At 39.1% G+C, this 144,179-nt stretch overlaps 2 protein-coding genes across 2 annotated transcripts in view; both read left to right on the forward strand.

The window, feature by feature from the left end:
- Positions 1–266: 266 nt before the first annotated feature.
- LOC132988290 (seizure protein 6 homolog) lies at positions 267–101,131 on the forward strand. The gene is made up of 16 exons (XM_061055600.1): positions 267–674; positions 53,562–54,191; positions 54,614–54,735; positions 70,026–70,218; positions 80,763–80,948; positions 82,402–82,570; positions 83,556–83,722; positions 83,812–84,006; positions 86,063–86,201; positions 93,814–94,010; positions 94,728–94,922; positions 98,182–98,373; positions 98,606–98,800; positions 99,001–99,039; positions 100,058–100,166; positions 100,259–101,131. Exons 1-16 carry the CDS (start codon positions 590–592, stop codon positions 100,416–100,418), a joined length of 2,973 nt encoding a protein of 990 aa, XP_060911583.1. The 5' UTR covers positions 267–589; the 3' UTR covers positions 100,419–101,131.
- Positions 101,132–142,968: 41,837 nt separating this feature from the next.
- LOC132988291 (LIM/homeobox protein Lhx1-like) overlaps positions 142,969–144,179 on the forward strand; it is a 4,727-nt gene continuing 3,516 nt past the window's right edge. Inside the window, exon 1 of the mRNA XM_061055601.1 lies at positions 142,969–143,617. Within this exon, the coding sequence (XP_060911584.1) occupies positions 143,448–143,617 (170 nt within the window). The 5' untranslated portion in view covers positions 142,969–143,447. The remainder of the gene's footprint in view (positions 143,618–144,179) is intronic.

The raw sequence follows: 144,179 nt of genomic DNA on the forward strand, positions 1-144,179 counted from the left end.
AAGCTGCTTCCCCCCTCATTTTCATACTGTTAATGCTTTCTCTTGACTAGATACTGGTCTCAAAGAGATCAAATAATGGAAGATTTAGAAAATATGACGAGACAACAAACACTAAACTGAACGCTCTTCATTTGTCACGAGAGCAGCACGTTATCATAACCTACCTGTGATAGTAGAAAATAGATGCCTATATAAGAGGGAAAGAGGGCAGAATTATTGTGGGAAAACGAAGTTGTAAGAGGCTGTTCCCTGAGCTGTCGCTAGGAGCTGTCCGCGGTGCTGAAGCTCGCTGCCTGCTCTCTCCATGTGCCGCCTGCTCACACAGACACGAATCCGCTTACTGAGCGTCCAAATTAAACAGGGACCTCCGCGTTTCACTTGATTATTCTCGGCTGTCCTCAGCCCGCTGACACATACCGAAAGTGCAACGGCAAACCCCCACGGCTCTGTTCGCGTTTTTGTAGACGTTAAAATCCTCGCTTTGCTTGTTTTCTTTCTTCTTTTTATTTCTCAGCCCTGGAAGTATTCTTTTTCAACACAAGGACGTGTTTCTGTAGCCTCGCGGAGAAGATCCCCGTCGACTTTAGACATGTGTGTGAGACAGGACTGTCAATTTAAGAGACTGTTGGCGGTTTTGGTTCTCGCTGCTGCCGTGGCCACAATCCACGCACAAGGTAAGGAACTTGGGTCTTACATGGACTTTGTGGGGATTGTTTCGTGTACTCTCAAACTATAGGAGGCGAGGGCAGAACCGAGTGCTGCGCTGTGACACCAGGTTCACTAATGTCAAATCTACAAGTGTGTATGTGGAGGGAAAGCACAGTGGATTACTTATCAATAGGTGTATTTGATATTAATGTTTTGTTTTTATGTTCGTTGATATCTTTTCATTAGGGTTCAAGAAAGAACAATATTGCTTGCTCAAAAAGTTGACAACACAGATTTTCCAATGAATATGTGCACAAAAATACTACTTTTTCCTTCTACTACTGAGATTATTTAAATATTAAAGAAGAAGCAAAAAGAAATGAAAAATGTCCAAGTGGCTCAACCTGTACAGGCTATTTTAAGGGTGAGATTTTGACATTTTTTTTTTAAATTTTCGACCATAGAATATTACGTAACAGTTGATTGTAAATCACAGCTTATAAAACCACTTTATATAGCTCTCAGTGCAAAAACACACACCACCACACACACATCAACATATGGCCATAGATACAACATGTAACCGACACATGGGAGGAAAATAAAACTTCGTAAGACATTCGCAAACTAGACCCCACTCTGAACCATATTCACCTCTAATGTGATGAACCCTCCAGTGAGATGATTTGTTTGTGGGAATCCGCAATAAACAGTCAGGAAGTGACTGTGCTCAGGCACAGAGGTCTGTGTGACAGACGGTGCTCGGTAATAAGACTCTAATCCTCAGGAATTGCTGAAGATTATTGACCAAGCTGTTTGACACAGTTGAGTGCTTGTGGAAGGATTCATGCACTGGTGGCCTTGTTCTAATTATTTCTCTATTGTGCGTCCGCCCTCTCTTTATCATTCTGTGGGGCTATCTGTGGTTCAAGTTGTCTGCACAGTTTCCTCTTTATGCGAGGATCTCTTCTTTGTCAAGCCAGTGGAATTAGACATTAACCATCTCCAGCATGAGCATAGAGTTAATGTATGGTTTATATATAGGGTATGAGTAATGAATTGGAAATATTGTAATAAAACATTATGGAATATATGAGTCTCTGCAAAACTCTAGAAATGAAGAGATATTTATACCAGAGCTTATTTTCTAAGCCAAACTTGATCTGAAATAAACATTAACAGTTTGAAATTGCACATTTTGACAGCAGGATAGAGAACCAACTGTGTTTAGAAAGTGAATTCAAGTATCACATAATATTATAACAACGTCTTTTATTATCAGGTAGAATAGTTTGAAGTGCGTTGAATGCTTTTCTCATTGTTTTTCAATGAAGAAATAAATGAAAAGCTATCTGTTCCATGCTGAAATTGAACTCATTTATGAGGGACAGGCAAGTGCTTAAACAACGCAATAATTGTCATAATGAATTCACATTGCCTGGGCTGTATTCGTGTCATCACATGTCAGCTCGTCCAAACCCGTGGTGCAAAACAAAATATTTGAATCATGGAAACATCTGATCTAGAGGAAAGGTGCTTCAGACTAGACTGCAACACAAATTGCAAAACATTATATTTGTGGTACAGCTTAACAGCATCACAGCACATATTGTATTGTTAAAATGTTTCATGAACTTTGTTTGTGAAAACACACACTCAGCAGTAGAACATGAGTGCATAGTGAGTACAGGGTGCATGAATTTACGAGGGGTTTTTCAGAGTCACCGAGTTTCATATATCCCAAGAACACACCTGCTCTTTCCTCTCTCTCCAGAGGACGAATGCACAGGGAATTATTTTTAGAGCAAAATAAAATTAAACAGCTTCCATTAGTGAGTTGCTCGCTGTTGCTCAGTCAGCATGTTGACGTCTTAGTGAATTCTCCGAGGTGGAAGGCCTGTTTCAGTTTTTTAATACACATGGTTGTAAGGTTTAGCCGTTGTCAGAAGTTTTAAAGCCGCAGAGATATGTAAAGAGACGATTGAGGTTCAGCCTGTTGTTGAACACTTCCTGATGTCTGTTTCCAGGAAAATACAAACATTTAACATTGTTAAAGGCTGCTTGACGGACAAGACATTGCACCTTGCGGGAGTAGTATTGTCCCCTTCGTAGGCAGGATTGTTGCATAGCATACATTTTAAATTATTAGTCGACTAAGATACGGATATCCACAGCATGAGAAAAAAAGTGACATTGTCCAAACTTCCCTAATTTGCTTTTTCATTGCATGGGTTAATTCTACATTTTCCCATCCTCTAAATTTGATACCTTTCCTGAATCAAGAAAACAATGTTTAAACGGATGAATTAAATCTATTTTACATTACAGCAAGCTCTTCTTGCAAAGTGTTTCTTAGTGTGACTACAACTTTTTAATTTCCTTCATATGGTGAACATCAAACAATAAAACATGCAAATGACAAAAGCAAATGTAGCATGCAAGAAATAATTACCCACTGATTATGTTGAAAAACATAATCACAGGACTGTGGGCACAGATCCGAGGGTTGTGACAAATAATGTTGCTTTAGAAATTAATTGGTCAGGCTTTCTATCCCTTTAATCTTAAAAAAAACAAAAACATTTTATAAGAGGGGGTCATATTGAGAGGGAGAGAGAGAAAGAGAGCGAGAGAGAGAGAGAGAGAGAGAGAGAGATTGAAGGATGGTTGTTAAAATTCCGATCAGGATGTCTGAGTTCTTTATGCACATCACCCTTAACTGCAAAAACAACAAGAAAAACAAAATGGACAGGCCCTAAATCTTTGCCATGCTTTTCATCAGGCACTCTCGTTTAGTTTTTGTCCTCCAGCATTCACTGAGTGTTGTGTGAATGCAAAAGTGACTCAGTAGATTGTGTGCAGTGTTTGTATTATTTTCTAATATTTACATTTCACTTGTGTTTTTTATTGCTCTCACAGTTTGTAGTAGTTTGTGAAACTTCTCATGTGTATGTCTTTCGATCTGCGTTTGCCCAATAATAAGTTATATTTAAACTTGTTTACTGTGGTTACTGATCCATCTGCCAGTAAAACCAAATAAATTTGATCAATAATATAAAATCTAAGTTGAATTTCATTTCTCACTTTGTGCAGATTTAAAGGGAATCAGGTTATTTTTTAGTATTGATTTTTAAATGGTATGACCATACTGAGTATAGGGGTACTGCATGACAACCCTAAAGTCATTTAAAACGATTTAATTTCACATAACAAAGGGGGAAAACTTCATTTGAACCTACCACTGGTAGAGACTACCTCTCAACTTCACTCTAACATGAAGCGTGTTATAACTTTTACAAACTGGGTCATGTTGGGTTCTCGATCAGACGCACACATCTTATCTATCTCCCCAGGCCCCTCCATGAAAATAAAATATTCCCAAATACTGTAAAATGTCAATATAACTATATCTACATTTACTTAAAATTGATATTTATGCCCAATTTGAATACATTATTTACAAACAGCTCCCATTAATATTACAAATATTTAAAATAAAAGTAGACAATCCTGACCCAGATAGTTAGAAGATACTCTCACATCAATATAGCATGAAGAATTTATGTTAGCCCCGGTTTACTTCAACACATTTTTGAGACACTCAGCTGAGTGTTTTGTATTAGAACTAATACACATTCTCTCAGACTGTTAAAACTGATCTGGGAGCAGCATAACGGGATGTTTTATGTATCCCAATCTTCAATAAATGAGTTATGAACACCTTCCGCTTAACAGAGCTCTCCTTGAAATGTAAAGAGTGTGTACGTGTGAAACAAAAAGTCTTTGTTGTTCCAGAAAATATAATGATTTATCCCAAGGTAACTGTAAATTGAACACATCTGTCAAATGTTGCTCGTTCCAGGACATGCTGCAATTTTAATCCAATCTGGTCGTTCACAGTGTTATCGTGTCTTTTACTCTGAAATGACAAAAGCGATTAAACATTCTACTATCATGCTGAAGCTTGCTTAATTAAGTTTTCATATTCAAACTACGGACAGTGATTGAGCTATTCCACTCACAGACAGCGTGAACATATCTGTAGGGCTTGCTTTTGTATTGACATCTGTTGTCGGGGTGGAAAAGGGTCACTTCTGTTTCTAAATACGGTTTGTGAGTATTCATTCCGCTCAGGACTAAATTTCTCCCCTTTTGTCTGACTAACATAACCGTTAGAAACACAAGTTTTATGTTCCCCAGTTTTGGAAGTATTGTTCATATTCAGAAATGTTCAAGTGAATTGCCAGAATCATGGGATTAAAAACAACATATTTAGGGCAGATTGTTGCTTTGAGCCGTGTGCTTTTACATTACATCCTATAATTTCAGGGGAGGTAACAGAAATCATGCAACACCTGTTTGTTGGATTGCCAGTGATTAACTTCATCAAGGGCTATTCAGCATCTGTGTGCTGTCATAATTAGTTTAACTTTCCCAAGGCCTGTCAATGGTAAATGAGAGTCATTATACCAGAATGCCCCTCTTCAAGGCTTGGCGCCTGCCTGCCTCAGCCCCTCTCTGTGCCTGTCTCGCTCTCTTTCACTGCCTCCTAGGTGGAGCTCACAGCTTGGCTGAATGCGACTCATTTTCAGCTCTTCATGTGCAAATGCCTCTCTCGCTCCCTGAGAATGTTCTATGCATCCTAATTTGAATCATTGCCTCATATATTCTCCTCCTCAAAAGTGTGGGGCTTTATTTGTTAAAGGAAACAAGTAATTTTTGCAAAGATCATTCTGAATTTCATCAGTTTTCTTGGCATGGTTCTCCCAACAGCTGGTTTCACCCTATAGAAAAAAAGCCTAGTGTTCTTACTCGAGCTAGCTGTACTTCAGCTAAGCTGCTGTTGAGTATTAGAACTCAGATTTTGAGAACTCAGATTTTGAGAACATGAAGTACATGCAGACCTGGTTTATTTTCACTTCTGTGCAGTCAAATTGCAGAGTAAGCTCTCAGAAATAGGGCAACCAGCCATATTGTATAAATAGTTGGATAAGTATGTTTTCATCTCATATTACATGTAAGGTGTTTTTCCTCCTCCCTGAATTATTTAACATTTTCAGTTAAAATTCATTAAAATACATATACTTGTTTTCCCTAAGATAATAAAGTAAGCTTACTATGTCTTGAATAAATAGTATAAACTTTTTAAAAGACAAATATTTTGTTATAATTTAAATAAAACAATGTCAATAGTAACGTCATGCTCCAGATTTAATATAAAGTAAGAAGTCAGAGTACCACTTCTTAAATCAGGAAGAAATACAAGAAAATCATGTTGACACTGTGACACAATGTCTGCTAAAATAGGATTTTATCTGCACTCATTCAATTCTCTTCATGGATTTATACATAGAGTCAACTGTGGGCTCAAACGTACAGTTCAACCACAGAAAGAGATGGACAGGCTAAAAGCTGGAGGCTTTAGTGTTCCCCAAGGCCAGGGGAAATAAAGGTTAGATTCAGCATTGCATTGTTTAGTTGCTTCAGTTTAGCACTATTGAACATGCGGTCAGGGCTGACTGATAGTTAACATCATGCTGTAACAACTGATCTAAAATGTTAAGGTCTAATGTGCTGCTGCTTGAAGCCCGCCTTGAAGCAGCTTTTTGCTTTTGCTAATTCCACTGTCATACTTTTAACTGCATATTTTCTAAGCAGCAACCTGTTCTGATGATGCCTTCTGCATAAAAATAGATAGGTGAGAGTTCTTGCTCTGGGTTTATTGGAGGGTAAAGAAGAGAAATTGCTGGAATGCATGTTGGCTCAAGCCTTATTTCAGGCCGAGGCAGTTTTCTGCTGCTGGTTAGCATGAAGCCTAGCATCAGAAAAATGGTAACAAACTGCAGGGAGTTTGTTGGCCTAGTCAGTTCAGTTTTTGTTTAGTTTGGTTACTGTATGTCAGCTCATTTGGGTGTAGGCCTAGCCCACTTAGTGCCAACAATCTAAAACACCTGAAGAGTGTGTATCCTGCCTGAGGCTTGTGTGAAGCACTCCAGGTAGAACAGAAGAGTGCACATTGCTTATTGGTTACAGAAAACAACTGAAAAAAAGACAACATTTCCTGGAAAAACTGCACTGCCTGATTGGTGCCTTGGCAGAGCCTAATGGACATAACGTACAGAATAGCACTCATAGTGGTAGAATTTTTGCAATTATCATAAATAAATTGCCACATATTCTTAAAAACCGCTGATGTTTCAAACAATGAAGTAGATAAAGTCGATTTAAAGTGTCAGAAATGTCTTTGAATAGTCTTAACCTGACCTCAGGTGAGCTCAGATAGTAGCAATGCATGCCGCAATATTATGCTGAGCATCAAATCCCTCACTTACTAACCTTGACTTTAACTTACAGTTTAAGCATGGCAAAATACATTTCGTATTCAACCTTTGAATGGGGTCTTTGCATTAATATTATGAAAACAACGGTTGCTGGTTGGACTGTTGTGGACGTTGGGGGACACCATTTTCCTGATGTGAGTCTTAGACTTATCCACATACCCACTGTCCTTGCTCTAGTATTAAAGAGCTGCAGCTTTAAAAATGTAGATTGTGAATTCAAGGAAGCGGGCCTGACTGGAGAACACACAACTCCCAACTCGGTTTGACAGTATTGAAAGACGTGAAATGGGTTATAGCGCTTAGATAATTATGTGATAGGTTTCTCAAACAGCCTGTGTTTTGTCTCAACACAATAATCTCCTCAGAGATTAGAAGTAACACGTTTACAATGACATTGTCAACACGTATCCTCAGAGAGAACGAGAGAAATTCACTACTGAGAAAAATCTCCCTCTTTAAGCCGACGATGGGGGCAGGACTTCCAGCAGGGAGGGCAATGGACTCAGAAACGGTGCGTCACCAAATTGGGGTGCAAACACATTTAATTCATTCCAAGCGTAGTCTATCCGCTCAAGCAAAAAAAAACCTAAATGAAGAGATGTCTACCACTTCGTCAAGGCAGTATGTTGCTGGTTCACTTCTACCTGCTTTGCCTTGGCCTTGTGCCTTATTGATCTACTGAAAAAGAAAAGAGTTGGCATGGTTAACCTCCCCAGACCAAGCCTCCTTTCAGCACCTTTCACGCTCCGCCTGGCCATGTACACACCTCCCTAATCAGGAGTGGCGTGTTTTGCGGCTGCAGTGGGGATGGCTCTCTGAAAAGATTAGGGCAGGGGACAGCCTCGGCTCTCTTCCCCTCTTCTCCACGCCACATCCCATCTAGAGAGCATTTCATCTGTGGTCGTGAAAAGGCTTATGTGGGGTTGGAGAGTGCTGTGTGAAAAGCAGCAGGTAATAGGCTGTGTAATGTGTTTGGGGGTGTAGTTTTTTTTAGTATTCACAGTTAGTGCTGACCTTTGGCAGGTTGAGCCACCCCCACAGTAATTTCCTCTGAAAAGATGTAATTGAATTCATCAGGATGAGTAAACATATTATAAGTAGCAGAGAAGATAACAATGTTGTGGATAGATCAAGGAAGAGGATAGTCGCTCCACGAGTAATTGGAAATAGTCAAAGACAAACACAAGCAGAGAACGTGTGTAGGGCGCAGGGAGAGCCATTGCATGTACTGTATACTTTGCGGCTTGTCCGCCTTTTTCTCCACTATGCTTTCATATCCACTTAATTTCAAGAGGAGATAAATATTAAATGCAGATACTTTTGATGACAAATGGATCATAATACAATTGACAACATCATCTTTTTCCAGTAAAACTAACCTTCTACTGGGCTGGATTACAAAAATGTATACATTTGAAGGACGTAGAGTGAACTCCAGTTAAACTTGACCAGAAGGGGCGACTACAGAAGTAAGTCTGATGATATAAAAGCAGACAATCTCTCTTGATTAATACCTCAGTCAACATTTTCTGAAATCGTTTGTGGTCTTAATCACTGTAATCATCAATGCAGAATTTTGTTGATTTTTGCAAACTATGGTTGAATTAAGAGTCAATTATGTCGGTAGTGTCGGACAAAGTCCGGAAATTGGTCTGGTAGCTGGAGAGGAGCCAGTCCACTTCCTGAGCACTATCGGTGCCCTTGAGCAAGGCACCAAACCCCAAAACTGCTCTGGAGCGCTCGCTGTGGGCAGCCCCCTCACTCTGAGACCTCTCCATTAATGCACGTCCATAGGATTCTGTTTGTGCATGTTTGTGTAGCATGTTCATTAGACAGAGTGTAAAACTGAATTTCCCCTCACAGGATTAATACAGGATAAATTATTAATACAGCAGGCAACACTTTAGGGTGTGGCTAACTGTGAATAACAAGGCATATTGTGGCAGCCAGCCATTCAGGATAGAGACTTTTCAATGCATACTGTATCCACCCAGTTGTCCAAATATGGTCGCTTCTGGTGCAACAAGACCACCAAGATGGTAATGGCTATGTAGGATGGCATTTAAAAAGAAGGGTAAAACAACAACAGCTGGCTTGGTGGTTAGATCCACATCTAGTAGTCTATGATCAAGGCTAAAATGAAGCATCTCAGGCATTAATTCATTTCAAAGGCCTCTGCTGGGGTCCTCAGTCAAGATGATCCAAACAAACAGCTGAGGGCTGTAATGTGGCCATGAGCTTTGTTCTCTGTAGTGGGGTGTATATTGAAGTGATGGTTCTATGGGACCTTGTGGATAATTTAGAGGTTCTTGCCACTGCCATCCAACATTGAACATTATCAGTCCAAACAACTGGATGGGGGGGGGGGGGGGGGGGGGGGGGGGGAGAGTCAGGCAGTTGTCTGTCAGTCATGAGGCTGTCCAAAGGCTCCCAGGTTCTCTGGTGGTGATGGAAAGCCAGCTCATTGTGGCCGTCCTCTTCTGTCAGTGCAGTGAGCCTTTAAAGAGAATTCTCTCCCTTACGAATGGATTACTTAGCAATGAACAGCTGGGGCTCTGTGAGACCGTGCTATTGATTGCCGGACTAGAGCTTTTAGTGGGAAAGATGGTCAGTGCACAGTCCATTTCTGCAAGATGGTGTGTGAAGTGGACGATGAAGTTGTATTTTAGTGGCTTTATATTGATGTAAGAATTGCTTTGAAAGACAAATAATTCTTTGACAGAGATATAATGTAATTGTATGTAATATCTGTTTCTATCTTAACATTTTAGTTTGGGAAAAAATAACAGACTGACTTAAGGGATTCTTGGTTGGCATTTTTTTATAGTGTAATGTCTTGACAATTATTGAAGGAATTACTATTTAAATAGACACACATTTCCATGTTTCCTCATGGTTGACTTGAAATGACAACAGTGAATCATGTTTTTTTTTTTTTTTAAATGGCACCATGATTTTCAAATTTCTTTTTAACCATTGTCATGTCAAAATTTTAATTCATCCATTCAAAAGAAATGGCCGAAAAAAAAGATTTATGTAACTGGGGTGTAATTCTTTGGATAGGGTTTAGATGTGTATGTCTGTATTTGTGCATAGTTATTTTATTTTATGGTAAGCTGCACCTCATGGTTACCTTTCCCGATTCACTGAACTCCATAGACAACACATTAGTGGGGTATATTATGTGTTAAAATGATCTACATGGATTGTTAATCAGGCATTACACTTCTGTGACATCTGTGATAACAAAATGATCACTACAGCTTGATATTCAACCCCCTTCTTTCTACTTATAATTGATTAATATATTTTATTACACACTCTGAATCCAAAACATACAGACACATTGAAGAAAAATCATTTGAATTTAACTTGCATTTAACCCAGAAATCACTTCTTGAATGTTGCCCTGTAGCCCAGATCAAGGAGTACGTATTCAGCCATGTGCTTCAGAGGATTAGATGCGATTTATGAAGGCAAATGAAGGAAAGAAAATCCTGACAGTAGGGCATGACCCTTGGCAAAGACCAGAAAGGTCTTTTAACATAAAGTAACAGGTTTTAGGAGTGGAGAGTGGCTGGGAAGAGTCCAATTGATTCGTGATTTTTTCCTATAATGCCTGTAACCATGAGTTAAGATCATTATTTGAAAGAATTATGAGAACATTCAACCATCATTAGTAAATTTAGAGCAAATTTACTGTAATCTAACTGGCATCAAACCAATGTTAGCTCAATGAAATGTGCATTTTCTGGTAAGGCTACCATCTTTGCAGTTACAATAAGATACACTTTATGTCCCCTTGGGGAAATTTGTCTTAAAACTTAAAATATGTTAAGTGTATTCTACTCTTGTAAATGCATTTATTGATTTATGGATTGCAGACAGTCATAGCAAATCACCTGCTTGTCAACACATGTCAAATAGAGTGAGTGTAGTCAGATTATCGTATATACAGTCCTGCTTACTAGGGATGGGCATGTACAGTAATCTAAATGCTCGAATACTCTCATTACTTTATGAACCAGTACTAAGGTACCTTCTGGTTTTATATTTTTTTACTATAAAATAACATTTGCAAGAGACCTCCTGATAATTAGTACTGTGTGTCTGTAGAACAGCGGCTTTCAAGTTCCAGTTCTAAAATGAAATGAGGAGTGATGGTAACATACAGTATGACTCCGTGGCAAAAGCTGTCAATGAGTCTGAAGTAACAGACACTTTGATGGTTCTGCAAAATTCTGCTGCATCTTTTCCACTCTCGTATCTGTTGTTGGCCATGATGGTAACTTTGTTCTCTGGCTCGACAAACTCCATGACCTCTCAGAAGGCTTCTCCTTCGACAAAACGGAATCGTAGCGCATCTCCAGACACCGGTATTTTGTTATTAGCTTATCTGGATATAAGGCTCATATTCTCAGCTCTGGTATCATCACAATGACATGTGCTAGCAGGTTTAACAAATGATGTGAGGTGAGACTGCCTGTTGTCTGCCTCCGCTGGTTTAAGCTCATGTGGTTAAACATCGAACCAGTATTTCTATGATATTCAAGTTTAATGCCTTATGTCTTACATTGCACATTATAGTCATCTCTTTGATGTGCTTTGACTTTAGGAGTAATCTGTCCCTAGAGATGTACCATAGCTGCTGTAAAGCAGTTGTTGCCATAATCTGGTTACACCTCTATGTACTGTTTATTATTTTCTAACTAAGTATATTCAGTTAGATGAACCTAGAAAGCTAAGTTATGTAGCACTTGATAAGTTGAACTATTTTAACTTCTAACAATGTGTGCACCTGCATTAATAAAATGTTAATCTGGTAATAACATCAAGATCGAGAACCTGAGTACCCATCCCTACTTGTTATAGATTTCCCAGCTCCAGGGATGAAATCATAGAGAATCATAGAGATCATCATTGTGCAAAAAACAATTTCCTTGCTGCTGTTGAAGAGTTGAGTGATTTATTTGAGTGATAAAACCAGGAAGTTGAGTTTACCTCTTGGAAGATGTGGTTTACTTCAAGTCAGATGTTCACTGTGCAGAAGATCCTAACCAATTTTGTATAACGTGAGCACAATCTTCTTCATGTATAGTTCAGTCAAAATGATGTAAGCACATGTAGGATCAAGCCTGGAGGGTAAAAATTGCTCTGCTGCTTTGTGGAATCACCACTGAATCTTGCGTCATTCACATTTATCACCAAGACAAAAAAAAAAATACAAGTAGCTAAAGAGAAAAAGCAGTTGTCACACTGTTGAACCAGATTTTGACACCAAGACAACAAGCAGCAGGCTGTGTTCAAGAACTCGATCTGACAGAAGCTGAACTATAAGCTTGCAAGAAGAAAAACAGATATTCAGAGTGAACAATGTAACAACAGGTAGGCAGACAAGATGGCAAAAAGAGAAGTGAAGTAATGTATTCAATCTGACAACGAGAGGTTGTAATGAAGTTGTTGAGGTTAAGAGACCTCAGCAACTATGTAGCATTTGAATATGTTATAGCACAAGTGAAAACATGAATGAGTCATGACTAAATTACATTTAAAAACTTTCATTATCCTGGTATTGTGCATTAAAGTAATAGTTTGATATTTAGTATTATAGAGTTTATTTAGAGTTATAGCAGATGGCTGCTATCTCCTTTAGCCAGTATGCTAATGTTAAAGCTACAGCCTGATTGTAGTTAGCTTCTGAGAGCATTAAGACTAGAATCAAGGTTACATAAAAATTAATGATTATTCAAGAAATTGCCTCCAAAGCTGTTCGACACATCATCTTGTTTGTTACCACAGGCAGAAATATGAAAATAAGAATTTTTGTTTATTGGAGTTTTACAAGTCCTGTTTTGGGAAGGCTAAGCTAACCCGGCTGGATCTGGCTTCATGTTTATTAAGTAGGCACAAAAGCATTTTAGATCTCTTACGCATTTTTGGCAAATCAGCAAATAAGCTTTCCATCCAACAATTCCTCCAAAAATGTTATTGTTTGCTTTGTTGAGAGAAACTTTCGTCTCCAAATGTAACTGTGTGAATCACTTTTCCCCACTAATGCACAGAATGGCACAGATGTAAACATAAGACACAAGATGAACATCTGTTGGAATTGTGTACTACCTGACGATAAACAACAACTACTGCTTATATATTTAAATGTCCATCCATTAAGCTAACGGTGATGATTGTGTCAAATCAAACCGCTAATGATCACTGATCAAATGAGAAACAATCTTTAATCATTTGACCCAATTAGCTATTTATAATTTTTTCTCAATACAACAATTCACAGGATTAAAAGTTCAATAAGACTGACTGTCATGTTCAGGGCACATTTGTATCAGTCCTTGCAGCTGATGTGCACCCGATGTGCAGCAGGAAAAAACATAATAAGCTAAAACAGGCCAATTGTATAACAAAGAGCTTATCTCAATGTATCCCAGTATACCTATTCAAGGTAACAATCTGCCAAGGAAAACAGCCAGAGACTACTCGCTGTGAAGCAACAATGCTTACCATCGTGCCATGAATTGCACTTATTTCAATGAGCTTTTGGTTTTCTCTCAATCCATGTATACAAAATAATAATACTTACATATACAATCAACTAGCTTTGAAATACTCTATATGCTCTCTATACTTTAGACATTTAAATTATCACTGTATGCAAGCTAGGAAAAACACCAAGATGTATCCTTTTAAGCTGAAAAGTTCTAAGCTCACCTCCTGTGTTGTATACAATTGCTCATCTTGCAAGCAGCCTTGGAAGAAGGAGAGAAAATTAGTCTGTGAAAAATGATCAAGGGCATTCTTTTGAGTGTCCATGCTGCTATAAGTACTCTTACACTTTCTCTTCATTGTGTGTATAAAAGCATGGCTACATTAGTGCTTTCATTATGACAAAATAAAGATGATAAACTGAATTTGCAATGCGTGAGCGCAACTGTTGAGATAACAAAGAGTTTGGAGAATTTAGTACCCAGTATCCCTGTCTTATTATATCCTGAGGCACATGAGGTGAGACAGATTTTTGTTGCTTTTGCTGTTTTCAAAAGTGTCTCTCTTTGCCCCCAAACTGAAGAGTGAGGGAAATTATAGCTTCAAAGTTACACATTTTATTGAAAGGGACCTATGTTCTTTGACAGCCAATAGCTGTGAGGGTTTATCCTGTGTTTCCACAGCAAGAGTTGTGCCTTTGTTGTGCCGAGGTAGCAGGTGATAAACAATTTGACAAGGTAAGTGCAAAAGTGAGGGCAAAATTACAGAGAGATGGAGAGAAATGAAAGCTAAGTAGTGGGGAATCTTCTTCCCTTTGGTTTTATATAAGGGCAAATCATAGTGCTGAAATAAAAGAAGGATCCAACATCCTGAAACCACATCCATGAAAATCTTAATATTCATTTATGTTTTCATTTGGGGTGTCTCAAGTGATCCAGACCAGACAAAAATCATGTTATTTCATGCCTATACACAAGACGAAGGACATCTGGTAAATAGCCTGTCAGTGTCAGTGACCCTCCCCGCTTGAATGTGACAGGTTTGTGTTTAGCTGAACTTATTGTACCTCCCTGTCAAAGCACTTCCATCCTGTGAGTAAACAAATCGAGACAAGGTTTAAGCCAAGCTGGGGGGAAAAAAAAAAACCTCATCACAAAAGTGCACCACTCGGCTCCAGTGCAATTACCTTCTGTAAATGAAGCTCAGTCTGTCCTGTGAATCGCTCATCCTCTGTGCAGGCGCTTTGCACATACACCATGTCAACAAAGCAGCACGGGCCTGTGTTTGGAAGGTGCGAGGAGGCTGTTTACCTTTGTTGCGGTGCGGATTGATGAGGTGGCTGAAGCAGAAGGGGGGGGGGGGGGGAGGGGGCATGATGTGAATAGTTGGCGTATTACTGTGGAAAGAGGTGTCTCCCACCTCAAAGGCGGCTAACTGAGTTTGACAAAGCTGTTTCTGCTGAGAGGCTGCAGGGACGCTCCCTGGACGCGCTCCAGGAGATCGGGCTCAGCATGTGGATGCACATTTGAGATAGTGATGAAAGGTAATGCAGAGATAGGAGGAGGAGGAGGAGGAGGCTAATGTAGTTTAAGAAGTGTAAGTCAGCCTATAGTGTATTTGATGTTTTAGCAGCAGGCAGGGAGTACAAAACAAGATGAAGCGTGGTTTGACTTCCAGGGAGCTTTATTTAATTTTTGACTTTGAGGTCTGTGTCTGTGATATTTTCTAAATCTCATTGTCTTAGCCAGAGTTGATTTTTAGACAATAAACTAAGGGATTTCACTTCAATATCTTACAAACATCATAAACAAATCTCAGCCTGGAGACAAATACACAAGTTTAATTAAAAGTGAAAAAAATAGCTTCCCAGTAAGGCCTGTTTTAACTCAGGGAAAATTGATTTCTGCTTCTGTCCTCTGGCTGCAATATACTCTATGAATCCCTCTCTCCCATTAGATTGTTGATCAATTCTGCTTTTGGTATTATGGGATTCCCTATTTGGATGGCATGGAGCCATCCCTATGGCTTTTATAGGGGACAAACCACTACAGCTCCAACTGCCAGGGAAAATTGGATTAAACGTCTGCTGTGATTTTGGAGTCATTTCATTCTGCAGCTTTTGCTTTCATTGTCTGTGTAAGCGCTGTCTCTCTCAGTGTACTGTGCCATTAGTGAGTGAGCTCCATGCTCCACCCCCGTTCTATTTTCACCTTTTAAACCCTGACAAAGTCAACTGTGGGCTTCTTCCATTTTTCACTGCACTAAATGAAAGTAGTGATATGGGAACGGGTTCAGGCCAACTGGATTTGTCACCCTGTAATCCAATGGGATTTGTGAGCTCACATTTCATTTCACAGCACAAGAAAAAAAAAACAAGTTCAACAGAAACTTAATGCTTGCAAATGTGTTTTTCCCACTGATTTGTCTTTACATGGCACTGCTTTCTAAGTGGGTGTATCTACAGTAATTACAAGTTTACAGACTTTATATGATTGATTTTATTTGTCACTCATTTCAGCCCTAATATCTTCAAATAATTACATTTTAGACATTATTGAAGAGTTTGAAAAAATGGTAAAAGATAAAAATGAATTAAGAGGGCTTCAAGTTTCACTCAGTGGTCAAAGCATTGGCTCCATATACAGAGGTTGGAGTCCTGGAGTCAGTGACCCCAGCAGGAAATGTGTTGTATATGACTGCCCCTTCTCATACTGTTGAAATGCTGAACAGTGTGAATCATTGATCTCAGACATTTACCCAAACTGTTGTTTTCCTACTCACCATTGTGTTTTACATTCTAGTAGGACATCAGTACTTTTACATCATTTACAAAGCCATTCTAGGAAAATCTTAAGAAGATATTTCCTCCTTTTAAAACTTACATGATTCTTCATTTGTTGAAAGTTCTGCAATTTGTTGTTCTCAAAGTCAGAAAACAACAGAAAAGAGAGTTTTTTAAGATTAGTGCAGCTGCTCTGAACAACCTATAGACTTATTAAGCTGCAGAACTTAGATAGTCTAAATGTTTTTAACCCTTCAGTTCAGTCGTTCGGGTCCATGCTATCTGTGTGTGAACTTTTGAGCTGATCCTTTTAATGTTGTTTTTCTACTGTACGAGTTTTTTTTTTACTGTTGAAACTGTGTGTTGCTGCTTTACCCTTGGCCTGGTTTCCCTTGTAAAAGAGATCTTGGATCTCAATGACGAGAACCTGGTTAAGAGAGGTTGAATAAAATCAAATAAAAAAACAATACAAAAACTTAAGAAAAAAAGAAAACCCTTTATGGACACTTGATTAAAAAAAACATTTTTCCCCTACAAATAAAAGAACATATTGTGACAAAAAATAGTCCCTCTCTCTTTGGTTGCTGCCTGTTTAACAGTCTTCAAAACCAAAATAATGGACCAAGACACAAATGGATAGAATAAGCACAGAGGTGTCATATTCATCCTTTCATGAACAGACCCTCAGAAAAGATGTGTTTAATAGATCCTCTGGGAGAAAAAAAATAAAATAATTTTGTTTCCATGTTAATATGAGTGAAGAGTGTTTTGTTTCACTTACAGTGAGACATCCCATGAAACTTTACTTGAAATAAGGTGAACACAGACAATGCTAAAAGCCGTATGGGAAGCCCTGGTCCTTGAAATGAGACGTCCCATGAGGCCTGAACAATAGAGCAGAATCATAGTAAAAATAATAATCCAGCTAAAAAAAGAAGCCTGGAATGATTATTGAAATGAGGTGTGCAAAAGAAAAGGGTCAATGCAGAAATACACACCAACCACACTAATAGACAGCTCTGCCATTAGGCAAATGGACTCGGAAAGGCACTTGGGTATGGTTGCTCTTTGTCTCGGGCTGTCTGAGGATTTGGTGAGCTAGGAGACAAACCGCCCCTTCATGTGAAAGCTCAGAATCAGGGAGAAGACAGATCAAAGCCTGTGCCTCTCTCTGAGATGCTTCCATTTGTGTCGGGAACATCGAGCGTAGGAAGCGAAGATAAAGGAGGAGAAGAGGGGGCAAAGTTTGAGCGAGTCTGCCTGTATACCCGGAGTGTATAATTAGGAGGGTTTTCTGGTAAATGTGCAGGGATGGAAATGGAATGGCTAAAGAAAATATCCTTTTGTCTGGGTCTCCAATCGCCTCGGTCACACAAGACTCATGGCCTTGTCAGATACTGTGAAACAAAAACCGGCCCTGCTAATTGATGTGTGGGAGTGAGGACGGGAAAATGTAGAGTTGAAAGTGCAGTTTTAACAAGTTCTCACTCCCAACTCATGAAACACAGGAAGTTTATCTGTGACCAAATAAGCTTCAAAATATGACAATCCACGTACCAATCGTGCGTCAGCTTTCCAGGTGCTTATTTAGCTTTAAGAAAAATGTAACAATATAGGGTAAGAATATAATCCACGTAGTTAAGAACCAATAGCATCAAAGTAACATACTGATGTTGCAAATCTAATGCATGTTATGTGACATTTCTAAGGTTCTAGTATATATTAAAAAATATACCCTACACAACTTCTAAAAAGAAGTTAAACTTCACTATTTGTTACTACACTAGAGGTCCTTGGTCCAATACAGCCAAAACGTATCGAGTAGTGACAACTACTCCATCAATGCATCAATCTGACACTGTGGTATTTAAGACCTCCAAAAAACAGGAGGCTTCAGGTTAATTGTTTTGTAAGGGAAACCAGCACCAAAGTGCAATTCTGGATTATATTCACTAAAGCATCCAGACCCTTGCAGGTTGGTGGCTGTGTTCTGCCTTCAGTTAATGATTAAGTAGAGAGCTGTCCTTCTGGCCTTTATTTGAAACACTTCCTGTGAGAGAAGCTTCTTAAATTAATTATGTTTGCTTAATGAATAATTAAGCCATGGGAAAGATAATTTGGTGTTACGCAGTGAGCCCGACCATTGTGCATGTAGTGGAACCAGTGCTGCCTGGATGATTTCACATAGGGTGTGTGAAAGGAGAATTAGCAAACAATTTGCCTCCTGTTCTAGCCTTTACCATGACTAAAACATCACTGCTGATTATGTCTTGACATGTGTCAATACTGCAAGCCTGCTTGTTAGCTCTGCTGGAGACAGGTTGCTCTGGAGATTCCATTATGGTGGTTTTGAAAAAATGAGAGGTATTGACTCACAGTTTGAATGAAAGCCGATAACAAATGCTATTGTGTCAGGTTTGTATTGTCACAGTCAGTTAAAAAGATGACGACGTATGGCAATAATGACGGCAGACATAAACAGACGTTAATAGCTTCTGTTCTGTGGAGGCGAGACATCGAGGATAGAGATTAAGCCATGAGAGAAGACTTTTAATTATCCAAGTCATGCCAGTGGTTAGAGAAATGATACACGAGAGCCAGTGTTGCAGGTTTGATATGGATACTACGCTATCCTAACCTAGAGATTAACATGAAGCTGCCGGTCAAACTTTGGAATTGCACACATAAAAAAGTAGATTGAGTCATATTTAAATGAATAGCCAATATTGATATCTGCACCAAGTAAGGTGAGTATCAAGGTGAGTTAAGATAAGCAATAATAGGCAAATTAGCAGCTTTAGTCTTTCTCTAGTTTAAATATTCAACCATTTATGTATACTTTTTTAAAGGTACTAATACCTAATCATGGAATTATCCTGCTGAAATCTAATCATATCCAGACCATCCCTTAATTTTAAGCATGTGTTTATAATTGCTAACATAAAAATCAAGGTAACCTGACAAAGGCTAGCTGACTTCGTTTTCACCACACATGCAAAACACATGATTGTAACAGCATTACTGTTAAACACATGTTAAAATCATGACCTTTAAGATGATGCTTGGTATCCATGGACACATCTGCTGTGAACAGAGGTTCATGTCGAGGCATTTTAGTGTCTGCAATATTACGGGTTATTTCAAACCTGGTTGAGGAGTTTTTGCCTTATTTATGGTGCCAGTGCAAATTTACATTAAAGCGTGCTGGAGACTAAGTTGCAATCATTCAAAGCAAAACAGAGGCCTTGATTCTATTTATCAGTAACAACACTGAAGGGGGAGACTTTATTGCTTTTTTTTTTTTAATTAATTGCATTTTTTATTTTCTTGACCTTTTTAAGGTTATGTTGCATATTAAATACCAGTTGTTTCTGAGGAGGGTGGGCAGTGTGCTCACTAATAAATACATCTTACTAAGATACCTGTGACGGGACAAACAGCTATGACAGGTTCAATTTTGCAGGCCCCAGTGATTTATTGGTTCTATGAGTCACTCACAAAGAGAGAGAAAGATAGACACACACACAGAAGGAGATACACACACACACACACACACACACACACACACACACACACACACTCACAAATTTATACACCCTCTTTCTATCTCCTTGTCGCCTCCTCTCCCTCCCCTCTCCTCTTTGTCCCTCCCTGCTTGTAAGGACTTGCCAAGAAATCATTGGCTCAACAGAGAAAGGGCAAATCCTCTTCAGCCAATTTAAATTCTCCTGAGCACATGCTGCCGACTATTCCAAACTAATTAATAGACATGTCATGAATAAAAACACTTTGATTATGAAAAGAGGTTGCCCTCTGCCTCCTTTTAGGCTTGTCATTAGTATGAGGACACATGTGGTGAATAGCAGGAGTGTTGCTACCAGCAGCCTGAGACAGCCACAGATGCCCTCTTTTGATTAAATTTTTCACTGCATGTTTTATTCAGAGAGGCCTGCATGGACCTGGTGCCACACTCTCTGATTAGCTCTACCTGTACCAACAGGAGAGCCGGGCCAGCAGGACCAGCAGGGCAAGGCCTATTCAAAGGGCAAGACACAAAGACATGTGACCCTGGAGCACTCTCTTACTCAAGTGTAGTCCATCACACGACGCCCTCCCGATCTCTTTGACCAAAGTGACACACACACACACAACAGATTGTCCTGTTCTATAGCACGTCTTGAAGCTGCACTTGTTCTCATTTATTTGTGTGGCTGCCTTGAACTGTGAGGATGTAGCAACACATGCAAATGTGGTCATAGGACGGTCAAAGTATCATTCATTGAGAAAGAGACTTTGTCTTTTGTTGTGCTTTGATTTTCTTAAGATACCTTCATGCACAAAAACAGATTTTGCCTGAAGGCTGTAACAATAACTTGACAGGCTGCATTCAAAATCCTCTGTTAGGGGAGCGCGGGTGGGCGACCCTGTTTTGGGTCCGACCTGTGGCTCCTTGACCGAATGTCATTGCCCACTCTATCTCTCCTCTGTTTCTGACTCTAAAATACATAAAATAAACCTAAAAAAAGAAATCATCTGTTAGCACAGACATGGAGACGCCAAGTTTGTATGCTTATAAAAATGTTTTACTTCTTCTGCTTCATAAATGACTTTACACTATAGTCCTACAGTAGGCTATATGTTATAATATATAATGAATGTCAACTATTACAGTAACTTAAAAATAACTTGTATGTAAAATCATTTGTAAAGTAGTCATCTAGAATTCATAAATGCATCTGATGATGTTATTTGAAGTTCATATACATCCATGATTTTCCTCCTTTTTACTGTTTAAATTATAGTTTAATTATTTGCTAACAGCAGACAGTCACTTTTAATGATCCTAATTAATGATTTGCTGCTTTGTGGGATTTGCGGGTTGTGTTGTGATGATTGTTTTCCAACGGGTGTGTCTCACATCACACATGACTTTGTGTAGTCAAAAACAGATAACATGCATGTCGGAGGTGTTAGTGTTACACCCGGCTGCTTTATTGATCGTGTTGTAGTGCAACATCTTAGAGATGAACATGGTCTTGAAGCAGTTTCCCTGCAAAGGGTTTCTGGCTGTCAACATACGATCCTCAGCCCAGCTGACTCGTCCCAAAGGGGAGCCGGACCCCCCGCAGGAGCCATCTGTATCCTCGACAAGGCTATCCATCATCCTTTCCGCAGCACTCAATTTAGGGTTCTTTTCCAGACAGCTTCAGGCAGCAGAACATAGCTTTACATGTGTGCGGCAGTATAATGAGAGCCCTTGAAACCTGCCTAGTGACTCTCAGAGCCAGCCTCAAGGGCTGATGGGAATCGATGAGTCAATCCCTGGGGCTGATCCCACACCCATTCTCAAGCTGTTGTTACAATTGGTTTTGTCTTGTGATGTCTCTTTGCGCAGACAGATACTCTTAATTAGAAGTCGAAAAAGTGACCATTGTTTCCAGAACCACACAGCTAAGTCTTGTGCACCATTGACTTCTCAGATAACATAGGGTTTAAATTAACATTTTATATACAGTATGTTAAAGCTCAAATAGGATTCATGTTAATGATGTGGTAGCCATTTTTCCTCCTGGAATAGAATACAAAATGTAACAAACAAATGCTACCGTATTGGAGACTGGGCGATGTGAGATATGCTCTAAACCAGGGGTTCCCAAATTTTATAGTCCAGGACCCCTAAAATAACTATTCTAGAGACTCAGGACCCCCACTGTCCTTATTTTAGTAGTTTATAGTCAGAAAGGCTAGAAGCAGAACACGTAATGTCCATGAAGATACTGCAGGGCTGAGTGGACATACACAGTGTAATAAGCAGACACACAGGTGATGTCTGTGTTTTCATTGGAAGAGAGAAACAGACACCTACATTGTTGCAGTTATTTGCAAATTTACATTTAAAGGATTTTTCTTACATATCACTTTCATTTCAGCATACATTTTTCTAAACGAACATAGTTGTATTTATATAGCTATTTTTTTGTATGTATTTTCAAAAATAATGGGAAAAATATGCAATTTTAAATAATGTCACATTTCTACTTGCTTTTGGAAGGCATCCCCCCTCTCGGTGTCTCACCCTAGAGGGTCTCGACCCCCACTTTGGGAACCCCTGCTCTAACCATTATACAACCCTAAAAGTAAATGTGTGTTTTTTTCTCTGTGGCCTTGAGAGCTTCAAATGAGACAACAGCACAGGTCTTATCATCAATTAGCGCGCTAGACTATTTTGATCCAAGTGCAACAATCTCCCAGGCATCCCTAGAACACACAATAACACACTAATGGTTGATGTTCTTGTTGTTGCACTTTTTACAGGAACTATAAATTTTATTTCACCAGATATGTTGACGCACCACTCATATCTGCTCACATCCTTGGGATAATAGTTGTAGGGAAAGGAGGATTACATGCTACTGGGTTCAGTCATGCTTTAGGGGTTGCCTGCTGCAACAACAGGAAAGTGCTTCTAATTAATTTCCAGCAGCCAAACTTTCCAAGCAGGGTTCAAGTCGCAAGCTTTCTTATTTTATCTCAGGCAATCATTTCTCGTATTACTAGGAAAAATACAATCAAGTCAGAAAGAGCTGAACTCCATTGAGCTTTCAAGAACTTGTGCCAGGCTCAAGTTTTTTTTGTTTTAACAATATGTTTAAGGTTCTCAAATTTGCTAGTAAAAAACAATAACAAGTGCATGTAAACTTCCCTTAAACTCCCCCAAGCCCCCCCCCCCCCCCCCACACACACACACCTCTTCACTTAAAACACGAGTGACATAGATAAAAAGGAAATAGTAACAGTGAGTATGAAAACAAATATGGATCTGAGCACAGTATATGTATCTGTATTCACACCAAGTAAATATAGAAAGAGAAAAAGAAAGCTACAAAAATATAACAAATGATGAATGAGACACAGGTCATTAATTCAAGGCTATTTCAAAGGCCCTCAAAGCATAGTGAAGGAAATAAAATCTGAAATCTGAAATATAGGCTAAAGTAAAAAGCAGCGGATCAGTGTTGGTCATACATCAGCCGTTTTCAAGAGACTGTTGTGATACATACAAGACGCACGTGCAGTACTTTAATTCTCAGTTCACTTCCTCCAAGCGTGCAGCCAAAGCTCTTCTGCCCGAAAAAAAATGCTAGTTGGACACAGGGCCGGAGGCTGTCACGTTTAGAAGGCTTCTTCAAATGCGGCCAAAAACTGCGTTCCTTTTTCCCTGGCAAACGAAGGATCCATCTCACGGTATCAGGCGCATAATTACAGACTAAGCAAGAGTTATTAAATCAAACAACACAACGGATATAAAACTGAAATAAAATACATTGAAAGCAAAGAAAAACCATTCAGAAGTCTAATCAGTAATCAAGAAATGTATAGCTGTGTAAATCCCAAAGGCTTGTTTGATTTGAACACATTTCAGTGTTTGCTAGGAGTTTTTTGGCTTATTCATAAAAATAAAGAACAGTGGTCTGTGCTTCATAAATAAACATTTGTGGATGAATGGTTTATCAATAATAATCAATGTATTTTAAATCAGTTAGTTTCAGTGCACCTGTTGAGGTTGCGACGCTTAGAAAAAAAAGTGTAAGGGCGGGGACAGCTGGTGATGGGAACATGGACCAGACCATCTCATTTCAGTTATGCCTGAGACACAAGCCTTGAAAGCTGGGTCCTTCGTAGGCTGGGTCCATCGAAGGATTCTCCCCATGAAAATTACACACAGCTTAAATGTGTTTATCCTAATGGTATTCAAAGCTACTGCATCAGCGTATCCTAGTGGAAGCCTGTATTAGATACACTGAAGTCTGTCAGCAATGCATCTGTACAGCAGGTTAAGTAAATAGAATCCATTTGGTGTCAGTTAATTCAATCAGCCTCAGCTGACTGCCGCACGCCGACGGTGCTCTCAGAGGCCACGGGGGCTTTGGAGAGAGAAGATAGAAGAAGGATCCCCTTGGCAGGGGGTTGAAATGTCATAGCCCACTGCCCCGGCCAGATGAGGCTGTGTAGCACTGCGACTTGGCGGCTCAAGACATGATAGTTGCAGCTTATCATATGTAAGCTTGGGGAGGGTGTCCAGTGGGATATTCCCACATTTCTGTGTTGTCGAATTGAGTCTACATCTCTACATTACAAATCTAATTTTTCAAGCTGGCGTGCTGAGCTCTCACGCAGTTTCTCAATAATCGCAAGGGCTGGATGGCGACAAATCTAAATCCCTCTCCTACAGGTTTCCAATTCCACACGGGACTTGTTGTGGTGTTTTCTGAACCGCATACAAAAATGTGAGCGGTGAAAAACCCTATGAGCTCCATATGCTGAAGGAATTATCAGATATGTGCAATACCTAATCTTTTATTCTTTGCCCAAGATCAGCCTGTCTGTGTTGTATTAATGTAACTACAGTACAGGTGTATTTCTGCTCAGTAAACTTACTTCTTCATGTGTAAGATTGTGGGAAGTCAGTCCTGGTACTTTGAAAAAGCATGTAGATAAAATAGTGTAAGGTAACTCTGCACAAATTCTTCTAGTCATCCTTCTTGATACTTCTGAAGGAGTGCAAAAGAAAGAAGAAAAAAAAACACAGCAGCAAACCACATGCATCTAAACATGATTTTATCTGTATTACCTACTATTATGTGGTCTGAAATTGGAACAGTGATCTGGATTTAAAGCATAAATATAAATCATATAAGGTTGGAACTTACTTCTTATCCAATAGCTTTGAATCAAGCACCACATCAGGGCCCTAGTATGCCTATAAGTCTCGGGTGGACAACTTTGGAATACATGTAGAAGTAAGCTAGATAGTATCCTATGAAAAAAAAAAAAAAGTCCCTGGCCATATCTTCAGGCATCTTTCTACAGCTGCTCACACATAAAACACATGGGAAACTCATTGTATGACCACTGGTGGAGGATGAGTCCACAAGAGAGTGTTGAGCAACCATCAAGTTAGCTTGAGCCATATGTGTTTCTAGTCTCACATAAATCCTCTCATTCACTATGGATGGTAGACCATCCACTCTTTTTTTGCCAGCAGAATTAAATGTGAAAACAAGCTTACAAGAGACCATTTGCTGTAGGGATGTTAAAATAATTTAAACAAATTCAATGAAATCATTGTTAAGGTAGATATTTTAGTTTGGCCGTATTCACATGTACACAAAAGCCCAAAATAATTTACCCAACATTTCAGGTTAGGCCTCAAGTTTGAACACATACGCTCACATTTTTAACTGACTTCTCCCACACTTTTAGCTACAGGCCCCCCAAGTAAATTCTCCACTTGAAGTTGGGGCTAAAATGTTTGTGAACAAGGCAGCTTATATTCAGGAAAATTCATATTGGGTGAGCAGGAGGGGGTGATGATTTTTACATCACGCAACCAGTGAGTACCCGGTGCGATCGCTGTGCACATAATGAAGTAGCTTCTCACTCTTTTCTGCTCACTTCAATTCTCCCCTTCACTCTTTAGTTGAAACCATGGATACATCAGATAACATGTCATTACAGTGACGGATGCTGTTTCGCCCCCCGTGCATTTTAGAGAAAATTTGTCACGGCTTTGACTGTGCAAAACAGTTCTTTGTCTTTATGTGTTACTGGAAACTTTCAGGCTTGCTGCTCCAGGTAAAGCAGTGGTATATACAGTAGGATGTTGGAGTTCTTTGAAAACCAGTTCTATTGGATTTCTGTCACTGCGATTAGTTCACCAGATTTGCAAGCTGATGTTTTTGTTGCTATTCTTAGTGAGACAAGCCTCCAGAGGGGCCCGTGCTTTTATTTTGATCACACAAGAATATATCGTGATTTTTCCAGTAATGATCCCTGTCGTCTCCATCTGCCACACTGCCAGCACAGCTCCCTGTAGACAAACAGCTCGTCGTCACGGCTGAAATTCAAGGGAACATCTCAACTATATGGAAGGCTTTACTCTAACGCATTAATCATACTTTGAGAGCCCACGTAAATGCTCAACATAAAGTCACAATTGTGTTTTACCGCTCATAGGGCCTTTAACAAAAACACTGAATGACAATCCATAGTTGTCACTGTCCTTTTAAAAACACATCTTATCCTCATTCAGAGTTTTCATTTTATTATTACCAAGACACTTCCTGCACCAGCCAAATGAATATTTCAAGAGTAATATAGCTTTTTCCTTACATATATCCACGATGTTTGCTCTCACACTTAAACCGTGTGGGTGTATGTGTGTCCAGTTCATTACAAGTGTGTGTGAGCACTTGAGCATGTGGTCCAAAGACTGTCACTAATAACAGGAATTACATTTGTGTAGATAAACATATGGAGATTGCAGGCTGTGAAATTGACTGCAGGCTGTGAAATTAAAGGCAGAACCCACTGAGGTGAGCGCTCTGGTTGTTCAGGGGCGGGACTTACGAACTGCACTGCACAAGCATATATTGCAATTCAATTAGTGCCCTTGATCATCCCCCTTAAGCAGGTTCGATGTGCTGCGACTTCGGGATCCAGGCGGTTAAGACGGCGGCTCAATCTGAGGAGAGATGTTTGATTTATTTGTTCATTAGGAACTCTCTCTGCAGACTCGGACCTCTCATCAATCCCTGTTCACACTCAACAAGCACAATCAGCTGAAGTTCTGTTTCATAGTCAACCTCCTATCTCCCCCTCTTAGAACCAAGCACTGAACCTGGGGGGGACAGAGCCTTCTCCATAGCTGCCCCCTCCCTCTGGAACTCACTCCCTACACACATTCAACACTGCACCGACCCTCCTACTTTCAAATCACTTATCAAAACTCACCTCTTTAAACAAGCTTTTAATGTATGACTGCGATGTATTTTCTGTTTTCTGTAGTTTACCTTTATTGTTGTTATCTGTATGATTTGTGTGTAATGTTGCAATGTCTGTTAGTCTGTCCTTACTGTGCTATTCTTTCTGTTTTTAACTATTGTAAAGTGTCTTTGAGTTTTTTAAAAGCGCTTATAAATAAAATGTATTATTATTATTATCATTATTATTATTATAGCCAAAGGGGAAACAAGAACAAAAATTGCCATGCATCATCACCGTTGATAAGGCCACCCCCTGCCAACATTTTTCAACTAACCTGTGGCATAGTAATCCCACCCCAAAGTGGATTAAAAATTAAATAGTTTGGTGCTTGTGAGAGAGGAGAGCAGGCTAGTGAAATGCCAGGAGGATTAAGTGGAAGCGGATATAGCACCGCTGTTGTAGCATGCTATCCTGGAGTTGCTTTTTCTTAATAATAGAAATGTCAGGAAGGGGAAAGAGGAAGCGAAAGGAGGGGTGAGGGGGGATGTCCTTAACAGCAAAATCACAACTAGCATAGACTTCCTACTTATCTCATTTTAAAATAGTTGTTAAAAAATTCCACTTTTATTCCACTTTGATAAAGAGAAAAAGCTTGAACATATAGATAAGTCTTATGCTGTTTTTACTTAATTTGTCATGAAGTCTGTATAACATCAGTAAAATGAAATACTCCATTGCAGCTTGTTATAAGCAAATTATACTGAGTGGAAAAAAAAACACACTAAAACACTGTTGCCTTAAGGAGGAAGTGTTGTTCATATCCGTTTCCACGCTTTATTCTGAAATGTTTTATCTCTCCCTGAGCAATCACTTTGTCAGCATCAGTAATGCCCATAAATCCTACTGTGGAGGAGATTAGTGTGCGAGAAGTGCTGCTGCCTGCAGTAATTAAAATTCTGCTGGATGGCCAGCACTCCTCCTGCCATCATCTCCCCCAAACATCCTCTTTCTGTCCGTCTCACTCCTCTTTGTCCTTTTGTCCCTCTCAATAGTTGGAATCAATTACAGTACACTTTATGCCTGATAGCAGTATCCCTTTGCATTGCAGTGGATACTATGCAGGGTGAACAAAGGGCCTATTTGAGAAACTAAAACCAAAGATTGTCAGTGATATCCATCTCCTCTCGTGGCTTTATATCTTATCTTAGAGATCATGGTGGTGCCATTCTTATCTAGAAATTATTTTTTGGGGGAAATTCTGTCTTTTTAAAGCAAAAAAAAAAAAAGTGACAGAATGACTGATGTTTCATAAAGGTCATGTAAGATGTATTTACATTCTCAACCTGTCAGTGGCAGATACACAGAGTTTGCTGACTCGTGCTGTTTGGCCATTAGAGATGCTAGAAACTAGTCTTAAAAAAGTTAAAAATGCACTTCATAATGAGAATGATATCAAAGTTGCATAAAGCATAAAAATACATCTGTGTAAGACTAAAGGTTTACAAAGGATAAAAACCTCAAATAGCACATCATTTTGCAGTTCAGACTGTTTTTCATGACTGTGGCTGTGTGACATATCACATTTTAAATGACCTGAGAATCAGTTTAGTGCAACATGATAAGTTTCAGTTTCAAAGTCAGAATCAGAGGTGGAACAAAAGATGGTGAGTAACTCAATCATCTTACCCTGAAATTCCTCCCAGGTGAACGATTCCGACTTTGAATTGTGATCCACATCACAGTTTGCAGGAGTTAGATTTCAAACCATGACAGTACAAATGTGTTTTTCCTGATTACACTGTTATAAAACCCTAAACAACAGTTGAGGCATTTGCAGACTTGTTTTTTTTTTCAGTCCTTCAGACTAATTCAAGATGTCATTCTGAAGTTGCAAGGTTAAGAAGTTATGATGTAAATGATTGTTGTGAAAGACATTATGAACTATGTTGGTATATCTCTTTTTCTTGTCAATAATTACAAAATCTGATTCAAATAACTGATGGGAATTTCTCTTTTAAATGACTCACTAGACCTTCTTTATAGATTTGTTCTGCCTTTCTGAATCGTACTGTCCTACTCAATAAACATGTATTTTATGACACTACAGCTCACAGCCTGACAATTGCACTGAATAAATGTAATGATACACCATTGTGTGCCTCTCTGCAGCATCAGCACTATGCAAAGTCGAGGTACAAATTTAGTTGCCTAGGTATGACAAACTACTTAATAATTCATCGTTTAACAACCAGAGATATGGCTTTTCCCATCCAGAATTCCCCACACTGGAATATTAGAGACACCCCCATGATATAGTGTATGGATGGTCTCCATCAATCTATCATCATTATGGTCACCTCCGGGTAGAGTGTGTCTTCACCTGAAAAGGACATATCGAGCAAATTTACACTCATGCTGGAGATTAAACAAGAAGCAAGACCTTGATTTTTGTTTTTTAGAAATACACTATATTTTTTCTCACAATGTTTCTCACTTCTTACTAAATAACTCAATCTACCTTCCTACACCTCTGTGCAGGAAACATGATCCCTCTTGTATAGTTTTATTCCTGTCAGCCATGTCTAAAGTGAAGATGTTTGTGGTCCCGACCGCCTTGTCAAAGAAAAATGGACACAGAAAAATACTGTAACGTAAACAGTTTCTTATCTAAATCTGTCACAAGGCAATGCTGCCAACTCAGTGCGGCTCAGCAATCTGCACTTTGAAACATCTTTGATGACAGTAATCTACCCTGCTTTGTGAGCTGTGCAGCCGACCACATTTTCATTCAGATGGTATAAAAAATGGTGCCTTCGTTCCTGTCCTTTTTTCCCTCCCTTGCTCAATTTTTTTTTTCAAAATGTCAGCTGTTTCTCTGCTGTATCACCTTATTGAGCTGCCCTTTGTCTCTGAGCTATTCTGAAGCTACGTGTCGACAACAAGATGTGTCTCATTTAAAGTTCTTGCCCAGCCATGAGCAAAATATTGGGAGTTTTAATCAACAACTAGCCCACTAGCCAACCTTGAGTTTGTTTATGGCTTCACTGACCTTTTCTGGGCCATAAAATTCTGTCTGTGCCGATGTCTGTGACGTCGCAGGGTCATCACTTCATCAGTTATCTCTCTACTTTAACAGCAACATGACCTCAGCCATCAGACGAGAGAGAGAGATCGATGGTTTTATCTGTAAATGTAGCCATTCCTCTGCACATGCTGAAATTAATTCCCAGCTGATAAGAGGAGCACTTCACAGTGAAGTTGGCAGGTCAGGACTGCTGCTGGATCCCATCATGCAGCATGGGAAAGAGCAGAAATGACAAACTGGCTGGCTATTTTCTTTTTTTTTATAAATAAAAAAAGTTGCAACATATTTTGTTGGAAATTATCTGCTGTGATCACACTGAACAGCTACATTTTTGAAAGAACATTTGTCTGGACAAAAGAAACATCTGACCTTGAAAGTAATGCACTCAACTTGCATTTTAAAATAACTGAAAGCAACAAGGCATCGTTCAGAGCTTTCACTCCCTGGATGGACCTTCAAACCAGTACCTGATTACCACTCTGAAGCTGTGTGACACGTCCCCTCATCCACAGAACTCGATCCAGGGAGTCTGCCATCAGCACTATTGATGCTAAGCTTGATGGATACGGCCTGGCAGAGAGAATCGACCGGAGAAACTACAGTGAAGTGCAGTGAGCGGCTGGTTGTCTGGCCAATAAAAGTGCCGTGGAAAATCTTTAAAAAATGCTGCAAATACTCCAAGAGCAGCTCTACAGGAGGTTTAATTAATCCAGAGAGTAAACCCCCCCGCACATTTACACAAGGAAGATTATCAAAACAGAAACTATTTATTTTATCCTTCATACATTAAGAAAGGTTATTGATAAGTTGGTTATTAATAAGTAAGGGGATTTAATAGACTTTAGGCTCTTTAAACCATCACTTTTTGTTTGTGAACAGTCAAGGACTTCCATTTTCATATTTAATTTAAATTCATCGTCCTTCCAGTTATGCTAACTTATTAAATGTTCTTTATTTTGATTAAAAAACATCCACCTCAAACATTGCCTCGGGGGCAGAGGGATGTGTGTATGTGTTTGAGTTTTGGGTCCAGAATATTAAAATGAAGGTGATAAGGTCTGATTCACTCGGGCCCTAAGTTAGCCTGAATCTTTGATTTAATTTTGCTTTGATTGTTTCCCCAGGAGAAGCGATGAAACTATGATGATATGCAACCAACCTAATAAAGAACAACTCTTTCAGACTCAGCCGAGAACAGAATTAGCATTAACTCTTTTTGAAGAGCCTTTCATAAAAAGGCTGTTGTCCTTTTAACCTTGTGGTTGGCGCCGCTCTCAGCTCTGACACTCTGATGTGCTGGACCGCTTGCTTATTCACCTCCCCATGGGATGAAGCAGACAGATAGCTGGAGCTGTGTGAGGGCGCTGGCTGATGACATCTAATGCTGCAAGAATAACCAAACAGTGTCTTCCTCTTCGTTGAATCACAGTCAGAAGGTGCCACTAATGCCTTGGGCTGTTCAATGCTTAACTGCAAAGTCACCTGTCAAATAATATAAAACACTGAGCTGTGCATTCTGTAATCACACTGAAATAAATTGAAAATTCAACTCTGATTTGTTTCCTTATTTGCAGGAAAGTTAAATAACTACAGGCAATGCGATGATGGAAATTGTGGTTGCAATTATCCGTCCGTTTAATTTATTCCTGCCAAACAGTATCAGGTGACCACAGTGAGAAAGCTCTGTTCACAGGAGGCTGAGCTAATCAAACATTTAACAATGATACAATGTGTATCACATTGTATCTGTTTTCCAGTAATGCTGCATGGAATGTTTTTTTCCCCTGTGCTGGTAGATCTGCCAAGATTTAAGGGATTAGCCCGGGGTTGTATTTTCCATGGTGCTATAGACCGCTTAACCTTGCACCATTGTGACCACCGTTTGCCACTCAGATTAACCGGGAAATTCACACACTTACCAGATATTCTGTGAGCATTTATTGACCAATATCCTGGTGACTCTGAATGCACAGCAAGTATATACATTTTTAGAATTGTTAGAAGTGAATGCACATAAATTACCTTATCGAGTGCTTACTCATTTTTACAGTCCCTGCAATGTTTCTTGTAGGCTATTTCACTGAAATAAAGTAACACGTAGGGAACATTCTAAAACATAGGATCCAGTCACAAGTAACAGACAAAATCACATATAGAAATGCTGCCACTAGATCTTCAATCAGACATCGACAGACTCCAACTAGCAGTTCTGTAACACCCAGGCTTTTTCTAATTTGACACCTTATGTAATGAATTGCTTTGTGTCATGCCATTGCCATAGAGATCATTTCATCACGAGTACATTCTTTTAAATCAAAAGTGTTAGGCTAACCCTGGCACTTCCTGTTCATAACATGTTAAATATGGCTGCTCTCTTTGCACTGGCGGACAGCAATCATGGAGTGGCAGTGCTTCAATCCCACTTACAACTCAATCTACAAACAAGGCACGGGGTTTAGACATGGAATATCTGATTACACCCAGATCCAACTTAATCTGTTTATAGATTTATAAAACTTCTGAGGTCAATATGGAAAATGAATGATTTGTTTTGCCCTTTTAAATCCTTAGGTCAGGGGAGATACAGTACATATGGCCAGGGACATACAGTACAGCCAGAGAATATTCATGCACTGAGCAGGATTACTACGATTGAAGATAAAATGAGAAGAAGCAAAATATCAGCATAGGCTACACATAATCCAATGCAGCACAGTGCTGTACCTGTAAAATCTTTCTTAACATTCTGTTATGTCACACCCATTCTCCTACTGATGGCAGAGGTTGCTATGTAGTGAGGCCATCAGAAGTAACTTCTCCCATTAATACACATTCATACCAGAGTTAGCGACAAAGCTAATGTATGTCCATATTTGCTAGGCAGGTTACATACCAAAAAATAAAAAGTCAAGAGAACTAGTCGGATAAAAGTTAGATAAAAAGGTTTTAATTAAAAGTTAAAATTGTGAGTGGAAAACGTTGCAGCTTCACAGCTAGTTATAATTCTTCTCTTGAATGTGCCTCACAACAAACTGGTATTTCTCTTTTATTTCTTTGTTTTCACTCCGGGAGGCAGTCAAACAATCACAATAAAACAAGTGAACGTACTGAATGTGTAATTGGATTTTGAATATGAGATTGCACTGTTTACAAGTATCCTTGAAACACAAGGCAATATAACTCATATTAATAATGGTGCTCTAGTTAATATTATATAATTCATTTCTTAAAGTAATTACATTGCTTTTGGACTGATTCTTATTCCAGCAAACTATCATCAAGTGCTACATTTCCAGCATTTTCTGTTACTCCAGTCCTGTACTATATATTATATGTGGACTTTGTGGTACTGCTCAGCAGTGATGAAGAATGACATTTGTGATAAATGCACTGACCATAAACTGTCAAATCAAAGCAGAACCTGCCTCCTGGCCGCTCCTTTGGTTACGCTCTCACCCTTTCCCTCCTTTCTTGTTCTCGTAACTCGCCTTGGGCGCCGCACATGGCTGCCGTGTTGGACACACTTGGTCAGAGTTCACTTTGACAGGAGCTAAAGTGAATCACATAGTGGCCAAAGGCATCAGCGGCAGTATTAGTCACCATTGAACACGTCTTCACCTCCCTCCCTTTTTGAACTTAAAAAATCCTTGCCTCTTTGTGCTCTGACATACAGCAACTGAAAAATGTACAGGAGGAAATCTTTTGCAGACACAACAAAAGGATGGAGGACAGAACAGGAAGGGTTAAGAGATAACACATGAAAGCAGGCAACAAGAAAGTCAATGGCACTGGTTTACCTACATCTGCTGGCACACTTTCATACTCCTCATCTGTTATTCATGGCCAGGTTTAACTCCCGCTGACAAGTTGTCACTCTCCCCTCTTCTTTTGTCCTTTTTATAAAATACAGTGAATTATTTACCACATTTTGTGCATGATACTGCTACTATCAGTCCACATCACTTCGAAAGCAGATAAGAGAGAAGTTTTTAGGTCATGTTTTGGAAATCTGCCAGAGGATACTGATCAGCACCCGATAAGGTCTTTCATTATAATAATGGACATGAAGCTGTATCCAAAATTCAAAAGTTCATGTGTTAAAACTTCAAATACGAACAGATCCGTGTGGAAGTAAGATTTGAAATGCAACCCGTAGTGTTGTCTTTTCACTGTGAACATCAGGGGACGTTGTTGCTGAGTTAAATCTAGAGTTTTATCACCGTGTCAGAGAACAACAGCTGATGAACTCTTCGTACAATTCACCATGATGACACAGCATGGTAGCATGAAACAGCAGAAGCAAGCAAACAGTATAAAAAAAAGGTTCAATATAGGAACATCTTGAGCAGCTAGCATCACAAACAGTGAAGTTGTCACAGGCAGATCCATCTGACTCACTTGCTCCGGGTGGACAGATTCACTACGGAACCAAAACAAACATGAACTTTGTATTCTCGAGTTCATGCATTTTATCAGAGGTTACACAGCTAACTAAGCAGTTTACATGGCAACTGAGTTGGCAAGAACTCAAATTCTTCTTAGGTAGAAACACACATACTTCTTTGCAGTTAAGTTTTGGACCTCTGTCTGTTTTGTTTAGTCACATATTTCACATTGTTTTCATCATCAAATATGTATGCTATAGGAAAGTACAGGTCAAATTGAAGCACTTTGCTTTTTCTCTACATGCCAAAAAACCCTATGTTTTTCAGTCAAATCAGCCTCCTTGTTATTCGCCTTGACAAGCTTCCCTTTTTTATTTTGCAGAAAAAGACTACACAACATGCATGATCACGGTGCAGTAGTTGAGAGTAGAACCCATGTGTTTGTTTATTCTGCAGACTTTCCAGCACGCTAAAGATCACAAGCTGCTCATCTCCCATCTAACCAGCATAGCTACACAGTAAACAAACAGCTGCAGATGAGTGTGCAGACTTTGATGTATGTGTCTTACATACACGATGGCACAAGCGTTAGTGCTGGCGTGGGCGCTTTGACCACCTGCTGTCTTTATAGACCTTGAAGAGGAGCACTAGATTGTAAACAGGGTTCAAAGTGGAGCACAGAAGAGAAACGACAACGAGAAAATGAGATTCCACTTGCTGTTAGAGGAGGCTTGCAAACATGTGTCATTGCTCACCTACCAATTAATGCTAATTATCAAGAGTTCTTTCAGTTCAGGCCACATCAGACAGTATGAATCATTGGGCTTCACATGGAAAATATACAGCAGATTTACATAAAAACACACAACACTCAATTTAAGTATAGCGATAGGCCTATCTGTTTTATAGCAAACAGCAGTGAGACTACGGTACTCACAAAATTTGGATTAACCAGTTCAGAATTCTTAGGCAGTCCAGTTAGTGTGCAAAAGGTTTACTTTAAAAAAATACTCCTAAAAGCTTATCAGTAAAATGTAATTTAATAATTTATTATTTCACTCATCTGGCACAAAGGGAAAGTGGATTGTCCACTGTCCACCACAGCTCCTGTAGTCCAGATGTCAAGTGTGTCCTTGCCAGTATTATGTGAATGTGTGAATGAATAGGTTTGGATCCTGATGAGCAGGTTGGCACCTCAAATGACAATCTCCACCATCAGTGTAAAAACGTGTCTCAAAGGGTGAAATTGGCAGGAGTACAAAGCCCCTTGATTGGTCAGAAGACAAGAATGGAAAAAGCCAAATTTTGCATTTAATCTACAATCAAAGTAAAAGAGCATTTTGTCATATTTTGGTGATGGTAGATGTCTGTCATGGCTCACCAGAAATGATGCTGAGTTTTGTCAAGCTTCAGTTTTACAAGCAACACAGGTGGTACGAGCTGTATGCTATATTTGGTCACTTAAAGTTTAAAAACATGATGTCAAGTGTTTCCTTGTCCTGACTCACTGGTGATTTGTTCATCAGTAATTCTGTTGAAATGATGCAGTATCTTTCAGAGAGTAGCTTTTTTATGTGTTTCAGATTGAGTCTGCTGGCCCTGCAGGGCAATGTCCAACTTGCACCACATACAAGTAATTCACTGAAAAGTATTTATGCATATGATGCACAATGGCATTCTCCTTTAAACAATGTAATACAAAGAATCTTCTACAATGTAAATCCAAACCGGTTAGATAGCTGCAGATTATGGAACAGGAAGCCTGACATCATTGGAGAGACATGATAAGTTGTCAAGTCTGCATGCTTGTAATTAACATTTTACGTAAAAATTGAGATTCTTATCTTCTGAGATTTTAAATCGATTCATAACTTCTAAAAATCAAAAGAAAAAAAATTGGCTTATCAATCACTCCCTGCTAAGTGCTAAGGCTAGCTCTTTGACTCAGTAGAATGCTAAATGGAGCAGCAAGAAATTCAGTCTGTCTCTCAGATGACTGCAGTAGATCCTGAAGTATGTACTAATTCAAAAATAGACTTTGAATCCATAGATCCAGAATCGTTTTGAATTGAAAATAGTTTCTGAATCGAATCATGACCCCAAGAATCAAAATCAAATCGAATCATGAGACACCCAAAGATTCCCAGCCCTACTTGTAATGCCTGTTGTACAGTGTAAACTTCTAATTGTGATGTTGAAAGGGAGGTTTGAGACACTGTTGAAAAAATTACGAGAGGCAAAACTGAATTTTCACTGCAGATATTCCTCTTGGTACACTGTTGTTTTTTTTTTTTATTGTTGAGTCATTCATCAGCTACACTACTGTTGCTCGCAGGGATCTATAATTAATACAACTAGATTAATGATGCAACAATTGAATGCCACCCACACAACAGCCTGGTGAGAGTGAAACACCTCCTGAAGGATGACTGCTGTGCTGCAGCAGACAAACCATTAAAAATGTATATTAACAGCCATATGAGATGAATGACAGGGCACTAAAATTTATTTTGCAGCCCCTTAAATCCATTCAGGCTAAACCACTTTAATTTTCACTTTTTTTTTTTTTTTTTTTTCCCACCCAGTGCTCTTCTACACAGGTTTGCTCTTTGCACCACATGTGTTTGTAGATCCTCTTAGGGTAGCCAGGCTTGAAATCCAATTTTGGTAAAGCTATAAAGCACTAGAAAAAAAATAAATAAAATAAACTTTACAAACTGTGATGGTTCTTTTCATTACACAGAAGCCAATGGAAAACAACTTTGCAACTTTAGTGCAGTGATGCGCGTGTTTTTTTTTGGATTGCAAGCCTGGAAACAGCAGTGTTAAGTTTATGTCCAAAGAATAACAGCTGCTGGCCAAGAGACTACATCATTTAGATTTTGTTCTTATCAGCCTTAGCTTGATCAGTTCTGCTGATGTTCTCCAGATACTTGGTGTTATAATTTACATGACTTTATAATAACCTGCTCCTGCACCATGAAGCAAGGCCCTCTTTCCTGTGAGAAGTTTTAATAATGCAGAAAAACAGAATGCTTGCGCTCACTCAATCATACCCTTGTAGACTGCTCTATCACTTGCCGTTTATTAAAGCAATAAGCTAATAGAGACTGTTACTTGCAGATATTTAACACAGCTGTGGGAAGAGCTACTCTGAGGTAAAACGCCTTCCTACTGTGAAGTGGATGGCTGATTTAATTCAACAAGTTGTTAGCAAATTCTGTAGTGTAGTTATCAAGGGGATTTATACAATAGCACATTTTTATCCAAGGCATATGGGTTTAAATGAAAACTGCCCAAATTATAGTAACTCTGTGAATGCACTTCACAATATTTGAAAGATGTAGCCATGGTGATGTCATCCATAGGTTGGTTGACTGCCCTTTGAAAGCATAGGGTTTGGAAATTGTTGTCTTGCCGTGTTGTTTTCTGTTTAGTCAGACGTGACTGTCTTTGGACAAGAAGGCAGAACTGGAGAACTGGTGAGAAACAAGGGTTTGGTGAATGTGAAGTTATCAGACTAAACTATTGGTGGCCAATTTATAAGCTTGGAAATGAGCTACTTTCCAGCCTGGGAAAGATAAAGTTTGGCGTTCTTGTACAAACTGTTAGCATAGCAAACCAAGGTATATGATTAGTCCGACCATAACATGACAAGAGAAACAGGCTAACTGAGGTGTCATCAAGCTAAGAGCAAGCAGCTCAGAGTGGCAACGCCCAACAATTGCAAACAACTTTAAGCCTTGATATCATTTTAAACTGCGAGTTGAACATAAAGTCCCCCTGATACAGTTGTCATGAACACAGAATTTAGCGCTAGAGACTGAAACTGATTTTTGCACCAGGTAGTTAACATGTTTAATTATTCTTCAAAGTTAAGCGGTTTAATATGCAGCCCTTTTGGGGACGTGTCATTCTCGGAGCTAGCCTCAAGTGGCCACTCGATCAACTGCACTTTTTTCAGCCCAGGAAGGAGGTTGCTGTTTTGCGTGTTAGGGATGACATACCAAGCAGCTCTGCTACATAGTATACAGAATAACTAAGCCACAGCACAGTGGCAGTATGGGTTTCAAACCTGAAAAAAAAAAAAAGATTATCTTGTTACCTTAGAAATGTGTGTAAAACTAGATCATTTAAAACTCAAATGTTGTATGAGTCTTACATTATGACCTCACTGTCTGAGTCTGCCTTTGCCCCACAGCTTAGCAGACTCTTCTTATCTGTTTTTATTATCAATGACAAATTTCATGTTTTACTTTATCCTCCAGGACACTATCTCTTTCTCATGCTTTGAAAACACAGTCAAGTTATATTTGTAGATAATTTGAAGGGGATGGCTCCAAACTTAAAAATAACACAAGTGGTTGCCTGATGTATTGAATTGTTGTTGTGCTGGAGAGAAACATCAATCCTAGCTCCAGAGAGAAGCAGCAGAAGACAATTTGATCTGTTATTTTTGGAGTGCAGGGCTGTTGATCCCCCTACATCTGAGAGGCCGGTCGACTGATGTGGACTTCATTTGTTTGGACTTCAGATGCTTGCAGTGACATTATTGATTGCCGAGCAGCGGTCAACCTTTAGCCACACGTACAGACGACAGCTGCAGACAACAGTCTTGATATAGTTTCTAAAGCAAAGAATCAATGTTGTTATAGCAAGTACGATTGCAGATTTTAAGCTTCAACTTTATTTTTAACAAGACATTTGCTATTTATAGCACCTGGCGTGCAGTGCACACTGATTTCTTATTTGCAATGAGGCTGATGATGTCACAAGGATAAACAGCGGTGGCTCATAAATGTGTGAGATAAGTCATTGATAGAAATGATTCTTTATGGCAAGTGCAAGTGCTAGTGTTTCATGTATATGTCCTTAGTGACTACACTCAATGAAAAATGTAAAATGATCCCCAAACCCATTTACATGCTTTATAAAAAAACAATTTAAATACAGACAAATAATTCAAGAAAAACATTTAGGTCCAGATATAATATTACAGCTCCACCCAACCTCTTTAACCAAGTCCCATTCAAATTCTGTATGAGGAACAAAAATGTGTGGAGCAACACCAACGTATTTATTACTGATTATTTGGTAACCTAAAAAAAAAAGAAAAGAGAACTGACAAAAAAAACCCGCAATTAACTACATGGGTTAAGTAAACATTTTGGCTCCTACATTTCCTTTACAGTCTACCATGAAAGCTTTTTTTCAAAAGGACGCAAAAACATGTAAAACACCTGTTGTTAGGCAAAAACAATTTAAATTTGAAAAGGACACTTTTTCCTTTAAAAATGTCATTTTTACCTGTTTTTTTTTTTCATACACGTGGGATGCATCTTTACTAGAGAGGACCTCAGCACTAAAGGCCCCTCAATCTATCAGCCCTCTACAGGAAACAGCACCATCCATCACTGTCAGAGTTAATATTGTTTCCCCTCACCTCCCAACAGGCAGCTTGTGTTTTGCTTTACAGCATTTATGTTTCCAGACTTGTGTACTCACAGGCCCTCACCTGGCTCTGCTCTCTGGCATTCCCCTGCCAGAAAGCATAAAACTAATTTCAACATTACATGCAGCCAGCATATTAAAATGCTGCTGCTCCAAGACATCTTTCACCCTGTCTCTCTCTCTCTCTCGCTCATCACTCCCTCCAGGTTTTAGTTTATTATTGTTTGTCTTTTATATTCTATTATTTGTTTCAGGATTGCTTTGAAAATGTTGAAGTGAAATTGCAGAGATTTGAAGCAGTTTGAAGACGACAGGAGCTGTGCTTTATTGATTTGATTTTAAAAAGGTTTTTCATTGTTAAAAAGCTATCGATGACAAATACTTCTACAACCAGCTTTACTACACTCTGAATTCTATAATTCATTCCTACAGTAGTTAGCAAAAAGGTGAAAAATAGATATAGAGTGTAAAAGTTCAAAGATGTCTGTACTTCTTTAAGTCTCTTTTATTCAAGTCTTTAAAGGAAGAATGTTTAACATTTTACACAAATATAGCAGAAATCAAGTTTTTATTTTGTAAATATCTGAGTCATGACTGTCTACAATGAGTAAGCGTGAGTCTCGCTGGCTGTGTTGTTTTCGGAGCCGTGTTTACGTCAGGTTTACATGAATGGGACGGTTGGCTCCTCCGCTTGCGTAAAGGTCAAGAACGAGAGAAAAGAAGAATAACATACTCTCTGCTTATTTTAAATGTCACGTCAGCATTTTTAGATCACGATCATTCCATGTAAATGTACATGCAATGCAAATCTACGAGCTAAGCAAACGCTAACATTAGCCTGCTAATTAGTTTGTCTGCCGCTTGCGCTTCACTCCTTCCTGCAAACGCGAGGGGCTGAGTGTTGGAGGTTTGTCGCCTGAGGAGAGTGGAGGCTTAAGTATAGCGGAGGTGCGGCCAAACAGCAGTTTGTTTTGGTTTCATGCTGGTGCTCAAGGACGACATACACCGGATCATACACACACATTCTTCCTTTAATGGAACAGATAACAGATCTGTGTTTTCTATTGGGATCCAACTGGTACTTGGTGTAATATATGACTTTAAACCATCGAAAACAAGCCAAAGCCCTCTAAAAGTATTGACTAAAAAATAAGCGAATATGCTGGCTGAAAGCAAGACCCATAAGCTCTACCCTCTCTCTTGGCTTAGGTGAATAACATTACTCTCCTTGATGCAATTTTCCAGTATGTGTCTGTCATGTTTCAAGGAAAGAAAATAACATCACCCTTGAAGAATAGAAACCTAATGGTGGGGCTTTCTATTTAGCTGCTCTGCTGTCTTTCTTAAAAGAAGATTCAACCAAGTGTCAAAAACGTACAAACAATTTCAAACACATTGTCTATGCTCCATCTCTTCTTTTTCCCACTCCCTTTGAGCAATTAGACTTCATTTTGCTTCTGTGCTTCCGCAGAGTGCACAACATTTTCTTACTTTTCACTTTGCCTTGATTCTGGCAGATGATGAATGTGCCAAAGTCATTTTCTTTCCTGAAAAGTATTTTCATCCGCCTCCCTTCTAACCAAATGTGTGAAGGTAAAGAAGAAAGTCTGAATAGGATCTGTTCATCTCTCCTTTTAAGAGCTATTATAGTAAACGCACCTTTCCCCCTTTATCCATGGACAATTCAAGTCAATGTTTTAGAGGAGAAAAAGTGAAGGAAAAACTCACACAGAAAAACTACTTCTGTCTGAAGAAGATATTGTTGAATTTGTTGATGCAATATATTAATCATGCAATGGTTACCTACCAAGCTAACAAGAAAAGCAGCAATCGACTAGAGTAATAGTTCAATTTAAGATATCACATCAACATGAATTTGAAGAGAAAAGTAACAAATCTGTACTGAACATCATTAAATACCATTCAACTTCAGAACTTTCAAAGCTTGCTCTCTTATTATGGGTTGTATCTTAAACTATAAGGAGTATGTGTAGGTGTGAAAGACAACACAGGTGAAAGATGTGGTACCTTACTTCTCTCTATAAAGTGGTAAACAAGGGGAACAGTTGGTCAGGTGTGAGTCAAATCACAAATATCCGACTCGTTAAGTTGTCTTCAAAGCATTTTGGGGGAATTATCAACTATTTTATTTTACCTAAGTAGTGCGCCAGACTGATTTCAATTTTAAGTAGTGGGGCATTAACCCTTGAAAATGTGCTTTCTCTGCATATTTAACAGTGCATATCATGCACAACAAGCCTAACACAATGAAAAGCATGCATAAGATGCATCAACGGGACAGGAGAGGGAAACTTGAATGTGGAGAAGCAACAACAGGGAGAACGTCGAGCGAGCCCGGCTGCTCCGAAATCAGAGCAGCAGGACAATCGCTCTCTTTCTGACGTTCATATTGGAGCACAGCTGAAAATGCTAACGTCTTTTTACATTAGCATGATTTAAGTTGAATAGTCTCCTAAACATGGCAAAAGCTGGTTTTGCATAGAAAGATAAGGGTAAAAAAAACCCTTCTATCTTTATACATTCATACTGTGAGTACATTTCAGAGAAAGTAGTTTTCCACTTTTACTTCAATACAGACAGTGACCCCAAGCTTCACAGATGCGTTGTCAGCTCCGCTTCGGTAAGACTCTGTACGCCCTCGTCCATCAACACCCGCAGGCTGCGTTTTCAGCACATCAGCTGGAGTCGCACATGACCAAGGAGCTCCCGCAGTAATTACAGAATCACACAACAGCGCGAGAACATACACTTCTATGTGGTATAAAACCGGTAAAAAAACAACAACAAACATACAAAAGGTCATTGTTCCAAACCGTCCTGTTAATGTTGGTTAAGTGTCTTACTTCCTGTCCTGCTCCACCTGCTCTGTGGCAAATACGCACATGACATAATCAGCAAAGAGAAAAACGTTACCTCTTTGTCCACAGGGGACACCAAAATAAATGCAAACTGAAAGTTTCCCACAGGAGCTTTAGAAAAACCTCAACATGTCGTCTAATTGCTTTTCTTTATCTTATCTCTATTTTTATTTTGTTATACTGCAATACAAACTATAGCACTATAAGAACGATGTTAATCACCTTTACTTATAATGCAACACGTTCTCAAACCATTAAGAGTCCAGAGTTCCTGTCAAATAAGCTTTATTAACATGAACACAAGGGCACTCTGTTGCTAAATGCAAACCACGGAAAGAAAATAACGAGGGAACAGTCCTCGATATATCTTGTTGGCAATTCAATTTTCATAGTTTCAGATGGACTTTGCTGTCTGGGAAAAGAAAAGGGGGGGAATTACTGAGGCTGAAATAAGACATTCTTGTTTCTGCTCATGGCCTGTGACTGATTTAGCGTTAGCCTCCCTTTGAGATACACAGTATTGACAAGTGTAATGGTGCACACAGGCATGTCAATCTATGACAAGTACACAGATAAGGTATAAAATTGTCACTGTGGTCGTTTAGTTGCATTTCCCTCGAGCTGATGGAATTGTTATGGGACTGAGAAATCATTTGAAGAAAGGTGGAGTGTGTGACATCCATCAAGTAGCTTTTAAATGCACCACTAATGTCTGTGCTGTCAGGACGAGAGCCTGATGTACAGCCTGCAACCGCATAATTGTGTTTAGAAGTAAATTACAAATCTCTTTCTTTATATACTGATGTGATATATAACAGTATACACCTGGGTCCTGGTAATAATGAAGGGAATTGAAAAAAGTGGGCTAAATTGTGTGTGTTTTTTTTTTTTTATTCAGTACCACTACTACTGTACAAATGCTTATAAAACACATCCCACTAATCTCACAATAAAGCCATCCACAGCAGATTTGAAAGTAGAACATCTTGTGTCACCCACGGCTTTACTCTTAATTTACTCCACCATGGAGTAAATGAGAAGAAAATGAAAAGATAAATGACTCTAATGGGGGGAAATGGAGAGTGAAAAGGGACATTCCTTCCCGTATTTTCTAGGATGCAGCACGTTGGTAAATTGACACACAATGAGGATTTGGCTTCTATACTGTATGTAAGACCGAGTCTGCCATGATAACAGGAAGTTATTTAATTTGAATACCAGGGATTTGTAGAACAAGGCATGCACTCATTCATGCATTATTCTCTGGTAGAAGAGAAGATAAAACAAAGTTTATAGCAGAAGAAGAAGAAAACTATTCAAATCATTTTGAATAGTTCAGAGGAAAAAAAACCTAACCTTTCACCATGGAGTTTATATTTTTCTTAAGATTCACCCCCTGCAGCTTTAGCGCTTTGCAAAAGATTTCATGCAAATGGCGATGCCAGCTCGCTGTTTTCTTATTCTTCTCCGACTTAAAAGGTCAGGTCTTATGAGCTTCCTAACACCATTAAGACACAGTTTGTTTAAAGCCAGTCTGAAGGACAATGCGCGATGAACTGGAACACAGACAGGCCGTAATAAATGAAAGGGAAAAGTTATGGTTCCGCTCAATGAAGTCAAAGGGCAGATGGCGGAGAGGAGTGTGTCTGCCTTTTAATATGCTGCTCTGGTCACGACTCAGAAAATAAAAAAGAGACTTTGATGTTCTGCATTTGGAATGCCTGCACAGTCATGGATTATATATTCTTGTGTTGAATTGTAAATAGCTATATAAAAGAAAAAAACATGACCTTTTATTTTTTGTTTGTTTTTCCGAAAAAGGCTCATTCTTCCAGCCGGTGCTCACTTAATTGAATTCTCTTCCTGCTACCTTTGTTGTTTTTGAATCATTTCCACTTTCTTGCACTTGTCACGCCCACAAACCAAATTGAATTATCAATTCATTAAGTAAACTAATGGAATCATTTATCAGTTTCACCTCATTATTTCCAATAGTCTTTCCTTATCCCTTCATGCAAACAAGTGAAGAATCTGCACGTATACTGCGGGCTTTTGCAGCAAATGTCACAGGGAGGAAATGTTCACCTCAGGTGATAAGATGTACTCATGTGTTCAAACCTCCACCAAGGATCCTTGGAGGAGTCGTGGAGAGTGATCTGAGGGGCCTTGTATCCGAGCCCGGCGGAAGCTGCTTATTGATTTGCTTGTCTAGTGGCTCTCTGTTATAATAAGGAAATAAAGCCCCTGGATATAAGGAGATTGATGCCAATCAGCAGTCCGCCTCAAGTGTAGCTTGTCCCATCTTATTAGCGCTCTCTCCATGCACTGAGTGCTCACTGATGACTCCATTGATATGCAAGTGAAGAGAGGGGGCCGTCTGTTGCCGTCTTGAGGAGGATTCCCCTGTGATTGCTCATTCTTTCATCTGAGGCAGTGCAGACTGAAACACTGTCATGGATGGATTATCAGGGGAGAAGCATGAGAACGTGGACATCTAAACTCACTCTAAATGTGACATACAGTAAGGCAGGCTGAACACCCTTCATCACAATCTGATGAGTAGCCATAGGACTGCAAACATGCTTTCTATTTTTAGAAGTCTATTACAAAAAACACATCTTCCTTCTGGAATTATTTGATCTTGAAGAGAGGCACAAACGAACAGCCCAGTAATGTTCTGTTCAGATCTTTTTTTTGTCCCACAGGAGGAAAATATACTTTTGCAGCAAGGCAGCATAAAAACAAAAGAACATGAAACCCAATAACAAGCACAATAAGGCAATAAAAAGACAATAAAAGTGCTGGTAGTGTGCATACAATTCTGAATAAGTTAACGACTGTATTGTAAAAGACAGCAACATGAAAAATAAGGGAAGTATAATTAAAGAATAATGAACAAAGTTCAAAGCTCTTGTTGTATTAGAATTAAAAGTCCTTATTGCACATGTGTTTATTAAAATCTTGAACCTGCGTTATAACATCATCTTAATGTCTAAATATCACTGAGAAGAATACATGACTACAGCTTTTTAAATATTTCTTATTCTGACTTTTGGCCCTGTCCCATATTTAAAATGCCTTGCCAGAAGAAAACTGAGAATGTTCTATTTATTTTTACCCTAACTCGATGTGCCTGACCTTAGGTCATGCAAAATAGTTTTAGAGAAGCAACCAGGTTTGTACTGACAAGTCAGATTTTTCTGCAGAACATGTAGCTTAATGGTGGCTTAATATTTTACTTCTTTATTTAAAACATCATTGAAGTATTGTTGCTGTATTGTCATGACATTACAAGGCTTAATGTGTTTGGGCATATAAGGGCAATATTCATGTTCTGTGGCCTTCTGAGACACGCTCATATTCTAAATGTGCTCTCCAAAATGTGCACACAGAGGAAGCATTTAACTTAACTTAATTCCTCCACGGACAACAAATGGTATTTCAATGTATTTGTGCTCAGAATAAGATAGCAGTGATCTCATTCTGTCATGGTAATTAGTACCTCTAATTTATGAATTAGCTCTAATTAAGCGTCAGTGGTGTGTTGTAGTGCACGTACATGCATAACCTTTGGAGTGTGCAGCATGGGATCTACTTTCAGCTGTTAAGAGTGGTTTATGTTTAACTGATTGTGTGAAATTTCACTGTAGCTCCTTTAAGTCTGCTATGTCAGCTGCCGCAAACGTTTTCATCACTTGAAGCACAGTACAGGGGCGTCATGCAAGTTAGGGAGGGCTAATTTAGAGTATAGAGCGGGGTCAAGGGGGGTCCTTCTCAGAAAAAAAAATGAGAAGAATGATACCATTTCCTGAATTTTGAACATTTATAATCAAAAGGTATAAGGGGTATTATTTCTCTACTGTTCTGAAATTCTCAGGAAAACCTTTGTTAAATCATGCAAAATTCATCACATACTACTTGATATTTTTGTAGCGTTCATTTATCAAATCAATTCCATACTGTCAGTTAGAAGATCCAAACTGAATCTAAATCTGACTAAAATCATCATCATTTGAATGTTTGTAGACCAACTAGGGACACATATGTTCTAAAACATGGTAAAGTGTGTTTTGCACAATATGTGACCTTTAAAGGACGAATATGCGACTGTTTGATCCAGTAGATGTCGCCCTTGAGCACCAGCATGAAACCAAAACAACTGGCACTGCATTGTTGTGTTAGCGTGCTAATGCTAGCGATCTTTAGTTTGCTCGTATCTTCACACTGCATGTAAATTTACACGAAATTACCATGATCTAAAAACGCTTACGTGACATTCAAATAAGCAGTGAGTACAGTATGTTATTCTTCTTTTCTCTAGTCCTTCAATTAAACAACTTTTATACGCAAAGTGATGAGCCGGCCAGCCGTCCCGACGATGTAAACAAAGTGTAGCTACGGCTCGGAAAGCATCACAGACACTGGGATTTGGGTGTCACACTCATTGTAGACAGTCATGACTCACAGAGTTATTTCCAGAGGATATACTTGATTTCTGCTACATTTAAGTGTGAAAAATCGCATATTCTTCCTTTAAATAGATTTGATAAATTATCTGCTGGGCCTGCATTTTGCAAAGGACAATGAAAAATCTTACCAGCCATCAACTTCTTCTGATGCATTTTATATGATTTTCATGCATCTCGCTGGGGTGTGAAGGGTTAAATACGACCGCATGACACCCTTTTCTGTGAGCCTGACAGAGCACATCATGTCCACTTAGTTCTGACTGAAGACTGGTTATGCCAGCGTATTACAGAACATCTATACCTGATTGGAGTCCTTCAAGCACAATAAATTTAAATTGGATGGCAGTGACGTGTGATTTTTGAAATATAGATGGAAACAGGTGAGAACAGAAGCCTGTCTGTGGCTCGATGTGAGAGACACTCTGGCAGAAACAAGGTTGGATAGCGGACTGAATAATTATCATTACAGCTTGTGTTGAACAAATAACTGGTTCCATCTTTGATAAACACATAGAAATATATGTTTTGTAGAGGAGTTGAGGAGATATGTGTTTTGAATGACAGCCTACAGTATGAGTGTTTGGCAACTGAGTTTGTATATGTTCCAAGGGTACATGTTCAAGATAAAAATGTACCATGAAAAACATCGCACAAACCTGACAGGCTGGAGGTATTTGAGCTAGTACTTCTCTGAAAATATACGTTTTATTCATCAATAAATAACATGACAGACAACAACATGTGCTTGTATATTCAGTCAAGAAGAAAATGCATGGGGGTGGAAAATGTGTGTTCAGTGTGGGGATCCAACTTAGAAGTTATTGAAGTGGTCTGAGGGATAGTTCATAAAAAGCCTTTATTTGCTCATGCCAGCATGTTTCGCCATACAGGCCTTCATCAGGGCAGACCTCTTCAATCATTTGCTTGTATATGTGGTTGTCTTGTATCTGTTGTTTTCCAATCGTTTATTTAATGTCATTTAAATTGTCTGTTTGCATTCGTCTCAAATTGTTTTAAAGTTAAAATGTATAATATATTTTTTTGTTAATAAGTATTACCTAATTTTTTAAGCACAAATTGCAAAAACTTGTGCAAGACGTTCCAACACAAATGCAGTTTCAGAGGTCGCTTACCATCCGATTACTCGTGTCACGTTTTTATTTTTACTTTTGAACCATTTGGCCTTCCGCACTTAATTCATTATGTTTTTCTTTTGCACTATTGCCTTGGGAAAATTTCATCTCAGGGACAATAAATAATATCTATGTTGACATATTTAAATCTGGTATAGGGGCGATGCGATTGGCTAATCAGATAAGGGATGCCTTACCTGATTTGGCTGTGAGCCTTCAAGTGATCTTGAAATAACATTTAAAATAAAGTAGTTACAAATGATTTCATGTTTACCATACATTTTACCAGCTCAGTTACATTTATCAGATGCTACCAAAGTAGAAGTGGAAAATAAATACTTGAGATATGAGCCATTTCACATCATATACAGAAATGATTGTATGTTATTAATAAAGGGAATTTGCCATCTATGCACACATGTGAAACTATTGAATGCGCCTTGCATCAAAAATAAACAGTGTAATTGCTTCTGTCCTGGTTGTATCCACTGATCTATATTACACCAACACTCCAAAAATGACATTTAATCCAGATTTCAGCTCTGCTCCTTGAAACACCCAATTAGGGTTTGAGGAATGAGAGCGGTGCAGTAGCAGAGTTTGCTACTCTGTAATCACCACAGAGAGGTCTCCAACCTGTACTCATTGATCCTGTATTGATCCGTGTATGAGAAACTCTGCTTTAACCCAGTTCTCCACTCTTATTCTCCACAGTCACTCGATATTCTGACTGAAGTATGGTTAGGGACTAGAAAACTGACCAACATCGATAGAGGCGGAAAAGGGGACTAACACAACACTGGCAGTTTTAAGCTGAAAATCCAAGATTTGGGGAAAAAATATAAATTACCCAGTGTTCCCATACAGCATGTGCTGTGTTTAGGCTGTCCCCACCTTATAATTGCAAATATAGAGAGAAATCTCAATCATTTATGAAGACCTCACTTTATACTCTTTACTCTCTGTGGTTGAGAGACATGTCAAATATGCTTAGTTTGCCTTTAAAGCTCAGATTTAGCTCCTCTCGCTGTGACAGAATAAGGCTACAAGGAAATGTTCCTCCTCCATCTCACTACATCAAAAGGTCTTTGAATTGCCTCCGTCGCCGAGAAAGATAAATGCTGTGTTGTCGTGTCTGCCAGTAAAAATGTAAAACCATGTGTCAATTCTGCCAGCCGGGGAGATGCTTTGTAACAAATTTGTTTACTCTTCCTCTTGAATAGCCCTGATCAAACTTTTATTAGTGTGCTGGATGGTGGGAGAACTAACTCTGCATCAGCAAAAAGTTACATTGGCGTACTACTCTCTCAGTTTTACGAGCAAAACAGAGCTCTCCCACGGCACAGTCGATTTTCATCTTTATTCAGACAGCTTGTTTTAATACCCAATGTATGTCTCCTGTTATGGGAAACCTTGCAGAATCAATGAAGACAGAGTGAACATGAACAACATTCCTGCGGGTAGATTTAAGCATTTTCTTAGGGAGAAACTGGCCCTTTAATCAACACACACAAAATAAATCAAAATGTAGAGTATGCAAACTTTATATCTTATAAAGTGGAGATGTTAATAACTGATCATCTCTGTGATCACATAGAGAGTAAACAGATATAAGCATTAGAATAACAGCCATGCTCTTCTTTGTTTTCTTAGAATTAGTTCCTAAATATATCAGCAGTCTAACCCCAACTATTTGCACATCCTGAGACAAGAAAAGAAACAGAGTATCTTGGAGCATGTTTTCGGCAACTGTAAAATACAGAAAAAAGAGAAAGGTCCGCACACTGTTCAGCTCCCAATTAGCCACTTTATAAAGGACTTCTTCAGGCCAGGTGAAAAACAACACTGATCTAAATGTAGACATTCAGCAATTCTATTACAAGCTGCATAAACCTGACAAATGACCAACTGAAAAAAAAGGTATACAAAAATGTTTTGAAAAGGTGAAGTGCTGACCAGAAGCAAACGAAAGCTGCTCTTATTTAAAGCTTGTTTTACTATAAACTACGAAAAGGTGTGTAAGGTGTATTCAAGGTTTTTTCATATTACAGTACGGGAATCTTATTGTGTTTCCATATTTGTCGTGTAGAAGTTGTAAGATGCTTAAAGCTGTGTATTTTAAATCACTGTAGCTATAAAGAGCTGTACCTGGGGATAAATGTAAAAAATATTGGCATAAGCTATAACTCTCTGTGCAACTCGGTAGTTTTGTGCTCTAAAACTTTGGGGAATTGCTGTGCATATAAAAAAAAAAACAAGTTCTGACAATGCAAGTGTCTTTCTGGAAGTCTGATTCTGAAATTGAAGTCACAAATAGTCATAGAATCAAAGAATCCTGACTTGAAAGCCATTTCAAAGTATATGTCATTAAACAGCTCAACCAATGAGATGCTACTTTACACATTAAACATGGAACAAACATTATTTCTTTTCCCTGACGTTAACAGACCCGTTTAGACTGAATCCCAAATCTGTTTCAACTTGCTCCATCCCCATGGAACGCAATACGGAAAAAATAATCCAAACCATGAGGATATCTCACTCACTTTTCTGCCTAGTTTCAACATCATCCTCACATCTATAAGCATGAACAGTGTGCTGGCAGTTTTTCTGCCTCATTAAGACAAACTGTCACCCAGAATGCACGCTAATTAAGGTGTCAAAGCAGAAGGTATTGTTTGATGTAGACGGGTGTTAAGAAGACACATAAGAGGATCATACAAGCTGCCTGTGTTTCCAGCATTTATTTTGGCTTTGGATAAAGATTGCTTTATCTTCTTAATAGCTAGAGCTTCAGGTAAACATTTAGTGTTTTAGAGTTGTTTTTTTTCTATTCCTGCAAATTAATATCTACACAACTGTTTGAAGTAAAGATGCATGAAATGTTGGAAAGAATGTGAAACAATAACAGATGGAAATAGAAAAAGATTGAAAAAGTATTGATGACTTCCCAAGTTCCCAGTCTGTTTTGGTATTTCTAGTCGGCTAATTGCACTCAGAGTTTAGAGGATGGTGTTGCCATTGATGACTTACATTTTTATTTTACGCCCAAGAGAACCCAAACATGTACACTTTATTTCTACATATTTTTAAGCATCTAAGAATCTTGCCACCACAAACTTTAAAAAGAGAAAGTCAGTACTGGAAATTCAGAAGTCCTTCATCATAACGGTTCATAAATGAGGTAAAAGTCTTTGTTGTCAGCTGAGTTATGTCTAACTATCAGCCAGCTGGAGAACACTTGATCATCGCAGGAAAACTGTCCCATCAAAGCCACTGAGGACACACAAAGATGTTCATCTTTGCTAATGTTTACACTGAGTGCAGAGGTGGGAACCATTTATTCATTACAGTTCCCCAAACAACTGATGTGAAGAGAATGAAGGTGCTAATGGGGCTATGTATGGCACTTTTGTACTCACAGTGCTATCATTTGGTTACAAAATACACTTGAGCTTCATGAATGGATTTTCTGGTCTGTCCTTCTTGAGCTGATTAAAGATGCACCAATGTTTTAATGGCTGACATGGAAATGAGTTTCATTTAGGGTTATGTTGTTCCTTAAAACCTATTCATCATGTTCTTTACAGTGGATGAAGAGTTGTCTGCAGCTAAAACTATTAGCCTGAAACAGTCATAACTTAAGGGTAGATGGCTCCTTCTTTTATTGTGTGTACTTAACAAAATGAATAAGGCACATAAAACAGGTGCCAGGTGCAGCTTGAATCCTCTCAGCCTCTATTTTAATAATCAGGTTTGTTTTGTGCACCTTCCAACTGTGGGATGGCTTTATTATTTTCTAAAGGTTTTTGGTTAAACCAATATCAAATGGATGCATTTGTCTGTGTTTCCAAAACCCAGACTGTATTAAAGGGCTGTTTTATTAAAACTCAAGCTCAGTCTGTCTTTTAAACGGATCGGCAGTGTCATTGCCAAAATTAAAGTGTCACTGTAGACAATTTGTTCTGTTTAAGATTTAACTCTATAAAGAATCATGTAAAGGTTTCATGTCTAAACTCAGGAAGGAAAGTCTCTGTGACTTGCAATAATGTACCAAATTAATTTGTATGGAGTCAGCCTGTAGTGATTAATATGAGTTTAGACAAAAAGGATAGATTATTTGTCATAAAATATGTATAGGGTTATTTTTCTTGAACAATTAAGAACCTTCCTAACAGTGCAAACACTCTATTTCGACTTAATTTGAGTTATTATACAAGTGTATTTTAAACTTTCAAGCTGAACTTTCGTTTTGCATTTTAGACACTGGTTTGTTTATTCATTTCTGACTATTTGCTGGTTGATTGCTTTTTCTGCAGATTTTTTTAACAATGCATGTGCTCTGTGATTGATTGGTGCGTCGTACGTGATGTTGGAAAAAAAGAAAAGAAAGGGACAATACAAGCCTACATAACAATGCCTTAAATAAATATGTTTTTACACCTTTCAATCCCACAAGTAACTCGACTATTTCTGCTCAGTGTTGCTCCGCTCGGAGTTTTCACTGCCTGCAGGGTGTGATTGTGGAATTTGTCTTTTGTAAAAAAACGGCTTTCGGCAAGCTGCTTCTCACTGCTGTCAGTATTAATCGGCCACAGGGACTGAAAGAGAACGTCCTTGATGTTGGGTCAGTGAAATGTACAGCATGTCAAGTACGGAAGAAAAGCTCTGATTTAAACACAGAAGATGAAGTATAAAATAAACGGTTCCAAAGGACACTATTCTATGATTCCATGCATACTGTGGCTCGCTTGTAGTGACTTACATACTGTATGTCAACCCATTAGACCGCATTACTGTTATGAAGCTTTTATTATGGATAGTATAACGGATTAAGCCACCATCCTGTCCCCCAAACCCAAAGCCTCACACACAAACACAATCACACTCATGCACACATACATATGCATAATGATTTAAATAGCAACATAAAATGTGTGGAAGAATTATACAAGGGGACAGCCTCTCACCTCATTAGGCATAATTTCCGTAGATTAAAGGCTGGCAGTCTTGATGATTCTATAATGAAACTGTCAAAAAGATGAACTGCTCTACAGTGCTGTAAGTAGCTTACTGGTCTGTAATATTCTGTTTAACACAACCTTATTTTCTTTTCCTCTTAGGTCCAAAGGAAAGTAATGGCATCAGTAGGAGGACACTTGACCCTGACAGGGACTCGCCAACAATGGACACAGAGAGCGAGATCCACGTTGTCACCACTGCCTCGCCGATGAACGTCCCCAACCACCAGCCTGTCCTAAAGGGCCTGCTGCTGCATGAGCACCTACTCATAAGGGACTTTCAGAGCGACCAGCAATTTTTTAGAAAAGATGGCTCTGTGGCAGCATATTCAACCATGCCCGGCTCAGAGTCTGCTGGAGACCCTGTGACTCAACTGGTGCCCCATGAGGAAGCCCCGGCCTTCTCAGACATTGCCACTACTGCCACTGTGGCTGCCACCTCCCCATTGACCACATATTCTCCCACGACGCCAGGGCCACCAATGTCTCTTTCTCAAAAGGAGTCCTCAAGGGAAAAGACAAAGGAACAAGAACAGATTCAGCCAACGATGGACTCTCTTACCACCCAAGTGACTCTACTTAATAGAGGTTCAGGCGATGGAAAAAATCCAGACAAAACCAGCTCTGATCATCCACACCTGGAACAGATTTCAGTATCGGAAGATAAAGTTTCCACCAGGGTGTCAACAACCGTTATTACAACTACCACCATCACCACCATGCAAACAACAGGTAGGATGTATGCTTTCTTCACATTCAAAGATGTAGTAAATAAAATGGTATCTAAAAATGTTTTCCCCAGATAAATTAAAAGTTCAGAATACTACATCTACCCCAAAGGACAGGAAGATAAAGCATCGAGTCATCAACATAACTGCTGTTCATTTCGCATGCTGCACACCACCATTCATCTCTCCACCAGGGTTAACAGAGTTGCTCATGTGTCAAAAACAATCAGATTTTCCCTGATGTGTCCTGCTGTCCTTTCTGCTGGCCACAGTGGAGTAAAGGCCCCAGATGAGCTGCGTATCTGAGAGGAAATCTGCAGAGATAGTTAGAGGGTTAGGGGGGGCCATGGAGACACAGGTGGGCTGTCAGAGAGATCAGTGGCCCGGGAAAAAGGGAATCACTTGTCTTTTTGCTGTCTCCCACAGAGCCATGCAGTCTGAATTTTACTGACCCTGAGGGTAACATCGAAATCCTGCAGCAGCTTGACTCTGGAGTGGAGTGTAACTACTTGGTTACTGTCTACCTGGGATATGGCATTGAAGTTCAGGTCAGTGCTAAAGGTTCACTATGATATTGTCCCTTCACACTTTGTAAACACTGCATTCCAGTTTCAACAAAAAAAACTGTACAAAAACCAGATCTTCAGACCAACATGAATTAATTGGTGCACTTAAGGACAGCTGAAAATGACTTTGCATTCAACCCCAAAATATATTACCTTAAATTATATAATGTAAGAAACATTAGAATGCATAAAGCAATTTATGCTGCCATTCATACAAACGTAAGTCCAGTATGTTCTTGACCACTACAGCAAGTGTAGAATAGAACAGGTTTATTAGTGAAGCATGCATCTGGTAATCATGAAAGGTAAGTAACGGCTGGTAAAACCAGAACAATCAGCTCAAAGATACCGTAAAGCGATAGAGTTCCAATTCAGTGAATTTGGTCACTGAATAATAATAATAAAAATAAAATAATAATACTAATAGAATTGACAACTTTTATTTTTTATTTTTTTAAGCTTTTACTGCTTTAAGCAGACAAATTCACAAAAGGAAGTTAGTCTGGAATCTCAGAGGAAAGTACTAGCATTAACCAAAGTGCATCTAGATGCAGTAAGAGACAGACAACCACTTAGATTGATGAAACGTGATGTAGAATTGAGCTTTGCTAAACTCTAATAGTAAAGTCATTTTCCTTATCAATTATAGCTTTTATGTTGTTTCTTGTTCCTTGAGAGAAAAACGGTGTTAAAAGCAATATTTGTTATTCTGTGTCAAATTTGTCAAAAAATGTGGTTGATGTTGCCGCATAACGTACAGTACATGGTAGCCTACACCACGCTGCTTCTAGGTTAAGTCAAACTTAGATATTTGAGATGGACGAAGAAGCAGTAAAATGCTGTTAAAGGAACCCCGCTGCCAGCTAAAATTTCTGCATGTAATGCTGAGCTGGAAACACCAGCGCAAAAGTAAAAATGTATACAAACAGGGAAGCCACCTTATGAAGGTAATCGTTGATTCACAGCAGGTATTTGAATAGATGTAGTTGGGGGGGGGGGGACAGGTTTTTCTCCTTGAACAAATAAAACATGAGCTTGCAGATTTGTCTGGTTCTCAAACTAAGCTGTTACGGTATTTGCTGGTGTTGTGTGGGCCCGTGAAGATAGACAGGCCACGAATTGCTGAGGGTGTGGGTGGGTGGGGGCTCAAGTGAGAGGTCTGTCTCAGGTTGAATGTTTGCTTGGTAAGTCTTTTCACAAAAGGTTATAAAAATTAACTGTCAGGGTTTGTGTGTCCCTGGCATTTGCAATTCCTCAAACGCCTCATTTACCAACCGAGTCTTAAAAATGTGTGAGCTTTGTCTTGCTGCCTCTGGAGGGCTAAGATAAGTCTTGACAGAGTATACGTTTGAGAGTGTGTTCTTTTTTTCCCTCCAAGAGCTTCCTCTGGGCAACTTAAGTAAATCTTAAACTACTTATAAGCAACATGCACTCTTACCTGCACACACCAACACACATGCATTTCACCACAATCAGCGTTTAGCTTCCAGAACATTCTTTGGAAAGAAGTGAAAACTGCAAGGCTATAAAGGGAAAACAGAGAGACATATAAACCTCACATATATGGTAAATGGCTTTTCGAGTCTTCTGACTACCCAACACACTTTTGACCCCAAAGGTCACATTTACCCATTCACTCCACATTCACATACTGATGGCAGAGGCTGCTATGGACAGTGTCCATCACGTCGACATATGGCTGCAGGAGCTGGGGATCAAATCCTCCGACCCTCGGGTTGAGAGACGGCCGACTCTACCACTGAGCAACAGCTGTCCTCAACATATACCATGCCTGATCAAGAATCAGGAGGCAGCCATGTGCTTCAGCAACACCATATGAACAGATTAGACCACAGTTCCCCTCCGTTTGTATCACAAATGATAATAAAACTCATGGCAAACTGTACAGACACCTGCATGGCTGAAGAGCATAGGAAGCGCATGGTCTGTTACTTGCAAAGACAAGAAAGAACAAAGTCAACTGCACGTCTTAGGTTCCATGGTTTTCAGAGGAATTAATGCAATAAGACAGTAGACTTGTAGAGAAGCAGTGGGTACTTTTTTTTTTTTGAAATTGGGACATTTTTAGTTCACGTCGTGACTGTTTTCCTTTACCTGTTTATAATCCTTGGAGCAAGCAGTAAGTGAAGGACACACATTTCGCTCCTGTCATTTTGGAAAAACCTGCTTGAAAGGACCTATCCAACACATGTAGGTAAACATGAATTCAAATCTGAAAGTTGTATCAAAGCAGCTTAAATAACAAGAGACTCAGAGCCAATGGTGGTCAATGATGCTGCACTTCTCTTTGCTGCAAGCATCATGAACTGTATAACCTCATTTTTACATCATCACACACTTAAATGTTTTGGTCCGTCTCCTTTGATTACTTTTTTAGGCAACAAGGCAACAACGGTCCAGTGCAGGATTTTTGTGATATACAGTGCAGTACTTGCCAGCCCACTCCATGCACGGACTTTAGTAGTAACATGGAACTGCTGGTAGTAAACTTATCCAAAAGGTCTATTGTGACAGAAGGGAACATTTTCTGATTTTTAGAATTGGGAATACCCAAGTCGATATAAACTCAATGATCTCTGGATGGAGAAGAGACATTCCACTGCCATTTCCCTGATGGGATTGTGGACATTTTGTGTATTCCTGACCATAGACTTTTGTCTGGTGTTTTATGTGTATGTTAGAAACACGAAAATATATATCTCAGTATTTTCTTTGACCCGCTTGGTTTTGAGACCATTTCCTGTGCCGAGCATTAACATGGGGAAAATGCTTTTAATCCACACATTAGAGCAAAGGGAGCCGTAGGAGGGACATTATGGTTGAAGTGCATGTTCTTGTTTTGGCAGGCAGCCTCCGTTATGGACGGGTGTAATCATTATAGCAGACAGACCAGCAGTTTGCAAGGGCAAAGGAAGGAAATTACAAGAAAGAAAAACGCTGAAGGACAGATTTGGTGACAGCATAATAAATATTTATGTTGTTGTAATGCTCCTATGGTTCAGTATAACATCAACTTTAAAGGCACAGTGTATGTCATTTCCAGCACTCAGAGACCCCTTTTGGTTTTTCCACCAGCATTCAAAAATATCTCAGAGATTGGTGAGGAATAAATAAGCAGGATCAGACCTTTTCTGTATTTAGTCAATACTCCTTTCAGCCTGTCTGGCAGCTTGCAGGGAGGGGAGGATGAAAAATGTATCAGGAGGATTTACTGCCCTCAGCCTGACTGTTCAACCCCTCTGCCACAGCTAACAGCATATAATGCATCGCCCCATCTGGTGATTCTGGACACATTACAATTTATCCGCACAATAATTGCACTAATACGTGGAGGCTGATGGAACATAACTTTCAGTCTAGAAGGTAAAGTATTGGTGTAATATTTGTGGAAATGCTATTTTAAAAATGTTCTGCCCTTGCCGTGTACACTGTATGAATACTAAAATGTGTAATATATGTGCAGGAGGTTTAAACTGATAGATTAGAAATAATCAGTTATAAATCGTTGTGCAAAATAAATATTTTTCTGTCTGATATTCCAGCCTATTACATTCATTTTAATAATGACTAATGCCAAAGCCAAAGACTTTTGCTGTTTTATGGAAGCCTCTTTTTTAGGGTTCATTGAACTCGTTTTTCATGTCCTTGAAATTTTGTGTAAAACAAAAATGTTATCTTAAAATCCACTTTGGCAGGTTTGGGGTGCAGTGTGTGATTATTAGTAAAAAATAATAAAGATGATCAGTTTTACAGATTCAAATCCTACATTAAATTGATGAAATTTGTGGAAATCAATATCAGTTGTTTCTGTCCATGGTTCTGGGTTGTCTATGTGCCTGTCCATTTTTTTTTTGTTAATGCAAAATCTTAGGCAAACAAAAAGAATATATCTTTTTTGTAGCAGATGTTTACTTGGACCCAAGGATGAACAAAATAGAATTTGAAGGTTAAAGCTCAAGCTCACTTTGATCTTTCACACAGAGCTATTTGGTCTTATTTTAAGGATTGATAGACTGAATTTTATAGAAATGTCTGATGCGGTAACAATTTGAAGTCATATCCCAGACTAACTTCAAAACACTTTCCTTGCTGTGGCTTTTCTTGACACTGATTTTTCAGCCATTTATTCTGATCTTATTCTAATGCGCTCTATGTCTCAGTAACACCTACACCGGTAGACTTCAGTTTGGCAGAATTAGCCAATAGGATTCAAGTATTGTCCTCTTTAAATGTTCTAGTGAAGAGTGAAAGGCCACGATCACTGCAACCTCATGTCTTTCCCATTCTCTTAAAAGCAATATCTCAGTTATGCCTCGAGGTAGTTTTCCTTTAACCTCTGGTTTACTCTTTTTATCTGTCCAAAAGAATTGTGCCATCTCCATTTCAATAGTTTACAATTTCCCTTTGCTCTACCCCTTCTGCACCTCTTCGTTTTCCTTTTGCAAGAAGGGTTTCCAATCATCTGAGACAGAGAGAGAGAATGAGAGAGACCATTTCTGGTATAAGGTCTCTCCTATAAAAAGATTGTTTTGCAACCTCTTCTGTTTAATGTTGACATACTCGTACCGACAACATATTCTATCAAGTATTTTCCGAATAAATTCAGACCAAAATTAAATCATCATTCATGAGGGAACTCTGCTGGATGTTAACTGCAATATATCTGGCTGATTTGTCAATAGAAAAGCAACAAATTATTTGTAGTTTGAATTGGTAACATCTTAAGCACATCTTGTTTCTTCCCGTTGTATAAGTCTCATCTGCAGTCACTTTGGCATCAAGATTTTAGGGGACAGATGGAGGTTTTCCAGAACTGGGCTGTGGCATTATAGTGCTTAAAATCCATTTCGGAGCTGCTTTTATTTGATCAAATAAATCCAGTGGGTTAGCTAACTATCAGCTCTTTCCAGACCATCTGTCCTGCTCTGATTTCTCCGTCTCTTCTGCTGGCTCATCTACCTGCCTGCTTCTCTAGTAGTTACCATCTGAGGCTCAGCACAGGTCATACCGGCTCTGTTTCACAATGGCCACATCCCTGCACTCTTGCTAAAAGAGAGTGTATTGTGTGGGGAAGGACTGAGAAAGGTTGATACATTTCAGAGGGGTTACAGTGGCCCCAGACTTGGCCAATTTCTCCCAATGCCACACAGGCTGATTGGAGGAGTGTTTCCATTTTCTGACAGGTTTAAAGTAGAATCATTCAAGGAGATGGGGAGGCAGGAACCTCAGGTCAATACTATATGTGTAATTTTTTCTCTTCACCCAATTCTTTTATCCTTTTTTTCTCTCCTTTCCAGCTTGCTCTCATATATCAATTTTTCTATTTCTCAGACTCCTCTCCTCTGTCTCAATCAGTTTCCCCTTTTTCAGTGAACCGACAATGGAGCAATGAATAAATACAACTTAAGTCCAACCTGCTTCTAACATGTTTTTTAATAAATATAATTTTATTTATTTATTTATTATTTTTCTCCCTTTGTTTTTTCCCCCACTTAATTATCTTTGGTTAAAACAAATGACAGTCAAATTTATAAAAAAGGATTTTGCATTAAAAAGGAACAAAGATTTTAATTAGAAGTAGTCCTTCAAAGTTAAAGCAAAGCCATTATGGGAACTTTTAAATGAATTGTCCATAAAGTGGAGAAGAACACAAAAACTCCTCTGTTTTTTTTGGTTAATTAAAGCTCATAAATATCGAACAAAGGCCTCGATTCTCAAAGGACAAAATTAGAGCTTCCAACAACTTCATCCTAGATGAGCAAATATTGAATCAAACAATGTCAGACGAAGCTGAATTAAACTTATGAACCAAACATCTAATGAGCTCAAGGCAAAATGTGTTAATGAGTTCCACCTTAGGTGAGGATAAAGTACTGAAATGCCCCTTTAAGGATTAAGATGTTTCAAAGCATTTGTTTATAGCTAACCCTGACTCAGGGGGTTAACAATTGGTATTTGATGCTGCCCCTGTGACCACGCTCCTCTGACTCCAATCAATAGTCATGTTAATAAGCAGCACCAAAACTTGACACACAGCCTCCTCTCAGTGCTGGCTCAATTGCTGTATTGATCCTTTGCACTATTTTAATTCCAGTGTTTCTTAAGAAAGAAGCACAATGCACATGGCATTGGCCCTGGCCAACTGTTTTTTTGTGACGAGGGAGGGAATTTAATTTGTTTCATTGCTGTTCGGTAACCTTGAGTGCTCTCATCGCACAAAAGGCCACAAAAAAGTAATGGGAGATTTCCACTTTTTCTTGACACGTTTGTAGCAAAACAATTTCTCTTTAAACCCAAGACAGCTGTAATACCCTCCCCTCACTTCTGACATGCTAAAAGTCTTGTTGCAACAAGGTAATAAACAAGTTTGGGCCATTTCCTGGCATCAGAAATGACAGACTGTAGAGCAAAGATGTCCCTGAAAAAATGGAGCCCGTCAGAGTAATGGAGGCCAAGACAGGCTTTCTGCTTTTAATCAACTTTAGATGAGGTAGAGGGAAACCTTCATCATGTTGTGCCTTGAGGGAATGAGGCAGGACATAAAGAAGGCCAGTGTGATCTTGATGAGCTTTTTAGGGCGTCAGGGCTTTGCTGAGATGAGTTTTCATGTGGCCCAGCCTTCCCCAGAGAAATGCTTTCAGGTGACACTAATTGCTCTTCCACCCAGCTAGCTGTCATAAAGGGATAAGACTCTGTCTGACACAATGCTATGTTTTCTCCAACTCTTTCAGTGTCAATGATGAGGATAGTAGAGAAAGGGAGACGCGTTCTTGAAAATGTGAAGCCTAATCAACAATGCACAGATTTAAATTTATGCAAAATGCACACTGCAGCTAAGAAACATAGATGCCAACCCCCTAAAAAGCACCACCAGGAAGTGAGAGTGATTTATTGTAAAGAAGGGATCCCAAGATGCCTTTTCTTCAAACTCTTAGGGTTTAATAGTCTGTTAGACTAATACTTCTACAGTTGAAGATTAAATCCCTCTGTGTGTCTCCAACAGAATGACCACGACCATGAAACAATAGTCAAACAAAAAAAGAAAGGCATAACTAGGCCTTCATTGAACAGTATATTTAACAGCCCACCATTTAAATACCAGAGTTCCTTCCTCTGCCCCCTCTGTTTCTTTGCAAAGTATGAGATTTTTGATAAACCCCCTTTCACGTCAGCAGAATGAACACATGCTCAAGTGACAATGTATAGGAATATTGTCCTCTTATTAACTTAATTGTACTATTTTTCTTTACAGAAGAGAAAATCTAATTTTTATATCATATATCATATCGTTATATCATTTCCAATGGAATGGACGTGGGGTCACAGACATTTTTGATCAACAATATCTAGCAAGTTCATCTTTGAGTCCCAGTGGATGTTTGTGCCAAATGTGAACACATTCCTTCCATTGGTTTCTCAGCTATTTTGGAGGTAATGGGAAGGGAATCGTGTTTTTCCACTTATTCTGTTACACATTTCTTGCCACAGTTTTTTGATTCTATAGTTATGGTCAAATATGTGTTGAAAGAGTTCACAGGGACCTTTTCATTTTAATGCCTACATTTCCATCAGTTTGTCCTATAGGTCAGCGGTTCCCAAACTTTTCAGCCCGCGACCCCCCAAAATAATGGTGCTAGCAACTGGGGACCCCTATTGTCCCTGGAGGTGGTTAAAACGTTTAATGTTGCGCACAGTCAGGCACACTATCAGGCTACTATCACTATCCAAATACTGGCATTAGAAGAGCATAGAATAACACAACAGCCCAAACAGAAACACTAGATATATTTTACTTTTTTAAAATGTTTTTGGAAGGAATCTCGCGACCCCCCTCTCAGTGTCATGCGACCCCGCAGGGGGTCCCGACCCCCACTTTGGGAACCACTGCTCTAGGTAGTGCCAGTTGGAAGTTGTTTTCTCCTAGGATTCCTGAATTTTGTTATTGTTTTTTTTAATCAAAATTGGACCAATGGAAGTTCACATAAACTGACAAAACACCCAAAAAACATAATGCCTTCAGCCACTATTGGTTTTGGCATAGAGTCATATAAAAACATTATTTTAGAGAAGACAGTTGCAAAGGAGGTATTGGTATTCAAAGGAGCATAAAATAGACCATCTTTAATCTGACATAAGTGACAATGTTCAAGTTAGAACTGTAGTCAGCCCCTGGCAGAGGCAAATCCTCATTAACAGTCAGTATTTGCTGATTGGTTAGGATCCATTGTTTTAGACAGCAGGGCAAAGAGGAAATGGCCTTGGCTGTTTTATATAGAGGTGAATGTTTAATTAAGATAACATTTTCCTTACAATAATGAACATTGGAAGAATTCATTTTTGAATTTATTTATCAGGAGATACACAAAAACACCAACTGGATGTGGTGTACCAAGATTATTGGAATGTGAGCCTCGGATACGGGGCTGTGAGGTGGGTCCACTAACTCTACTGCATGTACAAGCCAGCAGGTTTTATCATAGTAATGATGACACTGCAGCTGGTGAGTCCAATGGCTGGTGATTTATTGCCCCCAGCAGCAGGGTTATTTAATTTCCATGTATAGTGGGATCATTTTGATTACATACTGCTCATTTCTGCATCAGCTATGGCTCCTGTGAGTCAGTGTAAATGTTCATTGCAAGGCACCACCAGATGTTTCTAAAAGTAAATTATCAGTGAGAGCCAGCCTCTGTGGGCAGCTAAGTCATTCTGCGTGCTTATGGATAAATTAATAAAAGAGTGAATAGAGATCACATGCCTTGTGTTAAAAGTCTAATTTGTTTGACAGATAGTTTTTTTCAGAGATATAAATTATTTCCCACCAGAATTGCACATTTATAAAAGACAGTGTTGGAGATACAGTACAGTAGTAACTCCATGGCTGTGTCCAAAATCACTCCCTATCCACTTTATAGTGCACTATATAGTGGACACGCCATTTTGTAGTGCTGTCCGAATTCTGAGTGAGCATAGTCATACCCTATATAGTCCACTCAATGTATCCCACAATGCATTTTGAAAAGTAGTGCATGAGCGATGGTCACTATGCGAGCAATATATACCATCATGCATTGCGGTTCAAAAGATTTTTACGAGCAGAGAGTGGCGTTTGACTCGGCTGCTCTCAAACGGACGAGAGGAGCGACCGGCATGAACACAGAAACTCATTAAAGTTCATATTCAGAGCGTTTTACTGAAATCTATGATCGGTTTTAATAAAGATTAAAAGATCGTCAATTTTAGTGATGTTAGTTTATCCTAATGATGATGACAGACGAGAAACCAGAGTCTGTGAGCATAAATCATTTAGTTTTGGTCCGAAAATATGTCTCATTATGTAAAATTCTATATTTTACAAGTATTTATTATTTGTAAATGTTTCGTGAAAATACGCTCAGTATAATATGAGTTATCACGGAAATTCATGCTGTAATCTACAGTTGTTATTGATCCTCGGCCGTTGTTAAGCTGCGCGTTTCAGTTGACTATGACGTCACTGTCAGCGGCCGGTGAGTGAGCGAGTAGTGTCCGAAATGTTTTTTTAATTTTGCTGAGTGAGTGCACCATATAGTCCACTGCATTAAACTCACTATATAGTGAATAGGGAGTAGGGGATGTTTAATGACGATATTGAGTTCCTCTAATGTTGGACTTTAACTGGAAGATACCTGCAATGACTCAATATTTGCCATGCAAAGATGCTTTCTGTTCGGTAGTGATAATATGGATCTTAACCTTTGCTTACTGTTCGCCCTCATTGTTTAACACTGCATCACACTTCAAGCTCTCTGTTCTGCAAAGGTCAGAGTAAACACAACAAGATCAAGGCATTCAATCCTGAAAATATTGTTACCCTTGGAAACCTTCATTTAAAAGGTTTTTCCCCAATCTTTTGTATTCTGTGAGCAGTTCTAGGTCTGTTGATTGCACTACGGCCTTGGAGGATGGTCTGTTCATTATAGGGGTTGATTAAAAAGGCTGGCTAGAGGAGAGAGATGACCCTCACTCCTGGAGTTCTCTCATTTCAACTGGGCTTGGTTTTTTTTTTTTTTGTTGGGTGGGGTGGGCACTTAATGTCAAAGAGCATATAACCAAAAGGGAAAACTTGCATTTTTTACATTTCATCAAATAAAGTAACCCTAACGATTAAACTGATCATGGAAAATACTGAGCAAACATTTTTTCTTTGCAAAAAACATTTCTGTGAATGGAGAAGCAGAATGTTTAGATGGCATCTTCTGATAATGTTGTGGTTGGTGCAGAAATGTGCTCATTCAGCCACATCCCGAGTACCACGAATATGTGTGCTGAGGCAAAGATTCCAACTCCCAGTTACAATGTGTCTGCTTTGAGGACAGCCCAGAGGTACATGCATGTGGGTATACATGTACACACACACACACTGGTACATTAATGTGTGTGAGTGAGAGAGAGAGAGAGAGAGAGAGAGAGAGAGAGAGAGAGGCAGACAGTGAGTATTCCCTGTGGGCATATGGCTGCAGCACTGGAGAAGATAAGGTAGTGTGATGTCTCCTGACATGGCCAATGATTCATAATTGAGGCAGGACAGCTGTTGCTGGCTGCTCTGACAGGTCCCTGGGTGGATGACAGATGATAGGGCCCTCTGGGGCCAAGCTATCTATCAGTCCAAGTGTTCACTGTCCGCTATCTGCTCACCTGTCCTTCATGAGCCTCCCCGGTGTATGTAAACCGAGTGGTCATGGACCCGCCATCTGTTTGACCTCACTATAATAACATTTTAAGTTGCTGCAATGTCAGTGTGCCCACCATACAATATATGGTCATAATACCATACATTAAAACATATTAATCCTTTACAGAATTATTGGTGTTAAAAAAAACAAACAATAAAATGGCATTGTGATGTTTACCAAATAAATAAATTACTTTTATAAAACCTTGATGTTAGTGGAAGAGTTTTACTGGAACGTAATAATCTTTCTGATTTCTTTCGAAATGAGTAAGGTCTTTTACCTGCTCTTTTGTAATATTAAATAACAAAGAGGAAGGTCTTTTACCTGCTCTTTTGTAATATTAAATAACAAAGAGGAAGGTCTTTTACCTGCTCTTTTGTAATATTAAATAACAAAGAGGAAGGTCTTTTACCTGCTTTTTGTAAAGTGTCTTGAGATAACGTGTTATGAATTGATGCTATACAAGATTGATTGATTTTGTCTTTTTTTTCCTGTTAAGTTCTTTCAGATGAATAGTAGTAGGAATACATAATGATAATAATCAAGATAAGAATAAAATATTTAAAAAAAAAGGAATTTGCAAGTTTAGATAGGAATATAAAATAACACTACAGGAAAGCCATAATGCAAGCATCAATTCATCAATTGATAATATCTTTACAAAACAATTAAATGATATTCCACCTTTTATTCTTAAAGTTATAAAGTGCACTCAAGGGATAAAAGGAGTAGGTCAAGTGCATTTATGTACAAGTGAATGCACATGCGGGCAAAAAGATTGTCACTGGAATACATGGTTCACAGATAAAACAAAACGGTGTGTCACCCGCATAGAGGTAGAATATGACATCTTATATCATCAGTAATGGACATCATTGCTAGTGGTACGAGATACTCTCAATAGAAACTGCTGAGAAATGGCTAGAATGTGCACAATAACATATGGTTGTTCAATCTTTATGTAGAGCGTATGTATATAAGTGATTAATAGCTTGCAACTAATGAAAACCGAAAAAGTTTCATCAACTTTTGACTTGCAATGGTTTAGCCTTTGGTTCATATTAGAGAGTAAATATTTTGATGTTGACGAAAGAATCCCTCTTAAAAAGCCTTGTCAAATGGATGTGATGGTATAACTTTCAATGCAGTGCACATTTTTTATTTCTTGCCAGGTCTTTTATTCTGTTTAACAAAACAGTCATCTTTGGAGCCACTGCCAAGGATTGAAAGGGTGAAATGTGCAAAGATAAGAGGCTTTTTATAAGTTCCATTGAGGCTTTTACTAGGAAACACAATTGATTTGTAGCCTGATGTTTTGAGAGGCATTTGTCTGAAATATGCATGAACGACGGTGGAATATCAGTCATCTCTCAGTGAATCAGCAGCTCTACATAATAGTATAGGAGGCAACTGAAACACATCACAGGACGATAATTTGAAAATGAAAGTGAAAGATGAAGCAATTTGTAGCCTCTGGTTTTTTTTTTCCATTTCATCTAAATCCTGAGTAAGTACAACCTGAGTCACCAAGGTTGCCTGAACCTTGAGTCACCAAGGCCATCTGAATGTATCAGAAATGGAGTCCATGCCTAACTAAAATTGCAATTGCATAATTTCTGCGTTTCAGTATTATTCGTTACGTTAATATGTTAGCGTGAATGTATACTCTGCTGCCCTTCTGTGTGAATTGGGAAGCTATAAGATGAACAAGTAGCTGAAGAAACCGGATTTGAAAAATATCCAATCCCTCCATATTAACTCAGAGACAAAAAAAAGGCAGATGAGTAAAAAAAAAAAAACTGTGCCTAAGGCTATGTCATTGCTGTTGCCCTTGAGAAACAGAGAAACAGGGATTCTAAAATAATGTGAAAATCCTTTATTACTCACTGTGGCACTGCTGTTTAAGCTCCCGCAACAAGAGTGCCACCTAAGCTAAAATGATAAAAATGCAAAGATTATATGTTGAAAACCTAAAGCGAGGGTATTATAAAATACTCACAAATCAAAAGGAGTGTCTTTTGTTTGACAATTTGGATCTGCTGTTTGCTCTCTGTGCTCACAGTTTGTCTGAAAACCTTCTAGAGTAGTGTTGTGTTTAATTCTGTCCGCGATAAAAATCAAATCAATCAAAGTGGCTGGCCTCAAGGATCATTCAGGAGGAAGTCACCTCTATGCTTCGTCTCAGAGTGTCCATTAGCCTCTCTGTGCTCATTGTCAGCTCCCCTTCGACTGAGTGACAGTTAGTCAGCCTGACCAAATTCATTTTCCTGTCACTGTTGTGCAATGTGCTCATCCTACCCACTGTCTCAGCTTTTCCAGTCTGCTGCACTAACACTCCAGCACACATATTACCTCAGGGACAACAGCCTTTGGAGGGCAACTATTTTTCTGCATCATGGCATACCTGAGGCCCTAGCCCACTACCTATGACAGCATTAGCTTTCAGAACATGTTACGAATCTCACCGAGAGCTCAACAAAGACGTGGCTGAATTGGTCTGATGTTGCACTTACCTTTCAAGGCAGACAAAGGTATTTTTAGTTTCAGATAAGCAAAGGCAAATTCACTAAAGATATTTTCAGATACAAATGATGTCTATTATATATCTCGATTATAATGGCGTTTTACAGTAATTCCAACGCCAATTTATTTAAAAACTCAGAATTATTCACTGTGTCTGGTTGTTTTGAGTTGTAATCATTACCATGCTTCCGAATGCTTCAGATGGTGCCAACAGCAGCTACCACATGGATACAAGAAACATCATCATCTAATTTTGTCAGCACGTCCAAAGCAATGGGTGGAAATTCATCGCAGTTTGTCAACTGAAGAAAACAATGAGGATGTGTCACTGTTCAGTTAAGTTAAGGTTAAGACACAAAAACGACTTGGGTATAGATTCAGAGAAAGATATCAGTCTGGTTGATCACACACAACATTACGAATGAAAGATTGGAATAACTGAACTTTGAATATTGGTCACAAACTGTACACAAACTATAGTTTTCTGGGTGAAAGTCCATGTTTGTTTGATCCACCGGTCCAGCCTTACAACGTAGTGATTTTGTCTTTCTCTCTCATCGTTCATCATAGTCTGAGTTCCTCCTTTGGTTTTCTCCCAACATAATTATCATAGTACCTTTCGCAAACCTTTATCTATATACATACTGATCCATCAAAATATGACAGCCTTCTCAGTCAACATTAAGGCAGAGTGTGGCCCGACTACCGCACTCATATGCTGCTGATGACAACCAATGAAAGCCATTTCATGATAGGCCAATTACTGCCAAATGCACAATTTAAAGTCTGCATTGTTGCACTGAGTTCAATAAAACAATAACAATATAACACCTTCCAAACTAACTTCCTAAGTAAACACTTTCAAATGATCTGGACTTTTTAAGTAAACTTAAAGTTGTATAAGCTTAAGTTAAGTCTGCCATGCAAACACATGTGAAGTAGAAATCTCTTATTTTTATTGTAGAGAATACTAATAATGACCTGCTGTTGGATTGACATACCTCTTTTATAGCTCTTCAGGGAATTAATCAGATGTTGCTCCAAACTGTGTCAGTGCTCCATTATCCTGACAGTTTAACTACATGCAATCCTCCAGAGGTTCCCTCTCCAGATTTAGCTGCAGATGCTGTTCAAACCTGTTGAAGACATAAAGCGCTGCTGTCAGAAGGGCTCACAGGCACAAGGAGAAGTCTGACAGAGGATAAGTCAATCAGGCATAAAACCAAGAGTGGAATGACCCCGACAAATTCTACAATTACTCAAAAAACATGTCTACAATACGGGAGCAGGTTAACGAAGAAGCGACTAAACTAAACATATCCCTCTGCAACTGCTTTGGTACACAGCTGAGAAAATATCACAGCAGGTGACCCATTTTTTCCCCCACAGAAACATCATTAGACTAAACTTGGCTTTAAATCGAAACATAACAGCGTCAGTGCTGAATTAAGATCCCATCTGGTGTGAACCGAGGCCTCATAAGTCAACAGTTAGTCACCAGGTGTCTGTGCAGTAAGATCTTTATTTGTTCAGTATTGGGAGTTAAAAGGCAGTTTGTCTTTCAAAGAGTGGATATAAATGTGCTCATTCTAACAGTACTAAAAATACAATGCACCAACTGCTAGCTTGATAATGCTTTGTACATATGTCACTCTAGAAAAGCCTTGGAAAATGGTGAAACACTCACTGAATATCATCATGCATGACACATGGAGGTGCAGCTGTGACAGCCAGTTTAATCATAAGGGCTGCAACTACATAATAATATATCCTGGAACTCAAATCGATTTCTTCAAATAGCTTCCGTTTACAAACTGCATGTCAAAAAACAAAGACCGTTCTCTGACTTTGATTTTTCAAAATGACAAAAAGTGAAACAAACAAGAAGCTGGAACCAACAAAACTTTTAAAAGGTTCCTTAAAAGGAACTTAATTTTTGATTATTAACTAAGTTTGTTGATTAACTTTCTTTAAATGGCATTTCTATTGTTGCGTGATCTCTTTTTTTTACAGGTGCTTAACGTGAGTGTGATGGAATGGGAGAAGGTGACAGTGGAGGACACGGGTGGCCGAGAACCCTTCATCCTCGCTAATGAGTCGGTGTTGTTGAGGGGCCTCGTATTACGCAGCTGGAGCAACCAGATCTCCATCCGATTTCGTAGTGAGCAGCAACAAAACCCTGGATTCCTCCACCTGCACTACCAAGGTGAACCAATACTTACAAACTATTGTGGCACATTAGTCCATCAGTCGAACAAACTAGCTTTGATACCAATATGTTTTATTTGAAAGTACATTAAATATGTTAGAGCCATAGTGGGGAAATACATTGTATAGATAATTTCAAGCAACAAGTTATCAGAGATTTGCATTCTATAAGCAATGTAAGTAATTTATCAGGCAAAAGGGCACTAACCAGATAAGATTATATAACTATTTAAAGCTAACAGTAGTTGTTTGATAAGCAGATTGCTCCTATCATTAAACAAGGCACCAACCCGCAAATACAGCCAAGTTCAGTGTCTGATTTAGCTGAGGTGACAACACAAACATGTCATAAATGGGTAATTGAACTGAAGATACCAAATCCAGGCTGTAAACCTGTGGTATTCTGCTGTAAAGTTTTTTGTTTTTTTTAACATGGTAGTCAATGGAGATGAAGTCACTTAAGGGGCCTGCCTCATGTCACAACTTAAAAAACTGCTGTTTTTTGGCAGATCAGCAGTCTTGGGGTTCACCGCTTGCAGAAAAAAGCCAAATGAACACATTCTATTGAAGTTCTAATTCCCCTTGCCATTGCAGATATTTAACGATACTTAATTAGCTTTTAAATGTGGTCAAACTGTTTCTACAAAAGTGCCCGATGACTGCAGAATCTCTCTTCGGAGATAGTTCCACTATGTTGTCCATAAATATGATGGATCATAAATTCCTCCCCTCTCTGCACTAGTTTTGTGCTTGACATTGATCCCCCATGTCCTCAACACTGTCTGTTTATCTTAGCAATCACACAAAGTGGCCACCAATTACATGCCCCATCGATTTGAGTTGATGGTGGAAGCTGTTGGACAAAACATTCATTCCACCACATTGCTGCAGCGCTTTCATCAGCTTGAAAATGAAAGCAACCATCAGAACTCTGACGCTGTTGCGAGATAAATCAGCCCTTCACTGTTTAATATCAGTGTGTGGGCAGGCTGAAGGATGACAGTGAAGTACAGATCCTACAGGGTGATGTATGTAGCAGGACAGATGGTGGCAAAGAGATGAATTATTAACCTGTCCACAGGTTATCGTTTGTCCTTCACTTCTCCCTTTTGCATTTTAGTAAATCTTATTCAGCAGAATGCATTCTCTGTATTATTAAAAACATCTATGTTGGGATCCACGCCATGTTACTGTTGGACAGGTAAGACGGATGGCCTTGTTGCAATATGCACCTAATACAGACTTTATGTGGAATCTACACTCGGTGTTGCTGGCCACATTATAGACGAAACAGCTGGCTGCTGTTTCCTTTGTGATTCACTTAACATTTGCTTAAACCCAAGTAATAAAAAAAAAAAAACATAACCAGGTGGTTCCTTATGTTACATGCAAACATCTTATCCTAAAAGAGATTCATTCTGGAATAAGACTCATAACCCAGATATCTATGTGTGCAGGCATGCTTATGAACCAGCCACACACCTTATGATGTAATGCGTTTGGCCTTTGCCTTTATTAGATTGGACATCTTAAGAGAGATAGGAAAGGAAGGCAAGAGAGAGAGAGTGGGGATGGCATGCACCAACTGGTCGAAGGTGTTGATTCAAACCAGCGACCAGTGCATTTCTTGCCTCTATTTATAATGTGTCTGCACTACTGACTGAGCTAAACCAAACCACCCCGCAAATACTTTTATAATCAGTTAAAAAAAAGTATGAAATTATGAAAGTGGTAATAATCTATACTTTAGAGTGTAATCCAGGTGATCATTATTAATATAGAAGAGCTGTTAGGATATGAGGTTATATAGGTTATAAAGCCATGTTTTCTGCTTCTGTCAGTCCTTATAAACTCAAGCACATGATACATTTACAGTACTGAACTAAATTTAAGGCTGTTCTATTTTTGTGATGTTGAAATGGAACAAAGACACTTGAGTAGATAAGAATCAGGACAAGACTCACACTGCAGGTATCAGCATGCATATAAAAATACAGATTGACAACTGACTGTGTGCTAGTGACAGAACATCTCTTATATTTCAAACCATTTTGGTTATGAAACGATCAATTAGCAAAAACTGGACTGCGGATTTGGCCAAGGGCTCTAAATTGACCCAAAATGCCTGTGAGTTGCTGAGCGTCTAACTTTTTCCTTAATAACTTTATCTCAAGATTGTTTTGCAACACTAGATGTCCTTGATATAATAATATGTGTTGTAACGAGTAAAAAAATAAATTCTCTTAAAGAATGCATTGACAGAGTCTCCTGTCTGTGTTGTAAATGTCACCAGGAGCTAGATTAGACATGTACTGTCCACCTAACAACATACTGGACTTGAAGTTGATGGAACACATTTTGTGTCACTAACAACAACAACAATTCAAAGAGCAGATTTCTAGCAGACAAGACATATTGGAGACACATAAGATATTTCAATTTGTGTTCCTCTCCTTGGTAAGCAGAGTATCACCTTGTCCTTTATAATGGGCTGTGAAAAATGTGATTGGGCAAGCGTGGAGAAGCAGACAGAACTGTGGAGAGATGGATCTCAGCTCAGGGTAATTAATATCTGTGACAGTGTTGCCTCTGTCTGCGATGGCAGACTGATGGATGCCTCTATAAAACCAGCAGTGGGCCTGACACTGGCAACATGATTATAAGTGTGGTTTATTGTAAATATGTATAGAGTTGGAAGTCGGGGTGTGGGGCAGGAGAGGCTTCAATTTCTCAATACACACATGCGCACATATCCTCATCTACATAAAACCCATTGTCCAATGAACAGTAATTTTCAGAGACCAAAAAAAACAGCAGCTATAAAATATATGAAACTGCACACATGCAACTTGTGATGCACTCACATTAAACATAAATGCACCCTGAGGGAATAAACCCTATACTGTGTGTACACACTCTGCTGGTAAACACATTCATACATAAATGCTGCATGTGATGCAAGTCACTACTAGCGTCTTGTTTCCTTTGTCCAATGTAAAATATGACAAAAACAACATTTTCCTTTCTGACACAAGTATTTTGTTGTAGATTACAGTAAGGAAGAAAATGATCCAACATATCAGCCTGCAAATGAGAACAATATGCAATATTTATGTTCAAAACTTGAATGACATACGAAGCATTGAATATAAAAAACATATTGAATGTGTATTATGATATGTAATTGACAGTTTGTCTTTCTGCTGTTCTACACGTTTTAAACTTCACCTGTGCTTAAAAGTTTTCTTTCTTAATACAAAATTATTTCAAACAACATAAATATAAATTTCCATGAATATTAACTAATAAATCAAAGCATAGCTGACTACTTGCCTGGGCTCCATCTGATTGGTCAATGCTTGGATGCTGAGTGTAAATGTATAAATAAATTAAAAAGGAAAAAAAAAAAAAGCACTCTAGTTTTTGCGTGTCAAGCAGGCTTGTGGCTTTTTTGTTTTTAGGTATGCTTCAACCTAAAAGACTATAAAGTAATAATGAATTGTGCAGCTGTTAGTAACAGTATGAAATACAATCAGAATACATATATTTATACAGCAAAGTAATGTATTAATTTCAGACACAAAACACAGTTTTGTGCAGTTATAAACTTGAAGTGCATATCAATGTAACCATAATATCTCATTAAAGATAATATGATGCTATCACTACAAAACAGCATGTCTTTCAATAATAGCAAAACAGTAGTATTATAAGTGTACAAGTGTATTCACCAGATAAGCATACTGATTACCAAACAGGGTATGCTAGACAAGCTTTAATGTATCTCTACATTAAAGCTTGTCTAGCAGTACAAGCTTCTTTTAGTATTTTGAACTGAAGGCTCAGAGAATGGCAGTATGTATTGTAAAAAAGAAAGTATTTGCATTCATGACCATTGTTGGTTCTAATTTCTAAATATGGCACTGACAAATTTGGACTACCCTAACCTCATTTTCTCCTAATCAGGAAGTAACTTCATATAAACTGAACTTATTTATACATTGATTCTACCACAACTTCTTTGTTATCTCGTTGATGGAATGATTGTCATCCTTTCATACCCCTTAAAGTCTCTTAAGAGGCTTAACTTGTCATTTTCAGCTTTGCTTAAGTAGAGCATAATCAATGGCACTGCCTATGGCAGCGATGTTTTACAGGAATTATCGATTGGCTGTTACTAATAAGCCTGGTTGACAAATCAGGTGGCAGGAGGACCTGTGTCACTGGCAGCAATCCACCATTTGCCACAACTTCTTCGTATCATTGATGAGGTGCAACCTCCAGTCCAAAGTTATTTCTCTTTAATAGCCTTTATTGAGTAAATGACCATTAAAATCGAGTTTTTAACCAGACCACATAAATATCAATAGGCCATATCATGGCAGAACTATGGGCTGGCTTTCTACAAGTGAATCACTTTCCCAGAGACAACACTATTGATCTTTCTGTAAAAGGTAATGCTTTGGTGCACAGCCAGGACACGAGGCTTGGATACAGTGGCAGTAAATTCTTCCTGCAAGTTATGTGCTCTCCGCTGATATCTGAGAACAGTAAAACAACAACTAACCAAGAGATGACTTAATCTGGGGGGTTCTCTCTGTATCTTTTTGTATCTTGATGTGACAAGAAGTGGTAGTATTCTCCAAAATACTGTCATTAAATATTAAAACAATCAAAACTACATTCATGTTGTTTTGTCAACCTGTTCCATTATCTCCTGCCCTCACCTTGCTGAGTTTCATCTCATCCCAGCTCCCCACCTGAAGAGACTCATCTAACACTTAAAATGACAAATGTTCAACAGTTGATATGGTCTAAATTGAAATGCACTTTTTTTGTTTTTCCAAATCTGGTGTCTTGTGTCTTCCTCACCTCATCCATTGTGCCCTAGTCCACAGTGTTTGAAGAGCAGCGTTCTCAATTTGAAGTACTCCGGCAAATGAGAAAAGCAACAGCGGTAAAAGCAGGAGTGTGTGAGGCGCACTAACTTCTCCTGAATATGTCAGTGTTTTTGAGTGATTGATTGCAGGAAGTTAATCTCGAGCAACTTTTGACAGAGGGCAAAAAAAAACCCCAACTCATCATTGGATCCAAAACTGAAAAAAGTTGGTTCCATGTTTGTCGACAAAAACAAAACTGTAATTTTAGATAGGTGAGAAAGGGGCAGGAAGCAATATAAACAGAAACGATTTATATTCAAAAAAGGCAGAAATAGTGTATTGCTGTTGCACAGATAAGAAACAGAAGGAAGCACAACAGAATGTGTTCCTCTTGAACAATACTGTGAAATGAAAAAAACAAAAAACATTTAGCCCATGCTCAGATGCCTTATGATTATGAATTGGTTATGACAAGCTGCACAAAAGAAACAACTTTTTGAATTTGAAACTATGCCATTTAACTCCTGATGGCTCTTATCTATTTTTCATAGGCATCTATTTTGAAACCACATCAAACACACGTCATCTAGAAATGATGTCAGAGAGACGATATTATTTTTGTCAGTTTCTCATTGTTCTGACCTGTGATGCCCTCGTAAAGCTCATTTTGAAAATGTATTCGAGGAGGGTTTTTTTTTTCCACCGAAGGATATACTATTTATTAAACTGTCTATTTATTAGACACCTTCCACAGTGTTTCATCAGAATGGCCATAACTACAGTACAGTTTTTTTTTTTATGAACAATGAAACGACTGGAAATTCTAGAGTGGCAAAGTGGTCATTCTGACCATCCACATATTATTTTAATATCATTTCAATAAGCAATAAAAAAAGAATGCACAGCTATACATGCAGAGATATGCGTAAATACAACAATTACTTCCAACCGAGTATTATGATTGGAAATAACTTAATTCTGTAAGAGCTACGGTGGGTGGAGTTATTGCACTTGGAGCCAGTGAGTTGCAGACAGCTCTAACGTGTCAGTCATCAATAAGAAGTTAGCAGTAAACAGCTTTAAATCTGCTTTTCTGTAATGAGCCCTTGACAGTGTTCTCTGTGGTCTAAATAGATCCTCAGCTGATGTTAAGTTTTATATAGAAACCTTTGGATTCATAATGATACGGTAATAAAGCCACAGGAAGAAGCTGTGCAGTTGCAGAAGCACGCACTGTAAACAGTCAACATCACAGAGTCTAGACACTCAATCAGTGATGAACATAATCTGAACCCCCCCCCCCCTTCATTCTCCCTCCTCTCATTTTTACCTGTTTGTTTCAGGGAAAATTAAGAGCTTAAATTGATTAATTAGCAGATGAGTCAAACAGTAAACGAACAATGATGACTCAGGATGGGAGGACATTAATCCTGCAAAGGCAGATTAACACGGCTGGTTTTACATTGAAAGTTTGTTTTCACAGATTTAATGAAACGATTAATTGATCTACTCTTCTTTTTGGCCAGGGTAATTTTCATTAGGTGAAAGTTTCTGACCTTATAACGGTTCTATATATATAATCATGTTAAAGTTTAGAGCTGTAATGTGTGTGGTTGTCACATTAGAAATTAATTAAATTAAATTAGAAATTAACAGGAGGCAGACAGTTTGTCAGGTGTTCAAATCGAGCGAAGCCGTGGTACATATAAACTGAATTCCTCTGTTGTGCGGTTGACACAGAGTGATCTTTTTACCGACTACAGAAAGTGAAAGTATAAACAAGCAAATAGATCCCTGAAACAAGGAGAAACAGCTGGATCTCTCTACACTCTGACTATGAGGTTTATTCAGTTTCACATCCATCGTGTGTCTTCATGTTCTGCTTTGTGAAGGCTAAGGCCGTGGCTTTGAAATCATGTACATATAAAAGTCTAGAAACCAGATATCCCGCCCAAATGTAAAAGTCCACAGTCCAATGTGTCTTTAGTAAATAGTTAAGATCTCTGTCGAGTCCAAATGTCCTAAATGTAAGCAGATCTGCACCTTTTTTACTCCTGTGTTGCCGCTCCATCCCAGTAAGGAGGTGTGGTCAGGATGAAAAAGTGACGTCAATGCATGAACTCTATAGAGAACATCACTAGGAATTTTTCACAATGTGTATCGCTCCGCCTCAGTCAGGTGTTTAGATTACTAGTTAACATTACAGCAAACAAGTTGTCGTGGTTAGTCTAACTGGTACCTCTGATTCACAAAACAGGCTCTTATTTTATTGACATATACGATGCTATTCATAAAACTGAGTAGCTGGTATGTGGTCACCATGGAGACAAACATAGAAGCAAGAGTGTTTTAAAAGTAGTAGTGTTTTAAAACTTAGAGTTCACCTGAGTACTATCATTGTGACAATTCCCTCCTCTCTACAAGGAAACAATAACTGCAGGAATTTGCTTCCCATTTGCTTCCTGTGGCCCTACAGTACCATCAGCTAATCTTCCTGGCTGTCTGCACTGTGGATCTATTATTTGTAATGGCAAAACAATCAGACTTTATGGCCCAGCACCACATCTACTGGAATGGAGGCAGCACGTAATTTAATACTCCAGGAATTGGCTCTACATTTTTGCCTCTGGCTCTCCCACTGCATGCTCAATAGGGATGTAAATGCTGCTATGATAATGGCAATAACTAGGTTCATTGGAGCTAGTGATAAACTACGCATTGAATGGATGACCCAGGGGCAGTGTACCTCGTCCCCGTGGCTCACTGATTTACTGCCAAAGAAAAAGGCCTGTTTCATTACGGTGGAAAGCAGTGGCTTGTGTAAAAGACAAAGTCAGAAGATTAAAACATCGTAGATGGGAGGTAGTTTTACAGGCTTCTTAAGGCCATTATGCATTTAGGGTTGTTTTCCCTTGAGTTTGAGTTCAAAGATTTATAGGAAAACCAGTTTGAATATCCAATTTAGCTGCAAGGTAACGGTGGAAACATTGCTAAAGTGTTTTCTTTCATTGACAAATGCATGGCCAACTGCAGGCACTTCAAATACGACCTTCAGCAGAGGGTCTTATCTTCCACTTTCTCTGCATCTGTGCATGAGAAGACATCAGAACATGAAAATATTAAGAGTATTCATGCATGGATCGACAGACCTGTCTATCAAGTGTCAGCTTTCGCTTTCTTACAATGTGGCAGCAGCTGTGACTCCGAATGAATGATGTAAAGAGGACAGCGCTGTAGTGGTTTTATCATGGGCCCTGTATTTAAGTCTTTTTACCATTTGATGTGTACTTTATCGGTCTGTTTAGAATCTGCTAGGGTTGTTTTTTTTTGTTTTTAAAAAAATCTAACATTTGGTGAGTGCCTTTAGGATCACAAGGCTAACATGGTGGAAGGAAATTCAACATGGTATGTAAGCATGCTAGCTAGCTAGTAAGCCATGTGCTACTACTGACAGTGTTTCATAGTCTTGAGAGAGGAATATAAAAACTACAGTAAAAAAAAAAAAAAAATAGTCCCAGTTTTCACTAATTAAAGAAATAACTTTTGAAATAGAATTTTTTTTTTAAACTATTTTTTTTTCCATTGTTGGGCCATACAGTGAAACAAATCTAGTTTGAAAACTTTGAATAATAATAGCATATTGCCATGTCTGCCCTTTTAATTCATCCAAATTAATTGAATAACGTTTTGATTGAAGATGCAGTCAATGTCCAGATATTATGTTATAAAGCAGGAAGAAATAAACAAGCAGGTAACACAAGAACATTTCAGCCAACAGCTGTGCATCTGAAAGTGTGACAGTTAAGTCCACATCATAATCCTGCAAACACCAAACCTTAATCTCATTAACATAAATACATTAAGGTGCATTACATAGCCCTTGCCCCTTTATCATCACAATGGCTTTTAAGACTGCAAATCCAATTTCAATGCAGACAGGCCGTCTAGTGTTCCGCTTTCCTCGTCGTTTTCTCCTTCTATTAGCTCCTATTCACACACACACACACACACACACACACACACACACACACACACACACACACACACACACACACACACACACACACACACACACACACACACACACACACACACACACACACACACACACACACACACACACACACACACACACACACACACACACACACACACACACACACACACACACACACACACACACACACACACACACACACACACACACACACACACACACCATTAAGCTTGAACATAACTTGCAATTTGCAGAGGCTGAGTTAAGTTGCAGCTTTTAAAAGGTTTTGATAATTTTGTCATTGCACACTCGTACTGTTGCTGCAACACACACCATAGTGGGTCCAATTAAGTTGCTTGTTTTGTTGTTAACACATTTCAAGAAGTTTAAAAGTTTTAGTCTGGTCATTAAAGTGCCCGCACTAATGAGGTAGAACAGTGCTGGTTATTAGACAGGAAGAGACGGTTGTTTAATAGCGTTCATTACCGTCTTGGTTAGCTCACTCCATTATCCATGTGGACTATACCATCCTATAGTGCTCATTTAAAAAAAAAAAAAGGGACAGGACAACAATGCAAAGCAAGTTGGGAACATTGATCTTCACCTGCTGGAATCACGACTATTTGACAACCAAAACGGAGGCTTTTCTTCTTCCAGCTATCATAATACAGCAGTGCTATGATGCTAAATTAGTCAGCAAGATTTTCATTTGTCAAGGTGTTTTCCCTGGCTTCACACAGTGACATTAATTACCGCAGTACTGCAAACATGTCTGAGCGTACATTTACATACTGGATGGACTGGTAAACTGTCATTAATTAGGTGCTGGAGTGTTTATAAACTGAGTTGAAGGTTGGTAATAAAGCATCTCTAAATGTGTGTGTGTGTGTGATAGCAAATGAGAGAAAACGAGAAGGCAGACACAATTGAAACATTGTGCTTCACTCTGTTGCATAAATCACAGAAATACAAATGTTTTTTTCCCCCCTTCTGTGCCTAAATATGTTTTGCTGGTCAGTGGTGGTTTGGAGGAGCGACAACATGGTCAACAATCAAACAACACAGCAGGGGTTATACACAATGCGGGACACAGAGGAGTATGTTGTGCAGCCAGTTTACATTGTTGGCTGTTTGTTTTGGCCATAGCTGGGACTTTTGTTCAGCATTAAACATTGAATCCTGGATAATTAAGTATTCAAAATCATATAGTTATATTTTTTTACTGAACAGTGAGCATCTAAGGCCTCAGGAGGGGGCAAGATTATTGAAAAAAATGTGATGAATATACATTTACAACAGGAGTTTTTTTTTTTTAATGGAGTCTTTCATCATCTGTGATTTCGGTTTTTTTTGCACTCTAATTACAGAGCTGATAATTAGCACATTAATTAACAGTGCTATTCTGTCTCATATAGGCCATAACAGAATACACATTAAAAGCAGATCAACAACGACACATTTAACACATTTTAATGACAGTACATTAGTAGTCCCGAATCAGCACATTTGTCCTGCAACTTTTTTTAAACAGAATTGCTTATAGAACACTGCATTTCAGTTTGAGCTGATTTTGAAAGACAGAGATGCCACATATCTAACATGAACATTTATTTAAATTATTCTGTGATTTATGTTAAATGAAACATCCTTTTCTTTCCTCTGCAGCCTTTGTGCTAAGCTGTTCATTCCCCAAAGAACCAGCCGGTGGAGAAGTTTCAGTGACTCACCTCCACGCCGGCGGAGAAGCGTACTTCAGCTGCTTCACTGGCTACAAGTTACAAGGCCCCAAGATGCTCACCTGTCGCAATGCAACCACACCTTACTGGAGCGGAAAGGAGCCTCGATGTGTGGGTAAGACAAACTAGCTCTTTGCCTGACACGTGATCCTCCTTAACTCTGGAAGCAGTAAAGTATCCATTTAGTGAACTTCAACAGCAAAACAGCTCAAAATGTAATTCTGCAGAAACAATCCGTATTACTGAAGGTCTGCTTGTAGCTTCAGGAGATATGGGATGTCTGCTGCCTTTGTTTGAGCTTGAATTTATTTACTATCTTGTAGTTTACAGTGACAGAGGGCAGACTTTTGATGCAAAATTGTATTTGTTATTAATTAGGTAAAAATGTTTTAGAAGCCGTTTATGAAACTGACTGACGCCTCGATATGATCGACAAAAGCCAGTGAACTATCGGGAAGAAGATAGATTTCTTTCTATGTTTTTAATGACGGTTACCCCTGCCACCGGGTTGTTGCCAGACGATGTGATTTACAGCAGGCAGACTGGTAGGCATTCAGCTCGTAAGTTTTCCAGTTATCAGCTTCTTCCCCTGTGATGCCAGTCTCATCAATGATATCCCACCCCCTCCATAAAAACAGACTCTCATCCAGCCTGATAGTCATCAAACATTATACATTATGTTATTTAGTCATCAGTGCACAATGGACCCCAGTGTTGTACGTCTACTTTGCACACTGCTGTAAGATAGTTGCACTCACCATCATCTTGCACACTCCTAGACAAATGTTCAGCTCATGCACATGTACAAGTACAGGAAAAGACCAGCAAAGAAGGAAGAAGAACCACTTTGGTCATTGGATCCAAGCTAAGCTTGACACAGAAAGACAATTCATCACAGTAGCTTTAAGTTCTGGAAATAGCTAAATTTTGGGGGATTTTCAGTCTGTTTCCGTATCTAGAAGACGTAGAAGATTTTTGTGCATTTTTTTTTTTTTTTAAACTTGAAAATTCTTGTCTGCAGCTTTCCCTTTACAATACAGGTGATTTTGATTAACGCATCCCTTCACTAAGTTGTCTCCTGGTGAGTTGATTAGTTACACTCTGAGGCCAAATGAGTGTGTTTGCTGGTGATTAGCAGCACAGGGAGCTTTTCTTTGGAGACAGGGGCAAAACAAGGCTATTGGACCTGGCTGCCTTAATTAGAACTCGGCCGCATGACTCTCCTCTTCCTGCTGGTATAAAGGCTCATCTGCCAGCTCCAGCCGTCCTCCGTGTCTGCCTGCAGCTGCTCTGAACTGATAGTGTTACTGCCGCTGTTTTGCTGTTCCCTTTACAAGTCCATCACACACAGTCACACACTCTTAGACCCAGGTGAGCCACCGAGTGTATTCCAGCTACAGTCCACTGGATATCGATGCAATCTCAGCTCAGACGGGGACTTCTATCCAAAGCCCCTCTATAAGAAAGTTTCTGTCATTACTTTTCCTCATCTAGTCTCACCCTCCAACTCTTTTTTTGTTGTTGTCATCCTCTCTTCTCTCCCACTGCCTGTCTTTCTTCTCCTATAGCATCCTGTGGGGGGATGATAAAAAATGCCACCTATGGGCGCATCGTCTCCCCTGGTTTCCCTGGCAACTACAGCAACAATTTGACATGCCACTGGGTCCTGGAGGCCCCTGAAGGCCACCGGCTTCACGTTCACTTTGAGAAGGTGGCTCTGGCGGAAGACGATGACAGGTGGTGTATGCTCGCTGCTAAACTTAAACACACACATTGAGAGTTAAGAGGAAGGTGAATTTCTAATCTTAAGTGAATAGTTGACACAGCTTTAAAGTCATTCTCTGAATTAAACTATGCCCATGGATAGACTCTTGAAGCCGTCAAAGGCTATAAATAACCAGAATCTTTAGGGAGTGGCAGATGAATTTGAAAGGACCTTTTATCATTATAATCCTTTAACAGTGCTCCATCAGGCGAGTGAATTAAAGGGACTACAGAGGGTAGTGAGAGGTAGGAGAAAGCTATTGCATTACATTTCTTATTCTTCAGGAACTGCTGATCCACACGGTTATTTTCACACTTGGATATTCAACTCATTACAGAGTGGTGGAGAATGTTATCATAAAGTTATGACAGCCACAACTGGAACAATGATCAGCTCCAAATTGCTTCTCAACTTCTTTTTTTTATACTTCTCTTACCTTTAAAGGCTCACTTGAATTACATACCAACTCAAGGCCCTGTGTCCACATAGAATTGTTTTCTGAGCGCCAGCGTATTCTTTCAACTGTTTCCAATGAGGAGAGAGAGCATCTGCAGCAATAATATAAGATACTCCCAGTATTTCCCACGGATCATGTCTTGTTGTACCCACATTCTCTTTGCCTTAGGAAACTATCTCAAATGTAAAACATGCAGTAATAAGGAGTCTTTTCGGTCATGGACAACAGAATGTTGTCATAGAGACAGGACGGACTTGCAGTGCTTCTATTCTCAGCGCACAAACCCTTCATGCAAGCGCAATCGAGTGCACAGCCAACGTTTTTCTAAACAATAAAATGGTACAAATCAAAAATAGGTCCCTCACAAATTAAGTAAAAATTATATAAATTGTGGGCAGTAGCATTGGATACAATAAGCTGTTATCAGGTTATTGTTTTTTACTTAAATGCTTGATTAGCTTGTCACTAATATTGGGCTGCCTTGTGTCTCTATTTACCAGGCTGCTGATAAAGGATGGCAACAACATAGACTCTCCCCCTGTGTACGACTCTTATGAGGTGGAATATTTGCCCAACGAAGGCGTGCTCAGTACTGGGCGATATCTCTTCGTGGAGTTCACCACGGACGGGACAATGACCTCCACCGGTGCAGCCATCAGATATGAAGGCAGGTTGATCATTTAGTTTGCTAAAAGCATACTGCACCTTGAGAAAACATTTTTTTTTGTTGATACCACGTTCTGTTTCGGTCCACAGCTTTTGCAAAAGGAATGTGCTACGAGCCGTTCGTGAAGTACGGCAACTTCAGCAGCAGTGACTCCACTTACGGCATGGGGGCGGTGGTTGAATTCTCCTGCGACCCCGGCTACACGCTGGAGCAAGGCTCTGTGGTGATTGAGTGTGTGGACGCTCAAAATGCCCAGTGGAATGAGACCGAGCCGGCCTGTAGGGGTGAGTAAACAGATTTCATCTGCCCAAGCGATTGTGTGACATTAAATCTTTTTTTTTTTTTTTTTTTTTTTTTTTTTAAATGTGCTTGCACCGCAGCAGACTTTAGAATTAGTTTTGAGTGACCTCAGGACCTGAAGCTTTCATTGTCTTCTTGATCACTGCAGGAGTCAGGGAAGTCTTTTTACTCAAATATTAAAAACCACTGGCAGTTAACTATATCTCCCTAAGCTGCTTTTCCTCTGATCCATGATAAATTTCCTCTTGAAATTGCAACAATGATTTACTCTGACATGTGTGCTTGCAGGGCAGATTTTAAGAAGTGCTGGAGATTAAAAGGCATACAAAAGTTGAGCACTGCCACACTGCAGAGTACCCACCATACTAAATAGCTCCTCCTCAGCCCTTTCACTTCTCTTACAATCTCACACTCTCCCCACACACACGACACGCTGACCTCGCTCCGGCTCTTTGTTGCTTACATCATGGGCTATCTGGAACACAATGAAATTGAAAAGCTCTCTAGTAAAGCTACATATGAGGAAATTTAATTTCTGCTCCTTGGGGTCATGGTCACGGAGTGGTTCAATAGTAGTAAGCAGTTTTACAAGGTTCATGTGAAGGGGTTCTGCACACTTGATTTCAGCTGTGTGTTATTAAAGACCAAGGTTCCAAGGTATTGATTGATTTACTTATTTATTTTGTATGGGTGAGGGTTGAAGGCAGAGTCAGAAGCTTTTTCCTAATAAATAAAATATAGACTTATATAAAAGTAATACCGCTCAATCATCACTTACATGTATAACCTACGTGTTAGTGACTGTCTGTACAGACCCTGTCCTCCGCCTGGATTTTCGTGTTTTGTTTTGTTATTGTTGACTCGGCACCTTTCTGCGGGTTTATTTCCACCAGCCACTAACAGAAGGCAGGTACGTTTCTGAGTCAGCGATTGTATCTGATCATAGACTGTAAATATTAATGGATGAAGCCTGAGTGACGTCAGCCATCTGTTGCGGCAGGAGGCTCATCGGCAGCAGCCGCCATGCTGGAAATGCTGTCTCAACCTAACGACAGGCTTAGAGCCGGAGCTGAGGCGGGTTTTAAGCCTCTTGACAAACCGTTACATCACGCCGCGCCTAACTATGCATGTCACGTATCGTTCTCAAAATCAAGTTGTTTTTCAAAATTCCACCCCCCGTACAGTGTGTGCCAGTGATGACAATAACTAATCTAGACCTATTTTGTTTTTTGTACCAGGCTGTAAACATGTTTATTTATGCTGTAAAAACAGATTTTCAGCTGTGGTGTGTATTTGACTTCCGGTGTTCCTGGAGCCAGCCTCAAGCCGATACACTCGACGAACTGCAGGATTTTGCACTTCCGCATTGGCTTAATTTTTAAAGACCGCAGGTTGCCGCTTGTATGTGATTCAATATATAATATGACAGACGCGGACGTAGCTTCAAAGAATAGAAAATATAACCATAGTGACGTAAAGACAAAGCTCGTTCAAACACTAGGTGAACGTTGGGTATATCTTCACCTTCTGACGCAGAGATGGTCTGCTTTCTGTTGGATAGGCAGGTGCTTTGCTAAATAATCAGCTTTTCAATCACAACAAATGTTATATTCTCAGGCTGCTTGCAGTGTAGATACTAGCAGTTAACCTATACGGGAAGTCCTGCAGTGAGTGTGCGCTTCAGGTGGCGATATGCCCAGGAGGAGGGGCCCAGTTTGAACGTTGTGCTTACAAGCTGTAATGAACAATTACTACTGACTTCACCTTTAAGAAAAGTACATGAAAAATGAGTTAAGATAATTTGAAACAGGAAATGTGTTATGCACGAACAATATTGAATGACACAATAAAGTATATATGTTACGTCACATGAAGTCATTTTCATCATTCAGGGCTACCCTCATGGAATAGCAGTTATTAGTTTAGGAAAAAAGTTGGCTAACTGTTGATGATACTTATTTTATTATATTTCCCTAATACATCCCTTACTATACATATATTTGTTTCTTTGTGTCACCCTGAGGCGTTTCTGTGTTGCAGCTGTGTGCAGCGGGGAGATCACAGACTCTGCCGGTGTGGTGTTGTCTCCTAATTGGCCCGAGGCCTACGACAAGGGACAGGACTGCATCTGGGGCATCCATGTGGAAGAGGACAAGAGGATCATGCTTGACATCCAAGTGTAAGAGAGAGAGAGAGACTGCACTCAGGTGTCAGAGTGAGAAATCACACTGGCAGGGTTGGGAGAGAAGAAGCGGGATTGACCTGGAGATTTAAAACACTGCATCTCTAGATAGAAACACATGCAACATACAGACACTCCAGTTCTTCTCATCTTTTCTCTCACTCACACTTCCACATGCACATGGGGAAGTGTTTCTGTGGCCGCAGTCACTAATTAGATTTTTTTTTTTTCTCATCCGCTACATTAAGAATTCTGTGTTGCTTCCAGCTCGCTCTCTGACCAGATTAGCCAGTAAGCCTCCCTGCTCCCACTTCCCTGGTGTGTGTCTCAGAGTTGGCTTTGAAATGAATATGCTCTGGCAGTGAACTACTCTGAGCCACTTATCCAGCCGTCCCAACTGTAATACAACACACATGCACACAGATGTCAGAATAGACAGATGCAAACACAAATATAGCCATGCTCCATTTCTCCTTCACCCCATCACTCCGACTGTATGAATGTCACGTGCAAGCCTGTTATCTCATCCAAGTCATTGCTCTTAAATGAAGTGCGTCGTTTTCTTTACATTACACCGGATCTCTGTTAAAACAACTGCAGAATGTTTGTGTGTCTGTGCATACAAATCTGTATCACTGTTTGTGGATCATGGATGTATCCGTTAGCCATGCATGTTCGAATGATTCCCACAATTTTTCCAGGGACAAGCTGCCTTTCCAAAGCACAAAAAAAAACTACACCATGAATGTTTTGTGTTATTGCCTGAAGCACTCGCACTCAAGAGGGCAAAGAGAGGCTCAAATTAAACCAGCGGGAATGGTGCCGGAGGATGGAGAAAAATATAGTCAGTGACAATCTCAAACAGAGGCCGTTGTAAGCGATTAGTCACTGTGGTCATTGTCCTTAGCGTGGAGGCACCCTTTTTTACTGTAGGTTTTCCTTATTTAGCATTGATTTATTTGGGCTGTAAATATGGATAAACAATCTAAATAGTTGATGAAATTACATGGTTTGATTATGACTTGTGGTCTGGATGCTGTGGAGACTGATTGCAATCTACAGTAGAAGACCATGGGCGTCATAGTGGAGGTGGGGGGGGGGGGGGAGCTTTATACATGGGTATTTTAATATCCACTTCAAACTAGGGCTGCTCTGCGTCTATGTACTGATATCACAAGAGAGTCTTTAACTCGTCGAGAAATATCGTCACATATTATTATCGAGAGATCTCCTGGCTTGAGATCTCATGGTGCCAGGGAGTCCTGCACAATGGTGGCACAGAGTCAACCATGGGTTTGGTGGAAGTGTGGATGGTTTCTGCAGAGGCTTAGTTTTTTTTATCCTGCCGCATGGACACAGTGCACATAATGTCCTGAACTTTATCTCTCAGGCTTACAGCAGCCGAGATAAGAGCCATCACTCACATATGATCCACTGATCAAACAAGAGAGTAATAGCATCAGACAGCACCAGTAATGCACAGTGTATGGATGCCACACAGGGGTTTGTGTGATCCTGCTTGCCTCTCTGTTCTTTAGCTGGAGATTAAGTCTCAGTGATTAATGTCTGATGCTGTAAGTCAACCAGTGCACCTAGGGTAAAAAAGATCAGAGAGGATTTCTTTCCCTCTGCAGAAGTAAACAAGTTTGATTTGAGGTAAACTGATTTCCATTCAGAGATTCATTTTTTTTAAATTGTACCAGCCTTAAGTTTGTTTTAATCCCAGCCACATGAGGATTCTCACTGCAAATTAATGGTGCTGCAGCCAGCGTTGGTTTATATCAAGGTTGGCCATGCGTGGACTTCATGGCAGTATGAGACCAACAGCTTGGTCTGATCCCTGCAGACCCCTTGCTATTACCCTCATGTCTTGTCTCATCACCCTGAGAAAACTGCTCCCAAAGGCTCGGTCAACATGTAATTTGTGTGAATGTTTGTTTGTTTCTGCACATGTTGAAGTGACAAAAGGCTCTTCTGGATGAGAGCCGCCTCATTAGAAGGGTTGGGAACACACTTTTCCACATTAATGAGAATGTTTTCTGTATTATCATTCATCGCCGTGCCTGTGCTGGCAATTACAGAGGAGCAGTGTGCATAATGAGGACTGATTAATTAATTTAGTCCAAACAGGAGGGCTGGCCCTTTGCTAATTAGCATGGAGCACGGCTCGAGCAAGAGCAGGAAACAAGAGGTTGCAGCTGATATCCCCACCTGTGGAACACAACATGGTTCTGATGTGAATGTTAGCATTCAGAGTCTTCTGTATCTGTTTTACAGCAGTAGTCATGTTTGTGTCATTTTACTTAGCAGGGTCAGAGGCTTTAATGATAGGGCACACTGAGTCCTCTAGTGGCGATTTAAAACATTACATGCCATCTACAAGTCCACTTTTGGTGGTGCTGTGTAGCTAAAAACGGTTGTTTTGATTCCAAAAGAAAAGAGAGCAGGACAGTTTAAATGTCAAATCTGTCTCTGAAAAGATATAGTAGGTTGCCTTTTGAAAGCTTGACACTGAGCGTAATTTCCATTCCATTAGAGTTACTGCGTTTTTTTACAGGGTTTCTTGGACTTGACAGGTCAGTGAAGGTGACAAAATGCCCAGAGACTTGCACAGAACACAGCTGTCATCCCCTCATCTGCAGAACAGAGCTGGTCCCATCAGTATGCAGAGGAGTTTGCAGAAACTCTCTGAAAGTCCTTTTACAAACAGTCCCCCAACACCCAGGACATGTTGATGGAAGAAACATTTAATCAAGTAAGACAACTCCAAAGCGCTAATGCCTTAAGTGTCTTACATTTTGCACATCTGCTTATTTTCCTGTGAGCATCCATCACGGTAAATCCGGTCTCACATAATCACAATTCTCAAACCACTTTGAGTATTATTTCTAATTGACTTTAAGTCAGTCATCCAGTGTCTGTCCAATCTCAAACCAGGACAACACTTAAGAAGTTTGGATAGCCTGACATTTCTTTATCTGGTGGTTTTTGGACAGTGAATACACAGATTAAATAAAGAACAATAAATACATGAATTAATTCACAAAAAAATGCTGTCATAAAGGGATTGCCATTGCCATGATGACATAGTCTAAAATGTATTACTGAGGTATTACTTAGGATTTTGAATAAGTTAAGGGATTTAAGTGATTATTATTTGGGGGAACCTGCTTCAGCAAATGTATTCATATGGTGAAGTATCAAGCAACCACAATACCGCTCTTATAGCAACATATAGCACTATATATTCTGTCAGCAGAATCAGTTTCAACATAATTTGCTTTGACAACCATAATTATTAAGAGAACTAAGAAAAGAAGTCTAAACTCAAATATCCTTTAGTATCAGATCGATGTAACTGATGCTGTTAAATAGAAAGGACAAACTAAGGAACTCACAGGAGACAGGGTGCACATATTTCATTTGAGACTTAGTTTGTGACACAGGGCTGGAGGGGAAGCCATTAAAAAAGAAGCCAGGTGGGGTGACATTTGGGTGGAGTGTTTGCCAAGTTGCTACAGAGATGACAGCTGAGCGACCTGCAGTGCCTCACCACAGAGTCCTGCGTAAGCCTGCACTGATTCAGCTCTGTGCGTTTGGCATTTGTCTTTGTTGTCACCAGGACACTTGAATCAGACAAGAGAATTAATGGATGAGGTCAGTAGGAACATTTAAAACCAAGGTTGACTGCAGCACTCTTGATGAGTAACAGAGACAGCTGGAATATTTAGGACAGGAACCCAGATGGGAGGAAAGGTAAATTAAGTCAAGTGGAAAAGCATGTGATTAGAGATTACCGTCATATAAATCTGATGTTTTAATAAATGCACTGTTGGCCTTGTGCCTTGTCTAACATCAGACCAACACTTGTGGAAAAGATAAAGCCAAGATGATGGTCACTCAATTGGATGAAGTTGATGTAACTGTGCATGTACATGCATCATCACTTGACACTCTGGAGAGTGATAAAGCTTGTTGTAATCTATACAGCGCACTCTGCTGGTGACAGAGAACTGCTAGTGTATTACAATAAAACTCTAATGAATTGTTATTTGACTGGTGAATAAATCTAGTAATATTGGCTCATATCTGTGCTAAAATTAGCCGATACCGATAGTCACTGGATTTGCTATTATTGGCCGATATTATCGGCTGGCCAATTAATCGGTTTAAGACGTTATTAACCAGATGCTTTTGTGTTAAGCTAACAGAGCCTCTGATGATATTTGGGAATCTATATAACTTAAATCTTACTTTAAATTAAATTAAATAAAAACATTTACTAAAAACAAACAACATAAACTTTGGACTTTATCTTTATAAAATGTTTTTGTCCATTTCATTTAGGTAAAAAGCTGTCTTGATTTGGGAATGCATTCCATAATGATATTAAGTAAAAATAACCTATTATTCCTGTCAGACGCATGAAATGTGTATGAGCCTTGACTATAGAGTTTCTAGTACAGATATTTGAGATTTAGTACAGTATTCTACCTGATTTTTCCCACCTCTCTTTGTTATGAATAAAGACAGAAGGACATAAAGCAGATTGTAACACCAAGCCCAAAACTTTGATGGTACACTGTAATAAAGAAAGCACTTGTTATTTTGTTACGGTTTGAAGCGACTGGAGGTAATCACGCTGTACGACTGCCAACTGACAGTAACACATCCTTCTTTCAAGATGGGTCTGAATGCAACGAGAGCTTTGGGAGGAGATAAGGAGGTGAAATACAGTGCCATGATAAGGTGGATAGTGTTGTTGACATGAGCAGCAAGTGGAGGATAGAGCATTGAATGGGAGTGAAGTGTGAGATGTGGAGATAGAAAAAGATGCAGACAATTTGATTCCTGTGTGGACTTCACTGATGGACACAAACGTTTTATTGTGACAGCTTCTGTGCCTTTACTTCTCCTTCTGCTAGTAAAAAAACACCATTGTATTTGTTTTATTGGTAGCAGTCACCTATAGTGTTTGTAGAGTGAATCATATCCATTGAGTATGCATTGAATTGACTAATGGGGTTTAAAACTTTATTAGTTTATTTTGTTTTCCTCTTTTTGCACACTAACAAGTTCTATTTTAAGGAGGCCCCATTTCCATAATATGCATTTATGCATAAGTGTTCTCATAGCAGCTTGAAAATGGAAACTGCAATTGTCATTCCTGTCACTTCCATGCATAGCAGCTGATTGTTAGAGAACATGGAGGTGCAAATTGTCACCATGGCTGTCCAACTAACCAGAGGGAGCACCTTGTCACTCAGCACCTCATTCTGCTCTCATTCATGCAGCTGGCAGCTATTATTTGGCTCCATCAGGAGGGGCTGAAATTTTGCTCTGTCCAGATTTCAGCTCCAGTACACAATGGAATCCACTTTTGTTATTGTTGCTGTAAAATGTTACCTTTAAGGACCTGCGAGCTTCAACTAGTCATCAGTGAATAAAAACCCCGTTGGGGAAAGTATATTACATATTTGTGAATGCTAATAGTCCACTGATTTGTTTCCAGCCTTGGTGAACAGAGATGAGTTGAGTGCACTTCATTTATAGAAAACTGCAGTGTGTTTCTTTTCTGGAGTTATGTGAAAATAATGTGTGGGGGGTTGTGAATAAGACATTGAGGAGAGGTAAAAAGATTCGGGTCATTTGCTTCCTTCTATCATCATAAAAGGATGTGTCAATCAGAGATAAAGGAGCCACATCACAGACTTCCACTGCTGTGTAAGATCCAACAAAGACACAAAAATGTTGTTAGTTTGTGCATATTAAACTTTTATGGTCAGAGACCCTACCCTCATGGCTCTGATGGTGAAGCAGAGACTTAATGAAATAAGAGAGGGAGCCTCAAATGCAAGCGTTTAGAGAGGTACTTCAAAGGACAAGACAGACAAATCTACATGTCTATATTTTTAGGAACTGACAAACACAAACGAGCAACCGTAGGGTTAATAATGTGTTTAAAGTAGTGGGATGGCAGAAGATACTTTTTTTCAGCTCCTTGAAAATTTTTTTTTTTTTTTTATTCAAACTTTTATGTGAATGATACAAATAAGGATTTTGACATCTTTGAAAAACTGATATTTAGAAACAATATTTCCTCTTAGTTTTTTTAATCTTAAATATGGTACCCAATGTGTGACTGTGATCCACGTTTGTCTTCTCCTGTCGACATGTTCAGAAGTTTGCTTTGCACACATGCATGCTTTTCTACTTAGTGATGAATACCTATTTGGAGTATATAGATAGATGGATATTTTTAAGTATTTTTAAGGGGGTCAAAGTTGGATCTCTCTATGAAGTTAGTTTCTATTTTGAAGGTGTGTGTCCTCATTGAGATAAATCACCTTGTGGTATCTTTAAATTCCCAACCATTGTTAGAACACACATGTGTTCAGATCATGACATTGCCTCAGAGCTTAGAGTGCAACTTTGGCTTCCATATATGCAACCTACCAATGTGTCATTTTTGAGATTATATTTCAAGTAAACTTATAACAAAGCAATCCACAAGCGAGTACAAACTTTTTTTAAAGGATCATAGCTGAATTACAGAGGACTACTGTATGACATCATGTGTCAAAAACAAAAAAAGCTAGTTACAGTTGGGGCAACATATCTCTTGCAACTAAATAATGAGATGATGAAATGATCTTTTTAGGGATTGCAACACACAATTTGCATTGACTGAGAGGAATGCTTCAGGTTTGATAACGTTACACATTCGGTGGTGTACTTTGTGCACCTGCTTCATTGCTTGATATTGCACACTCCATACTGTAATGATTAATAACAACTCAAGCATTTCCTCCTATACCTCCAGTTTGACGTGCATTTATAATGTCATTGTGCTTTTTCTACTTTCAAGTTCTGTTCATGTGAAAATGAACATGAACAAACATGCAATACTCATCATCTTCCCTGCAGGGGACTACTACTTCTTAGGCCGACCCTTTTCTTTTTTTAGCCTGCTCCATCCCCCCATGTGTGGGAATAAATGTCAAGCTTTAGTAATGCTCTAAAAAGGGGCAAGAATATATGAATATACAAAACAGAAAAGGTTAATACATTCTAACAGTTAATGACAGAAGAGATTCTGTTAAAAAAAAAAAAATGTCTTGGCTGCCTTGTGTTAAATTTTTACGGGTGCATCACGGTGTACTTATTATATCTAAGTGTAGATGATTGATATTGGTTTTCATTTGCTTATCTCAGCCCTAATTCTCACTCTCGAGTTGCCATGTAATGCAGCTTTGAAAAGGTGAAGAGACGTGAAGGATAGATGTATATTATGCTCATATATTTGCAGTTATACACTCTAGTACATATTCATGAGAGCAATGTGGGGGGGCGAAGACACACACATCATGAATTATTTAGTGTTTACTTCACATTGCATGTATCCAATATAAACAGAATTAATATTTACCCAGTAGTGCTGACATTACCTTTTGCCATCAGCTTTTTCTTCCAGATACAAGTCATTTAACTGTTCAAATGCTGAGCAAACACTTACCTTATAATAATCTATGATATCTGTGTAACTGTTTTTAATTAAATCATTCATTTAAGCAGAGATTTTAACACTTTTGTTTTTCGTCTGTTCTAGTCTCCATATCGGCAAGAACGACCTGCTGACCTTCTACGACGGCGATGACCTGACAGCGAACATTTTGGGCCAGTACAGCGGCACACGGCCACACTTCAAGCTGTACACCTCCATGGCTGATGTCACCATTCAGTTTCAGTCAGATCCTGCCACTAACATCTACGGCTACAACAACGGCTTTGTGGTCCACTTCTTTGGTATGGGTTTAATTTAATTTACAGCTTCAATCTACTGATCTGTATTAAAAATTGAACTCTGGGAATTAAACATGTATCTTTTTAGTGTTGAATTCCAAATGTACAGCATGAGCAACTAAAACAAATGATTAACAAGCATGAAATAAAAAATGTTCCTCGCAGCAGAACCCAGCAGGTGACCAGTCAGAAAAAAGGAGGTCTATCTATTCTCGTTGCCTTCTTTTTCTTCTCATTTGTCTTGATTCTGGCTTATCCCAGGTGCACAGGATTGGATAACAAACACTGAAACACAATAATAGGCTGTACTTCATCGTCAGCTGGTTTTGCCTGGTGCTTTGTGTTCTTGGCCATGAATGCTGCAGTTAGAGAGACACAGATTGACTGGTGCCAAACCACATGCTGTGTTCCTCCCTGCAAACATCACAAGCCGCTATTTACATTTTCCTCCCAAACTGCTGCCGTTTAGTGCTCACTGAGCAGACATTTTTGCAGCCTTTGCTTTGCCTGCAGACTTTATTACATATTCATTTTAAGATTCCCTCTTACAGTTCTATTAAAGGCTTGGTCCCAAAGTAAAAATAAAAGTTAAATGATGTTTGAGAAGGAAACGCAAAATTGTTTGTGTATCTTAAACACTTTCCTTGTTCAAAGAGGTGGGATATCTGTGTGCCTTAATTTTCCATTTCTCATTGTGTCTCCTCACTTCAACACCAAAAGAGGTTCCCAGGAACGACACCTGCTCAGAGCTGCCAGAGATCACAAATGGCTGGAAGAGCACATCCCACCCTGACCTCATCCATGGCACCGTCATCACCTACCAGTGCTACCCGGGGTACGAGCTGGTGGGCTCTGAGATCCTCATGTGTCAGTGGGATCTCTCATGGAGCGGTGATGTGCCAAGATGCCAGGAAGGTAAGAGGAGGCAGTTAAACTTGTATTTTCTGCATTTGATCCCACAGGGAGATCGATCGAAGCCTTTTCACTCATGCACGTAAGTCCAGAAATGTTTTGGGGTGAGCTGCTTGTGTAAGAGAAGACAGCAGAATTTTTTACGATGCTTCTTCCAGAATTTAAGCCAGCAAATTCACAGTGAGTAAGCAGATGGGGATGACGCTTATCTCCACTGTGTGACCAATTATCTTTCCGCTCTCTGTTGAAACTGTGAAACTGTCAAATGCCATGTAGCATAGATGACACGGCAAAAAATGTCATAACAGTGTCAGATTCTGGTGCTTTGTCATCCATCTCCTACAACCTGCTGCGTTGTGAATGTAAATGTTCACATACTTGCCTATGTACAACACATGTTACTGGAGGATTCCTCTAGAGGGAGCACCACATAAATCAGATAGCGTAAAACAACGAAGTAGAGTACTGGGGGTATATGCGGACTCGATCTGTTAACTTTTCTTCTAAACTTTCCGCCATTGTTGTAGCAGGCAGCTCTCTGGTATCTCCGATTTGGCCATTTCCAGTCTGATCACCCTAAAACTCTACACTGCTCCTAGCAGCTATATGCATACTGCATCTCGTGGACACGTAGCGTTCATTTCTGAGGAAGTGCACAACCAATGCTCCAAACCTCAGCAGGATACGAAAGGCTGATGTCCTGTGTTTGCTTAGTTCAAAACAACTATACTCAGGGCTTAAGAATTCCAGGGAAAACCCTCTACGAGAGACAAGTGTGAAAGAGCAACTCAGGGAGATTTCACTGGCAGGCTTTCCTGAAATTGTTTTTTAAACTTTTAGTGAGGCATGTGTGAAAAGGGCATCTGACTTGTTGTTCAGCCAACTTAGTCATCATTAGACCACTTAGTGCATGTGTCAGCAGGTAAACATTTTATATAAATTACGTGGTAATAAGGGCCACAACAAATAACCCAAGCTGTGATTTTTTTTTTTTTTAACAATATGGAGTATGAAATGCATGCTAAGTTAATAAAATTTAAAAAACTTTATATAGCAAAAACACAATGTTAATAAGATATGTGAAGCAAATAAAAGGTGGATAGACTGATGATCATTTAAAAAAATGTCCTTTTCAATATGGAAAAAATCTGATGTGGTTTTTTATTAACTTCTACAGTTTCAGTTAATCCTTATTTTAACCAATAAGTCCCTTATGATTTGATTTCTTTTAAAAAAGACATAAAAAAAACTGGACATAGCAAAAAGTGACAGAAAGACATCCAGCACAAAGAAAGAATAAATCCAGCTTAAAATGGCCATTGCATGTCTCTGTTACAAGGACTTTAAGAAGGGCTTTGAATATCTCCAAAGGGACTTTATAATTAAAATGTAATATGCTCTGAAGATTTTTTTCAGTTAGCTAAGTAGACTTAGTTAAATCAAGCCTAACACTTTAAAAAGCATTTAATGATGGCGAGTATGGAAGCTGGAGTTGGTCGTTAATCGCAGAGCGCTGTGTTGCACAGATTTGAGACGGTTGAGTCACAATTGATTGGATGCTAATAAGCAGCTATTTTCCAGCTGTATTGTCTGTCAACTCTTTTGGCTGACGCATACCTATTTTTAAATTGTCTAATACTACAAACTAGTGTTTTTCCTAGACCTCCTCTTCTTAAGCATTCATATGGTTGCAATTGTGTTGCATGAACTTGTATTGGAGCCATAGGCTGCAGGTTGGAGGTGGACACAGACAAAGTGTTCAGTCTTTTCGATTTTACAATCTGACTTAGGCCTGTGTCTACCTAGTGATTTTATTCCAGGCAGAGAAGCGCTGGATGTGCGCTCAGGAGCTCTTGTATGAAGCGAGGAGAAAAGCACAGCACGTCCGTCCTGTCTCGGTATGTTTTATAGTTGAGATTGTTTTTACGGCTGCAGACATGGAGCAAAGAGGATGTGGGTACAAGATATGATCTGTAAGCAGCAAAACTACAGGGAATATCATACATTTAGTCAACAGCGCCTTTCTAATAAGTTAAAAGATTTTCAACTTGAGCGCTTGGAGCAGTCGCACAAAAAAGCTTTTGGACGTTGTGCTTTTTTGCCAGGCAGCCGCCTGCTGCTGGAACCGCCTGCTGCTGCAACCGCTCTCTACTCACTGAAAACAATTGAAAAAATTGCGCTCAGAAAAAAAATGCTCTTTCAGAATCAGAAATACTTTATTAATCCCAGAGGGAAATTCGATCAATACAGTTTCTCCAAAATATACAGTATAGCAGTAGAAATATAGTAATAAAAACAGACATAATTACTTCAACACATAAGGCCATTTCCTCAACTGATTCCGAAATTTCTTCCAGAATTGATCTTGGAAATTCCTGGCAGAAAACAGACTCCATGTCTGTGTCCATAGGCAAACACTGAGAGCACCAACACTACGAGTCCGCCCCCGCTTCTCGTCCTCACCGCCGCCGACAGGCAGGCATCATGTCTCTGCTGCTGAGCTGGCAGCAGCCGGCGGAGGCAATATAGCAATATAGCGGCGAGACGGTTGCTGTGTCGTGGCGGGCGAGCTCCTGGCGGCCGGGCATGCGGCAGCCGGGCTCCTGGCGAGCAGCCGTCTCGCCGCTATATTTATATTTTTTCGTCATTATCAGCTTTCTCCATAGAGCCTGTTAGCATAGCTTCCAAGCAATATGGCGGACGTTAAGTTTCGATTCTGGGAGTGAGTTCCCACCAACTGATCTGTGATTTGTCTGTAGCTTCAGTGGTCGAAAACATGAGGAACTAGCGTTGTAGTTTCACCCCGCTAACCGCAACAAAATCGTCATTTTGCGTCACTGGAAGCTCCTTTTCAGACTTAAAAATACAAAGATTTCCCATCTCAGGGGAAAATGAGGGCGGGATGCACGACCATTCAAAAATACTACCAGGTTTCTAATGATACAAAGCTTAATGCAAATGTGTGAAGTATCCCTTTAAGTTATTCAAATACTTGCGGCTGCAGAGACAAGAATTATAATTATTGCCTCAAGGGATGTCACCCGAGTCTGACAACAAGTTTAATAACTGGCCCTGCTACAAAGAAAATTGGCCCCTCATTAAAAAAAAAATAAAAATCAACCCTTGAGTTTGGCAAAGTTATAATAGTAATTTAAAAAACATTTTCCTTTTATTTTAACTTGTGTGAAATTCAGGTACCAATTATTAATGACCTTCCACAACCATGACCAATGGAAATTCTTTTTTTTTTGTGATGCACTAGTGATGACATGTCAGGACCCTGGAAATGTGGAGCACAGTCATAAGGTGATAACAGGAAGTCGCTTTGCCGTTGGGTCGTCTGTGCAGTTTATCTGTAATAAAGGATACATCATGTCCGGCAGCAGCCTTCTCACCTGCTACAACAGAGATTCAGCAACACCCAAGTGGAACGAGAGGCTGCCCAAGTGTGTCCGTAAGTCAGATAGGCAACAACACTAACCCACTTATACACTGTTATTTACTGCTTGACTATTTTGCCATGTTATAGTTCTGTTACGCCTGTGCTACTTCTTCTTCTTTGGAGGCCTTGATCCATGTGCCTGTTGTCTTTTTACAATGTTTTTATATTGAGTGTCGGTGTTTCTACTGTTGAAAGAGTTACAAAATGATATTTCTGTAACATTATATATTGTCCTATCTCTCAGCTGAAAAGTATGAGCCTTGCAGGAACCCTGGGGCTGCATCCACCAGCGTGCAGAGCTCAGAAAAGGCCTTTTACCAAGCAGGAGAAACACTGACCTTCTCCTGCCACTCGGGCTACGAGCTGCAGGGTGAGGCCACCATCTACTGCATCCCCGGACACCCATCCCAGTGGAACAGCACTCCCCCCGCCTGCACAGGTAAACCAGGCCTACACGCTGCAGCCACCTTTCCAGTGCATACTACTTAGAGCACATTATAAAGTTAACCTAGACTACATGTTAACCATTGATTATGTTACAGTATGTGAATACTAAAACATTGTACAATACGTACGACATGCTTCTTTTTGCATATCTCTCGTCCATAGACTTACTAAACTGCATTCATGTCTTTGTAGCATCCATGAAGCCAACTGTGAATGAACGAAGGCTAGATGGTGAGTCGTGTTTTGAAATATTGCAGTATTCATTTATTGATATTTCTTTTTGGAAGGGCTGTTCCCGACTTTATTTGTTTTTGTCAAATCAGTTCAGGCTGTTTAATATTGGATTGAATTTGGAAAATCTTTATTGACCACGAGGGGCAATTTGGTTTGCAACAGAGGTCCAAACAGGCGATACACATCCTACAAACAGCACAAAGACATAAATACATAAAACATAACTACCATGGATATCATCATGATGGACGTGAGTGAGATAAGGGACACAAAGAACAACAGTACATAATGAAAGTGTACTGTCAACAATGCCTACAGCTTATTCTATTGTTAAAATTACGGGTTTTTAAGAAGACCCACCACTGCCAGCCAGACATAAACAAATTATTCAGCTGAACACTTTCTTAATGTTTCAGGTCATGTTGTCAGCATCTTTCTCCATATAATTTAACTGGAGGAAGGAGTTGCCCTCAATTAAGAAACACTGATTTTTAAAGTGAATATGAATTGGAGAGGGGGTAATAACCTTGTTCACTTGACCTTGAGATGCAACAGCTCTGCAGACAACTTAGCCCCCAGTAAATGCACCACAACCTACAAACACTGAAAGACCCTAACCTAAATCCAAGTTAACTACATCTTCAGAGAGCCCACTGCATCTCTGTGCGTCATTGATGTCATTAACATCGACTAGAGAGGACGCGGTCAGCTCTGGAGTGCATGGCATGGACAGAACAGCCAACATAATCTCTGATGTCCAACGTAAAGCTGCTTTAACCAGTATTAAGTATTAGATCTGTTTATTTGAAGTATCACAGAACAACTTATTTTTGGAATCTTTGAGGCCTGCCATGCAGCTACTTCTGTAATACTCTGTGCGGACAAAAGTGCAGATAGTCAATGGTCAGTACTACCAGACCACTCTCAGATGATTCTAAGCGTCTTTAATGGGGCAGCCCTTCTTTTTATGCATTTGACACTGTATGTATTACCTTCTTATTTTATTTCATTGTAGTTGTTAACATGGATTACGGTATGGAGGGAACCAACATCGCCCTTGCAGTTTTCATCCCAACAGCAATCGTCTTGGTGGTTGTCCTCAGTATTTATGTCTACTTTGCAAAGTACGTAATAAACTAAAATCTTTGTTCATCTGAAATGGTTGAAATCAAACGAGCATTTGCATGATTTTCCTGCTTCTCCCTTCTTTACTCAGACTCCAAGGAAAGTCTATCAGAATGCCAACATCTTCACCACCGTACGACAACATGACAGAAGAGTCGGCTTTCGATAACCCTATTTACGAGAGCGGAGTAAGTACAGATGTCATGAGCATGCAAGACGTGGATTCACAGAACACCAGTGTGCTGTCCTGATCCTTTCCCATCTGGCTGTCATCATGTCGTCATCTCATCTTTCACCAGCAGAGGGCGCCCTCTGCCTCATCTTTCATCACCAGTCATCAGTAAGAGCTCTTAAAGGCCTAACTGATGATGTTGCTCATAAAAAAACTATGACGAAAGGACACTTTCCCTCATATGATTCTGATGTAAGATATAATTTTGCACCCTGAATATCCATAATTCATCCACCATGAGGACTAAGAGGGATCTGTTTGACGGGCAGAACTTTCCCATTGTGGTCATCTCTCACCTATGTCTGTCAAGCTGTAAGCTGCAATCACACAACCTGTGCAAAATCATTTATCTTATTTTAAAAGTGCGAATTCCTTTGAACTTAAAACAATATATCTGCAACTATAGCCAAAGTGAATAGTCAACATATCAGAAATAAGTTCCTATTATTTCTTCTTTTCATGAACTGGTGTCATTTGTGACTGAATCATCCCATCGTTTATTTTCCTGCCCCTTGAGCATTGGCAGTCCAATTCTAGAAATTAAACCCTGTCAGTCCCACTTTGATGCACTACTGAACAACTATAAGGTGAGATTATGTTCTGATGCTTAGAGCACATCTGACTCTCCCCCATCAGCCCAGTCCACCATAAAGACTCACCACCTCTCCCAATTTCACACCTGATATACAGAGATTTCATTGGCCCCACGTAGTTAAAAAAATTACCAAATAATTCTGCTCGAAATGCAATGTTCGATTACATTGTTCAATATTGGGATATTGATATGCAAAAAAAATTTAAAAGTGCATATTAGCTCAAAGTCACAGTTTCTATTGTATGTCTAGCATTTTTTGCCAACCTAAAAAAAACGTTTATCTTTTATTGCAGTTAATTCCCACTAAAACTATGTGCTTTTTCTTAATACTCATATTGGGATAACCGTGGAAATGCTATTTATTGTGAAGTCCTTCTCCATAGCTTTCAGATTTCAAAATCTTATCTGAAAAAAAACTATGACAGATGTGTTTTAAGCCTAAGAAGCTTTAAGTTACATATTCCATGTTTTTTTCTTCCTTTCCTTGTGCATCATTCAACATTTTAATAAGATTGATCATCTTGTTGATGTCTATCATTTGTAACATCACAGCTGTATCTAATCGTCTCATCTATGTCACATGCATACTAACAATGTTCTGTCATTAGAGTAAAGATGTCTTTAAAGCATGTTGTAGCATCACTTAAGGGGTGTGTGACTGATGATGTTATTTATCAATATTCTTAACAATTGGTTATTATAGCCATTGTTGTAGTACTCGAAATCGGTCTTGGTCTCAAGGCCGGTCTCGAGACCACTTTTTGAAGGTCTCGTCTCTGAATCTCGGACTGGGACTGGTCTGACTCCGGATTTTAAATCAAGACCGGTCAAGACCCCCACTGAGAGGCTATTTTTCCACATCATTACTGTGATTAGAATGAAAACAGTGCTTTATAAAAGAACAAATAACTTCAAATTAGATGTAGTCTGATTTTTATCCCCCGGTTATGGCCTCAACCTTCCCAGTGTTACGATCTAAGTGAGTGACACGCCCAATGCACACAAGTTGATGATTTTTCAGTGATATTTTTGGTCTTGTCTCGGTCTCGGAGCATTCTGGTCTCGACTACTGTGGTCTTGACAACAACACTAATTATAGCACTGTACTGTATGTTTCCTTATCTCAGGTTAAAATGTGCAATCATTACTGATAAACAGTATTTTTCAGATGCGTTTTCTATCTAACCCCAAAGAGGTAATTTACTACGAGTGAAATTAATGAACGATCTTATCAAAGATAAATTATATTTATGTTTAGAAAATGATAATAATGTTTGTTTTAATGTATGTTCATACAACATCAAACTGATTATATGTGTCTGGTTTTTACAGGACAAATGGAAATGATAAAGAGGTGTCCGTTTAGAGACCTTAAAACAAGAATTGCTCAAGCTTTGCCTTTTGGGACTCTCTCTGCACTGCTCATCTTTACCTCCCACTTTTTTGGTTTTCAAATATTTTCCCCCCTCCTTTTACCCCCTTTGTGTGGATATCTGTACATATGTCTTTCTTTCCACGGTCTAACCTGTGAATCTGTGGATCACCATGGTGATATTTTTATAAAGTAAATTGCTGATGACCGTTGGTGATTGTATGTTTTTTTTTTCCAGTATTTTTTGAAGCCCTACGCCTGTAGCAAATAGAGACTGAAGGGAATAGATGCTTTGACTGTTGAGATCTGTTAGAGACATAAACCTTTACCAATCTTTGGAAAGTTTCCCTTTTTATTTTCTTTGTGTGTATGGGCCTGCTCTTTGTAAATAAACTGCCTGTCCAATATGAGTGCCTCACGACTGACTATAACCTGAGAAATCACTTGTGAATTGCGATTCAAAACGGAATCTTTTGTTGAAATATGATTTTGTATTTCCAGGCTTGACATAATTAAAACTCCACGCTGTGTTCAGTCTCATCCATAATGTAGACATTTTCCTACGAGCTGGAGTTTTGATTCCATCTGCATTAAGCCGAGGATGATTTTACAGAAACATGTTTTCATATGGTACTCATCAGCTATGCACAACTTTCTTTTCATGTCAAACTGTCACGTCTGCCTCAAAAGAAGAAGCAGTTATTCATTTGTGTTTCAAATGTGGTTGCACTGCATGTGCAGGCCGTGATTTAAAAACCCAATGCTAACACACAGACAGCTCATCATTTACTGATGCTGGCTGTAAAGTTCAACACAAGACCTTTCCTGAGCTGGCCTGCAAATCAACAACTGAACAGGTGCAAAATACAAAACCGATATTTAACAGATGGGTTTTTATTTCCAGTCACATGGCTGCTGTGCATCTGACTGATTCAATTAGTGAGTAAGTCTCATATACCTTTGTGCATATGCTTTATACCCCAACATTTGTTTCTTTTAGCATCACAGTGGCAGCACAACAGGAACCAAATCACCTTCATACATATATATAACCCTCGGATTAATAATAAAATTCAATTGTTGTTTAAAGAACTGACTCCTCAATAAGTCATTTTATTAATGTATGTGTGTCATTTATAACTTTGAACTAACAAGCATTACCTCATTAAATATATGCAATGAAGGTAGTGGCTTATATAGCATGAGTTACCCTTACAGGTACATGTAAGTGTTGGGTCGATGGTGAGCTTAATATTAAGAGCTAAGACTTGGGGCTTACGTGGGGGCAACAGATCTCAGGTGGTGCTCTGAGGTTGACAATAAAACATTTAAAGGATAATACAAAGGTATTTTTGTAACAACACATGTGTAAGTTTATTCATTTTAGATTTTAAAAAGAGAAAATGTTGAGCATATTACATAAAAGAGACATTTATGAATTATAACAATTAAAATTCATGTTAGTTTCTAAAAGCAGTGTTTCTTTTTTTTCTTCTTCTTTCTGTGACTCCAGAAAAAAGGTTGGATATCTCTGATTTAGTGGATTCGCAATGCTTTCATGAGACAAAAATGTTACAGTTAGGTGAAAAAACAGGTTTAAATGATCAAATTAAGGATTGCTGAATTCCATTTAGCTGCTTGTTTTCAGGGTCTTATTTGACATTTTTAATGTCACACGATGGCTTACTTTAACACGCAAATAAAAGCAAACTTTCTGCAACATCAGAGTCTCATCATGGGAACAAAGACCAAGCTGGAAACTTTTTGTAAAGTTTGCTTGCAGTCAAAATAGAGTTGATAATGTTAAATTGAAGTAAAACACAAAGTGTCCATGTTGAATGAGCATATGTGATCAATTTTTGGGTCGGCATACGAGGTTTCGGAGACACAGATAATGACACACTGGTTTACTTAATGTTCCAGTGGGCCTAGTAGGCTACATTATTTATGGTTCCTATGAAGGCTTATTTAATGTATAAATGTTAAAATGTATGACCTTGTGATAACATACATCTTAAACTGATGTCAAATTCCTCACTAAACGCTACACATGGTCAAATTCCTGTTTGATGCCAACTAAGGAGATGAACTTTATAATTTTGATTATATGGTTTCAGAGCTTTTACTTGGCAAAACAAGCATTTATGTTTCAATCATCAGCAGATACAATAAACCCTATTCCATTTAACCTTATGTCCAAATCACTCTGAATCCCCCAAACCTCAAGAGCACAAGGCAACACGCAGTAAACACCCACCCACATAGCCTAACATTTATCGTCATCTCTAAAGGATTTTCAGTAAACTGCAGTAACAACCAAAGCAGCACAATCACTAGAAACAAATTAACAACACACTTAATCTCACTGAACAGCACCTAGAGTAGCCCACAGTTTAGGTAGGTCTATAGATAGGATACACTCCACCAAAACCAACAGAGCATCAATAAGGCATTACCGCTCCAGACCACCAGAGGCCGCCTGAGCTGCGTCAACACTGTATAGGTTTAACAATGTTACTTGCTGGATGGTTGTCATGCCCGTCCTCTGCCTGCGTTTATCTCTGTTTTCCTCCTCCTCTTCATTTCGACAGCCTTTCAAAGTTGACCATCACTGCAGCAGCCAGCAGGACTTTTAGCGGTGCACTGGCACCATCAATTAAGGTAACTTTATGTTTAATAGTTGGTCTCGGGGTGTAGACGGGTGCTGAATTATCCAAAAAATCTGTAATCTTTCAATTTCGCTCTTCCTGCTTTCATTCAATTTGGTAATTTCCCGCCTAGCCTCTGACAGCACAAGGACGGAACCATTTGAAGGGGTGGAGTTGACTGTTCAGTATCAATGCACCTGCCGTTAATTAGGTCACCTGTGTACACGTCAGGACCCTTTAACACCTAATCAGATGGACTAGTCCAACATGAATGGGGCTACAATTACCGGGTCAGTTTTTTGTCCAACATTATTGGCTGTGGCCCAAGTGAACAATAAAGCATTAATTTTAATATTCAAGTGAAATATAGAAACGATACAACGAACAGCATGTGAGGGGAATACACCGGAATACACCGATTCATTCTGCCACACAACTATTTACCTTTAGATGGCAGCATTATAACAAGTAGCACATGGTGAGAACAGACGGTAAAGTTATACTCTTAATCTCACCTTTTTCAGCACAACGGGCTTAATATTCGTGTATCTTCTAATACAATGCATCCAATTTATCTCTCCTTTTGAAACAAACTGATTTGATGTAGCCTAAATGAGGCTTTTGGCTTATTTAGGCTATTCAAAGATTTTTGATACAAACCAAACAATTTATCCTGCAAAATGAAAACAAAATAATCAGTAACTGGGCTGAGTTTTCACATGACTTGGATAAAATAAAAAAAAACTTTTTAAAAATCCACCCTCTAGGCTTTGTTATTTCTGTTGTCATATTATTTGTGACTTTAATGTCATAATGACTGTGTCTATCTCTTTTTAAAAGTGCTTAAACTTACAGAAGGCCTAGTTCCTCCTTCTTTTTCCTGACTTTCGGGAACGCAACTGGCTCACTAAATTGTATATTTAATACAACGATTATGAATATTAATGGTGTGCAGCCAAAATATTTTATAATCATGTCCAGTTTTTTTGTGCACCTTTTATTCATGTGTGAGCTGGTTTGCCTTCATGTGTCGATGGAGGCAGTCGCAAGTGGTACCTGCTGAGCTCTAATGCAGGCAGCACTAAAAAGGTTGAGCCAGGTACATTTCCTGTGCACTCAGAGAGAAAAAAAAAACGACTACAAATAAAGGTCTTTCAGCATATTCTCTTACATGTGATAAGCTAACATGTCTGCTGTTAAAGAAACTAGTAAACTGTGAAGAAACTGCACAAATAGAACAAGTGAAAATTTTGTTTAATTGTAGCTTGTTATTGCAGATTAAAAAACGATTTTATTTTATTTTTTTAATTCACATTTTGAATTCTGAATTTAACTCTCTTTAACAGACTGTAAGGCTGCATATACTTCTAAAGCCATGTGTTTTATATTAGTTCTCTTATCTTGCCAGCAGATGGCAGGCTGTTACCAACTGGGTTTACTCAGGAGTGATCAGCTTCCCCAAGTGCATCATAAAGATCGTCTCTGCCACTTAATACTCCCAGCATGCACTAGTGCCGGGCCCTTGGTGTCAGGGTTTACAGGACAGGATGGTTCACAATTAAACTAAAAAGCCGTACTCACAATCCAACGGAGACTAGGACATGGCAATTAACCCAGTAATACAGCAGACCATTAGACCTCCCTCTCTGTGTGTCTGCAGCCCGGGGGCTCTGGGATGCATATTATGAGAGATAGTTTAATGTAATGACCCATTCAGAGACTTCTCATGAATGCACTTAATATTAGCAGTTCGGAGAATTTGGCAGCATTATATGCTCAGTAAAACATATGGGAGAACATGCTCATACAGAAAAATTTGTATTTGTTAATAAATATCAGCAATAGGAGCTGAATGTTATTGTAAATATCAAGTAGAAAACATTCGGATTAAAGCCTTTGCTTTACTTCTCTTCCAAATTCCATTTCTGTTTTGGTCTTCGGTTTGAATTTCTGAGCTTTGTTGGTTCACCTTGAGGCTTCCTTCATTTTTTACGCCTGTGTTTTTTGTTTTTTTTTAGCTGTGATTGACAGGCAGCTGTCTTTCCCTAAAGAGTGGCTCTATTAATCTGATTAATATGATAGGAAGACCACATTGAAGGAGAAATATATATGCAAGATAGATCGCACCAGGTGCAGGAAAAATGAAGGTCGGTTGCAGGGCTGGTTGCTCCGCTGAGGTTGTGACCCTCACAGGCCTGACCTTTGTTCACAGAGACCTGCAGTATATTTTCCACAGAAGGCTTACAGTATACCTTACTGCTCTTTTTCTTTTCTTTTTTAAACCCGCAAATCATGGGTGGCTTTTTTTCCCCTTCCATTTATGGACCCTCAGCTATGTATTTGTAATGATTATGGTCTGTATAAAATTGGTCTGATGTGTTTTTATGGCGTGAAATAAAATGTTAAGACGATAAACTCTAAGTTCATTAGTTTGAATTTGCCAGTATTTGCTGTAAGCTGAAAGTATTACCTTTCAAAGTTTTTATCACTGAATTTAAATTTGATATTGTGTTCAAGAATAAAGGGAAGGACTGAAAGGGATTTCTCTTTTTCTTTAATTTTTTCCGAACTGTTAATCGAATTCATGCTCCTTATTGATCATTTTCACATAAGAAATTAATGTTTGCTAGAGGATTTTCAACAGCTCTCAGAGGTGTTATGACTGATGAGGCACACAGCTCTGTCATATCGCACCGACAGGGCTCACTGTCTTTGTTGTTCCAAAGTGCAGCCTCAGGAAGCCATTTTGCACAAAACAAAGGGTAAACCCTCTTCACTTGGGTGTTTCTTGAACTGGAACGGTGCCAAATCTCACTCTCCAGTATAAATGTAGGGGAGTCAGGACTACTACACTAACGCCCTCAGATGACACAGACTCATGTAAACAAAGGAGAGCTGAATTAGCCTTCATATTTAACATCTAGACCCTTACTGGCATCTTAAGCAGAAAGTGAAACACAATTTAATCTCTTATATTTATTTGAAAGGTACTTTTCTATCTAGTTCTTTTGTTTGTCTTATGGAGAATTTTGCTCTAGGATTCTTAACATAAATGTTGTGAAAAGTAAAATGTCCCTTACCAAAAGAAAGAAGGAAAAAACCGTTACAAGCAATTTGGTATAAAATTCATGAGTGAAAATGAAATTTTACATTTTAAAATCTCCTACCAAAGCACAAAAAGATTGTCACTGTCTTTAATGACTTTCATGTCCAGTTTGTTTAGAGATTCTGAGCATATCTTGCAAAGTGTCCTTCACTTCCACTCATAACGATGATGAAGATCACAAAATGACTTTTCTTTTTTTCCATCATTAAATACATATATATATACAGTATATATCAATAAATACATAGTCTTGCAAGATAAAGATGAAAAATAAAATGAAAGGTTTTAAGGCAAGTAAAACATCTGCTTTAAAATATACTTTCTTATTTACATCAAATCTCATTCATCAAAAAGTAGATATCTGGACATGAGTTATGGTCCACCTTCACTTCCTTTCAGATGCCAAAGAGACACTTTGGCCATTGGAATAAAATAATGAGCGCGTTCTTACATGTACAGTGGAGTGGATGGTGATTGGATGATTAAAGGAAGAATGATGAAAAGGTAGCTTTCAGGTTTAGAGGATGAATGAATGGAAAAGGGAGAATAAATGATGGTGAGGATGACTTGGCTGACCACATGGAACCTCAGAAAGAAAATGACTCAATGCTGTGGAATCCGTCTGTCAGGCATCAACGTCTCCGTCGCCCCAGACCTGACACATGGACGAAGGCGGGAAGAGGTATGCACAAGATCGAGTGCAGAAAGAGCATGAATGCTTGCATGGATAGATGCGTATAAGGCTGGGTAAAGGCATGACTGATGATGATGGAGGTGGGTTTAGAAGCTGCAATAAAGAACATAGGTTTACAAGGTTTGAGGGAGTTTGACGGGGCAGGTAGTGTTGCAGGATCCCCGCAACCGCCTGCTATTAGACTTAGACAACAACAATTAAACAACAAGCGCTGCTGGTAGCCTAGTGGGCTATAGTCCTTCCAAGCGGGCGGCCCGGGTTTGAATCCGACATGTGGCTCCTTTCCCGCATGTCCTTCTCAACTCTGACTTCTTTATTTCTGACTCTATCTATCTAAAAAAATTACACAACAATCAACACATAGTAAAAACACAGAAACCAACAAAAAACAACAGTTTAAGCTTCAGATTTGATAGAGGTTTGCTTATGTAGTTTGAGGTAAAATGCAAAATCAATGTTTACTAGAAACATCAATGCAGAAGCTCCAGTAGTGTTTGACGAAAATGTCTGCAATTCTCAGTTTGGAAAAAATGATTAGGTCTAAAACATTTTGTTATCAGATATAGAATCAATAAATATATTTTTTATGATCATTCAGAAATAGAAATGTAGAAAATAAAGTCATTCTGAAGGCCACCTCAAGCACCTGTACTGTTTATTCTGGCTGTTATTTACCTGGTTATTGTGTCTTTAGTTTGTTTTATGCTTTTATTTGCAATGCTCATATAGCCACCTTATCATTTATTTTCGGGTAAAGCAGTTCCGGCCTTCTATCTGTAAAAAAGGGCTATGTCAATGATTTTCACTTTTACTTTACTTTAAACCATACCTCGTCATCAATGTGCTTTAATGTTCCATGCCAGTTTCATTATACATCCAACGTTTAGGTGCCTAAGCAAGTATGGTTTAATGCGTGAAAATACTGTTTTGTATGCAGTATGTGTGCATGCACACATGTGGTGTGTGTGTGTGTGTGTGTGTGTGTGTGCGCAAGGCAGACAGATCACATTGGTGTATTATCCGAGCAGGAGCAAGATAGGAGATGTTTTCCTTCCAGGATGCTGGGCAGGTTTGAGATTGAAGGGTCTGAACAGAGAGGGGACAAAAGCGGGCGAGCCAGAGGGCGGAGGGGAGTGGATGAGCCGCTGAGATGATAATGCAGCATGACACCTCTGAAATGAATCCCTGGTTACCATGGCGAAGGAGCGGGATGGGACAGTCTCTCAGGGGCCTCAAATAAAGCCAGCTGTAAATGATGTTTGATTAGTATTTAGATCATGTTCCTGCTGTGCACAGACATTTCTCCAGCTGTTTGTGCTCCACAGCCTCTTTATTGTTCAGTCTATACAGCCAACATGAAACTTAGTACTCTAATGTGTTGACCTTATCTTTAGCTGTATTATGTTACTTTAGAGCTTTTTTTTTACATTTGGGCCACTATCAATAAGAGAATACAAAAGATACAAATTGTAACACTATTATTCCATTACGTCTGAAATGCTGTGAACTTAATAGAGGGGCTGCTGCTACTCTAGAAACAGCTTTAAAATATAAAACCTTTTATTGCATTTTAACCAGTAGTTGAAAATAAAATAAACTCAAAATACTCAGGTTCTTTATTTTATTCTTATTTTCAATTACTTAGGCACCTGTGAAATAACATTTTCAGCACAGTACACAGGTGCATGGGGATATCAAAGCTAATCCATGCCATATGTAAATTAGCAGGGGACCATCCTGTTTGCTAGAAGCTTAAGAGCAGGGAGATATCTGTGCCACATAGCAAATATGGCCTTGGGGTAGCCAGGGATGTTATATTTACCCATGTACCTCAACATGTTAAGCAGATTTAGATTCAGTTATTTGCCAATCAAGCACGTCATATTAACATGTAAATATATACCGTAGATGTCCAGAGTAAAAATGGAGTTGAAATTGGATTATTTGCATATAGGAGGGGATGTTATACAGAAGGTCAAAGTATAGTCGATACAAAGCATTTGGCTGGTATAGAATTTGTGGCAAACTAATTTAAGGAAAATGATGGTTGGTGTTTGTTCAAAATGAGCCCCAATTGCTCAACTAATAGCCGAACTGTTTGCAGATCATAGGCAGAATGAATTAAGTGTAAATAACCATTGTGTCTCCACTCATTGGTTTCGCAAACTCCACTACTGAGGACGAGGCGAGGCATTTGGGCTGCCACCATCTTGTTTTTGTTATTTTTCAACCAGAAGTGACCATGATGGTAGAACAAAGTGGAAGCATGTTGTTACTGTATACCTATATCCTAGTTGACTTATTGCAGAGGTAACACATTGTAAATCCAAGCAACGCCCTAAGACCTAAGGCATATCTGCTTTTCAGTCATTTAACTTGAGATGGAACCGTGATCTACAAAAATGTAAAATCATGCTTTATTAAAGAGCAAATAAGACTATGAGACATCAGGAAAATGTTTTCTGAGGAAATGTGTCAACTGAGAAGTAGGGCCATTTTCTCATAAACTCCCACACAATCAGACCTTATTTAGCAACCAAATGAATCTTTACCTGCTGACCCCTAGAAGATGCAGGTGTAAGGAACGTCTACAATGTTTTCATTTTTAAAACCTGAGGTTAAGCTGCTTCTGGTATACAGTCTCAGGAGCTGATTAGAGCTCTTTTGAGCTTCATTATAGGAAACTTCAGTAACTAGTTCAGAATAAGAATGTAAGTCATTTAATCACATCTCAATGATTTGGTTGAAGATATGCTGAATGCTATCTGTTTTCCCCCGCATCCAAGCTAGCTTATTTCCTGTGCTGTCTCTGCACTTCTGTCTGTTTTCTTCTGTCAGCATGGCCACCAATGGACTGCTTACCTAACCAGAACTAATCACATCTGACTGCTATCTGTCACTGTCAATTACACACTATGTGCCTCTTGCCCCCTCTTACCACTATGTGAAAATGATCCTATACCACACATAAGCAACAGACCCCTGCTGAATGTGTGCAGGGAGACTCTTTTGGGCAAACAAAGCTTTATTCTTTCATCGACTTTACCTGCTTTTTTTTTTTTTCTATCGAGTGCCGTTACTGATAAGAAGGGATTGGACAGGAGGGGCGGGGAGGTCTATCGCAGGAGATAGTTGGCGGTCGATCGGCAGGCTAACACACATAGACAATCACTCACTCACACTTATAGTCAGTCTCACAGTTATCGGCATATCTGCCCTGCTTTGAAAAACAAATTGAGAGAACATGCAAACACAGGTCAGGGTGGCCATTATAAACAAAGAGCTTCATTTTCAAAATATTTGGAGCAGTGTTCATCAAGAAACCCAACATTACTACTGACAATGTGTTTTTTTTTAATCTTCTGAGCCAACTTTGAGTCTAATTCATGACCAATTCAGAGTATTTGTGTCATGAATTAAGCCGTCATTCGTATCAGTGAGTGTATTGATGCAGGACTCAATACTAATTCTATTCAAATTAAATCAATACCCACTCCAGAAGTGTCAAACCCACAGATTAATACAATCCAATGTTATGCAACCAATAACTAATGCACAAAATATCTAGATTGGTCACTGAGCTGCAGCATAAGAATTGCACTAAAAAAGCATTGTAGCGTTGTAGAAAAGAAGATTGTAATTCAAACGGGGACCTTTCTTTTGTTTGATTTTCACATTGCAATAAAAAATATATAATTCTCAAAAAAATCAAGAAAACAGATTAAATATAATTATTTTTGTTGCTCAAAATATGGCCCAAAATTAAACACGTTGTGTATTTTAGATCAAGACAGAAGATATTCAGCAATTCATATGGTAAATGGACTTTAGTTTGTATCGTTCTTTTATAGTCTTCTGACTACTCAAAGCGCTTTTGCACCGCAGGTCACACCTTCACATTCACACACTGATGGCAGAGACACATTCACACGCCGCTGATGAAGCAGCAGGAACAACTTGGGGTTAAGTGTCTCGCCAAAGGACACATCGGACATGTGGCTGCAGGAGCTGGGGATCGAACTCCCAACTTTCTGCTTGAGAGATGACCAACTCTACCATCTGAGCCACAGCCACTCATATCTATACATGCAACATTTTTAAATTCAGAAGCTCTAACTAGTATATATATTTCTTCTAACAGATTTGTGCTTCTGCTTTTCAATTCCGTCATGTCTTTCTTTTATATTTGTTCTCTCCTGTACACTATCTCGGCCATTTCTCTTCCTCATCCCCTCCTCTACCTCTTGTTCACTGTCTGGCCCATGTTGAATGTACGGGGGGATGTCTGACAGAGACAGATTGCACCACCACAGCTTAAAGGTGACTGCCTCGCTCCTTGTTCCTTAAAGCGCTGGATCATTGGAATCCATCATGAGCAGGAGCACTAGTCTCCACACAGATGGATCGCATGGAAGAGACAACAACAGAAGTAGAAGAAGATTGGGGGATATCTGACAAGAATAAAAACAAGAAAACAGCAAAAAAAACACAAGACTGGATGTCGGTGGGGTAAAATTGTGAACCATAACGCTAGAGAGATGTAGAGAAGTGTTGAAGAGCTTCACCTCTGACCACGAAAGAGAACACTAAGGGGGCTTTGAACAGGGGGGTGTTGGTGGGGGTTGCATTTATCATTATTGGCTCATACGTCCATCCCTTTCTCACCCTGACACTCCTTCGACCATTGACATAAATCATGATTTCTCCATAATAGATCCCCTTTCCACCATGAAAGGAAAGAATGTGCTGTTCATATCGATTTTAATCTCTCCTCGCTCCTCCTTCCCACATTTCAGCTCAGTACAGTGATGCATAATCATTACCAAACATTACAGATGTGGAATTTGCAGGACGCCAGCTAAAGTTTGTTTATACATGGCTTAATGTGGATGTATGAGATGCAAAAAGGAAAAAAAAAACAACACTGAGCTTGTGGAGGAAAACATTCATTTTTGGAAAAAGCAGTCAGAAGGAAAGATGTTAAAAGAGTCAATAAGAGAGTTAGTAAAGAGGCTGTATTTCAAAAAAATATATATGGTGATGAAAAACAAACAGACAATAAGAACAAAGAGTGCAGATCTCTTTTGTTCTGACTGATCCGAGCAGGTATTTAAACATTGATAACTCTAATGGTGGTTCAAAGTTCAAGTTCATTTGTCACTGCTCTTAATGGAAAGCATCAGCATGCAGAACACACAATGCTGTGCACCTATTCTGTGGCTGATGTTAGGCATGACTGCGTGACTAAGTGAAACAAAGCAAATGAAATTAGGATAGTTACGTTATCAATAAAGGATTCAGGAGTCAAAAAAAGTTTAAAATATTTTAAAAAGCGTTTATTTTTCACTGATATCTCTGGTTTTCCAAAAGCTTCTTTCTTGGCAGCATACACACGACGAATACGGATCAAAATCACTCCCTGTGTCATTAAAAGTCATCAATATTTCATGTGAGATCTTTTTATAATTAAACATTAAATTTTAATATGTTCTTTAATATGTTAACCAGGAGGCATTGTTCAGGACTACATTTTATAAGTGTCTTGATTAATCACTCACCACATGCAATTTCAAATTATACTATAATTAGTCATTTTAGGACTCCATTGTGGCTGAAGATATATGAGGAGGAGCTGAAGGAATTTTCCATTTAAAGAATATGACTCTTTATTGAACAAAAATGTTTCATTAAAAATACATAAATATCTCACAGATCGGCAGGGTACTGTCAAAGACGTGATGATATTTCCTGTACTCTATTGGTATTTTTTTTCTGTTTTATAGATGAATATGAAACTACTACCAACAGATGGATATTTCATGCGTCAGACGTTTTTAACTGGACATTGTGTTTATCAAACATTCATAATGCGTGACAGAGGGGGTAATGCAGGCCTCATTTATGAAAGCTCAATCATCCCTTACAACAGCTTTCACACTAAGCAATTCCAGAGTCATTATAAAACAGCTCTGTAATGTTAGAGTGTCTGTCTATTAAACAAAGAGTCAAGTAGCATATATTTCCAAAGCAATGTGAAAACATACATTTTGCTATAGATTCCCGTTTATTTCCTAAATGACCTTTATGTTTGTTGAGAATCCAATTAATGTTTTAATTTTTTATTTTTACACCAAATTTTGCTCCTCATAATATGATGGTTTGAATTAGCATTCAATTACTTTTACATAATTAGAAGAATGCTAAATGCCAATTAGTTTGTCGACTTGAATGGGAATATCAATGTGAAGTTCATAAAAGCTCATGAAAAGGGAGAATCTGACTTTTTTGTCCGTTGTGGATTCTTATTTTAATGAAGCCAAACACTGCTGCATAAACTTAATTTTGTATTGCCTTTGTAACAAATTGGCTCCTATTTTCAGCAAAGAAGGAAGCTCAAACAAACTTAAAGTGTTTTTTATTTTACCATCTACTCACTCACAAAAAAGTCAGAAAAAATATGTGAATCGGAAAGATCAGTAATGTCATGTGTGTGGATGAGTGTGACAGTGCGTGTGTCAAAATGTGTTTTAAACAAAAGAAGCTTCAGGTAGGGAGCTGGTGTGCTCGCTGGCAGTCACATCTTGTAAATAAGAGAGAGTGAGCTCTGGGCCTGCAGTTTCCAGGCAATGAGCTAGGTGTGCTTGATTGGCCTAACGACCCCTTTCTCCACTCACAGTCAGCTGGCCACATAGAAACACAGGATTAGTAACAACTACACACCAATCAGGACAACCTCTGGGTTGTCACAATGCTTTCAAGAAAATAACTACTTAATAATTACTTTTTTTCACTCTGTTCTGACATGCAATACACACACAGGCTGAAAATACACACATGCACAAATAGGATCCTATGGACATGCACTTATGGTCAGAGTGAGGGGCTGTGCACAAAAAAGCACCTGAGCAGTTGGGGATTCAATTCCTTGCACAAGGGCACCTCAGTAGAGCCTAGAAACTGAAATGATACCTCTCCAGCTACCAGTTCATTTCCAAACTTGCTCAGCGTATTGCTCAGGCGCGACCCTCTGGTTCCCAACCAAAGACCCTTCAGACTGAGATTCTGCCGCCCCCCCAATAAATCCCCCTTTCAAGCTTTCTCTAAATTTTCAATTTTAACCGTTATTGGGTGTTCGTGTCCAGCTCCAGCTTCAATGACACATAGATAGATTGTTGTTTTTTATCATCACACTATTATAATGGTTGAAACTAAAGATAATTTTACTTTTTTACTTGATAAACTATAGATGTCCAGAAATTAGGAGCAATGAAGTGAAGGCCTAGATAATATTGCTGCAAAGCCCATTTAATGATTCTCAGGCCTAACTGCATATATGAGAGTAAAGTACTGGATCAGAGTGTATGGAGCCGAAATAAATGATTGGAGGGTTAATTGCAGTGTTCTCTGCTCTTTATAATGGAATGCATTTCCATAATGGTAAAATATGAGCTTCTCCAAATATTCTTCAGTCACAGTGACTTGCTTGTCTTGATCTTAATTCTATAGCTGTCTCAAAGATGACCCAATTATGAGAAAATAAATGCACTATTGTTTGATAATTAGTGTTGGACATGTTGCTACAAATAATGTTATGATGGGAGAGTGGATCATGTGGCAGAGAGATCCCTGGTTTGGGACTCCTAGAGATCACATATTGATGACTTCAGAGTCACTGCTGTCGTAGGAAAGAGGGAATACTCATACAATAATAATAATTAGATACATGGGGAACTGATAGTTCTCTGCATTTGTTTAGTTAACCCATCTATTATCTTCAGCTTTCTTTTGTTTAAATAATAAAAATATATAAAAATAAATAAATAAAAATATTGGGAACAATGCATGACTATGTCCATGTCCAATAATATGTTTTACTATCATGACTAAATTTGATTCTCAGGGAAAACACAAATACTGGTTATTTTATCAGAAAATACTGTGTTTAGATCTGTCACAACCAAAGCATGTGCTGCTTGTAAATCACCAAATCGGTGTCTGAGATATATATAAAGCTCAAAGGTTAGAGGTCAAGGCTGGAGATGAATGATGGTGTGATACTACAACACAGATATATAGTGACTACAAAATGATTGGATGTTTTTAAAGCTGCTTCACACAAATAAAACACTATGTGTGTCATACATTATCAATACGGCTCATAAAAGACAAAAATCAAACACTTCTAATATTTACAATTCTGATATTTTATTGAAACTAAATCTCCTTGTACTATCATTAGCATTCCAACAGTGAAAGCACAAGGAGCAGCGCTTTAAAAATGTTCCTCGTGTACATTCATTTTCTGTCATGATTAAGGAGGAGGGTGTCTGTGGCAGACTAAAGTGGATCATTACCACACGAGAGAGCATCAACAGAGTAATGAATACCTGAGCATCAGGAAGTCCAGCTAGAGTTCATAACCTCAGTAAGCCAGCACTCCACTATCATTACGGCTGGAGATTGAAGTGGGACAGTAATAAGCCAGAGGGTGACATGACGCACTGTTACTCACTAAGGACTGAGTGCCACTTTGCTTGTGTAATTATTCTAATTGTAGAAAATCTGAGAGGAGTGACCACAAAAATGGAGGGCCCTTTAAATGAAGAGCGCTTACTGTTAATTAAGGAGATCTTCAACAGCAGGAAATACACCCTAGGATTTTTTTTTTTTTTTTACTGCACATGTACACAGAAGATGTCCTCAAAGTGGATAGCTCTTTCTATTGCAGAGAGTTGGATTGAAAGAGCTTTTAGAGAAAGCTACAGTTAGCAGCCGGCTAACACAAAGACTGTCAACAGCCGGGGGGTTCTGGGTTGTCTCAGTTGGTAGGAGGCACCCAATATTCAGTGGCTCGATAGTCCTCATCGCATCGGTGATAGTCTTGCTGCTATTTGGTGAATGTCATCCCACACACTCTTCCCCACATTTCCTCTCTCTATAGCTGTCCTATCAAGTAAAGCCAACACCCTCCTAACACCTTTAAAAACTATCAATTAACTGGCTTATAATCCCCCCATCAAAAACTTGATAATTTTGTATTGCACATGCTTTAAAAGACAACATTTCACTTGTAATACAGTGGGAAATGGTGATGCTGTCGCACAACATCAGCACTTCTTTGTTGTGGCATATGACCTCCACTCCAAGTGGCCAGATGTGCTTTCCACTGGTTCAGTTACAACCCATGTGGTCACCGACTTCCTGGCTTCACTGTTCACTCAGGGTGGAATTTGCAACACCATCACAATTGATAATGGCCCGCAAATTGTCTTGGCCGAGTTTGCAGCCATCCTGGATGACACACACATTTACACTGCACTGTAACACCCGGAAGGCCAATGGGGGGTGGAAAGATTTACCATTGAGAAACGGCATTAAACCACATCTAGCAGATGGCCTTCCCCTTTCAGCTGCACTGTTTCAGACCCTGCTGCACTATTGAGCGACACACCACACTCAACTACAAGCAGCCCTCCAGCCTCCAGCATGCAGGACCCCCTGATGATCCCAAAACTAGGCCAGCCCGAGTCCATGTTCGGCCAAGATACCTCAAAGATACAGATTTTTTTAGTTTAGTGTTGCGTCTGTCATGTGGCAGAATAATCCACAAAGGCTCTGCTGGTAACTGACAGTTTACCCAGATTACCAAGTAGGGCTGTTGTTGCCCATTGTGGGGGAGAGGGATGTCTGGGTTGACTTGTTTAGCCTGCCGCCATCGCAGCCCGACCTTGGACAGGCAGATGAAAATGGATAGATGGATATTTCAGGCAGCATTATTTGGAACAACAAATTGTGAAAGCAACTACAACAGCTTTTGATTATTTAAGAATACAAATAGACTGGTGTTTTAATAAACTTTTTATTTTTTAAATTGTTGTGTTTCAACAGAAATGATGTGTCTGATATCGATAATATGATAAGTGGACCGTGTAAGTGCTGAAACTGTCAGAGTACTTTAATAAGTAGAATGGGAGGTGGGAGGTGTTATGGAGGGTTATTATGGCACATTGTGTGTCTAAAGCATGTCCCCTCTCCACCTGCTCAACGTGCTGTTGTACAGAGCCTCCTCACCTCTAATGGCAGTTTACAGAACGTTTACCCACAAGTGTTATAATTTGCTCTAACAACTACAATTATGCCGTTTATGTTTTTACACATACAGGGTATTGTGTTAGTGGTGCTAGATGCTGAAGAAAGGATGAGGCTGAATTGTCGCTCTACAAGCATTAAACTTCCCTCTTATAGGACAATGTGGCTCCAATTTAATGTGTGCAAAGCAAAAGTAGGGCAAATGTGTCACTCCCGGCGAAAGCAGAAGACAAGCAGGTGAACAAAAACCAGCGACAGGAAAAAAGGACTGTTCAAAGAGCGATGTCAGCAGTTTGAGAAAGGGTCCTTTTTTTAAAAGGACCTGCTGTAAGTCTCAGTTGCTTGTTTGAAAGGTCAACAAATGAAGTCAGGTTAATTGGCATTTGTTGAATTAATAAAAGTCGATTCATAATTAGGGAATCCTTTCTATGAACCCCACATGTTATGCATCATGAGGGCATTACTTGAAAGACAGGGTGTTACAACATCTGAGATTTTATGGTGATTTCAACACCCCGTCCTTCCAATTATTTATATATAGATAGATAGATAGATAGATAGATACTTTATTGATCCCGAGGGAAATTCAAAGCATCCAGTAGCAGCATATGTGTCAGCATATATGTCAATGTTTAATTTATTACATTAACTTCATTATAAAAGCCATAGACTGTGGTTTGGTTTCTTGAAGCTGACTTCTGAATCTCATTATGGATCTGCTGTCTCAAACTAACTTTGAGACAACCAAGCCACAGGTGAAGAGATGGAACTGAGGCCTTATACTGAACCTCTTGGTAAACAGCTACAATGTGCCCACCTGTCATCCAGAACAGCCTATAACTATCTAAAGCCTTCATAAAATCAAATTATAAAAAAATGTACCCCCTGTGCTAGTCTATTCATAATGCATTTGGAATACTTTATAATGCATTATGTGCCATCTTAACGCATTTTGATGTGGTCATCATGTCGCCAGTATTCCTATAAAATTCCTTTTTAACAATTGTATTTGTTCTATGTTAGCAAATCAAAGCAAAAATGAGTCACTATTTGCTAGCTATATGGAACAGTGATGCACAATCTGCTTTGTGCAAGCCACACATTTTATTTCTTATTTTTGCTTTACAGATGAATTAATAAACCAAATGCTTTACATGCTTTTTGTATTGCTCGTACCACATGCCAGTCAGTCCTGTTTGTCATTCACAGGATGGAGGCTCTTTGTCTCTAATAATGGATAAACAAACAAGCATGACGGGCCCGATGTGTATCTGTTTATAATTTAATTACTTTTTGATGGGGAGCTCTGCAGACAAAAGAGAGTGCGTTGCTGTCAATGTCATGCACTGTTTGGTATATTAGGAGAGCACTGATATCACACTGGATTCAATTTCATAAGCAATCTAGAGATGATTTGTTTTTTCTACGTCTATTTACTTTCCATTGTTACGCTTCCCATATGAATCATATGATCCTCCAGCACCCGTTGTATTTTTGTTTTCGAGGTTTTGTGGATTAGAAAAAATTAAACAAGAGAATATGACACTTGTATCCTCCAATTTTCTTTAAATCAGAAATAAAACATGCACAATGATATACTTAAATGTAGTCCTCTTATCATTATTAATGCTTTTAGAATTGACGCTCTATGCATGACATGATAGAAATGGCAACATCCGTGTTGATGTTGACCTTTTGACTGGAAATAGGACTCCCTCACTGCCTCTGCACGTTGTATTGAACAGAAAATGTTGAACTGCTCTGGCATTCATGGTTCTGATGAACCCGAGATCTCCCGAAGGCACTTGAAATGTCTTCATTTACATGATAGTATTGCCACAGTATCTTTGCGAGCATGCTGGGGTCATACTAGTGCACCGAGGTATTAGAAGGAACATGTTGGTGATGGGAGGGTGAGTGGTAGGTGCACACCCTGAGGAATACAATAACATATAACAAATCTGATGCACAGCTCTTTATCTACCATGCAATATAAAGACAGAACTCTAGTCTTTAGACAATACTCACTGACACATTAAGAAACAATGTATGATTAATTACTCAGGCAAGGTAGTGAAGATGTAGACCTTCTAACGTTTTATCACTCTGGAATGTTAGATTCATTTTCATTCTGACAAAGTTTTCCTTTATTTCTAAAGATATAAACGAACCGCACGTAGCTCTATTTCACATACTCTTTATACATAATATGGCAGCACAAACATCTTCATAGAAATCTATCCCATCTCCCCAACAGGGAGTCTTTTTAATCTAGGTTAAGCTCAATTTTTTTAAAAAGGTTGGTGTCAGTGAGCTTCCTCTTATCAGAGGTGCTGATGGACTGACAGAGGGTGGACAGACTGAAACCTGAAATAATGAGCCCAACAAAAGCATTCAGTAATCCTGTCAAAACAAGCATCAACTACACGCTGATTCATCTGAGGTCTGCTGATGCGTTGGCAAATCACCATTGTTCTATTATTAAAGAAGGAAGTGATACCATTAATGTCATTTAATAAAAAATATTGCTAAAGTAAATCAATTTGTATTTAGTTTTGTATTCTTACTTTTTATTACATTTAGGAAAAATTGTAGTCTTGACATTCCTTTTGATCCCTTTTCAACTCTAAACGTGTTTTTTTAAACCCTGTTTTTATCTTATTCTGCACCACACAGCTTGGGAGCTGCTTTGCTGTTTTGTTCTTTTGCACAATGACGATTAAGACCCAATCTCTAAATATTTAAAACATGTAAATGAGGTCTGTGAAACATTGCGTATAGTGTTCTTCCCTGCTGGGAGGCCAATGTCCAGGTCGCAAGCATCAGTAGGGGATCTGGCTTTTACTCAAACATACATGCATACATGCACACACACACACACACACACACACACACACACACACACACACACACACACACACACACACACACACAAAAATAGGCCTATACACACAAAAACATTTAGAGAAACATAACATTTGTTAAAAAATGTATCAGTGAGACCGAAAAAGCTAGAAGAATAGAGAAGAGAAGAGAAGAATAAAAGAATGAGAAATTAACACTAGTATGAGGTTTGTTAGGTGCAGTTTGTAGGTCTGAATTCTATCGAGAAAACAGCCTTTTAAAAAAAAAAAAAAAAAAAAAGCACTGCAAGTCTAAATCCAGTAAAAAAAAAAAGGAATAAGAAAAAAAATAATATGCTTGCATCCACTGATTGAACCAGCAGGGGCAGTGTGATTTGTTCAGACCAGGGCTGAAATCAAAGGTTTGATCACTGTTTCGCTGATCTTCCAAAAGCGCTTGTTGTTTTTCCACCATATGAGCCAGCATGTAATTTTGCAGGTTTGTACGTGTGAACTCATATGTGATATAACACATGTGCCCATGCTGGCAGCCATTGCCTGAGCTCTACACTTCATACTTAGAGCTGTCGAGCAGGATCAGAGCTCAGCCAGACTGGGTAACACCCATAAGAGCAGGGGGCCTTTATGCACTTTCCTGATCCCTCACTCTCTTCCCATTTGCTGCGCCCTCCCCCTGCCATGACAGCATGATTAACCATCAGACGCACAATAGGGGCACATGGCCCCCACAGCCAGGACCAGCTCCCTCAGACCTGAACATCCTAATAAGGATTAGGCAAGAAGTTAACAATGGATGAAGTAGTCCTTCAGGAGCTGCTAATTCTATTCTGCTCTGCGTCACTTTTCATCCGATGCCATTCACACGGCCGTGTTTTAACATAAGGTATAATCCTCTTAAATATCAAAGGTGGACAAATCATATTAATTTAGACATTGCTTCCCCCGGCCTGAGAGCATATTATGCACTCGACACAGAACCCTGACCTCACCATCTGCTCCACTTTCTCACCTGCCTCTGATTGAAAACCCAATGCACCTCCACTCTATCCTTCTTCTCACTTTTTAACTTTCCTCTGGCTCCACATGTTTTTTTTGTATATATAGAAAGTATAGTAAATAAAATAAAAACAAAAGGATAAAGTTCTAACCTTATATTGATCACTAAACATGAATAGCAGTAAATCACCGTTTTGACACTTGCTGAAAAAGAGGAACATGACTAGATTGTGATTTTTTCAAGTTTATTTATTAATTTGTCTTTTAACAATGTTGCAAGGTCTTGTCAGAGGCCGGTTGTGAAAGATTACAGTTCTCTTGGGGGGCGGCAGTAGCTCAGTCCGTAGGGACTTGGTTTTGGAACTGAAGGGTGGCCGGTTCAAGTCTTAATGCGGAGCATAATATGGAATTTGGTCTGGTAGCTGGAGAGATGCCAGGGCACTTCCAAAGCACTGCTGAGGTGCCATTAAGCAAGGCACCGAACACCCAACCACTCTGATGAGCTCCCTGTGTAACAGTGTGTAGCAGCCCCACTCTGACATCTCTCCACTAATGCATGTCCACAGGTCCTGTTTGTGCATGTGTGTGATTCGCAACTATGTGTGTGAGAAGCATTTCTCTCAATAACAGAGTGAAAACCAGAATTTCATTAAGGAATTAATAAAGAATATAACATTAAAAAAAAAGTATAGTTATATAGTATAGTAAGTAAAAGTATATATATATACATATATATATATATATATATACTGTATATAACCAGCAAAAGGTAAAATGTGATGAACTGCAAGCTGAAGGGCTAACATGTTCAGCAGTTAAATCCCCTGTGTTTTTATACGTAGTGAATCTGAATCTATGATTTCTCAGGTGCTTCTGTTTGATTTTGAGAGTACAAAAAAAGAAGCATTTTCACAACTCAGAGTAGATAAATTAGTCTTCTTTAGCTACACATTTGTAAAGCATACAACACAGCTCGACGTCAGCACAGAAAATCCCAATTCATCTCCTTCTTCTGTGACTATTTATCTTACATTTCAAACTACACATACCAGATGTGTCACCAGTGTGTAAGTGTTACTATAACTCCTCTAACGTTTAGCTTCATAAATAAAGAACTCCATCATTTTGGCACAGCACTACTCAAACTTGTTGAATTCAAATGTAGATGTCTTGGTTGAATCATGGCATATACAGTATAGTACCACATTACAACTCAGCAGCAGCTAATGTAGCCTCATGTAGCGATGAGGAGAGGGTTGAGGTCTGGTGAGTTCACTTCTTTCTTCTTGCTGATCACTTATCAGACTTTGTGAAGAATCCTCTGGGCCTATGGGCTTTATACAGCTGTTTGTCATAGGCAGCACATTGTGTAACCCAACCACTCTAAACAAACATTGATTTGCAATATTGGTTGACTTCCACATTAACAAATGAGCCACACAACAAGGAACAGCATTTATTGCATCATAGATCTATCCTGTTTCTTGAATGAAACATTAATGAAATCAAATGTTTTCCTGCATGAGTCAGCAACATATATGATGAACTATAACTCAGGACTTGTTGTTTTAGTCAAAGATAAAGGTTATTGAGTGAACTATGATACCCTTCTAAATCATTCTTAAATCAAATTTCTAAATGTTCTATCATGGTCATAATATCTGTATTTTTTTTTCGTATAGCTTAAATCTTATTATAATTTTCTGAGTGGAACAAAGAGTATAAAAGGTTAAATAGGTACCAGAGACAGGTGCTGTATACGTCCACTTGTGCAACAAACTTTAAATTTCCTCTTGAATTTTATCAACCTTCTGCTTTCCTCTCAAGCAGATATCACATACCCTCTCTGACATGAATTAGCCCCAGATGGACTGATACAGCTCCACCCCTGGGAATTCATGCTCAAGGGGGTCCCTGACTTTTCTCCTTTCTTCTCCTACCGCTGTCTCTGCATGGTTTTTCTCCCTGAGCTTTGTCCTTGTCATTCACTTGTCGTCGAGGCAGCAGGATCTCCGGTTCTCTGACCGACAGGTGCTAGCAATGTCTGATGGAGTAATTTGCCAAGAATGTGCAAAACATGACTGATAGGAGAAATGTCATCCAAGGTGGTGGGGAATACACAAGCTCTGAGGATGGAGAGGAGAGGTCCATTTCCATTCATCACTCAAGTACTGACAGGTGGTCTCACTTCTCATTTTCTATCTTTCTCTACCTCTGTCATCTAATTTATGCTCTATACATCCCCAGCAGTTCAGTTTATTCTCTGTGTGAGGTCAATGTTTTCATTCCAAAACCTGCAGTGCATTCGCAATAAAGTGAGCAAATTACGATATAAAGGCTTATGAAATATAAACAATGAATGTGTCGAAACTGAATGAGCCTTTTTCACTCAGCTTAAGATTGAGATAATATTCTTACAGCCTTATCTTAAATATGTTCCAACTACTAAATCAGTCCATTTTAAACCATCAGAGGCAATCTGTGTTCTGCAAATAAGCCTTAAAGGAGGAATATGTAAGATACTGAATTAAATCATGAAATGACTTTACAATATCATCAGTAATTAAGGCAACATGCTATGTTGAAGTGCTGGCTTCTCTGACAACATTGCAGCAGCCAGTATGTCCTCCTTCTAAGTTTCAATTGTGATGCGGAATGATTTGGATTTGTTTTGTCCAGAAAAGGTATAGGCGGTTTTAAGGCATCCCCACATGGCCGTTTTGGACGCCCCTCAGTTTGCCAGATATGAGACCAGTTATCACAGCAAACCAACAGGTGTTGCAGCGATGGAAGCGGGCCAGTGAACTGGTTCAGCATTTTTCTAATAACCATAAACGTGGTAAAACTAGAATAAATATTGGAGATGCTTTTGAAAAACGGAGAGAGGTTAGAACGCAGAAACGTTTCAAGACCGAGACAGAGTTGGCTACACACTGGCGCTTCCCTGTCCGCGACATGGCAACCATTGTGTGCGTCAGCTCTAAGGAATAAGAGGTGGGGGGAGACAGCTCTCTCTGTTGTTTTGAATTTGGGCTGCACTGATTTTAAATGCTACGTGTCAGAGTGACATACTGCTCCTTTAAATAAAATAGACTGAGATTGGTTACTTCTGTCTCCACCAATGTAGGTTGGGAAACTGCCATAATTTCGTAGCCTGACCAAGTACTTAGTTGCTCAGGAAATATAACCTATCCCTTTGTTCAGATCCAATGGCTGCCTTGTTTGCTTAGAAAAATGGGACATCAAGCTTCGGCTTGTCCTGCTTATGCTGCTTGTTTAGGACTGAGAAAATTGGCTGTTACGTGTATGTCGATTTTCTGTGGAGAGATGGCCACTAAGGGATTGAAGGATATTGAAATTACTGACAAGTTGGCCAAATAATCTCTGTTTAAGGAAACTGTTGATTTGAATGTTTTGATGGGATAATGTGATTTTTTTAGATTTTGCAAAGAGTGTAAAGAAGAACAAGGGGTATATGCATTCTATCTACAGTCTAATGTTAAAAGTGAGATGTTGATGGTAAACTCTGAGAGAGGGGATGTTTTAGTCACTAAGCAAAGACTGGGCCACTGTGTTTTGGCTAGTTATCTATAGGCAAGCATCTAGATCATCTATGTCAGATTGAACATGTGGAAACTGTTCATCACGTTGTATTCTCTTTAAATAACAGATACATTTTCCAAATGTTCAGTTGTTGTGCAAACACATTACTTGTATATGACACTAGACCAGGTACATGTCAAAGAGTAGTTGATGATCTCTGATGTGGAGGCAAAGGCCATATGTCAGCAACAAGTCTGATTCAAAGCTCGATGTGATAGGATACCTGTGCATGTATTTCTACCATCCAGGGAAATGTGGCCAACATCAAAAGAATCCCTCATTTTGGATATTTGAATGCTCCAAAACAAAGATGGGATTTACATAAATAATAGGACTAATCAACTTAAAGACAAACGTGGTGTAGCTGTGTTCATATGATGTACCACTTTACAGGATCATAGCATGTCAATCATGGATTATATGGATGCAAAACGAAAGAAACGCAATGATTGGTGGAAAACAGTTTTTTTCGGTTACAGGCAAAGGTAAAAAAAAAAAAAAGAAATCACAGGAGGTAAGAAGCAGATTATGTGGAATAAAGCAGCCTAATCCTCTGGGTGAGAAATAGAATTAAGAATTATTTTAGGGGATTAATAGAGATTCAAATTTAAATCTTGTAAGAAAGAAATCCAAATAGGTCAATACCATGTTCCCTCTGTGATGGTGAGGAGAGCATGCTACTTTGAGTTCTATGATAAGATTCATACAATGACTTTCAATGAAAAGAATGATTTGCTGATTTAAACCACAAGTCTATGAATCAATGTAAGGTACATACTGTGAGAATGAGAAACAAGTGAAGTTGGATATTTCTTGATTGCTTTGGAGACAGCTCTGTGCAGTTGTTAAATATGTGTCTTTTTCTGGTCGACATGCACATCCACATTGTTGATGGAACTGCAAACTATTTAAGTTTTTTTTTTTAAAATATATCTGCCTTTGCTTATTTTACAAACTAGCTGAGGAGCTACGCTACAAACAGCAAAAATGCATCCCAAAATATGAGTGAAAATGTGGTTCAGAAATGGAAACATATAACAGTGCCTTGACTGTCTGTAGTATTTATCAGTAGTATTTTGAGTGAGATAACTCAGTCATTGTAGCACACACTGAAGAATAAGTGACTTTAATGATTACTATCAACACTGACAACCTTATGACATGTAGCAAAAACTCTGAAGTAATAAAGTATATCACAAAGTATAATAATCCTGTTTATGTCTGCCCCAATAGTACTTATTTTCTTCTTTTGAAACAAATAATATTTATTCATTAATATGTGTACCAATAGACATTTTTCACCCCAACATGACTTTTTTGTTGCCAGTCCCATAGTGAAAATTCAACGTGAAGTCTGACTGAGCCAATGTGCAAAGGCAACAGAAAATACTCTGAACGCGAGTAGGGGTGCTGTGCTGATGATTAATATCATATGATTAATATTAGTTTCTGCTCGACAGTAATTCTCCCCTCGTTTGTTTATACTTTAAAGAAGAAATAAAAAATACAGAATTGGTATAAATAAAATCAAAACTTGAATTCAAGTTCCGGCATCTGTTGGTTAGTCTGCATTTTTAAAAAAAAGTTATTTTCTGGGCCTTTGTTGCCTTTATTATAGGACAGCTGAGGAGAGACAGGAAGTGATGGGAGAAGAGAACAGGGGTCGCCACACAGCAAAGGGCCTGAGCCGAACCCAAACCCACAGCCTCTGTACATGGGGCGCAAGACACAACCGCTCGGTCATTTTCCTCATTTTTTATTGTCTACCGAGTCTTTTTAACATCCCCTTCACCCCCATCCAGCAAGGGAAACCTCCCACTCTGAGGGACACGTGTTAATAAACAACCAAAAAAGATTTCAACCGCAGGCCGCCCTTCAGAAGTGCATTTGTCGTGAAAAGGGCTGATGGAACTGTGGAGAACGTATGGAGAATAAAGCAGTCAGAGATTGTCTAAGAGTGCCTTCAGACAGAAAGTCGAGAAGCCATGAAGACATGATTTGCCTCCTCTGTGTGTGGAGGAGCCCATGGAGGTTCTTGGAGACACAAAAGGATGAAAGAAATCAATACGCAACATAACACTCAGCATCAAACACAAACATCGCGTCCAAAAGCCATCTTCCCCTGTCTGCTGTGACCCTGAAATGACCATATTCTCTTATTGTTCCCTCATCTCCATTGAGAGGATAAAGCCCACGCAGAATTGATTGTGCCTCCACAAACTAAAGATAGCCATTGATTTTCCCTCTTCTTTTCCAAAAACAGGAAAGCTTTTTGTTCCACAGACAGCTATGTCTTTCTTTTTCTTTTTTCTTTTTTTACCAAGGAGGAGATACCTAAAAGCATTCTGGGAGAGCAGAAATGCAGTGATCTGCTTAATCATCTACCGCATTCTTCATAAGAAACAGAAATACACACAGTTTTTAGGGCCCTAGTCCTGCAATATTCAGAGACTGGTTCCACTGCAGAGACCCTTGCTTCTCCCCAGGGTGTCGATGCTGATCTCTGACAACTCTTGATGGGAGACCCGAGTGTCATGGCTGCTTTTATCTCTCACTACCTCCACAGAGAGGAACCAAAAAGTGTGCAGCAGCAGGGCCACTGGGAAGAGCTGATCTCAGGTCCTATGATATTATCTGGGGTCAGATGTGAAGAATCTGTGAGTTTCACTGTCTCGTTTTTTAATTCTCACTTGCCCCTCCTGGGAACTGAGAGGTGGCAACTGGTCGATTGCTTGCAAATCGCTTCATTGACACGACAAAATCAAACATCTGCATCTATTGTGGGTGATGAAAGACAACCTTGTATTTCCAGATTAGCTCATTATTAAAATGGTCAAATCATTTAAACGGTAAAGGAATTGTTCCACATCTCTTTGGCTACCTGTGATAATTTATCAAATTTGTGCATTGATCTCTGTATCTTTACTGTACATTTTTAGCTACAGCTAGCATCTGGTTAGCTTAGCATAAAAACAGCTGTTTCTCTCTTTGCCTGAAGTAATCTGAACAGTTAAATCAACTACCTTTTCCTTAAAAACTCAACGAGTAACATGTCAAATCCTGTTTCTTAAATCCATTCAAAGAGGTGAATGTCAAAATGATAACGCAGGTTTCGGCCAAACTATTTATTTTCTGGCTGTTATTAGCAGAAAATGTCAAAAGTGATTGCTTTGGTTAACAGTTGAAGGTTTTGTGACTCTAAATAAAATAAGTCTTGAAGTTCATATTATTGATGATCCACTAACGGCAGATTACATTTACGAGTATAGTAGACTGAATTAATACGGTTTTGAAGATTAGCCCAAAACAATATAAAACAATAATTCTTTGTATGATGGAATATTTGTAAACGTATAATCCAGATTGTGTTATTCAAGAATTTGTTGTTCCATCTCCCATACTTGTTGTACTGGCAGGGTTATAAGGTGTGTGTGATGTGGCTGAAGCGCTGAGCCAAAAGACTGTGGGAGGTTTGAATACAGAGCAGAGAGGGTTGCCAGAGCTGTGTTTGAGATGTGTTTTGTTATGAGCATATGTCTCAGTAAAGAGGTATGAAGCAGTGGGCTTGGCAGACACGCAGAGCTGTGATAAGCTCTTACTGTGTCAATCCATTAGCACCTTTCTCTCCCCTGACTCTCATTAACCTCTGCCCCGCTGACTCTAACTCTCTGTCAGCTCAAAGGGTAACCAAATTTGATTTCAATAATATATATTTATTATGATGAGGCTCAGTTCAGGTTCATGTATTTGACTGATATACAAAACTATTTTAATGTCGTGCTCTTAACTAACTTGTTTTATCTGCTTTACTTAAATACCTGAAGTTGACTTGACATTAAAACAGTACAGTCTTCCTGTAGTATTTAAGTACTTTTTTCCCCTTGATATTCTTGGAAATGTACCAGAAAACTCTAATTCACATTTCCTGCCCCTCCCTCTCGTGTGACCAATTAACTAATTTGAGAAAAGGGCCATTTTGCAGCCATAACGTTGTGTAAAGCCCCAGGGCATGCTGGGAGGGGGAAAAAAAGATTAGCACATTAGCATGGAAGAGGCTGAATGGAGACCTTTGGCTCTGCCTCCGGCCCTGCTGGCTGTTTAAGCAACTGCTGCTCATTGACATCCGCAGATGATTATTCTGCTCTTTTTTTGCCTGAAATAAAAAGATTTAATATCAAACTCTCACACTCTGCATAATAATGTGGAACTTTACATTAAGACAGAAGGCACACACAGGTTTGGATTTATGGACTTCAATTGCCAGAAGCGTTAAAAATATAAGCTTGAGGTTACCAATTCACCTAACTTGCAGCCCAAATCAGAAAACACACATACACGTTTTAAGAGTCTCTCTCTCTCTCTCTCTCTCTCTCTCTCTCGCTTTCTCTCTCTCCGGGGACATTGACCCTGTCGGTTCAGTTCTGGTTGGCTGCGCTCTGCAGAGATGTTGGGACTGTCAGAGGAAATATACGGTCCTTGTCTGGAACCCAGGTGTGCTGAGGCAAAGTGTTAAATTTGGTCATTACTCTTGTAATAGTGCTTTTATGTTTCCTGCAAAGGGGTCATGTGTGGGACCGCCACAGCAGGGCTTTGTTTGAAAGGTCTGCAGACAGAGACGTAGGTTGTATCAGTTGTCAGGAGGATCATATTAAAACAGCTTGTGTGTCTGAACGGTGGAGAATGCCAGGTAGAAGTGACACTGTTGCAGAACTGTACGTTTTTCTTTGGAGACAATAGCGGTAAAAACAAAGGATTGACTAAGAATAACTACTCCTGCATATGAAAATGTGGTGATAAGATCATATCAAAATACATTTTCTCTGCATGTGAAAGTGTGTATTTGCTCTCATGCAGCAACATATGCAACATATGCATGAATGTGTTGATTTGTGTGAGCAGCCGGAGCCGGAGGCAGGGCCGAGGGGAGGAGACGGTGATTCTAACGGCTTTTTGATGCAGATAAATGGCTTACAGATGGCTCACTCAATACATTCAAATGACTTATAAAAATAGAGGAGGGGCTATCAATAGAGGGATGGGTCATGTTGACGCATCATGTGACTACAATGAAATCGACCACACTTTTCTCACCCCAATAGATTTTTTATTTTTAAATTCAGAATAAATGTTTTAGAATTATGTTTGTGGTTGAAACTTTTTTTTCTGGGTCCTGGCACATTACATTTAATAATTCATTTTGTTAGCTATAATCCAGAGTGAATGTAATACATTAAGATTATTATTATTATTATCATTTTTTAAATTAAACTTAAGCATTATTAAACAGTCACAAACAGACAGTACATACATACGCAAACATATACACATACATTTAATTTCAGTAAATATATTTGACACAATGTCAAGAAACGTTCTACCTAAGTTCAGGTAAAAAACACAACAACAGAATAAATCATATTATATTATTAAATGGTTAACATAGGATTACGTCCCAATTTAGGAGAGCTTTAAATAGCTTTCTCCATCTTACGAAACTTGTGTGGATAGTTGAAAAATATACAAATAAATTGTTTGAAACGTTCATTGTCAAATATTTGGTCGGATTGATAACTTGTTTTTTTTTTTAAGTTAACAAAAACTTTAGTTTTACAAGTTTAGATTTCATTGATTAGTCTATCATTTGTTTTTAAGTGCCACATTTTCAGAACTCTTTATTTACTCTCAATTTTAAGATCAATATGGATTTGGACAACTGTTTTTATTTTATTTATGTTTTTTTACTTTTATGTAGTACAATGACCATTACAATTTTTTTATTAGTTGGTTAATTACTGTGATAATGGTAGAATAACCTTACATTTTAGCGTCACCATTTCTATCAATATCTTAAAAAAATATATACAATAAACGATGATTAGGCTGCATTATTCTGGTTGTCTTACACTGATATGTCAAGCTTTTACAAAAATGAAAAGAAAACATTTGAATGGATCCTATGTGAAACAATATAAACAAAGAAGCTTAATTCCTGCAGTAATGAGGTATTTATGTGAACCGTTTCACTATAAGAGATCCATACAAACACAATACACAAATAAATGTAAACGCATCAAATAAGAAAGGATAATTCCAGGATATCCACCATAGAAAACAGCCTCTGGTGGTGGTATTACAACTCTGAGATCCAGCAGTGTGGACAGTTTATGTGTGAAGAGATAATCTGCCTCTTTCAGCCATCTCAGTCTGCAGACAATATCCTGGAGGTACGAGCTGCCAACACATTCCTCACTGTAATGTTCAGCCGATCCAAATTGTATTTACCCGTGTTTCACCTTTAACACTGGGCTGGGAAAGAAGCCCAAACGCGATTATGCACATGAAGGATTAATCCGGAGATGAGCATAGGGTAATATATGGTAATTATCCAACAGGATATTCTTACATAGCGATTAGCATATCTGGAAGGCCAGACAGTGAAGGGAGGGCAGTCTGAGAGGAAGGAAAGGACACAGCTGCTGATAAGAAGCCCAGTTTGTGTTTTTTTTTTTTTTAAAGTCGATTGGGAATGTGGATAGTGTGGCTACAGGCATGTACTCACTCCCGTCTCTCTTGTTCCTCTCTATCTTCTGTGCCCACACAGACTCAGATGAGAATGGACATGTGGACGGCTCATATGCATACATATACACAGACACACAGCGACAGCACTCCTAAATCATGGGGATCCATTCATAAGGAGAAACGCTGAATCGGGACATAAACTGAGCCAAAAACATACTTCCACTGAAAAGCAGGAAAGTTTATGTTTATATAAAAAACGTGGACATGGCCACTCTTTGTGATCTCCACTTCTGAAGCCTCAAGAGCTACATTTTGTTTTTCACCATCTTGTGTTTTTTTTTTCTCTTCTGAACCACACGCTAACATATTTAGATGCTATGTTTGTTAAGCATTTTTATGTCTCTTTTTTGGTTGACAGGCTGCAGTGGTAGAGCAACTTGTCAATCTGTCAATCACAGGTAGTCACACCATGAACATTCAACTAGTTGCCCTAGGGTCGCCCTATAGGTAGAGGCTGCATGAATCACACTGGTATGTCTGCAATATGATGAATATTACTGAGGCAATGAACATCCAGTGTTTCTCAAAACCACACTTTAACCAGGCCGCCAACCCAGTTATATTAATGGTTGCCCAAGTAAATTTGGTGACACATTTTTCTCTTGAGACGGCACGATCTGTAATCAATTAATAAGTGTGCACTCTCCACTCGCGCCGCCCCTCGCCCTCCTGCTTACTGTGACTTGTGGTTGTTTCTAGACGTCTTCTGTCTAATGTCTACTTATGCCATTTTTTTTGTAAGTGCATCTGTTATGTACCCGGTCTACTGGAACATAGACACAACATGATAAGTAACCCACACTCTCAACACTCACAAGAAAGCCTGAAGCACAGGTTAAATCCAGACTGATCACAGCAGTTTTATTGGCTTCAGAGCAGAGCAGTGCCCACAGCAAACAAACCAAAGTTAACTGAACAAGCCCTAATCTTTCCTTACCAAGAAAACAAACTCTTAAATAAATGACCATTTTCTTACCCAGTCTCCCGATCAAAAACAGAAGAACAGAATAAGTAAACAGAAAGGGCTTCCTCCTCTGAATGAATGCAGTCTATTTACAAAACGATGTACAAACTAACAGTCAATCTATCTATGTGAAATTCAAACAAAATTCCTAATTCACACAAGCAATGTCAGGCCTTTACAATCCCAAAGGATCTACAGATATGAGTGTTCAGTCTTATGCTGTCTTGCTGTTGGAAGTGGCTGGTGATGAAATGAAGAGCTGCAGCAGCTGAGATTTCAAAGCTGTGATGTTTTGGTTTGACCAGTCCTGTCGCAGCAATTTCTGTTTGATCTCTCCAATCAGCCGCAGCACTTGCATCAGCACCTGATCCACACAAACCCACGCCCACAGACACACTCATACACTACATGGGGAGGAGACAGAGCTGCACATTAAACAAGAATGACACTAATTTGACCCAGAGTCACAACAAAGCTCTGTGTACATGATATTATGTAATACAGTAACATTACCACATTGGTTGTTGATGGTTTTGATACACCGTGTAATTCTAAAAAACAAGCTACTTCCTCAAACAAGCAACTTACTGTATCTTCTGTAAAAACAAACGAAAGGTGAAAACATATTAAAACTCGATCGTGTGGTTTTTTTTTTTTTTTTTTAAATTTTTTTATTAGATTTTTAAATCAGCAGTACATGACACATACAGTGTATCCAGGTACACTTGTTGGAAGGCAGTAGGAAGTTTGTTTTACACAGTATATGTTAAAAAACAACAATCAACTTAATTAGCCTAAACCAGAACGGCTTCTACTACTGAACCGTAGTTTTGTGTGTTTTAATGAAACATACTGGTGATGTTAAGTGAACAGGGCCGACACACAGTGAGAGACAGAAAGAGGCAGGGTGGGAGGTTGAGTGTGAAGAGAGGAGGGGTGATTGTGTGTGTTTGTGAGGAGGGGTAGCTGGAGAAAACTGATCACAGTAAAGTTTTTGTGAGGAAAACACACAAAAAATGTACATTATTATTTACATTATAATACAAAATAACCTCCTGGACAGGGTTTAGGATAGGATAATACTTTATTGATCAGCAAAGGGGAAATTCGGGCGTTGCAGCAGCACAAGGACAGTAGAAGAAGGTCTTATAAAATAAAAAGCATTGCCTAGCTCAAGGGCACAGGAAGGGAACTGGCACCTCTCCAGCTACCAGACCAATTTCCAGACTTGTTCCGCACCCGGACTTGGACCGGTGACCCTCCGGTTCCCAACCTAAAAAATTGGGTTAGATTATCTACAGAATCTACAGACTGAGATACTTCTGCCCTGTCTGTGTAAGAAAATTCAAGAAATTCAACTTTGTACAATTTAAGTCGGACCAACATGTTTAGATGGATTTTAAAAGTCTGGTTTTAGTCTGATTAACACAACTAATCGACTTTTTTCAACATTGCGTAAAGTAATGAGTGATACCTTTTACCCTTTATTCCAGTCACTCTGTAGGTCTTGGTTTGTAATCCCCTGAAAGCACCCAAAAGTGATTTGCATTTTCAGCAAACCCTGAACCCTACCATAACTCTGGTGTAATATAACCTAGAGGCAATTTAAAGCAACTTTGTTATTGGCACAACAAAGATAAAGGATTTACCTAAGTGTTTGAAATATAAAAACTACATTACTTTTTACATACAGTTCTCATGTTCTTCACATGGAGGAGATTTTAACCGGTTACCAATCAGTCTCAATAAAAAAAGATGTATTGCTCTAACCAACACTGACACAAAGTGAACACACCAAATAACTGCTTTAACATAAAATACTAACAATGTAAAATTTCACTTAAATTTGATGACATCTATGTGTGCTGTGTTTCTCTTTGCAGATGATGTGATTATTTGTGTTATTTCCAGTACCTCCTAAAACTTTCCTTTTTTCTAACATTTCAGCATCAGGGGTTGTGATAAATTGCTGACACAAACAGGATTCATTCTGTATTGTTTTTTGTTTTTTTTCCAGTCGGCTCTGTAACCCCATTGCACAACGTGACCATGAGCCACTGTATCAATTCTGGGTTTGGTATTTAGGTGTAATCAGCCATGTAGGACACCAGCTTGCCAAGAACCCCGGCCCTTTGTGAGACGCCCATCTGTTTAGTGCATTGGGACGTGGCTAGTCCCAGAGAGCTGCAGGAATGAAAGGATGAGTATGAGAAGGCCCAGCTGAGAAGACAAGGGTGGGCGGCAGCATCAGGACACAGCCTGTCTGCAGCTCGCCTGCAGTCCACTCTTATTCTAATGCAGCATCTATGACTCCCCTGCCTGCATACAACTCAGAGATCAGAGACTGACAGATGCACCAGGGGGGAGGCAGACTGGGATGTCTGACTCACACAAACGCATCCCTTCTTTCATGCATGCGGCGTCTGTGTTCCCCTCTCTGTTAAGCTGTTTGGCTAATATTTTCCTATTGACTCGCCAGTGTACATATTACCAAACCTGGGTGACCTCTTAGCAGGACATATCTGTGTGAGAGCAGATCGATTCATACAGTGGGCTCCCCCCTTTCCTTTTTGTCAGTATTCAGAGGACAGGGCGGGCAGAGTGGGAGTGCGTGATAAGCTTCTGCAGGCTAGTCAGACCATTCCTGCAAGAGTCGTGACCCTACTGCAGCAGGGCTGATTAGAGCTCACCGTCGACTGCTGGGTCTGTGAATCAAGCCTCTACGCTGCAGCCTGAAACACATCACCCCTGACTGAGATCACAGGAGAAGATAATAACCCGACAGCAAACATTGAAACTCAAACACTGTAGTTTCTCAAATGAGTCTCCTGTGTAAAAAAAATATGCATTGACGGTGTCTTTTTATCGTATTTCTCTTGTTGTGATTTTTTTTCATATTATCATCTTTCCATCACAGATATAAAAAGTAGATGTTTTAAATCTTTTACCCCATTGAGACACATGAAATCTCTTTAAAGGGGATTCTGGTAAAGACAGCTGTAAAAAGAGTTTCACATCTAATAAAAAAAGTCAGATTTACAGAAATAGTAATTCAATTCCATTTAATTGAGTTGTCTGATAAATCATTTAAAAAAGCATAGTGTACAGTCAATGCATGCTGCCCTCACCTTTCTCATCCCTCAAACCAATAGTGCATCCTGGGGATAAAAACTGTCATTGAGGCATTTTGATGCTTACCTGAAGGAAACAGACAAGACAACAGACTGGGTGTGTTAAACATTAAAGAAGCATGGTTCAGAAGATGGACATGTGCAGTCTCTGGTCAAAAAATAAATCCTAAATCCCGTTCCCGATATGCATTATGCAAGATTCAATAATGTGCAAAAACCTGAACCAGAGACCATTCACTCCCCAGCAGGGTCCACTGAAACCCACACATTCAAGATGAGGATGCATGCTTGTAAAAAAAAAAAAAAAAAAAAAAACATATAGCATTTGTTTCTGTTGAAGGATCACAATATACCCAGAGTTTTTAATAAGACCCGGGATATGATGTTTAAAGTACCAGTTTTCTTCCATGGTTAACCCAGGTATAGATTGTGACATAGATTGGCAGTCTAGATTGTGTTTTTTTTTTTTACTGACAAGAACAATGAAAGAACTAAAATCCTTATTTCAGGAATAAAAATTCAAATTATTGTTCCTCTTGTCATTGATTTGTACACCAAATAAATTGTTTCATTGTCACACATGTACAGTTTTGGTTATCCTGTGAAATGAGAGCTTTTGTTTAGAAGAAAAGTAAACACAGACTTCAATTGAAACATTTTTTTTTTCAGCTTCCTCTTAGTAGCCTGGAGATGTGAAGCAGGTGAGCTGCTTGTGAGAGACTTGGCATGTGTTGCATGGCAAAGAGCTCTTGTCCTCTTGTAGTGGGACCATATGCCCCCATGCTACAACAATCCCCCCCGCCCCCCCTCCGCTTCCCCCCAAACTTCCCCACAAGCACGCTCCTTTCTACCAACACAGCTTGCCCTTACACACCCCAGCCTCCCCTCCTCCCAGTGTGCCTGCCCCTTGCAGACCCTCCTGATAACTGAAAGCAGCTGCATTGATGAGCACAAAGCACGGGCCGAAGGCAGATCAGCTGGCCTCGCTCCCCACTTGACACCGGTTTGACCTCTGGCATGCGTGCTGTCCTCCCCAAAGGCTGCTCTGACACAGTCTGTCTCTCTCCACTCTCTCTATCGCCTCTCCACACACACAGCTCTCCCAGCAACGGGTGCATCCTCAGGTCAGCTGGGTCAATTAAATTCAAATTGAGGATAAATGATTTGTAAATCATGTACAGATCAGGATGCACAGAGGACGGAGGAGGCACTGCCGCTAGACAGAAATATTCCCACCAAGTTTCCCCTGTCAATATTTGCTTGTTGACTTTCATCTACTGACTCATTGGAAGCCTTGCAGTCTCTCCCTTGTGCATGGATCCCTATTTACACACACACTCTTGCTCACACACTCCCCATATGTGCACAAGCAGCACAGTCTGAGTATCCAGTATAAGCGAGAGTGAAAGGCTTGTAATAGCTTTCCTCCCTCAGGGACTGATGACACCGAGGAAACTAAACAGAAGCTGATGGTGCTGAGGAGGGGAGAGGGAGGCGATGGGGGGGAGGAAGGGGGCTCCCCCTTTTTGCCATTCTGCTCCTTTACAACTTTACAAAATAGCCTTTTAATTTGCTGCAGCGTCTGAGGTGTCTGAATTGTGGCTGCATCAATCACCATCATCAGCGTGGCTGCGGGCACTCTCGTCCCCGGAGTCCTTTCACTGAACGGCCCCCCTAAGGCAGATCCCCCACTGTCCCCTCATATGTGGTGGGTTTACCCTTCTGTGCGTCTTCCACTGCAGCTCCCCTGTCCCCCTCCTTAGAACCGTGCTTACTCTTGCAAAAAATGTGATTGTGACTTACTCCAAAAATGTGATAGACTCTTGATGGATATTCCTGTTTTGTGTTTATAATGAATATGTCACTGCTTCTGTACAGCTCTGACAAATGTAGAGGGAATTCTGATGGTGTCTAAACCTTGAAATAACCCATGATCGGCAGCATCGATTTCTGGATTGATTACCGCCAAAGCTGTTTGATTGTACACCGGGGAGTTTAACATTAACTCAATAAAGACTTTGTTCTCTTGGAGACCGAAGATATTCTTTGGGAGAATTACCCCTGTACTTCCTTTGTGTTCTGGTGGGGTAAAAGTATGGAAAATGAAGTGAGAAACATGATTGATATTCATTTTAAGGTGTTAAAATAATTCAAATAACCATGGCTGGTACAGTAGAATAAGACAGGTCGGTGTCTGTGTCTGTAAATGTGAATAACTCTTCACTCTCTGGCAGTCAGATGTGCATTTACGGAGATTTTGATACCTGACTGCAATTGGTAATGGCTTTTAATTCCTACCTGCGTCAAGCTAATTGAATCCGGCACAGACTGTTCAGAGAGATTAGCCGAGTATTGAGCACTGTAAACAAAACACCAAGCACAGGAAAGTTGGCACAGAGAAGGAAAAATGGTCAAGTGGTATGTCCCTTTGCCAGAAATTGATATGTGCTTGACACAAGCTACAGAAACTAATGCTTTATTCCTCTTACTCAATTACACTGACGTAGATACATCTTGTTAAAACAAATGCAGTCTGATACAACATCCCTGTGATACATTAGATTTCCATGTTCAATTTTGGTTGAAACTGAGAATTTTAAGTCAAATTGTTATACTCTCTAGGCTGATGTTTGTGATGCTGTTAATTTGTACTTTGTTACAGTAAAGGTTTTGAATATATCTGTAAAGCTAAAAATCCCATTTCACGATGGAGGAAGAAAAAACAATATATTCTGGGCTTTCTTAATTGATGGACCCTTTCATCGGCCTGGCAGGAAGAAAAAAAAAAAAGAATTCTCATTTTTGAGTTTATTTTGATACCAATATAATTAGTCTCCTGCTAAATGTCCAATCACGAGCCTCTACAAAACAGTTTTAATGTATGCTTAAAGGTGCAGTTTCTATCTGGAAAGATTTCCCTTCATGAAGTGAAATTAAAGATATATTTTACACAAGCCCAAATTCCCTTTAAAGTTTAAAGCTGAATACTTTTTTTCCACACATAAATGTAGTGCAATCTTTGTAGAAAACAAAACTTTGTGTTGGATTGTGTGTTTGGTCTTTTGTTGTCGTATTCTTAAAAGTTTTTCTCACAGACAGACCTTAAATGCTCCTTCTAAAAACACTTGTTCACTTCACTTTAGACACTTGGTTGGATTTGCATTTCTCTGTCCAATTAATAAAATAAATAAGATCAATTGCCACTACTCTTAATAGGCAAAATGTTTCAGCTTATGAAATCATGCCATGACTTGAAAAGTAACCACTGAAGAAGGAAAGAAGTGCTCCCATTACAGTTATTCAACCCTCTCATACATCAAAAGTACAAGAAATATCCCTCGTGCTGAGCGTTATAAAACTCATTTCACAAGGAGATTCAACAACTCAAATAGAAGAAAAGACCATTAAGGGAAGTACAACTGTAAGACCCTTTTTGCAACTTAATGTTTAACACATGTGAGTACAGAAAAAGCCCCTTGAGTTGGCAGAGATATTTGTCATGTCATACTGCGTGTTGCATGATATGTTCCTCCTGTCTGTAACTTTCCCCTTTCACCACTATACCTAATCAGCTTTAATTGACTTGAATTAGCATCTAGTAATTAATTTTGTTTTCTACAAATTATTTGTATGAGTGCTCCCAGTGGGTGGTCTGTTCATCTCATTAGGGCCAATTAGCCGCAATTAACAAACACTAATGACATGCTTTCTTCATTCCAAAACAAACAGCCAGCACACCGCCAGAATCCAGTGCTGCACAGAAACCTCTCCTGTGTTGAAGAGGTGCAGGGGGGGGTGGGGGGGTGGGGGCAGCTCAGCGGGCTAAGGCTGCTAATCAACACCTCTAATGGAGAAACACAGAAACCCAGAGGGAGACACTCATCCACACAGCTAACACTTCCCCTGGTCCTGCCCTCTGGTCTTTGTATTGCCAGCCACCGGTCACAATAGTGGAAATGAGGTCAGAATTGAGGAACAGAATACATGTAGGAGAAGTCTTAAGTGTTTAATCTTAATGTAATCAGTCTAAGGCCATGCTGGGAGAATTATACATTGTGCTGGATCTCTTTGTAGTGTGATATCTAATGATTACAATGTGCTTTTATCTAAAACACCTAGTTGTGCAATTATTCAAGCAATTTCTACACAAATAAAAGATACAAATATAAAACAACTTGTTTCACTTTTTGACATCTAACACCTGACCACATATGTCTAATCTAAAAACAGAGATTGTAACTTGGAACAAAACATTTACCAGGGTGAATCTTCTTAGCAGGGATATGTACGTCACCATGGTTTTTAATTTACAAATGGATATTTGCATGCAGTTCCTTTCCTTTCCTTAATTACAAATATGATACAATTATACAGAAACCTTGCATCCCTTTAAGCTAGACAACTATAGATCATATTTTACATACATTTCAAGTTAAAAGGCCATAAACACTATTATTTTCACAGAGTTATTTGTTTGATTTGAATGCTATTAAATGGTGTTCAATTCATTTGTGCACTCTGAGGTGCTCTCCATGGTGCTAAAACTGTAAGTGTACACTGTCAAACAATCTGTAATAAACATTGTGGCACACTTTGCTATCTGTTTCAAAGCACAAGGGGTGATTCTTAGTTTTTACAGAAATTAGTATCAGATAAGAAGATCTGAAAATCAATATGAACTAACGTGGATAGAAAAAAGTTGCCTACTTTTGACTATCTATACAGCACTTAATTTTCTGATGACTATATTGACTTTTTTTTTAACAAACCTTGTTTTGTCAGGGAATTTAAAGTGAAATAATTTAATAATTCATCTTCATACAGATACTTTTTTGTAAAAGTTTTTGTAAAATTAAATAAAACAGAAAATATGAAAGGCATGAATACACATCTAGAAAACAGTTTTTAAAAATCTACAGTGCAAGTACCAACTAGATCATTTGATGACGTACATTTTACGAGCTCGTGATTGCCTGCCTGGTATATATATATAAAAAAAAATCAGACATGCAGTTTTATTCTGTCTGCAGCTCAGATATCAGTCACATGCAGAGCTAGGGCTGTGTGGGGAAACCCGCTATCTCCCTCTCCAGTGCACCAACACGCTGCGATAACATCTGTGGAGACAGCCTATCAGCACACATTATAACCATTAGTGTCCCTTGTCCTTTCAGACGAGATGAGGAATAAAGCAGGGGCACAACATGAATCTGTGTGAGAAACCTTGCGACCATGTGTCCTCTGTGCAGTCTGCAGGGAGAGGTCTGCGGACCATGTAGCAATCATCTGCACGCTGCAGTCTGATTCTCCCACACAAGGCACAGCGAATCATTTATTCATTTGTGTGATATCATTGACCCACAGCAGGCTATCCCTGAGAGACTATCAGGCTGTAAAAAGATGATTGTTATCAACATGGGAACGATGGTGGATTTTTTTTTTGTAAAATGTATTTATTTATGATACTGTCTTTTTTTTTCATTCATCAGTCAGAATGCCATGTCAGTCAGTTCCCATAAAACATAAATCCATATGAGATAGCTTGGAAGAACTTCATGTTGTCCCACCGTTTCTATTGTTACATTTGAATTTAAAAATTGCTTACAGGATATATTTTTGGGACAAAAAATGCATTTTTTTTTTTTTGGCTTTCTTTGCATTATTTTTTAATTATTGTATTCTTCAAAGATACAAAAAAAAGTAGCCTATATATTTTTTATTTAGACTAAATTTAGGTTGATCCTTCTGCTGGTTTGATTTGCTCATTTTATTTTGTAGTACCTATGGCATTTACTTTACTTTTCATAATATTGAACAAGGCTAGATGCAGTGGAGTAAAACGAAGGCTGCTCATAGGTTGATCCTGCAGCTGACGTCACATGTTTCTGAATAGGCAATAGGCTGAGCTTCAAGGTGCGATTATTTCTGCGTTTCTCTCAGACTGAGAGCTCATCAGAGACATAATGAGACACAAATGAAAGACGGACTGAGCGCACTGAGAACGTACCGTCGTTATTTTTCTCTGCTTTCCTCCACTCAGGAAACAGCATACTGCAGTGATTTGGTTAAATCGCCTCTAAGAGGGAGGGCGTTTTGATTTCTTCGGATCATCCTGATGGCTCCTCTGTGATCTCCAGTCTGTAATTTTGCTACAGAAATGTTTTTTTCCAACAGTCAACCTGTCGTTTGGAGCTGTTGGCCAGATGTGGATTGTTGTCCTGTGGAATAGATGTGTTTGATATCCTGGATGGTGATGTGATTATTCAGATACATTTTTGGAAGCATTGGATTTTCTGGATCATACCCAAAAAAGCGCAGCAGCAGCAGCAGCAGCACTGAGGTGACTTTAACGGTGGAGAGAGAATATTTCACTTTACATATCGGGTTGGGAATAACTGCACACCATGCTGCAGTGTGCCGGCTGTGAGAATCCCATCGTGGACAAATTCCTGCTCAAAGTTTTGGACAGACCGTGGCACATCAAATGTGTCCAGTGCTGCGAATGTAAATGCACTTTGACTGAGAAATGTTTCTCACGAGAAGGGAGACTGTACTGTAAGAATGACTTCTTCAGGTGAGAATTCAAATAGTTTATTGTTATTGTTAAAAAAGAAAACATAGATATTGAAGAAAGATATTTCTAACTGAATTTCATATAAAAAAAAAGATAAGTAAAATCTGAGTAGCCTATAAAGTCATTTCATAAAACAAAAACGATGTTGAGCCAGGATTGATGGGGCCTTTTTAAAAACCAGAAGAGCAACCAAGATACACCTTCTTTGTTTACACCATGGGAACTTCATTCTGTAGTGAATTATCGTAGTGTACCGTTTTTAATTTCATAATCATGTTCACATTACTATTTTATTATTACAATTGTTTGGTTTTTTTTGTCCGCAAAAATATACAAAAGGCTTAACACCAAACGTTAAGCCTACATTTTAAAAATGCAACACTTAAAATGTTTTTTTCTTAAAACAGTCTTTTAAAAAAACACAAAAACATGGATTATATTACACGTGGTGGACCTTCATTCATAATGACAATAATAAGCAATTATACTTACATTGTTTCCTATGCAATTACATTTTTATTAATGGGAGGTTAAAGGAGACATTATGTATGCTCCTTAATAA

Source organism: Labrus mixtus, chromosome 14 (assembly GCF_963584025.1).
Source record: "Labrus mixtus chromosome 14, fLabMix1.1, whole genome shotgun sequence".
In the NCBI taxonomy this organism is placed as follows: domain Eukaryota; kingdom Metazoa; phylum Chordata; class Actinopteri; order Labriformes; family Labridae; genus Labrus; species Labrus mixtus.

Excerpts from the sequence above, each read along its gene's own strand:
- LOC132988290 (XM_061055600.1), top strand. The coding sequence starts at position 590 with ATGTGTGTGAGACAGGACTGTCAATTTAAGAGACTGTTGGCGGTTTTG. Across the intron at positions 99,040-100,057 it reads GAATGAACGAAGGCTAGATG|TTGTTAACATGGATTACGGT; the intron begins GTGAGTCGTGTT and ends ATTTCATTGTAG. Across the intron at positions 100,167-100,258 it reads ATTTATGTCTACTTTGCAAA|ACTCCAAGGAAAGTCTATCA; the intron begins GTACGTAATAAA and ends TTCTTTACTCAG.